Raw genomic sequence first — 144,179 nt, 5'->3', positions numbered from 1 at the left:
TTGCTAAATAGGTGGTGAAGACATACATGGCAGATTGCCGGATATCCTGGGCTGTTCCAAGACACCCTCTCGTTGTCCAGTGGGTTATATCATCTGCGTATATGGCTAAGTGGAGACCTGAGATAGCAGCAAGGGCATTTGCCAGTGGCGCTTAGTCAACGTTAAAAAGTAATGGTGATAAGACCGGGCCTTCTGGGGTTGCCCGGTAAGGCAGTGGGAAAGGCTGGGAGGTGATATCCCCTAGGTGGAGTTCTGCCGTGCGTCCCTGAAAGAAGGCCCGAATATACTGCTATATGCGGGGGTGCGGCAGCCTGTAGTGGCTAATGTGGTCACGATATGGTCATGGCTTATTGTGTCGAGAACATGAATATCAAGGGCCAGTATGGCTCGCGTAGCGGCTGTACGGCGCTTAGCGTAAAAGAGAGACTCTTTAATGGAGTGAATTAAGTATTGCGCGGAGATGTTAGGACTAAAGATGCAAAATTTCAAGAAATTTTGAATGGCATGAAAAAAACCGTTTTTTCAGGGTTTTTTTCATGAAAAATTGGAAATTTTGCAAAACGTGACAAAAACAAATTTATTTGCAAAAACACAACGATCAATAATAATGCTCCGAAGTTGAGTCGAATATGCAGTTGTAGATGTCATATTGTGAAACGAACTTCTTGTTCTATTGCACCGCGAAGATAAATAATGATTTGCACTTGAGGCGAATATGAAGGTATAAATATCATATTTGTGGAACGAACTTCTTGTTCTATTGCACCGAGAATGGGAACATGAAACCTGATCTATAAGTCACCCCATATCGGACTCAGAATCACTGTCGCTGGATGCGGCACTACGCGCAGCAGCAGGGATTGAAGTTGTGTCCACAGCTAGGTTCGACTGCACATACACAAGCTTTCGAACGCGTTCCCCTGAAAGCCTGTTGCGAATCCTTGTATGGACGTTTCCGAAACGTGACCAGTTTCGTTCGCAGCTGGCGGATGATGGTGGTATCTGCAGCAGTCGGCAAGCCAGAGGAGTTAGCGGCTGGTTGGTGCAAAGGCCTTGCCACCAGGTAGATGGGGCCACGTGCTTCGCTGAGTCCCAGACCCCTGTCCTGGACCATATTCCTGCGGATGTCCTGTACTCTGCTACGTTGGAAATCAGTTTACCGATGTCCAGTGAAAGGTGCCCTGCTTGCTGAGATATCCACTCAAAACTGTCTGCAATCTGCGCATCGTCCAGGTGTCTTCCTCTATATCTTGCATCCAGCAAATTAGCAGCAATGTGGACTGGTCGCAAACAAAGCTTTTCGCGCCTGGTGATCATTTCTTTCGCTCGAATCTGTTCCTCGCTTGTCAACGCGGAGGTCGCCAGGTTTGCTGCAAGTTCAATTCTAATGGAATGGAAGGCTTCTGGAACGTCGGACAGCAGAGCATTGTCCGACTCTAGTGAGGTTATGGCTGACGCAATTGGTGTAATGAGGAGCAGGCAGCTTTGCACGGACTTGCAGAAAGCGTCTTCGTCCAAAACAGTTTCTCGCACGGACTTATTAACTTTGAGGTCACTTAATATCACGGTCTGCTGAAGGGCTTCCTTGTTTCTCAAGAGGCTTTGAAGTGACAGAACCATGCCTCCCCACCTTGTTTTGCTCGGAGGCTTTAGAGTTTCGGATCTCCCTTTACCATCTATTGATTCTTGTTTCTCCTGCAACGTCGCAGCAACGATGTGGGTACGCTTCACGTACTTTATAACTTGCCTTGCCGTACGATGGACATCCTCCAATGTCTTTAGTTTCATCAAATCATTCAAAAGCAGGTTCAGGCCGTGAGCTGCACATCCAATGCATGTGATATGCTCGTATTTGCTTGCAACAATACTGCAGGCTGCTTGCATGTTGCTGGCATTGTCTGTGACTAGCGCCACTACTTTATCGCTTCCCAGCGATTCAATCACTTTGCAGATCTCGGCAGCAACATACACCGCAGTGTGACGATTTTGGCCTGTTTCAACAGCTGAGTAGAAGAATGGCTTTGGCGTTGCCACGACGAAATTCATGACTGCCTCGCCACGAATGTTCGTCCATCCATCTGTCAACAGTGTCAGACACGAAGCGTTTCTCACGGTTTGCTCGACGTGTTGCTTCACTCGAGTGTACTCCGAGTCCAGCAGAGGTCCACTCAGAAGGTGTCGAGAAGGCAGAGAATACGACGGTCGAAGCATCTTAAAAGCTGCTCTCCAATGTTCATTCTCAGTCACAGAGAGAGGCACATTGCTTGAGTAGATCGCTCGAGCCAAGGCAGTGTCGATTTGGCTTTGCTGCTCTGGAGTCATGTGGTCCACAAAAGGCGCAATACTCTTGATTTTTTTTTGGCAATGGCTGCTCTTCATCGTGTTTGCAGAATTCTGACTCACTTGCTTCAATTGATGACTGAGTTGACACACCAGCAGGGTGTTTGGCGTTCGTTTCCTTGCTGCAAATTTCCTTGATATCCAGCGGGCATTTCTTACACGCCAACAGGTGCCTTGTCAAACGTGTGGCGTTCGGAAATCCATGCTGAACACTGCAGTACTTGCATACTGCTCGCTTTGTCCCGCCAGTGGACGTTTCGCACACAGAAAAGTGTTCCCAAACATTCGACCGCGGGCGAACCATTGTCACAGCCAGAACCGTGTACCACGCTAACAAAGCGGCATGCACTCCGAGTAATCGTGCTTGCGTTTGTCTTGTCAGAATACAGATGGCAGCACTCTGCAGCCCTGTCCACTGTAGACGATATTGGCTGTAGTAGTTAATGGTTCAGCTTTGTTGCGCCTACATTTCGTTAGATGGCAGTGCGAGTCCATCACGCTTGATCTCGCTTAGTGTTACCAGAGTTTCAGGTGTTACTGTGTAGCCGTCCTACCCAGAAAGCAAGGTTTCTATTTGGCTAAAACCGATTACGTACACAGCAGCCTATGTTATTTATGCCGTGTGTGTCGCGCTGTAGAATTTGCAGCCATTCTGGTCTACTTCAGCCGTGAGTTCAAGTATCAGTGTGTTTTTAAGTCAAGCCTCGATCTTATATGTGACCTGGCTTTCAACCCGCGTACTAGCAGCACGAACGTTTTAAAACCACTGCCTGGCACCGGCGATGGCGGCTGCTCTCCAATCGTTCAAAGATGCACGCTGTTATGATTTTCACAGCAAAAACCTAAACTGAAAGCAAGCAATCATAAAACCTTGAAATTGCATTGTGAAATTTTTGATGTTTTTTTCCATTTTTTCTCGTCTGAAAAAAACGAAAAAAACCGTTTTTTTTTCCAAAATTGCAGTGTTTTTTTCAGGCCTTCACATCTCTAGTTAGGACGGAAGCCAAATTGAATGTTGAAGAGAAAGGGTGTTTTAAGAGCGCTAGCTCTTATTCATCACAATTCTCAATTTTTTAGGTTCTGCTACCACCTCCCTTCGGCCTGAAATTTTCTAAGTATGAGGAGCTAAAGATGGTGGCCAAAATTGTAAATCGACGTAGCAACCCAACTGGTGATCGATTGCTGATGTCATTACTGTATCGAGTTGGTGATTTATAGGCGACCTCACTGACTTTTGAAGTCATAATGAACTACTCACGTCACTATGTTTAATCGCTTTTAACTCAGTAATTAATGAGGTCATTAAGAAACGAATTGGAGAATTGGAATCCTCTAAATGAGTAGAGGACGTTAAGTACCAATATTAACTATTTAATTTATTATTTTGTGGCGGTTAGGCAAATATAATTGCTTATAATTAATTAACCGATGACGTCATGACCTACTAATGGCATATTCTTAACGGATTGAAGTGTAGAACATGTTAGCTGCTAAACTCGCCTAATTAAGCTGATATCCAGTTAAGGTTAGGCTTAGATGGCGGCCGTGACCAAACAGCGACCAAACAGCTAACGCTCGTTAATTCAATGCCTTCCAGACGGTGGCGGCATAATTTATTTCTATGAACGGTCGCAGGCGATCGAGAATGACATGCTCTAAGAGCTTGCCGACAAAGCTCGTTAGAGAGATGGGCACACATTTTCAAGTGTGAGGGGTTTGCCAGGTTTGGGTATAAATCGCATGCTAACATAGGTCCAGGCTGATGTCAGCGTCTCAGCGTACCAGTGGTTATTAAAGAGCTCCGTGAGTTCCTGGAGGGAGAGTACGTCCAGATTGAGTAGTGCCTTGTTCGTTATGCCGTCCGGCCCCGGCGCCGTAGAGCGGCGAATACTAGAGTGCTCGGCGGACTTCATTTAAGATGTCGGCATGAACTTCCAGGTTAGGTGACGGTAAACTTGGCGGATCTGCTGACTTAAGGGTGGGTATATAGGTTTCCCCTAGTTGGCAAATTACGTCGGTGCCCTTATGAAGCTCTAGTTGTATTAGACGTTGTGTTTACTTTTGTCTGAGATATAGTAGTTTTTGTATCTATGATAGCGCGTATGACGACCCAAGTGTGTTTAGTGCTTAATGTACCCTTGAGTTCGTTACAAAAGGTTCCCCAGTTTGCGCGAGCTAGGGTGTTCGCGTAGTCTTCTGCCTCACGAGTGGGAGCGGCTATTCGGAGTCTCAATTTACGATTGTGTCGCTGGTGACGCCAGCGTTTGAGAAGTCTCTGTCGGGCCTCCCATAGATGAGCCTGATGCAGATCAACCTGCGGTGCCACAGGGGTGTTTTTAATGCGTTTGCTGTTCGCCTGGATAGCCTCCACTAGACAGTCTGTCCAGTCGGTGACTGTACGGGGTTCGGTAGAATCAGCTGCCAAGTATGAGCGCAATTTTTCCCAGTCAGTTAGAAGGTGAGAACGAGGGTTGAAAATTTTGGAATCATGAGCGACAGTAGTGCAGACTGAAAAGTGGTCACTCCCAAGACTGTCTTAGAGGACCGTGTAACATTTAACGATTATGTTCGGTGTGGCCCATGTGAGATCGGGTGTGGTGTCGCGCGTGATATTTGTGCCAATGCGACTGGATGCGATGAGGTTTGCGATCAGGCCAACACTGTAATCAGCTATTGCGGTATAAATTAGATTACCTTTGGTGGTATCCGAGGCGTATCCCCAGTGCTTGTGACGTGCATTAAGATCACCCACCACAAGGAGATTTCAGGAACGCAAGGAGCCCAGGATTCCCGGAATAGCTCTACCTTTATCTTTGGTATGGCTGTATATGTTAAGAATAATGAGGCCATATGTGTGCCCGCGTGAGCTGAGCTCTATCGCAGTATATTGAGCGCCCTTGGTGTCAGGCATGCTTGTCGGTGTGCAGTCTAGCATCGGCATTGAGGCGAGTGTCAGGATTGCCGTACGTGGCGTAAGGACTGCCGTGTGGTAACTGCTGATATGAATGCGATTTGTTTCCGTCTCTTGCAGAGCGATGACATGGGGTGATTAGGGGAGTTTGCGTTATATGCTGCTAGTTGCGCTTGTTTTCGGCCCATGCTGCAACAGTTCCATTACCGTATACTTGTTTACGTTGGTGTGGTGGGTTGGTGTCACCGCCGACCTTTTCGCGTGCTATTGTTCTGTGCAATGTTGCTGGTCTGGAGATGCTGGATGAGGACAGGCAGTGGGTTGAACTGCGCGCTGCTTGCTAGGCGATTCCTGACAAGGTACAAGTCCAAAATGCTTGTTGATGCCGGCTTCATGTTTGTCCAAACGGGTGTTCATCGTAGTTTCTATCCTGTCACTAATGGACTATATCAGCTGCGCCTGAGCTTGTAGGAGCTGTTGCTGCAAAGCTCGGATTTGTTCGGCAGCTATGGTGTCTTTCCATGAAGCCGAAACACAAAAGGCATCCGTGTGCTGTGCAAGGTCACTGCACGTTAAATATCAAATTTGTTTTTGAGGGAAGGAAATGACGCAGTAACTGACGCACATATACAGGTGGACATGCGAACCGCGCCTACAGGGGAGGAATAAGGGAGCGACACAGAGAAGAAAGCAAAAAAGAGGTGCCGTAGGGGTGTGCTCCGGATTAAATTCGGCCACCTGGGGATCTTTAACGTGCACTCACATCGCACAGCACACAGGCGCCCTTGCGTTTCGCCTGCATCGAAACGCTGCTGCCGCGGTCGTGTTCGTACCCGGGTACTCCGGATCATTAGCCGAGTGCCCAACTGATGAGCCACCGCGGCGGCCATTTAGTTTCTTCAAAACTGATTTTGAATTGTCCCAACTTTCAATTTGGCATTGTCGCACATACCCGCCATGGTGGCTCAGTGGTTAGGGGGCTCGACTACTGATCGGTGTTCCCGGTTACGAATCGGACCACGGCGGCTGCGTTTTCATGGATGAAAAACGCTAAGGCGCCCGTGTGCTGTGCGTTCAGTGCGTGTTAAAGATCCCCAGGAGGTCGAAATTATTCCGGAGCCCTCCACTAAAGCACCTTTTCTTCCTTTCTTCTTTCACTCCCTCCTTTATTCCTTCCCTTACGACGCTGTTCAGGTGTCCAACGCTATGACACAGATTTTGCGCCATTTACTTTCCCCCAAAACCAATTAACCAATTATTATTATTATTAATTGTCCCAGATATCGGTGGACGCACGAAACGCAGTGGAAACGAAAGGATAAAAAGGGCGCCCGGCTACTGATCCGGAGTACGCGAGCTCAAACCCGACCGCGGCGGCCGCGTTTCGATGGAGGCGAAATTAACGGAGGCGCCCGTGTGTTGTGCAATGTCAGTGGACGTTAAACGTCCCCAGGTGGTCGAAATTATTCTGAAGCCCTCCACTACGGCACCTCTCTCATCCTATCTACTTTCAGCTCGTCCTCTATTATTCCGGAGCCCTCCACTACGGCGCCTATTCCTTTCTTCTTTCACTCCCTCCTTTATCCCTTCCCTTACGGCGCGGTTCAGGCGTCCAACGATATATGAGACAGATACTGCGCCATTTCCTTTCCCCCAAAACCAATTAATATTATTATTATTATTATCCTCTATCCCTTCCTTTACGGTGCGGTTCAGGTGTCGGCTGAGATGTGACAGATACTGTGCCATTTCCTTTCGTAATAATAATAATAATAATAATAATAATAATAATAATAATAATAATAATAATAATAATAATAATAATAATAATAATAATAATTGGTTTTTGGGGAAAGAAATAATTTCAACGACCCGGGGATCTTAACGTGCTCGGACATCAACAGCACACGGGTGCCTTTCGCCAAATAGCATTTTCATTTTATTTCAGTCACTACTTTGAGGAAAAGGAATGGCGCTGTAGCTTTCTCACTTCTCCGTGGACTCCTGAACTGGAGCCGTGAGGTAAGTGTTAACGATGGAGTGAAGGCTACAGAGAGAAAGAGAATGCGTAGTTGAAGAGCTGCAAAAATTCCTGTGTCAATAAATGTGGACGCCGCCGAGTATCACCTCACGGGGCTGGGATCTAGGGGCTCTCGCACATGTGGCGAGAGCTCCTTGTCACCAGGGGTATCTGTTGCTAAGCCGTCGTTGTCGCTTCAGATGACGCGGTTGTTGCGACGCGCGTCCTTTCTTTTTGTAGCGGGAGCTACACTAGACAGATGCTGCGCCATTTCCTTTCCCCCAAAAACCAATTATTATTATTATTAGCTACACTAGACTAATAATAATAATAATGTGTTTTTTGGGGAAATGAAATGGCGCAGTATCTGTCTCATATATCGTTGGACACCTGAACAGCGCCGTAAGGGAAGGGATAAGAGAGGGAGTGAAAGAAGAAAGGAAGAATTAGGTGCCGTAGTAGAGGGCTCCGGAATAATTTCGACCACCTGGGGATCTTTAACGTGTACTGACATCGCACAGCACACGGGCGCCTTAGCGTTTTTCCTCCATAAAAACGCAGCCGCCGCGGTCGGGTTCGAACTAACAGTCGAGCATTTCGCGGTACATTGGAGAGGCCAGTGGCGCGCATGCGCCGTTGCCATGGAAACCGAAGAGGAGCAAAGCACGGCGTGCGCTTCGCTGTCGCCGCGGCCAGCCGTCATACACGAGGAGCTCCTCGTGTACACCGACGGCTCAGTGGCCCGCGACAGCTGCTCCCTTGCTGCGGCGGCCACCATCCCCGCCCTGCAACTGCACAGCCAGCAACACGCAGCCTTCCTGGGCTCCTCCACCACGGCGGAGTTGATGGGGATCCGGCTCGGGCTGGACCTGCTGCTCACCCTCGGCCCTGCGCCGCCCAGGAGTGCTCTGCTGTGCGACTCCCGCGCCGCCCTCAGCCACCTGCAATCTAACGGCCGCGGTACCCCACTAGTGCGGGAAATTCGCTCGCGCATCGAGCGCCTCGCGCAGAGAGGTTGTGCCGTGCGTGCACAGTGGGTGCCCGGTCACTGCGGCATCGCCGGCAACAAAGAAGCTGACGACCTCGCGACCGCTGCACACCAACTACCTGCCAGCGATCTGCCCCTTGCGCTGGAGGACGTGCGTGCGGCCATCCACGACCATCTCTGAAAGCAGCACACCGACCCACGCATCGCGGGAGGTGAGCGCATCGACAGTGTCACCGGCTGTCGCGCACTTACAAGGCCACAACGTGCAATGATCCTCCGCGCGCGCATTGGCTGCGTGTGGCCCGGGGAACGACGGGTGCGTCACGGAATCGCGACGAGTGATGTGTGTGACGGATGCGGTGCAGTGGAAACACTAGAACACCTGCTCCTTCGCTGTGCCGCGTTCGCCGATGCTCGTCGCGATATGCTCGCGGCCTATAGGGCGCAAGGCATACTACCAGACTCCATCAAGACGCTGTTGTGGCCGCAGGGCAGTGCGCGCACTCGTGAGCGAACTTTGGTGAGCCTCTGTGCATTCCTCGAACACACGGGCTTGACGTCCCGTCTGTTCTCCGTCAGGTAGTTACACGCAGTGACCGAACGCTCCGCGAGTTCTACCTTGAACGATTAATAACTGGACGCCCCACTCCAGTTGTAACCATCACAGTGCTGTGCGCGTGTGTGATTTAATTCCTATAAAATTAACTACTCACGCGCACAACCTGGACACATTTCTTATTGTGTAAATAGTTTGTACATATTACTTCTACCCCTATCCTCTCTTCCTGTCCCCTCACCTCTTTCATTTCATTTCTCCATTCTGCCTGCTATCCTTCAGTATCGATTGCAGATGCCGGTTCTAGCAAAAATCTTTTCCTTCCTTTTTACTATTATTTTTAATAAAACCACTACCACCACTACCACCGTGCGCCCACTCCACCGTCAAAGCCGAGCGTGACGTCACGCGGATGAGCAGTTGTGCGCATGCGCTGATATCATGGTAACCAGAGAGACCCCACAGCTGCGCCGCGTTTCTCGTCGCCGCCTCGCTGCACGCCGCTCTGTCACCGAACCCCGCGTCGTATGCCCAGGATTGCGTATAAAAGGCGGAGATGTAGTGGCCGTCTCTATCACAACGTTTGACATGCATGCAGAGAAGGAGAGTCCTGTCGCTGCTAAACGGTGGTATAGACCAAAGATTAACTCTTCCGATCCTGAGGTTGTCGCCTGGCAGTTGGCTTGAACCGAATAAGGACGCTTGAGTCTTTGTGTACGAGAAACTAGTCATCACCGGTGTCAGACAGCTCCCTTCGAACACGGTGAATAATGGTGAAGCCTGCTTTGTTGGACTTCTGGAAAGCGGCATTATCATCCAAGGAATCTACGTGGCACCGGCAACATCTGTCAAGTAGACGATTGATGTGGTTGCCACATGTATACCAGCATACGGCACGGTTTCATAGTTATGTGTGACTTTCGGTGAAGTCCCACTTTCTTTCGCCCTCCAACCTCACCCACATCTATAGACCTAACCTTACATTCACCTGACGTCGGTGTGCAGTGGTCAACTAGAGCTGACCGAATGGGAAGTGATCACTACCCGATATTTGTGTTTACTGCGGACTTCCATCTGCGTGGTCCTAAAATTTGCCATGTTGTTAATTGGGACAAATACAGGGAGCACTTAGCCTGTGTTTCCGGTGATGTGACAGACAAAATGATTTATGCTAAGATGGCTGCTACCACGGCGCTCAAGCTACCTGATCGTTTTCCGACTCCGGATTTAAAACTCGGGAACCTCTGCGCAGCGCGCAGAAGGGCGGAGCGACAACTGTTGCGGAAGAAAGACGACAGAGCCTTGAAGACAACTTTCAACAGGCTCAACTCTGCCATTAGACGTCATGCGAACAAGCTCTGTAGGTCCCAGTGGCCATCCTTTTGCGCTAATTTCACTGTTTTCTCACCAATAACGAGAAAATGGCGTGTCGTTGGCAGTCTTGCTGGTGGCTCTCGTCCGAGTAAACCTTTCGAGGCGCTTGCATTGCGCACGCAGAAACATCTCGTGTGCTTGGCAGAGGAATTTGCGGATGCATTTGTAAATTCCAGACCAGGCATTCATCCCTGCGCTCTGCCTGCTACGTCTCCGTCTGTTATGGCCGCCCCGTTCACACTTTGAGAACTACAGACAGCGCTCCGCAGCCTGCGGCGTCGCTGTGCACCAGGTCCTGACGGCATTACCAATCAAATCTTACAGAACCTGCCTCTGGAACACCGGAAGATGCTCCTAACCTATCTCAATCAAGTGTGGGAGTCTGGTGACGTTCCCCGTTCATGGAAGGTGGCTTGTGTAGTCCCACTGCTGAAGGCCAGCAAAAAGATGACAGACGCGGCCTCGTATCGTCCTGTATCGCTGACGTCGTGTGTGGCTAAGCTCATGGAGAAGATGGCAAGTAAGCGTTTGTCTTAGTGGCTTGAGGATAGAAGGGCACTACCAACATGCATGACTGGATTCCGCACAGGTTTAAGAGCGCAAGATAACGTCCTGGACTTGTTAAGCCACATTGAACATCAGAGTGCTTTTGCATTTTCAACACTAGCTATTTTCCTAGACGTATCAAAGGCTTATGATAGCGTCCTCCAGAGCTCAATACTGAATAGTCTGCAGGTCATAGGCGCACAGGGCAATCTTCTGCGATTCATTCACTCATTTCTCACTGATCGTAAATTTCGAGTGCGGTTAGGCAGTACAATGAGCTCCGAAAAGGCGGTATCCCGAGGGGTACCTCGGGGTAGTGTCCTGTCCCCAACGCTCTTTAATGTTGTCATGGCTGGTCTTCCCGCAAAAGTGCAAAAACATTGTAGGCATGTCCATATGTCGATATATGCAGACGACATTTCTGTGATTTCTGTGAATGTTTCTGGGATTTCTATTTAAGTGTCGCTCCGGTGGAGCAATTGCCGGCAGCAACTGCAAGGCTAATCCCACCGGTAGTTTACAACCACTCAACTCAACTCAACTTGAACAGGAAACGGGACTCTTTTATTCAGTATATGAAAGAAAAGTTTGACTTTATTTTAGCTTCGGACCCTCACGTCCAGACAACACAATGGGGTACTACTATAGAGCTTGTATACTAAAGAGGCCCTACCAAATCGGAATACTGCATCGACAAAATTGAGACCGCTGCATGCTACTTCATAGATCATCGGGCAGTTTTGGTCTCTGTGAAGAAAAATGAAGAAAAGATGTGTATGCCCAATGTCCCTCATTGCTAAAAATACAATGACCACAACAAGCCCAGCTAGAGAAACGTACCTCTCGCTACGAATATCCTGGCATAGCCGAGCTAAGCCACTGCCAATTTTTTCAATCTTTCCTCTCTCATCTCTTTCAACTCTCTTACGTGACACATGTGGCAACGATTGTGGTTCAGCATGAGACAGCGGGAAGGCTCATGCACTTCCCATTCATTCTTCCCACAGTCACAACAACTACAGTATAAGGCCGACACTTAACGGTTGCTGTCGTCGCTAACGACCAACAAAACGCTAGACTGAGCGCCTCAGTTCAATGGAGCGTAGCCGCAACGACCGAGGAAGTTGCCAATGCTCTCGCGATGGCGGGAACAATAGCCATCACAATCATAAGCGATTCGAAAACAGATATAGGAAACTTTCTTAAAGGGGCTCTGAAAGGGGCTCTAATAAATTCGCCTTATGCCTGGGATGGTAAAGCACGCCGGTTCAAGAACATTTTTCGGGAAGAAGTTTTTAATGCGCTTTATATAAACAGAGTTATTTGTGGTGAAAATTTGAATTTTAGCGTCTTCGCGCCTTTGCCTCTCCTCTCGTCACATTGTGCACACTGAAAGGTCGGCGCTCATCCGCCGGCACCTCCTCCGGGGGAGAGCTTTCTGACCCGCCGGAGCTACGTGGTTTATTGGCCACGGCCGTGGTAGCTGCCTGACTTCTGAAATAATATAAAAAATAGCCATATCTCAACATCTCGACGTAGATGCGAGCGACGGAGGAGGGTGCGAGCACAAAACAGTCTCCGGGAAGGGCTCGCCAACTTTCGCGCGTGATTGTGGGTCCTCTGCTGCTTGTAGAAGTGTATTATTTGGCTGAGGTGTTCATGACAACACACTGCAGTGATTGAGAAAGTTGATGTCCTCTCCTCGGAAGCTGATTCAGAGCCCCTTTGAGGGCCGAATCTCTTGGATGGGAAAAAGCAATACGTTGGTTATCCGCCTCAAATGCGGGAGGTGCAGGGTTTTTTCCCCAGTGCCGCCAGGTGCAGCCGGTGATTTAATGGGTACAAGGTTCTCTTGGCATGGCGCTCTGCTTATGCAGGGTGAAATGCTTGGGAAATGGATCTATGACCCCACCTTGAGAAAACGAAAATACCCTGTGCTATCCTTTGCCGCAGATATCTTTGCAACATAAAAATTCACCATCATCATCACCCTAAAACAAAAAATTAAAATTTTGAACCCTGCGTGGGTGCTACCTCGGACGGTAGGCGGCCGGGCGCCCCACCCCGGCGCTCGTGCAGTGTGCCGCGCGCGTAATATTTCCTGGGCAGGAAGCTACGTGCGCACTTTTATGTATATACAGTTTATTTCTTTCCTGTAAATAATTGTGCGCAGTGGTCGTTCACGCGCTCTTATTTTCGAACAGAGCTTGAACATTAGCGCGCGAACTTGATTGCTTTCTGTATTTTGTAAATAGTGTACAAAGCTCTCCCTGGTCGTTCCTTGTTATCGCTCTCCCCTATAATTCTCCTCGCTACCCTCTCCTTTTCCATTTCTCATCCGCCGGCTGCAGCTCGGGTGCTTAAGATATTAGATCAAAATTGCCGCGGCCGGCAACATTCTTTTCCCTCCGTTTTTTTACATATTTTTACATAAACTCCCTCTACTACTACTAATAAAGACTACCGAAAAAGTCAATTAATATAGGCGCCAGCCCATTCCCACCTCCACCTTAGTAGAGAGCAGTCGGTTGCCTGGAGACAACTTCAGACTAGACTAATACATACCCCAATCTCAGTTTACTAAGCAACATCTATCCTTCAATATATGACAGCAAATTCCCGCTCTGCGGGAAACAAAGCTTTATTCTTACCTTCAACGCTTTATCATGTCAAATGGGCTGGTCAGAAAACGCAGGCAGCGCCAATAAACACACCAACATCGGAGCAGTGGGAGGCTGCGCTGTCGTGTTCAAAGCCTGAAAAAAAGTTCAAGCTGATCGACAGGGCTCACAAGACTACGAAGGCCACGGAGGCCCTGGACAGAGGGACGCACCTACCCCGCGAGGATTCTCTTGCAGAAAAAAATAAACCAATATACCGATTAATCCACCAGTTCGAAGGAACCTATAAGGAACTCCTGGACAAAGTGCGCATCAAGTGCTTCGGGGACACAAACCCGAGAACCTATGAAAGAGATTATCGGGCGAAAGAAAATCCAAACCTAGATAGACCCATCATGCGAGAAGAAGTCTATGCAGCAATCCGAAGCACAGCTAGGAATACGGGAGCAGGTGCGGAAAAATCAACAAGGCACTCATCCGCAACCTCAGTGACGAGCAAGTCGCAGAATTAACCGATTTCCTCAACAAGCACTGGGCAGCGGAGACCGTTCCCGAGGATTGGAAGCATGCAGAGGTGGTTATGATTCCAAAACCGGGCAAAAAGCTACAAATCGAAAACCTAAGACCCATCTCCCTGACATCGTGCCTCGGCAAGCTGTACGAGAGAGTGGTAACATTAAGGCTACAACAATACATGGAGGATCACGAACTCTATCCCCACAGTACGTTCGGATTCAGGGCGAAGCTGTCGACCCAAGACGTACTTCTACAAATCAAAGAAGGAGTTCTAAGTAACGTCCCTAGGGACGGAGAGAACGTAATAATGGCACTGGATATCAAAGGAGCTTTTGACAACGTAAGCCACGAAGCCATCCTGACAGGCATGGACGATCTGAACTGCGGCAGGAGGGTCTTCGGTTACGTCAAAGCTTTCCTCTCAGATAGAACAGCGACGATAGGGCTGGGAGAACTCCGCTCGGAGAAGTTCCACACCCCTAACAATGGAACTCCCCAGGGCTCGGTCGTCTCACCTACGCTTTTTAACGTTGCAATGATCAGCCTTGCAAAAAAACTTAAGGAAGTCGAAGGAATACACCATGCCATGTATGCCGACGACATCACCATCTGGACAAATACGGGCTCACTAAAAGAAAAGGAAGAAAGACTACAGGAGGCCGCGACCTGCGTAGAGAACTACGTAAAAGCGAAAGGGCTAGCACGCTCCACCGAAAAATCAGAACTGCTCAGAGTCTGGAGAGGGAAACAAAACCGCACAGTCCCGAACAGCGACGAGCTTAGGCTCAACGTCTACCTAGAGGGGAAACCCATACCAGAGAAAACGCTCATAAGAATCTTGGGCATGTGGATACAATCAAACCAACGGTGTACACATGCACTTGCTCTACTCAAAGCTTCCACCCTACAAGTTGCCCGCATGATCACGCGCTTCTCCCATAAACGCTCGGGCATGCGAGAAGAAGACACGCTAAAGCTGGTCAGGAGCCTGGTGATCAGCCGAGTCACCTACAGTCTTCCATACTACAACCCAATCAGAAGCGAAATCCGACAGATTGATGCGATTATACACAAAGCATACAAAACAGCACTCCATCTACCGCAATGCACATCCACAGAGAAGCTTTTAGCACTAGGACTTCATAACAACTTTGAAGAACTAAGCGAGGCACATCACATCGCCCAGTTGCAGAGACTACAGCAGACTCCGTCTGGCAGGGAGCTTCTGCAGAAGTGGGGATGCAACGAACAAATACAAGAAATCCAACGAACTGCGACTATCCCGGACGGCATACGGGGCACAATTAGAGTGACCCCCATCCCCAAGAATATTGACCCCAACCTACACGAAGAACGCAGAAAGGCGAGAGCCGAGTACATCCAAAAATCACTAGCCCGCCAGAAAACAACGGTGTATGTGGACGCAGCCACATACCCCAGAAGGACGGGACAAAACAACCCGAACGCGGTAGCGGCTGTGCTAAACTCGGACATGCGGGAAATCATCAGCGCGTCGCTACGGGACTGCACGGTAGTCGAGGCTGAAGAAGTGGCCGTCGCTCTAGCGGAAGCGGAGGGCTACCGGACTAAGCGATCCTTAACAATACTAACCGACTCTCAAACGGCATGCCGAAACTTCATGTTAGGCAGAATAGGTCACAGAGCGCTCCGCATACTCCGCTCTGGGGACCGACCCAAACAAAGCACAGAAGAACCAATAAAACATACGATAGTATGGACGCCGGGACACGCGGGAGTGGAAGGCAACCAAGAGGTCGACAAAGTAGCTCGAGGGTACACTTTTTACCGAGCTCCCCCCACAAGCGACAGGGAAGACGCCGTCGCCTGGAGGATGCTACAGACGGGCTCCTGCCCGAATCGAAATACACTCAACAAAATACAACCCACACAATACAGAGACAAATGCCCGTGGTGCCATGACACACCCACGCTCCATCACCTAATGTGGGCCTGCCTGAAAATAGAGGTGGCACCAAAAATACCAAACCCGAGTGCGGAGCAATGGGAAGATATGCTCTCCAGCGACCGTCAGGACGTCCAACTTGGGCTGATCCGGCGAGCACAGCTGGCGGCAGCATCCAGCGGAGCCCTGGACTAGGGGCAGACGACCATTGCTAAGATGGAAGACACCATCCGACTCCGCCAAATTCCTAATCTACTCTCTAGAGCTCAGTAAACGTTTTCCTTCCTTCCTTCCTTCCTTCCTTCCTTCCTTCCTTCCTTCCTTCCTTCCTTCCTTCCTTCCTTCCTTCCTTCCTTCCTTCCTTCCTTCCTTCCTTCCTTCCTTCCTTCCTTCCTTCCTTCCTTCCTTCCTTCCTTCAGAATAATTTTTTTCATGCATTCATTCCCACCTCCACGGTAAAGATGGAGCTCACGAGCTTTCCCGCGGTCTTACTTGTTGGGCGGGCTCAAGCCCTCAGAACACCCTCGGTGGAGAAAGATTAGTCAGCTATAGGGAAATTACGCAGCTCTACCGGCTCGTCAGTGTAGAATAACCGCCGGCGAATAACAAATTATAAAAGAATCCAGAAAACATCTGGACGCTCTTAAAGACGAGGACATATCCGAACCCTGCTAGCCTTAGCCAGTGGTACCCGGGACAATTTTCAGATAAATGCTGGCTTTGTATGGGAACGGCAGATTTCCTACACATTATGTAGACCTGTCCTGAAACATACGACACGCACACGAAAACTAAGACATGAAAGTTGGGAGAGTATAATGCGCAGCTCAGACACTGCCAGTTTAGAACCATCCGACTGGCCGAACACGCCACCCTGGTTCATCGTATAGGCGGTTGGTTTCAAGCCCATCCTACATCCATCGAAAAAAAAGTTAACTATTAGCACAACCACTACTTTGAGGGAAAGAATTGGCGCGGTTACTTTCTCAATTCTCGTTTTTCGTCCACCTGGGAGCCGAGCGAAGCGGACGCGCTTCGCATGGGCTCTATAAATTTCCAATTACCCTTCATAGGGCCCGAAATTCCTGCCTCAGGCTTTCGTGAACACCCAAGGGACCTTTACGAGGACTTCTTTGCCGGTGAGTACGCTGTATTTTGCACAAGAAGCTTACAAAGACCTCCGAGGCGGAGTCGCCGCACTAAGCTTAATTCCCCTTGGCGGCGCACGGCGGAGCGGTGTTCCACGTCAACGCATCAAATGGCCGACGCCGCTTCCTTGCCATCCAGCCAAAGCGGGTCGTGCACGCTACCGATGGGGGAGGGAGTCCACGAACTTGCCGACAAGGAAATTCAGGACTCCACGCGCGGAATTTCTAACACCCACGCACCAGAGGAGGGCCTACCGCACGGGAAGCCGCAGGAAGACCCAAACTCCAAATCGTTTTCCAACTGGACAACACGAGACAAGACTGAAGCTTACCTGAAGGCCGAGCCATGGTTCAGAATGATCGATGCACGAAAAAAAAACAATTCGAACCTATAGCAGAGGCAGAAGCACACAAACCTGCGGAAAGACCAAGACCCGCTCGCCCTGTCAAATTACTGAGGCTGCTGTATGATGATTACAAGATCGCGATACGTCTACGCAGAAGGGTGACGCTGCATAACAACTCCGGTAGGTCACTACTTGCTGTTTTGCAATTCATGTTCAGCCGCCAATTAACACACGATGCCAGGGTCAGAGTCAAGCCGGAGCAAAATATCGCTATTCTGAGCCCCCCGGATCCGGACCTCACTGAACAGATATGCGACATCCAGGCAATAAATCTAGGAGGAAAGGAATATTCAATAAATGCTTATGCAGCATCACTAGAAAACTCGTGTAAAGGCATCATTACCGGCGCCTTACCGATACCAACGGAAGAGGAATTGCTAAACTGCACGAAAACATATCCCCAACAAATACACATCATTCAAGCAAGGCCTTTCGGCACAAAGGGGGCATGTCTATGTACCTTTGAAGGCAAAGCAGTACCACGGTTTGTCTGCCTCAGCGGCATAGAATACAGGTGCAAACCATTCCGACCAGTGATTCAGGTCTGCGGATGCTGTCTAAAAACAGGACACCGAGCTTACATTTGCCCCACTCCGCAGGAGAAAAGGTGCTACAATTGCGGGATACTCAATCCTTCACAGGACATGTCGCTTCACAGGACATGCAAAAAGTACTGGATCGTTGTGACACATCCAATCACTCCACCATTGACAGGAACTGTCCGGCAAGAAAGAATTACAGCAAAAGAGAGAAAAAGACAGGCAAAACTGATAAAGCCACAATCCGACGCCGTCCTGATGAAGGAATTCCTGCACAGAGCACTCTTTTAGATGTGCAGAAGAACCAAAAGACTGAGCAGAAGCAAAAGACTGCGCTTAAGCACAAGACTGAGCAGGAGCACAAGACCGAGCATCAACCCAGGAATGAGCATCGGCCCAAATTGAACCAAACCAATGTCCACCGGCCGGGAGAACAGCAAAGATATAGCAACAGCACAACACTGTTCATGAAAGTGAATCAGACCAACGGTCCAAGCAAGGCAACCATCGTCCACCCAAAGAAACCTTCGAACCAAAGCACAGAAGAACGGCCACCCCTCCCACCGCTGAGGAAGGAGAACCCAGTGGTCACCACGGCCGCCCAGACACCTTTGAAGCAGGCCATGGAGACCGAGAACACGGAACCGTCGCACGAACAAGACAGTGAGTGAAAAACTTTTATTGAACATTTGCGTAGTTCGGCGGCAGCAGGATCCGCGTCGTCTTCATATCAGGCGATCCCGGATCACGTACCCAGATAGCATGTACGAACAAGACAACAAAAACCTGACGGAAAATCACAGTGTGGACACCGTGAACGCCGGACATAAAGCTTTGGAGCCTAGTGGTACCAAGACGGACGCCATCGAGCCGCGGGCCTCTACCTCAAAAGCCAGTGAATCCGCAGCCCACATCCAGGAGACTAGGGAGGCGCAGTCACTCCGGAAAGCTACACCTGAGAAAGGAGCCGGCCCTGATAAAAAGGGTGAGTGGTCCGTCCAAGCAGACTCCCCTAGTACCCCTTATTCAACCCCTGACCCCCTATTACACCTGAAGAGGTGGTAAAGCAAAACATACGTTCCGCTGAATTTCGTTCATAAACCACTAGCATAATCAACACTATAGCTGCTGAACAGCTGGGTGCGATGCCGCGACGGCTCATACAAGCACAGGCACAGCTGATACAGTCCATGACGGACAGGATAGAAGTGACGAACAACACACGCTTGGAAAAACATGAAACCGGCATCAATAAGCTTTTAGAACTTATACCTCATGAGGAATTGCTTCGCAAGCAGCGCACAGTTCAACCCGCTGCCTGTCCTGATCCAGTATCTCCAGACCAGCAACATGGCACAGAACAATAGCACGCGAAAAGGTCGGCGGCGACGCCAGTCCCCTATACCAAAAGAAACAATTATATGGCAATAGAACTGTCGCAGCATACGCCGAACACAAGCGCAACTAGCAGCATATATCGCAAACTCCCCTTAATCTCCCCCATGTCATCCCTCTGCTAGAAACGGAAACAAATCGCATTCATATCATCGGTTATCACACGGCAGTCCTTACACCACGTACGGCAATATTGACGCTCGCATTCATGCCGGTGCTTGACCGCACACCGACAAACACTTCTGCAAGCACGGACACTCAGTATACCGCGATAGAGCTCAGCTCACCCGGGCGCACATATGGCCTCACTATTATTAACATATACAGCAATCCCAAAGATAAAGGCAGAGTTATTCCGGGCATGCTGGGCTCCTTTCGTTCCTCAAAGTTACTTGTGGTGGGTGGTTTTAATGCACGTCACACGCACTGGGGATACACCTCGGATACCCCCAAAGGTAACCTGGTTTCTACCGCAATGGCTGATTACAACCTTGGCCTGATCACAAACCCCACCGTACCCACTCGCATTGGCACAAGTGTCACTCCCGACACCACACCCGATCTCACATCGGCAACACCGAACATATTCGTTAAATCTCACACGGTGCTATAAGACAGCCTTGGGAGTGACCACTTTTCAGTCTCCACTACTATTGCTTACGATTCCGTGATTTTCAGGCCTGAAAGTAACTGAAAGTAACTGAAAGTAACTGAAAGCGCTTTAATAGTCATAAATAATGTAAAAACAATTTTTTTAAAATGCAATGTCTTTGTGGTGAAGATAATTTGAATATTCTTGGTTTAAAAAACAAACTTCTTTGTCCGTTGCAATTTTTAAGCGACGCAAAAGCGCAGCCGTCGGCGCCACTGCAGCTCAACCGACACGTCGTGTTTTGTATTATTTGCCTCTTTGAGGCATTGCTTGAGTACTTGTACGGCGGACACGTGTGAAGAACTCATTCAATAGGAAGGTGCGCAGGAGTGTGTTTTGGAAGCCAACGACCAGAATTACGGCCTGTCAACATTGGCGAGTTTCAACGGGTAAGCCACGAAGAAAGACAGTGCTGCGACGTCTTGTCATCTGTAAAGAAAACGAAGACTCCTGCGCGGTTTTACTAAGCCTGGATGAATCGCATGACCGGTGAGTCCCACTCTGCGTTTCTTTGCTAATGATCTGTATTCACACGCGCTAATTGTATGCGGCTATATAGGGACCCCGCCGCGGTGGCTCAGTGGTTAGGGCGCTCGACTACTGATCCGGAGTTCCCGGGTTCGAACCCGACCGCGGCGGCTGCGTTTTTATGGAGGAAAAACGCTAAGGCGCCCGTGTGCTGTGCGATGTCAGTGCACGTTAAAGATCCCCTGGTGGTCGAAATTATTCCGGAGCCCTCCACTACGGTACCTCTCTTTCTTTCTTCTTTCACTCCCTCCTTTACCCTTCCCTTACGGCGCGGTTCAGGTGTCCAAAGATATATGAGACAGATACTGCGCCATTTCCTTTCCCTCCAAAAACCAATTATTATTATTATTATTATTATTATTATATAGGGGTGTGTGTGGAGGCAGTCTGCATGCGGTTGCCGCAGCTATAATGCGGCGCCAAAAAGCAGGGCCTATATCCTGCATGACAAGCGTTGTTCTCATTGTCTTTATGTGGGTTTAGTACTAGCGTGCCGTGGTAAATAAAAATGGCACCAGATATCACAACAGAGTTATGCTTTCGCTTGCTAGTGCTTCGAAACTCGGTGCAAAAGCATAGATTTGCACTGCGTAAAAGACGATGAGCGAGAAGTGCCGCGCGACGGAGCGCTCGCGCTAGGCCAGCTGCGATCAGACACCGCACTATTTTGCTCAGGGTTGGTACGTATCGGATTAGTGCTTGCGCCTTAATATTCGTCATAATAAATTATTCTGAGACCGTGATCGCATGCGAAAGGCTGGTGCATATTCCTCGCCTTGTCATTTGTAAACTTATCTGTGCTTCCCCAGTGGAACAGGATTTGAGTCAGTGTTATGTCAAAGTTAGATCAATCTTGCGTCTCCTGAGCTGTAAGCTTCGATGCTTCCTCTTCTTCTGAGCGCTGCGAGCTCTAGAGGATGCAACTGCACACTTATTTAGGATTTCTATCTTTTTGCTATATCCCTCGCTTGTGCGGCCCGCATTCAAGTCGTTCGCCATTGTCGGTGTTTTTTTTTGTTACTTATTTCCACCTTGTTATTTATTCTTGTTTGCGTGCCATCAGCTGTGCTGCCGGCGATTCTCCGAGCTCGGAACTCTTCCCAGGCAGGGGATCCTACCCACAGACCTCCCTTCACCACACTCACGAGTGTTCTTTGGTATTTTTTGTTTCTCTTGCCCTTACTTGCATGGCCAGTGGACCAATTTGTGCAGTTTTTAATTGTATGCAGATTTGTTAAATGCGCTACCAATTTTTTTATGATGCTAAGCTGTGCTGTGAGATATCAAGCTTCTTGCTATTGAAGGCATGCTTTTTTCCATTCTCTTTTCTCATTTAACCAAGGCAGACTGGTTGCAGCTTTCAATTTAATACCTAGACATTGGTGCAAGGCACCATGATATGAATTAATGAAAACCTGCACATCCTATATTCAAATTGGTTTGCGGTATTTCAGTCAGCTCATCTTTCGGTGTGGCTATAACAGTCATTGTGACCCTTCTCAAAGAATGTATATGGGTGCATTACATAAAATCTGTTCATCTCTTTTGTCATGGGCTAGCTCATTGGTTTTTTATTTACTTATATTACGTCTAATTTCAGTTTTTAAAGCAATAGATGATTTCCTCTCTTGTCATTCATGACATGGCTACAGCCACTGCCAGCTGTTGCTCTGGATGTATTTATTTGCAGTTGCCAGCTGCCAGCATCTATTGGTCCATGCGTGCTTCCTGCCTTCGGCTGTATCATCCCTCCTGATCCGTTCATGGTAGTTATTTCTTTTCAGTGATGCATATCTTAGCTGGCTATTTAGAAAAATATTTTCAACATAGGCTTGTAGCTAGGTTTAGAATGCATGCAAACTCTTTACAGCAGTACCTCAGCTTATAATTACCGGAACTGTAGATTGCACAAAATATAGTCGCTGATGTAGCTCTTGACGCAGCTGCTGTTAACATAAACGTGCTGTGACATTGCACACATGTTGGCTGGTATGCATATGTGCCCTCGGAAAGGGCCTATATGTTCATTTATCCCTTTAAAAACGTTGTGCTCTACAATGATGGTTTACCAGTATTTCTGATACAGAGACCAAATTGTCAGTCAGTAATGTAACATTGCACGTTGACACCAATCCTTGTATGGCAGAGCATCTTTGCAATGCACTGGACAAGGTGCTGTCAGCACGGATTTATTATTGGTTCATTGCCATAGCATATGGTTATACTTCACAGTTTGCACCTCTGCTTCTGAAAGCTGCATCCTTGAAAAATTTAAAATTAGTTGAAGGAAAATTGAAGGAAATGTAACCGTAACTGTCTCACATTTAGGTGGACACTTGACCCATTATATATGGCAGGGATATAGAAGGGAATTAAAGAACAGCTGCCCTAGTGAAGGGCTGACGCCCATGCTAGATGCACCTATTTAGTTAAACATACCTCGCAGTTAACAAATTTGGTGCAAAACAAACATGGGACTTGCACGCTCACGAGCACCCTCATGTCAGTAAACCAAAGTGCCAATGTTGTGGTACTTTAGAGCTTTGCTCTTAAAAGCGCAGCGGACTGCTGCTCAAAGTTGACAGCAAAAACATGTCTGCTTTTCCTCATGTGCAGTCTGCGGTGCTGGTGCCATTTGCAATGGTGATTGACATTGAGTCGCATGATGTGCAGTCCGTTCCTGGAGTTAATGATTTTGTCTGTCGTGTGAATGTGCCGTTAAAATTAGTGCAGAACAATGGTTCTCCAGTTCATCTTAGGTAACGGTATCCTGTGCCTCATGCTACCACCCTTTTTCCTCAAAATTCCTAATCTCATTTAGCCATCTGATTGCCACCCATTCATGCATTCACCTACTCTTGGAATCCTCCCAGTGTTTTAGTGTGGTATTGCTTATATCTTCTCTGCATTACACATGCATTGCACTTCCTTTTTTTTTCGATTTAGTCAAGATATCTCTGTTCCTGCTTCTTGCATAAGCATAAGAAGCGACTCAAGTGCACCATCTGGGCTTGTGATGCAATGTGTAGGGCCCTTCGTTTTTGGGTAAAACCTGGTTTCTCCGTACTGTTGCACCCAAAAGATTCTTAAAGATCAGGTTCAACCCAATTTCTGTGCAAATGTGGCTGTAAGAAAGTGTGGTTTTAAGGTGCACAAAGCCAAAGTACTGCTCGAGTGTAGTGGATGTCACATATTTCTTCTGAAAGATGTTTTAAGCAATTCTGGTTATTTTCTTCCCTTTTAACGTTTATTGTTTGTCGGTTGCTTATAATTTTTGGATAAATTGAAAACTACATGTACTGACTGGTATTTCCTTGCAATATTATACCCATAATTATGAAGCTGTGTTTGAAGGTAGGTGCGCATTTAGTATGCATGCTTTGAATTTCAGTGACTGTTTCTGCAATGCAAAATCTAGGACAGGTCTCTGCTGTGCGAGTTTTTTACAATGGAGTGAAAGTAACTGGAGCAGCATTTGTTACTGTGTCACCCAGCCAAAAGTTCCCCACAAGACCACTCAGCTTCTAAATACCTTATGCTTAAAGCTCGAAGCTCTGGTTGCCCTTTCCGAGGTTTTCTGCATTAACCAGTGCAAGCCCTAGGGCTCAGAGCTAACAAGCATTTGAAACCATAGCTATACACAGTAGTGCTGGGACCGTGCAGCAAGTCAGTGTTAATGAGGTCGCGATAAACGTGGTTTACTGTAGAGGCCTAGTGTGAAAAAATACTTGCGCTCACAGAAAGCAGTTTTTTTTCTTAGTCGGTCATTGAAATAAAGCAAGGCATGTAAAATTTGACATCTCTCTGATAACTCAATTTTTTTCCAGCTAAAGACCAAGAGTTGCATGGAAGTTGCGCAAGCCACCAATTTGCGTGTGATTTTTGCCAGGGACCTGGAGCAGACGGGGAAATTAGTGGATGGCCAGTGGTATTCACTCAGTAAAGCAAGCTTTTTCAGTAAGTACAGTTTTTGGCATGGCATTGCTTAGGGATGCATTTACTAAACTGACTACTATGCACCTGCCCATGCTTCAAGAACAATGAAGTACATGAAAAAAATTGATTTCCAAAAAAATTGCCGCTTCTGTTATGTTTTTCAGGAAAGTGCCATTTAAAGCGCTCAGTGTGCTGTGAAAACCTTAAAATATTATGTGCTTGTTGTGGCTCTTTTTCAAATTTATCCTTCCACGTCTATGTCGGCCTGACCTTGTAGCTTGTCTTCATGAAATTGGCTGCTGCCTACAGTTGGCTTTTTTGTTTCTCTTTTATTGCTTGTCATATTCTTTGCGTGCCAGTGTTATGCAGTTTGGGAAGTAATCTGATCTTTTTTCTGCATTGGCCTGAAGTGCAAGCTTTTGCATGTGGGGCAGGTTTGTGGTGTCCCCTTGTTTGCTGTGACTGCAGTTTGGCCATGAGGGTTAGTCCTTTTTTATTTTGATGCAGTGTCATTTACTTCATGGATAAATTAATGAAGTAAGTACTATTTTTTGTAATAAATGAACATTCATTATAGCTGCGGCCATTACAAGTGTGCTTGTCTCTAAAATGGCTCTCTTCCGGCATTCAGTATTTCATCTTAAAACCCGCCGGAAGACACAACACAGCAGAAGAGATGAGCTCAAGACGAGGCTGGTCTAACATGTGAAATTTTATTGAAGGAAAGCAGGAAAAGAAGACCTGCAAAGAGATTCACGCGCACAAAACCCCAAAGCAGTGAGAGGGCAAAAAACAATCGAAAGGCACTGCCGTACTAGTAAACCATCTAAAAAACTAATTCCTTACAGTAAAGGTTCACCGACGGTTTAGCCAGGCACATGTCCTGAGCCTTACCGATGTAGTAAGCTTCAACTATATCAGGACAGATTTATCACTTCCATAAACCACTGATGTGCCGCGGAAATCAGGTGTGCAAAGAGAAAGGTCGTTCTCCAATTGCATTCACGAGATTGAACGTGCAGTGTCAGGTAAGAATTCGCCTTCCTCTCTATACAGTGAAAGTGCTCTAAGCCAGGCGCACATTCGGACATCTCGAAATGAGCAATCACGTGACAAGTGATAAGTGACCTATACGCAACCAAGAGATGGGAAAAAGATTGATAAATTAGAGGCAATTAGGTAATTAATGAGAAGCAAAAGGCAATGAACAGGTGATTAGACTGGGCAGGAACCATGCATGGAGGGAAATTTGAAAACTCGAAATGGTTGCTCGTAAGAAATGAGGGTAGAATAAGAGTTATTTGATAACCAATCAAGTGAACGAGAAAACAACCATGGCGCCAAATTTTAAAGGTGACCAGTGTCGAGGAGGTGTCAACACTTTCACATTTATTGTGCAGGTAGCAGCAGTGATCTCTATTTTTCTTTTTTTCAGCCAACACAAAGACCACTTTTCTTGGCTCATGGGCGATGTATCTAGTAACCTGCGGCCAGGACAACGCTGGACAGCGTGCATCAGCAAGCTCCAAAAAAAGCACAAAACAGTAAATAAAAATTGATCATTTTCATTTCAATTCTAGTGGTTTTGTACATGAATTACTAGGGAATGCATGGAGCTTGTGTTAATTGACAGGCAACCATTAACAAGCTGTGCGTTTTTGTGCATTGCCTACTCCAGAACACGCAAATCCTGTGTTAATTGAGAGGTGACACAGTAACGACTGCGACACAGTGTACGAGCACTACACAAGACACACTACAGAAAACAAGGCAAACTAGAGAAGACAAGACAGACTACAGATGTCAAGACAGAATACAAAAGACAGGACAGACTACAGAAGACAGACTACAAAAAACAAGACAGACTACAGAAGACAGGACAAACTACAAAAGACAAGCCAGAATACAGAAGACAAGACAGACTACACAAGACATGCCCAAAATACGACAAGACTACAGACTACAGAAATTTTTTGTCTTGGAATCCTGTAGTTTGTTTTGACTGGGTCTGGCATCTCTTGAGCGCGTTGTCTCTTCCTCGCTTCGTTTTGTCGTTGTTGCGCCTTTTTCCCGCTCTCCATAACGACTAGAATCCACTGAATGACTGACTGTTGTTTCTGAGAGGAAGAAGAAGGAAAGAGCACGGGCCTGCCTACTGGCTGAAGCCGAGCCACGCTCGCTGCCATGTGCTGAAAGTTGGAGGGGTAAATGATAGGTAAGCAAAGAGTGAAAAAAAGACGCTCCGCGCTAATATGCCCCGGGCCGATGCCGGAAGGAGTGCAATACTGGGCCGACCCATGTCAGAGTGCTTCAAGCCAAGCACTGAACCATATTCCAAAAATAATTTTAATGTCTTAGGTCCAAGGACCCGCTGCAGATACTAAAACAGGTATCAGGTATGAGCCACCAGAGAATCCACTGAGGTGAAGCGCGTATATATGTGTACCCTCCACGAGGCGACACCTTCTCTCCCTTTGCTCCAGCGGAGCACATCTGGTGGAGCAAGCTGCGATGACAGCGGCGTCGACGGCGGCGCTATCTGTTGGGGCGCGGCTGCTCGGAGAAAGCTCGGCAGGTAATACTCGACAGGGTGGGGATTGAGGATGAACCCCTGCAAGATCTCCCCCAAGTTATCCCAAGCAGCATCCGAAAGATGTTCAGCTTTAAACCTCTCCCCGAAATATGAACACGCATGCGCACCAAGGCCGAAGAGAAAGAGCGAAGAGCTCGCAGGGGACGTTGAGCAAGCTGCAGGATGTCCTTTACTTCGACATGGTAGAAGACGCGAAGAACCAGAACAAGTATTCTGTATGTAGAGTTGCATGCCCCGGCAGTCAACCAGCAAGACTGGCTCTGGCAGAGACAGTTTCTACCTCTAGCCGCTAGTCCTGGAGGAGGTCGCCATCGCCGAGGCGGCAGTCTTTACAAACGCTCCTACCATAGTAAGCGACTAAAAGTTGGCGATCAGCAAGTTCGCTAGAAGTAGGATCTACGTTCCTGCCGCAACAATACCCAAAGAAATAAGACTCTCGTCTCTTGAGAGGTACCGAACTCACATGCTCCCCAGCTCGCGTGGGGAATCCGGGAAATAAGGCTGTCCACCTACCAGCTCGAGAATTAGCTAGCCGAGCTGTGGCGCCGTCAGGAACCGGAACCTTTCGGTGCGCCACTCATATCATATCACGAACTCACTGCACATTGCAAAGCTTTAAGAGCACTCCGACCACCCCACAAAACACTGACCAGACGACAACATGATGATGATGATGAATCAACATTTATTAAGCCCAAAATAAATAGGTGGGGCAGGCAGGCGCCAGACGACAACAGGTTATGTGGAGACAACTACAGACGGGCACCCTCCCCAACCCAAGCTATCAGGCACCAGGTATCGCAGTTTCTCGCTGTGGATTGCGGAATATACTAGTATCCAACTCGTCCCCCGCGGCAGCGGCGAAAGTGACTCCCACGCGTTCTCGCCACCGAGAATGTGGAGGCAAGGGACTCCTGCGACTTCGCTCATTCCCCAACACTGACGTGACCTCACGAGAGAGCGCTGCCTACTCCGGAAATGTTTGCATGCCTGAGCATGTCAGCAACGTATTGCTCCCAGTTAGGCAATGCACGAGGGGATAAAAATTCGCAGTGGCTTAGCTCCGCTGTGTCAGGATATACGTAGCGGGAGGTACGTTTCCCTGGCTGAGCTTGTTGTTGGCACTGTATGTTTAGCAATGCGAGACATGCTCGCTTGAAATGTCCGGGTCGCAGATGCACTTTCGGAAACTCGAATGGTGTAATCAGTCACACGACGGGCCTTCACATCTTCTTCGGTTGGTTGCCGTTGACTGACGCCTTCCGTAGGCTCCATCTGGGGGCTATGCGGTGTCTATTACGCTCGGCAGTCTGTCGTCTCCGTTTGGCAAGGCGTTACTCTCTCTGTTCGGTCGTCTCCTCTGCTTTCTTCGCCTTCTGACATTCATTATTTCTTTGTTGAGTAGCCAAATGTCAGGCGACAACCTCAGGATCAGAAGTTATTGTTCTCTTGTCTATACCGCCGTTTAGCAGCGGCTGGACTCTATTTCTGTGCATCCATATCAAACTTTGCGATACAGCCGCCTATTACATCTCCGCTTTTTATACGCAATGCTGCGCATGCGACGACGCGTGGTTCGTGTGATGAACGTGGTGTGACTTCATATCAAACGGCGGCGGCGGCGAGCCGCGCGGTGTGACGTCAAGCCAGATGGTGCCGCGTGAGCGCAAACACAGTAAGTCTCACATATCTCGGTGGACACCAGAACCGCGCCGTAAAGGAGAGGAAAAAGGACGGAGGTGAAGTACGAAGCGCGCGGCACACCCACTCCTCCTCCCCGGTTGCCATGGTAGCGGCGCATGCGCACAACTGGTCTCCCGCATGTACCATGCTCACATATCTCGGTGGACACCCGAACCGCGCCGTAAAAGAAATGATAAAGGGAAGGAAACGACAAAGTGTGCGGCGCACCCACTCCTCCTCCACGGTTGCCGTGGTAACGGCGCTTGCGCACAACTGGCCTGCCGTATGTACCATAGTAGCGCATGCGCACAACTAGCGTCTCGCCTGTACCGCGAAATGCTCGACTGGTAGCCTAGTGAACCCGCCGCGGTGGCTCAGTGGTTAGGGCGCTCGACTACTGATCCGGAGTTCCCGGGTTCGAACCCGACCGCGGTGGCCGCGTTTTTATGGAGGAAAAACGCTAAGGCGCCCGTGTGCTGTGCGATGTCAGTGCACGTTAAAGATCCCCAGGTGGTCGAAATTATTCCGGAGCCCTCCACTACGGCACCTATTTCTCTCTTTCTTCTTTCACTCCCTCCTTTATCCCTTCCCTTACGGCGCGGTTCAGGTGTCCAACGATATATGAGACAGATACTGCGCCATTTCCTTTCCACCAAAAACCAATTATTATTATTATTATTAGCCTAGTGAGCTTCCGCTCCAAGAGAGGAGTTGGCGGCGCAAAAACCTCTCATGCTGCTTGTCCACACCTGGCTGCCACGAGGGACCCCTTCGCTGTCCGCCGATCCCCGAACCCAAAGCGGGTCGACAATGACGACTTGTTGAACTACTGAACGTCTATATTTCGGATAGAACATTCTTCTGCACTGTGCTTTGCCTCGCGTAAGGACAAATATTGTGAGGACACTTAAGTCTGCTTGCGTATGGGAATGCGAAAGCATGGAACTTTCTAGAACACGAGTTTTTTTCCGCGGCGCCTCTAGGCATTTCATTTTTGTGCTGGTTTTATTTTCATTTTGTTGATTTTTTTGTTTATTATCTTTACATTTTTTTAATTTTTTTTTGTCTTAACTTTATTTCCCGTTTATTTGGTTTTTATTTTCTTCTATATTTATTTATTTTATATTTTTTAATTTTCTCAAATTTCCTGCTATATTTATCGACATGACGTCATTTGATTGGCAGCTATACTGTGGCAGACTTCGCAGACGGAGGGACGGACGGAGAACAATGAGCCAGGAAAAGGCTTTCGCCTTAATGGACAATTTCCTAGCGTGCCCTGCCGTTGCATTTCGTCCGGACCTGCCGTCTCTGTGACTCTGCGCCATGGGTTGGGGAAACCTCCCGCGTACGAGTAACGCCTGCGTCCAGCTGGCACGGAAGCTCGCCTTCCTGGCCGGCTGGACGCAGAGGGACCTCAGAGGATGAAGCGTGCCTGCCAGGACTGTTTACGCGGTCGGGATGGCCTCGTACACGACGGACTGAGTCTGATCATCCGGCTGACGTTGCCAATCATGCTAGGTGTTCAGCTAGAAGTAGGGAAGTTAAACATACCAAGCTAGCGACAGAGACTAACGAAGAACAAGAGGTGGTGGTGGTGAAAACATTTATTGGCTATGCAAGGGTTAGGAGGTAAGCTTGGATCCGCTCGTAAGGGACCGGTCCTTACAAACACTAGTTGGAGGTCCCTAGTTTGGGACCACAGTGGTGGTGGCCGCGGCCGCCCGGGCATGCAAGACTGAGGCTTGGTGGGCCTGTAAGTCGTGGCAGCCGAGTAGGGCATCCTCCCAGTCCTACCGGGTTGGGTGAAGATGAGAGGAATAGCGGGGTGGCAGGGGCAGGCCCACACCAGGTGATAGGTGTCCGAAGTTACAGCGCTACAATGCGAGAAGCTGCCACTAAACGAGGGGACGTTGTTCTAGGGCTGCCGGGCACAGCACTGTATTGATGAGAAGGCGGAGAAGGATCGGCTCATCGCCCTTCTTGAGGCGTTTACTTAGCCAAGGGGGGGGGGGGGGTGGTGGTGGTGAAAAATGTTTATTCATGATTATTTACTAGAGAGGGTAGGAGCTGGCTTTAAAGGTCAGCACCTTACTAGCAATAGGAGGGGTCCCTAGTTGGGTGGTGGTAAATGCGATGATTATCTAGATAGAATGTGGTGATAATATTGAATGTATTGACCGGATTAAAATCGGGTTCCTGATCGAGTGGGCAGGAGAAAAGAGTCTGTTGACAAAGCGCGCGGGCGGTTGCGTCTGCTGCCTCGTTTCCTGCTAACCGCTGATGTGCAGGGGCCCGTATAATGTAATGGTGTGCGGGGTCCGTAACCCGTATGCAATTTAGGTAGATTTGTTTGGCTAGGAAGGGAGTCCAGCCTTGTTCGACGTACCGGCAGGCCCCTCGCGAGTCGGTGATTGTTCATTTTGAATTGAAACGTGTGGCCGCGAGAGCAATCGCGACCAGTTCTGCATGTGTTGGTGTGTTGCACTGCGGGCTCTGAAAGTGAGGTCGTTAACTGTGTTGTAGTTGTAAATTGATTAATGAATGAATGAGTGATAAAAATTTATTGTTAAGGAGGATTCTCAAAGCGTAGGTTGGTCCCTCAGTCCAGGACCCCAGTGGCATTTGCAGCCTTGCGAGCCCCGTCGATCAGCTTGTGCTGTTTCTCAGGCTTCGGGCAAACCAGCGCAGCCTCCCACTGCTACGGTGTTGGTGTATTGTTTATTGGTGCCGCCTGCCAGGCTTCTATAACAGGCTTCTATAACGTGGTAAAATGTTGAGTGTTCCCCGCAGAGCGGACATTTGCTATCATTTGTTGAAGGATAGATTTTGCTTAGTAAACTGAGTCTGGGGTATGTATTAGTCTGCAGTTGTCTCCACGCAACTGACTTCTCTACACTAAGGTTTTTGTTTAGAGGTAGGTAGGTCCTCCTGAGGGCTCGTTGGTGTTCCAAGATGGCTCCATATCATCTAGTGACTGATTCCAGTGGCCCTTCCGTGTGCTCCGCCAGGTGGGCGTGTGCTAGGGCATTGGCGTCCGCGCGTTGGTTCCTTCTGACAGCCTCATGAACAGGTGTCATCGTGATGAAGCACCTCGTAAAAGTGATTCTTCTCACCTTGAGTATGCGGACGGCCGCAGTGGATATGTGTCCACTGCTGTTTCTTCTGCACGCCTCTTGAGAGTCTGTAATTATGTGTGCATGGGGCTCCTCGACCTCGTGGGTGATTGCGATTGCGATATGTGCTTCCTCAGCCTGGAGGAAGTTTTTAGTTTTGATAGAAGCGCAGTCGGTTTCACTTAGCTTGTGATCCACCACGTTGGCTACCGAGCCGTATCGTTCTCCGTATGTGGTTGCGTCAACGTATATTACGGCTTTTTCCCCCCAAACTTCCTTCGTGGGCTTCCGAGAGTGCCTGTCCTCTCGCCTTGTGTATATCTGGATGCATGTTTGTCGGAATCGGGCTGACCTCAATAATCCCCCTGATTTCATTCGGTACACTCGCTGTGCTGTTGATTTATCTCAAAGCATCCGTTATGCACAGTAAACGCAGCGTGTTTATGCCCTTTCGGGACAGCATGAGTCTGGATTTGTGCGCTAGAAGATCAGCCTCGATATGTTCTTGTACTGTGTCGTTTATGCCCAGTATAAGGAGTTTCTCCGTCGAAGTTGTTACCGGCAGTCCGAGAGCCCACTTGTATGCTTTTCTGAGAATTGCTTCTAATGGGTCCTTTTATTTCTCGAGCGGTGTTTGGTAGGGGATGCTGTATGATACCCTACTGACCACGATGAACTCTACTAGACCCTACATGAGTCGCCCTCCTTCATACCTCTTCTGTTTGAAATTCATGCAATCATCCTTATGATCTGTGCTGTTGTATTAGCTAGCGGTTAGATTGTGTGATCTATACGAAGGTTACTCTGTATCCACATGCCAAAAATCTTAACTTTCGGTACTTCTGGAAGTTTTGTTTCTCCTATGTTACTGTCAATGGAGTTTTGCAGATCATAACATCTTCTGTAGAATCTGAGCATCTTGGATTTTTAAAGGGAGCATGCAAGTCCGCAGTTTTGGGCGTTTGCATCGTGTTTGCTGCTCTCTGAAGGTCTTGTTTTTCTCCTAATGATCCCCTTGACACTCAGATTGCGATATCATCTGCGTAGATGGCAAGCCTGATTCCTTTAGTTTCTTCGAGCTTCCTTTTTAAGCCAATCTTAACAATGTTAAAAAGGATAGGTGATATCACAGAACCTTGCGGTGTCCTTTTCTTTTGGGGGGGGGGGGGGGGGGTGATGAACGTGTCAGTTCTTATGCCTTCTATTGCAATGGTAGCGGTTCTGTTGCTCAGGACGGATTTTACATAGATGTGTATTCACTGCCCACAACCCAGGTTGCTAAGTTCTCCAGCACAGTCCTGTGACTGACGTTGTCGAAGAACGCTTTAAGACCGAGAGCGAGCAAGATATTTTCTCCATATTATGGGACAGTATTGAGCACCTCCTCCTTGATCGGCAGAACGTCTTGTGCTGATATGTATTTTCGGTATCCAAACATAGTGCGCGGTGTGAGTTCGTTGTCTTCAAGGTGGGTCTGCAACTTCTGATGTACAACTTTCTCATATACTTTTCCCAAGCATGAAGTTAACGAAATAGGTCTAAGAATTTTCAGGTTTGAAGACTTTCCAGACTTCGGATTCATTACTATTTCCGCACGTCTCCCGTATTTTGGAATAGTCCTCTGTTTCCAATGTTTCTTGACATATTCCACCGTTAATTGCTGTTGTGAACTACCGTGGCACTGTAACATCCACTGTAATGTTGGGCTAGGGCTTCTGCCCGTGCAAAGCGCGGGCCATTATGATCGTGCGACATTCTGTTCTGGGAAGCGAAACCTGTCTTCCATGAGAGTGGTGTGTTGGTGTGTTGCATATAGAGTTGAGCAAGGCGGTTACCCTACTACGTTTGCGACAAGCGCGTGTATTGGTTTGTAAGGTGCACCTCCCGGAGTACCCAGAAAGTATTCACTACCCCAGGGGCCATAAGGGTACAAGAAGAGACCCCAAGGCGTGGTACTTACCCCGATGCTCTTCAGTCTGGCTATGATGCACCTGCCGGCCCAGATAGTTTGTGTCGCCGGCATGCAGCGCGCCATGTACGCCGATGACATCACACTGTGGGCCACACAGGGCAGTATAGGGCCCTATGAAATCTGCCTGAAAATAGCGGCAACGATGGTAGACCGCTACGCCCACCGCTGCGGTCTTCAATGTTCATGTCAAAAATCGAAAATTGTGAACCTCCGCCCATCGCCAAAGTGTGCAACTCAAGTCTCTTTCTCTTTACAGTGGCCGCCTACGCGAAAGTGGTAAGGATCCTCGTACTCGGACTCTACATCCACAAACACAGAGGGCCAGACACTACATTAACCAATTTTCGTAAGGCGGGGGACCAGGCGGGCCACATGGTCCGCCAGGTTTCGAACAAACGCGGGGGGTTAAAGGCGCTCTGAAACATCTTCCGAGGAGAGCACATTAACTCACTTAATCACACTGCACTGCGTTGCCACGAAAACCAGAGCCAAATAATACTCTTCTACAGGCAGCAGACGACCCACAATCACTCGTAAAAGTTGGCGAGCCCTTCCCGACGACTTTTTCATGCTCACACCCTCCTCCGTCCCCCGCATCTGCGTTGACATGGTGAGAGGTGGCCATTGGTCAGGTTCTTTCAGACGTCAGGCAGCTACCATGGCCACGGCAAATAAGCCGCTTAGCTCCGCCGGGTTGGGAAGCTCCGCTCGCAGAGAAGGGTCGGTGAAGGAGCGCCTACCTTCCAGCGTGCAAATAGTGACGAGAGGAGAGGGAAAGGCGCGAAGACGCTGCAATTCAAATTTTAACTACAGATAACTCAGCTTCTACAAAACGCATTTAAAAATTCTTGCTGTACACTATTCGTAAAGCGGTGTGTTTCAATATCCCAGGCATGCCGCAACTTTTTAGAGCCTCCATCACAGCCCCTTTAAGAAATAAGGCTGCCTTGCGGCTAGCAAACGTCTTCGTATCCAGTCGAATTCTATATTCGACTCCTTATCTCCACCTACGGAAACAAGAGGAGAATGCCCTTGAGGTCAACCTTCGCAAAATTACTAAGCCTGCCCTGGACCTCCCCATCACTGCTTCAAGAACAGGAGCGTCAAATTCCTCAACAGAAGTCGAAGGATGCCTTAAGACGGCAGCAAAGAGCTTTCGAGGAAACCGCTGCTCCTCTGCCTCTGCCATGACTTCGGCTTCGGAGACGGACGAAGAGGTGGCTTAGCTACACAGCATAACAGGCATAACAAAGCTATCGATTGCGTAACCTGGCTAGCCGCGCTAAGCCTGAGCCACGTTATAAGCATTCCGTAATTTCTGCGCAATTGGATAGAGAACATGGCAGCCCACTAGTGACTACGAAGCAAACTGGAAACTTCTCAATGACACGTTTTGGCAAGCAGAGCCAAATTTTACTGGTTCAGTCGAAATGCGCACATAAATTATCTATAGATACAGCAGCAAATCCATCAGGCTTAAAACAGCACGATGCCCCATTAAAGCCAGTGATAAGGTCTCAACCCAAATTTAAATCAGCCTAAGGGCAGCGTGAAAAATTTACAACGCTTTTAGTGTTTTGCATAACAATCGTAAACAGCTGCAGCAGCGTGTATACCACTGGTGGTGCCAAGCGTAATGAATAAAAAAATGGTAGATTGAAATGAAAGGCTTGAATTACTATCGCGCTTTAACTGAAAAAAGTTGATTTTAAGAAAACAAGAGGCCACAAAAAAAAACACAGTTCTCTGTGGACACCTCAACCGGCGCGGTGAAGTAAGAGAAGAGAGTGCAACACGAACTCAAAATACGCGCACAAGTGTCCTTGGTGCGTCGAAAAACCGACAATATATAACATCACATGGGCCTAGTTACGGTTCCTTTCCTCGGGGTCAACTACCGGTGCCCCACCGTTCGAGACGGTATAACAGAGGAGATCCGGCAATACTTAACTGAAGGAAAGCAAACTGAAGCTTTATACAGGAATTCACATATTTACAACAGAATAAGCGGCAAGCATAATGTGAAGTGAACAAAAGATCCTCGGAACATTTGTAAACGTGGTGCGTCGACAGTGGTGCGTGTGCCAGCCCAGCGTTGCGCGTGTGCGCGTGCGAAGGGTGTGTGCGAAGCCACGGCGACAAACAGCGTGGCGAGCACGAGGAGCGGAGAGCTGAGGTGTCAGAAAACCGAGGTGTAAAGGAAGACAGCGCAGCGGATATCGGGTAATTTAAGCGTGGAGGTGGCAGCCGTCGGACGTTGGGTCCGTACTGCCGTGACCTTCCTTGGATCACCGACGCAAGCCTCCCGCGTTCTTTCCAAGTGCGGAGGCGGCAGCCGATGGACTGAGGGTCCGTGCTGCCGTAATGCACTCTTGGATAGCCAGCTTTTAGCCTCCGGCGTTTCGTGACGCCGTCGTTATTATTTTGTCGTTGTTATTTCTGCTGGTGCCAAGTTCTTCGGGCTGCTGACGGTAGCCCACCGGCGCCTCCCTGTGTTCCTCTTCGCTCCTACCACCACCTGGCTCCTTCCGCCGCTTTCTTCGACGTAACGCTAGCGACGCGTCGCACTACAACCACCCGCGTCTGCCCTGTCTGCAATACATCCCCACTTCACCTGGGACGCTCAGTACCTGGTAAAAACTTTCCTTTATTCTGTAGTGTTGTACGCGTGTTGAGTGTGTGTTTTTTGGGTGTTTTCCTTTCTTATTAGCTCGTTTCTTTTAAATTATAAATATGTCTTCGTTCTGTTTTGCTTGATCTCTTTGTCCTCTTCTCTTGTTCGAAACTGCACGCGATAGCGTTCCCCTTCGGAAAGTCGGGGACGCGCTTCCGCCCCGCGACAATTGGTGTCCGCGCGACCGGACGAAGACGTTTAACTTATACTGAGGGCTTTTTTTTAAGAATAAGGAAATGATGAACAGGCTAAAGGAGTTAATTGAGTTAGGGAAAGAGTTGAAGTTGAAAGACGCCGAGCTGCGCACGTGGGTGACTCCCGAGCAAGAGAAGGAACGCGCAGCACGTGCAGCCGAGCGCGAGCACGCGAAGGCGCAAGCAGAGGCTGAGGAACGTAAAGCTCAAGCCGAACGCGAGCATGCAACATCGCAAGCAGAGGCTGAAGAGCGGAGATTTAAGCTCTAATTAAGGCTCGCAGAAGCTGGTGGGGGTAATCCAGAAACCGCACCCTGGCCCTCAGCAGCGGTTAGGCCACACAAATTGATCCCGCCTTTCGACGGTCGCAGGGATGACTTAGATGCATACCTCAAACGTTTTGAGCGTATCGCAAAAGACCGCAGCTGGCCCAAGGAAAAATAGGCTACAGCACTTAGTATGTCTTTGGGGAGACTCTTGTGTTCGGTCGCCTGTCCCAAGCAGATTAAGTGAATTATGATAAGGCAGAACAAGCCCTACTCCAACATGTTCAATTTACAGGTGTAGCAAGGCAAAATTCGGGCGAGTTGGTAAGTGTTCATTTTCGCTCTCAGCGCAACACGAACGGGACACAAGACGAAGAACTAGCACAAAATAAAAAAATCAGTTGATAGTCAGCGCCTGTTTGTGCTAGTCCTTCGTCTTGTGTCCCGTTCGTGTTGCGCTGCATGAGAGCGAAAATTACAGGAATAGGTTATCGCGTAAGGTTGCGTGAAAGTGAGCCGCTTGATAAAGAAAAAGACAAGCAGTACGCAGCACGTTTCCTGAGTCTTTTTGATTGATGGGTCGATATGTCGGGGACGGCCACAACGTATAATGATCTACGTGACTTGGTGGTGGCCGAGCAGTTCATGAGGAATTATCATAGTCTTCTGGCGATTTTCCGTCGGGAACGAGAGTGCAAGACGGTGGACAAAAAGACAGGCAGCGGACAACTTTCTAGAGGCCCAGGGGCAAATAAACGTGTCTTCGTTCGAAGAATTGTTAGAGGTGGGCATCTCGAGAGAGAAAGATGTTCCATCAAGTATTTTGTAAGCGACCAGGACATCAAGCTGCCGACTGACGCTCTAAGCCAAAACTGCTTCATTGCGTTTGTTGTCGAAAAACAGGGCATGATGTAAGCTCCTGTTCAAGAAAGCGCGAAAACCAGAAGCAATCGTCCTGTTGTGTTCAGCCAGAAAGTGTTGTGCCTGAAACTGCGTCCACAACAGCAGATAGGCTTGAACGAGGGGAAGATAAGGTGGTTGTAGGACTTGTCCGGAAAAAGCCTGCAGACGCCCAACACATGCCTGTACTAGAGGGAGAGCTTTGAGGCGTACCCGTACGTGTTTTACGGGACACGGGGAGCAATGCAGTGGTTGTGCGGAGAGCCCTAGTTCCCGACTCCGCTCCCAGCAGCTCGAGATATACGGTGTTCTTTGTTGATGGCAGTAGTCTGGAAGCTCCCGAGGCAGAAGTCTATATCGCTTCCACCTATTTCACTGGCACGACCTTGGTAAGGTGCCTGGGGACACCATTGTACGTTGTCATAATTGCAAATATATCAGAAGCCCGTGAGCCGCAAATTCAGATATTTGGTAGAAGAAATCGGAGGGCGTTGCTAAGTTATGTCCTGGCATAGTCAATGACGAGGTTCCCATTGAAAATGGTGAGGGCGAGGGCCCAAAAGTGGTCTTGTCTGGAAAGAAGAAAGTTTCCGGACGAAGGAGAGAAAATACTGTTTTAAGCGTCGGTCCCATGCGATACACCAAAGAGATGCTAGAAAAAGAGCATAGAGAGGATGGGTCATTTAGGTTGTGTTGGGTGAAAGGAAAGGTGCTCCATGGCAAGCACGGCACTTCGCACTCGTATTCTGTCGAAAGGGTTTTGCTATACCGCCTATATCATCTCGCCTCTGGCAGAGAGGTTCGACAGGTAGTACTTCCCAAGTCTTGCAGATCGCAGTGTTATGGCTTGCCCACGATAGCGCGTTGGCGGGGCATCAGGGCATTAAGAAGACTACAGATTGTGTTCTCGAGGAATTCTACTGGCCAGGAGTGCAGGTGGAGATTAAAAGTTATGTCAGGTCGTGCGATACTTGCCAAAGGTATTTAAGTAGAACACGTTCTTGGGCAAGTTGGTTCATAGCTTGAGTAGATGAAGCGCACAAAAACACAGCACACCGGAAAGGAAGACACGAGACAGGCGCTCTCGTGTCTTCCTTTTCTGTGTGCTGTGTTTTTGTGCGCTTCATCGACTCAACCTGCCAAAGCACGTGCCCGAAAGGCAAGGTATGGAAAGCTCCATTGGAACGCATGCCTCTTATCGGCACTCCATTTGATCGGCTCGCTGTCGATTGTTTCGGTCCGTTGTGTGGGGACCTTCCCTGCAGCCCCCTGAGTTTGCTTTCCCGCGAGGCACCGTGCAGCGGCGGTCTCACCTCGAGGCTGAGCGCATTCCCTTGTGAGTTACATTAACTGGCAAGAGAGGGCGCCAGCATCACTGCGCGGAGACTGCCAAAGCCCGCGCGCGGGAGAGGGGGCTTCGGCTGGGATCGTCGGCGCGACCGGACGTGCCGCTCGCGGCTCCGCTCTTCGCCGGCGGGGCGAGGAAGCGACGGGGAGACATGCTCCCGTACTCGTCCCGTCCGGCCTTCGGAGTATATATCCCTTGCCCTAGCGCGGGCGAACATTCGCTCGAAACCTTGCTGATGAGTCGGACGTCCTCGAATCATTAGCGTACCTTATTGCTAGCTGGCGTTATTGTTAAATGCCTGTTTGTGTCAGCCAATGTGTCGTTCCTTTGTTCCCTCAGAGCAAGGCCCGCCGTGGTTGGCGTGCGCTCGGTAGCGTACGCGATCACGGGGTGGGATCCGGGCGGCTTTGAACCGTGTCAGCCGCGATTGAGTGGGGAGAACCTACTTATCTCCCCAATTCAACCCCACATCTGGCAGCCCAACGTGGGGCCTGCTCTTGGAACATTGGACGACTGTCGGTTCGGTTCGAGGAACGCTCCTGGTCCGGACTTGACAAGTGCGGCATGCTTTCTTGAGTGCGAGGTGTATTGCGCTGCAGCATGTTTGAACTTTTCGACATGCTCAGCACATTTTTCCCTGGAGTTTCTTCGTGAGAATCACTTGGTCCGCATCGAGGGAGCGCGAGGCCGAGCGCCCGCGGAGTCGCCGAGCCCGAAGCGAGTGAGTACGGAGGCCGCGTGGGTGGTCCGAGTTTCTGTATATATTTTCTCTACTGTCTCTTTTTCGACTCTGGGAGTCGCGGCTCCGGGAGCCGGGTGGCCTGGGGCCACGGGGGCCGCTACGAGCTCGCTGGTATTGCAGCTCGGCACCGGGCGCTCCGACACCGTCCGATACGGTGGGCGCCGACCGCTCAGAAGCTGCTTTGTGCAGTGAGCGGGCTAGGACCACCCCACAAAGCTGTCTCCTCGCGGCTGCGCGCACATAACCCGTTTCGGGTCTTTGTTGTGGTCACGTTCGTTGTCGGAGGGGTAGTTAGGCCTGAGGCCTTTCGGAGCTGCCTGCACCACGTTAAAAGAGACACGACCACCGGACCGTGTCGTTGAGAGGGGGCGCACTTTGCTGCCCGCCCGTTTTTTTTGTAACCTCGCACGAACTGAGCAGTCTCGTTCAACTCAATAAAGGGTTTTGTTCACTCGAACTTGGCGTTTGCACAGCCGCCGACACGTTTTGCTAGCGAGTTAGGCATTGTGCTACGAGGCCCTTGCGGATGCCGTTTCCCCTCCCGTGACCTACGTTAAAGGCACGCCGAGAGCGTTTCGGCAATTTTGCAGATTCGGTGGAGCCACCCTGGCTTGCTGTCCGGTGCACATCGTCTCGCTGCCACCTGCTACGACGAAGCGGCCTGTATCCTGTTCGCCGCATCCACCCTGGGCAGCTGTGGCGAGACCAGTCAGCAGTCAACTCCGGCTGCTGCTGCCCTGGCGACTACCGCAGGATCCTGGCCTGCAGTTTTCCCACCGGCCTTCGATTCGCGGGCCTGCGGACACCGTAGTCCGCGGGCCATGCGAGTCGTCCCAGCGGAGACCTCCACGCCGCCTTCGGAATACCGCGGAAGTCTGCGTGGACGCTGTCGGCGTGACCTCCGCTGCAAGACGTGCCTCAAGGACATGAAGACCAGGAGACTCCTCCATAGCATGTACTTTCAGGCGCGTGGGTCTGTTTAAGGTTGGGGGGATGTGGGGACCTGCCCTGCAGCCCCCTGAGTTTGCTTTCCCGCGAGGCACCGTGCAGCGGCGGTCTCACCTCGAGGCTGAGCGCATTCCCTTGTGAGTTACATTAACTGGCAAGAGAGGGCGCCAGCATCGCTGCGCGGAGACTGCCAAAGCCCTCGCGCGGGAGAGGGGGCTTCGGCTGGGATCGTCGGCCCGACCTGACGTGCCGCTCGCGGCTCCGCTCTTCGCCGGCGGGGCGAGGAAGCGACGGGGAGACAGGCTCCCGTACTCGTCCCGTCCGGCCTTCGGAGTATATATCCCTTGCCCTAGCGCGGGCGAACATTCGCTCGAAACCTTGCTGGTGAGTCGGACGTCCTCGAATCATTAGCGTACCTTATTGCTAGCTGGCGTTATTGTTAAATGCCTGTTTGTGTCAGCCAATGTGTCGTTCCTTTGTTCCCTCAGAACAAGGCCCGCCGTGGTTGGCGTGCGCTCGGTAGTGTACGCGATCACGGGGTGAGGTCTGGGCGGCTTTGAACCGTGTCAGCCGCGATTGAGTGGGGAGAACCTACTTATCTCCCCAATTCAAACCCCACAATTGTAGCCCGCATTGTTGAACGGAAATAGGTATATTCTCACTCTCGTCGATTCTGCCACGCGGTACCCCGACGCCGTGGCTCTGCCAAAGAGATTCAGCAACCGTGGCAGAAGGTTTGGTGGAGATGTTTTCAAGAATAGGTTTTCCGACAGAGATGTTTTGGGACCAGGGCTCCTGTTTCATTTCCGAAATGATGAGAGAGCTCAATGATCTCTTGGCGATGAAGCATCTCAGCACGACCCCTTACCATTCAATGTGTAACGGGATGGTGGAGAAATTTACGGCACACTCAAGCAGATTCTAAGGCAGCTCAGTCAGGAGCAGCCCAAAACATGGGATCATTATATCTCTCCATTTCTTCTCGCATACAGAGTGGCGCCGCATGCGATTCTAGTGCTTTCTCCGTTTCAGTAGATATTTGACGACATGTGCGAGGACCGCTCGCCATCATCAGAGAGTTCTGGACAAAGGGAAGAGCTGGGAGAAGACACAAAGACGACGTATGTTTATGTTTTCAATCTGAGAGAATGTCTCGAGCAAACTGTGAGAGCGGCACATCAAAGTATGTTGCGTGCCCAACAGTCTCAGAATAGAGGTTATGACAGGAACAGCAAGAAGCGGTGTTTAAGGGTCGGAGATCGTGTCCTCATTTTTTTGCCGAGTAGACAAAAGCCACAATATACTCTTGATGCAGTGGAAAGGGCCATTCGTGATTTCTGGCAAAAGAACGACGTGGATTATTGGATCGACTAGGGCGACATTAAGCTATTCCACATCAATATGCTCAACCGGGACGAAAAGCGTGCGTGCGAAGAAACTGTGCAGGCGTCGTCGTTCGTCGTAATCAAAGTAGGTGACTCTGAAGAACAACTGCCTATCCTTAGCAAGGACCACGGTAAAGGAATTGAAGCCGTGCAGATCTCCACCCAGCTCGATAACGACAAACAGAAGGAGATTCAGAGCGTACTTGAAACGCATGGAGACATCTTTTCCGAGATTCCCGGGAAGACGAATCTTGTGGAGTGTGAACTCGGGTTCTCGACTTCTGGAGTCGTGAATACCCAGCAATACCCGTTGCCTTTTGCTATGAAATTCGTGGTCGAATAGGAGATAGACTAGGTGATGAAATAAGGGGTCATTGAGCGTTCCAAATCTTCATATAACTCCCCTCACGTTCTCATTAAAAAAAGACACCACTTATTGGACTTGCATCGACTTTCGACGCATCAATGATGTTCTTGTGTCTGATGCAGAGCCCATTCCAAGAACAGACGTAATATTTACGGAGGTTGGAACCGTGGTGTACGTTTCGAAATTTGACCTTGCTAAAGTCTACTGGCAAGTACCCTTAGAGTAAGATTCGAGACAGAAAACAGCGTTCTCTACCCAATCTTATCCCTATCAGTTGGTCTTCATGCCGTTCGGCATCAAGACAGCATCGGCTATCTTTACGTGCCTGATGCGCATTCGATTACATGACATGGACAAAGTCGTTCATTACATCGACGATGTTCTTGTAGCAACTTGTACCTGGGAAAAATATTTGGACTTTAAACAGGCTAATTAACAGGGTGCGCGAGGCCGGCCTCCCAAGCAAGCCGCAGAAGAGTGAAATTGGAGCCACTAACAACTTCTTGCTTGGACACCAGCTTGGAGAAGGAACCACCCGACCGTTGGAAACGGTAGTGAAAAAGCTTGTTAACGTACCGCATTCAAAAACGAAGCAGCAAGTGCGTTCCTTTTTAAAGCTTGCCGGATAATATCGCGATTTCATCCCTGGCTATGCCGACAAAGTCCAACCGCTCGTGGAGTTAACACTCAAAAATGAACGCAACCTTGTCTCTTGGACACCATAGCGGCAAGCCGCTTTTGATGAGCTCAAGAACGCATTAACTTCCAAGCCCGTATTAAGAGCTACAATTCTCAGTAAGCAGTTCGTGCTCCGCAAAGATGCTTCCGAGGTCAGAGTAGGTGCCGTTCTCCTGCAAGAGCATGATGGAATCCTCCACCCGGTGTCATATGCGAGTCGACAGTTGTTACCTCGCGAATCTTGCTACTCAGCGATTGAACGCGAGTGTTTGGCGAAAGTCTGGGCTGTTGAGAAATTCTACATCTTCTTGCACGAGACGTTTTTCATCATTCAAACTGACCACCAACCCTTGCAATATTTAACAAAAGCAAAGTACTTGAACAGCAGGGTACTGCATTGGAGCCTAACATTACAGGAGTGTATCTTTTGGGTAGAGTACATCAAGCGGTCCGAAAACGTAGGTGCCGATTGCATGAGTCATTTGTAAATTACCGGAGGGTTACGTTCAATCTACAGTGCTACTATTCGGTGTGTTTGCAATGGTGACCTGTGCAAACGCATGATGTAGTGTGTGTGGGTTGTTTTTGTTCCTTCGCTTTCCGCTTATGTGTTTTTCAGTGTGTACATGTTCACCTTTTTGGTACAGATGTGTTTAAAGTTTGTGTCTGAGGTTTAGTATAGTTTTTATTTTACCTTTTTCTAGATGTATAACGTTTGACCCTATGTTTCCTCTGTGCGCGTTTCCATGTGCCTCCATGCGTCACTGTGTAAAGTGCCTTGTGTGACTTCGGCAGCGTTTAACTTGTCTGTTTACAAGATGAACCTAAGTGTATAGGTGTTGTGTGGACAAACGGCAGTTTTTCTATGTGAAAAAACTTTTTCGAAGAGGGCATATGTGAAGCGCAGAAAAGATCTTCGCAGGATTTGTCAACGCGGTGCGTCGGAGAGCGGAGCGCTGCGCGTGCCAGCCCAGCGTTGCGCTTGTGCGCGTGCGAATTGTGTGTGCGAGGCGACGGCGATAAAGAGCGTGGCGAGCACGAGGTGCGGAGAGCTGACGTGTCAGAAAACCGAAGTGTAAAGGAAGACAGCGCAGCGGAGATCGTGTCATTCAAGCGTGGAGGTGGCAGCCGTCGGACGTTGGGTCCGTGCTACCGTGACCTCCCTTGGTTCACCGACGCAAGCCTCCTGCGTTCTGTCCAAGTGTGGAGGTGGCATCCGATGGACTGAGTTTCCGTGCTGCCGTAAGGCACTCTTGAATAGCCTCCTTTAAGCTTCCGGCGTTTCATGACGCCGTCGACGGGACCTGGATCCGCTTGTTATTTCTGCTGCTCCCAAGTTCTTCGGGCTGCTGACGTGAGTCCACCGGCGACTCCCTGTGTTTCTATCCGCTCCTAGCACCATCTGACTCTCTTCCGCCGCTTTCTTTGAAGACTCTGAAGACATAGAAGACTCATGAGGATACAACCAAGGAGAGAACATCTCCGAAGATGGCCCAAAACCGAAGTGTATAATAAAGTTTTCTCCTCCTCCTCCAGAGAATAAAAGGACGCGTAGCTGGAGAGTGGATTTTTTTCCATAAAGGGAAATGGCGCAGTATATGCCTCACATCTTTGGTCACCCGAACCGCACCCTAAGGGAAGGGACAAAGGAGGGTGTGCAAGAACAAAGGAAGGAAGAGGTGTCGTAGTGGAGGCCTCCGGATAATGTCGTTTAATCCGACGCGGTGGCTCAGTGGTTAGCGTGCTCGGTTGCTGATCCGTAAAGGCGCCCGTGTGATGTGCGATGTCAGTGCACGTTAAATATCCCTAGGTGGTTGAAATTATTCCAGACAATGGAGCCAGGCCTCCACTACGGCAACTTTTTCTCTATTCCTTCTTCCACTCCCTCCACTATCTGAAGAGTAGCTGGCGTTCCGTGACCACGGCGAGACCGCCTCACAACGAGCTCCCTCCAATCTGCCCAAACTTGCTGAAAAATTTGTCCATCGCCCCAAAATATATCCAACATTGTTCCCGGCAAGTTTCCAGCTTTCACCCAAAAGCCATATTTGGGAAACTTGCCTCTTTCTACGGAGAGATCCTTTAAGATTACGAAGCAGCAGCCGACGCGGTAAGCCTACCGCCGCCTCCATGTCCACGACGCTACATCCTATGCAGGCGATGGAATTCGCCCAAGACTGTGTTGCGCCAGTTACAATTCTGGCCTCACTACAAGCCTTGCCTGCTGCCGAATTGCTGCCCAACATCTCTCCACTTCAGATTACAACCCGAAAACAGCTCAGAAAACAACAACTTGACGAGAGAACGAGGAAACACGAAAGCTGACTATCAACTGCGTGTTGTCTCGTTATCTGGTCAATACGTTGTATTTTGCGCAGTTTTTTGTTTGTAACTACATACACCAACTATCCCGCCAATATGATTTCCTCTCCACGTCAAGACGTAAAAGAAGACCCTACCCCGTTCACCACTTCACCATGGTTATGTAAGGCCGTTGAAACCGCAAGCTTCCCGAGCCACCCTGCCATCGACACAGGCTCATCTCAATTGGCTTCCACCTCACTGACTCACTCAAAGCTGCACCGGTGAGTCGCTTCCTCATCCTTATCACGTACGCAGTCCACCTCACTGACCGCTCACGTGCGGAAATTAATGTCTATATGCGACTAAACCGAACACTTCTAATTCTTCGGAACCCGCCGCGGTTGCTCAGTGGTCAGGGCGCTCGGCTACTGAAACGGAGTTCCCAGGTTCGAACAAGACCGCTGCGGCTGCGTTTTTATGGAGGCAAAACGCTCAGGCGCCCGCGTGCTGTGCGATGTCAGTGCACGTTAAAGATCCCCAGGTGGTCAAAATTACTCCGGAGCCCTCCACTACGGCACTTTTTTCTTCCTATCTTCTTTCACTCCCTCCTTTATCTCTTCCATTACGACAAGGTTCAGGTGTCCAATGACATATGAGACATATACTGCGCCATTACTTTTCCCTAAAAAACAATTATAATTCTTCGGACTAACTACAACGGAAATGCGAAACGCCTTCTCGGAGTTTCATCAGTCTTTGGCGTCCCAGCGTTCTTCGGCGGCTCATCGGACGCAATAGTCAATTCGTCAGAAACAGAAGCTTACTCTGCGTCACTGCCAGTGGTGTCGACCGGCACCTCGGATGCTGCCGTGGATGCGACTTGATCTTCAGCAGCCGCCGCTGCTGCGAATGATTGTGGCCGCACACAGTCGACAGCAGCACGTCTTCTGGTGCCTCGACCAATGCCTGGGACCGGCTGTTTGTCACAAAATTCGGCGCATTTTCGAAAAAGAAACCGGCACTGCGCCTAAGCAATCGCGCCCACGCGCGATAGAATAAAACAAAAAAAAACAGCGAGAGGAACCACCGGAGAATGCGTAGCTTTACGTACTGCTGCAACTCAGCTCGCCGGCGCGGCGCCGAAGGGGGCATAGCCGCGCGCGGCGTCGATTCTTCTCGAATGTCGAAGAAGTTTTTGCTCGTAGACCGCGCCTTGACCGCGCCAAAGTGATACCTTCTCCCCTCCGCTCCTGCACCGATGATTCAGAGTGGCGAGAATGACCTAGATTGTTCTAGAAGGTGGTTTCCGCGCTCAACCAATGGGGTCGCGCGCCCGGCGCAAGAAGGAGGAGTTTGTGCGGTTAAAGATGCGTGTATGCGCACGCCTGCCTTGGCGCGAAGAACAAACAGGCGCGGTCCGCGCCTATAAATGAGGGGCTTCAACCGCTGTCTGTTAGCCTGAGCCGCCGTTTAAGCTTCCGAGAAGCGCGCCCGCTCGATTCCCCGGAGAACACCACACGACCAGCCAAGGACCAGCGAGGCAACGTGCGCCAGCCTGCGGATCGGCCCCGTCGTGCTCCTCAGGTCGTCGGAATCTCGCATTGCCCGGTGAGCAAATTGTGTTTTTTTTATTTGTCTATCTCGGTGTTAGTGCACTTTAGGTGCAAAGATTCTGTTGAACTGTAATCTCTCTCGATTGTTACTTTGCATGAGTTACATTGTATTTGTAAAGCACTTTGTAAGCGCTCGTACGAGTGATTGTGAAATCTCTGTATCATCTCTTAAGCTGTGTAAACTGTTTTGTTTTGTGAACCTTTGGCTGCGACCCACTCTCTGGCTTGCGACAGACGAAAGCTGGGCAGCAAACGACCAACTTCCTTGTCACTTGGTAGCTGGTCTCCGGCTGAGCTTGCCACGCTGAGTCGAGGACATCTCCTCTGTGACCGAGACTGCTACCGCCGCACGCTCTAAGGGTGTGTGGGAGCGCACGCAAAAGTGCGCGAAGTGGTGACACTGTTCTTGCGGGTGGAGACGTTGGAGCGCGACGTCGGGTATTATGGTAAACCATCTTTGAATGACGGCGCCAAAGCCTCGGCGCAAATGGACGCCACGAGCGCGAGCGAGGAGACGGGTCAGACGGCCGAAGCCAAGTCAAAGGACAAGAACGAAGCAGAGGCTGAAATACTGGGGCAAGAAGTTGGCGTTTGTGGCGATGAGGAAGCGCCAGGCCAACCGAGTACGCAAACGGTTAGGGCAATAAATGAGCAAATGGCAAGGACCAAGCTGGCTGTAGGTGGCGACGAGCGTGAGTGTGAGAGGAAAAAGATGCCGCGTCGCCCGGGAGGTGGAGATGAATTGGATGACTGTGAATGTTCCCATGCCGCGCCCAGTGGTCGCGAAAACGTCCATAGTGCCGATGCAGCCTGCTTGAAGGTCGACGTGGGGTCGGTTGGCCAGTACCATGTTATGCTTGCCGCCTCGCTCACCGGAGCGAACCTATTGGTGTGGGACGTTCTTCGGCGACTGCAGCGCCTTCACCCAGCTCATAAACTTTAACATCAACGAGTAGCCTGACCACTTCATGTCTCTGGCCCAACTTGTATCATCCCAGGTGACCCTGAATCAAAGACCGATATGATATCGCCGTCTAAAGTTGAGTGGCGCCATCCAATGCACTGCAACTGCAGTCTGTCGATCCAGACTGCCGATGTAGAAGACATCCCGTGTACCGCAGGAAGACAGGAAGAAGCCATGCGCGGCGATGCGCTTCCAAAAGCTAAACCGAAGCCGCAAAAGCAAATACAAGCGCCGTCACCCGACTACTATGCAGCCGGAACCGAAAATCGGGCAAATCTTAATATGAACGGCTCACTGGAACCACTTTACGGAGGCGAGCAAGAGCCCTCGCTTTTGTCGTATGGTGAGGAACCGCCTACCAGCAGCCCCGAGATCTACCGGTACAGGTTGGCGTCAGACGACACTTCAACGTCATCACAGAGTGATGATGCCTACTGCAAATCAAGCTGCGGCGGTGAGAAGAACCTTAACCCGAACTCATCGGGACGAGTTCGATGCCTTTCTCAAGGAATGCGACCCTATCGAGGAAGCGCAGAAAAATGGGTAGGAAATGTGATCCCCATCAATTTCACCGAGGACACGACCACGCTCAAGGAGCACCTAGCCGGCCTGATGGCAGCCTGCAAAGCGAAGCACCATCTAGACGACACCAGGTGTGTTGGAACTGCGTTCTATCCAGACGGCGCCAACATGGCCGGTGCCAACAACAGAAAGCACGTCGGGTCAACTCCGACTAGGTCGACTGGTTCAGTGCTTCAGCCTTCCGACATTTTTCGCCCTGCCCCGCTGCGCTGGAGCTTGCGGCCACTGCTGTGGGACGGCATCACATGAGGCTGCCGTCCTCACCGGCTGGCCTCCCTGGACTCGAACACCAGGAATGTTGCACTGCGCTGCACTAGGCTTTCTTCTCTTCCCCCCTCCCCTCACCGGTGAAAAGTTTTTACGGGAATAAACGCCCAGGGCACGGCGTACGCCGACCAAGTGCCCTGCGCGGAAGAATATGCGGCGCGAGGTGCGCGCGGAGGAGCGAGCGTGAGCAGACGAGGATCAAGATTGGGGGCCGCCAGCTGTGTTCCTTCGGCTCTTCGACATTGTGTGCTTTCCTTTGGGTGGGACCGTCGTCCCGTAGCAATACCTGCTCGCCTACCTACCTACCAGCCTGCCCACCCATCTACCTACCGACCTACCCAACCACCTACCTACTGACATAACTACGTACCTACCCACCCACCTACCTGCCTACCTAAACACACCCACCCATTCTTTGTTATCATCGTCATCGGAGTGCCTCATTCCGGGATGCCGTTTGTTTTGACCACTTCACAGGTCCGCCGAACCAGGGCCTGTTGAGCCGATAGTCCCTAGTAGCCGAGCGGGGCCACCTTCGTCCTATCGGCTAGCGGAAGGGGTGATGGGGGGAGAGAATGATTTGGCCTGCGTGGCCAAGCCATGTGGAAGGGGTCGGCCACGTCCCTAGAGATTGAGCAGTGGCCGTCAAAATTAGGATTAAAGTGCTTGAGAACCACCGGGCACAGCAGGGTGTTTGTAAAGAGCTAGATGAGAGTTCGTTTGCCATCTTTACCCAGTCCATTCATTGAAAACGGGTAGCACCGGTGATCGGCACGATATTGCAGAGTAATACCTTTAAAAGAAAGGAGACGGCTGTGATCTGGTTTAAGGTCTACCCAAGAGACTTTTGTTGATCGGTAAATAGGTGCACGGGCTGGCTCTTGCGTGGCTGCGTTACCTGGTATGCCCCCGTGCCCGCGGACGCATACGATTAAGCGATGAGTAGGATCGCAGTGACGGGTAATGCGGCGAAGAATTTGGTGAGCGAGCGGAGTGTGTGTGGTTTGTAACAGTGGTGGTAAACACGTTCTCCCCGCTTGACGTCGGCTGGAACAGTTCACTAGCGCCGGAGCCCACCCTTTAAGCGGGGATGCTACCGAGCGCACGCCAACCATGGCAGGCCTTGTTCTGAGGGAACAAATGAACCACAGTCTGGCTGACACAGATTGAAATTAATTGCTACAAGATTAATAACGCCAGTTAGAAACGAAACACGCTAAGGAGTCGCGGTCGTCCGACTCACCAGCACGGTTATGGTTCGCCTACGCTAGGCCAGGGGATACTCCGCGGCCGGACGGGACGAGAAGCGGAAAACGTTCCTACCCACGAGACTTTGCCCCACTGGCGGAGAGCGAGCGCTGCGCCTGAAATCAGCACGCGTCGAGCCTCCCCAGCCAAAGAGGATGTGCTCTCCTGCGCAAGCGCAGCCGTCGCCGTCTGCAGCGCTCAATTCGCTGCGGCGCAGGCCCACTCTCCTTTTAGTTGTGGTAACTAACTAGGATGGAGGGTGCATCGTGGGGAAGCAAACCAAAGCGGACGACGTGGAGGAAAGTCCCCACATCCCCTTTACCTGAAATAGAAACACGCGCCTGCAAGTATATGCTATGGAGGCTTCTCCTGGTCTTCATGTCCTTGAGGCAGGCCTTGCAGCGAAGGTCACGCTGACAGCGTCCACACCGCTTTCCACGGTGTTCCGAAGGCGGCTTGATGACCTCCGCTGGTACGACTCGCATGGCCCATGCAATACGTGTCCGCAGGCCCGCGACGAGAAGGCCGGGTGAAAACTGCAGACATGGATTCTGCAATTGTCACTAGAGTAACAGCAGCCGGATGTGCGGCTGACTGGTGTCGCCACGGCTGCCACGTATGGATGCGCCGAGCAGGATACAGGGAGCTCCGTTGCAGCAGGCGGCAGCCAGACGATGTGCACAGAACAGCTTAATTTGGTGCCTCCACTGGATATGCAAGTTTGCCCAGTCGCTCTTGCCGTACCTTTTATGTAGGTCACAGGAGGGCAAACGGCATCCGCAAGGGCCTCGTAGTAGCAGCAAAATGTGTCGGGCGGCTGCGCAATCGCAAAGTTCGAGGAAACAAAGCCCTTACTTGAGTTTAACGAGAATCTTCAGATCGTGCGAGATAACGAAGACGAGTGGGCAGCAAAGTTCGCCCCTCACAACACTATGGTACGGTGGTCGTGCCTCTTCTGACGTGGTTCAGGCAGCTCTTAAAACCACTAGACCTGATTACCACTGACAACGACCGTGAACAAAACACCCGAAACGGGTTACGTGCGCGCAGCCGCGAGGAGATATCAGCTTTGTGGGGTGGTCCTAGCTCGCTCACTGCACGAAGGAGCTACTGAGCGGTCGGCGCCCACCGTATCGCACGGTGCGGGAGCGCTCAATGCCGAGCTGCAATAGCAGCGAGCACGTAGCGGCACCCATGGCCCCAGGCCTCCCCGCTTCCGGAGCCGCGAATTCAAGAGTCGAGATTGAGACACGAGAGAGAACATCTATACAGAAAACTGACCATCCGCGCGGATTCCGTACTAACTGGCTTCGGGCTCGGCATGCGCTAGGCCTCGCGCTCCCTCGAGGCGGACCAAGTGCTTCTCGTGCTGAAGAAACTGCAGAGAAAACATCAAGAAAAATATGGCGAGAATGTCGAAAAGTTCAAACGTGCTTCAGCGCAGTGCACCTCGAAAGCATGCCGCAGGTCCTAGCGATCAAAATTTCACACTAGCCCAAGCACTTGCCAAGTCCGGAGAAAAAGCGTTCTTTGAACCGAACCTGACAGCCCTCCAATGTTCCGCAGGCCCCACGCTGAGCGCCAGATGTGGGGATTTATTTAGGGGAGAAAAAATACGAAAATTTGTTCTTGGGAAAAGGGAATGGCACAGTATCTGCCTCACATGTCGGCGGACACCTGAACCCCGCCGTAAGGAAATTGATAAAAAAAAGCATGAACGGAAGAAAGAGTTGTAGTAGTGGAGGGTTCCTGAGTAATTGTGACCACCTGGGGATCTTTAACATGCACTGACATTGCAAAGCACACGAGCGTCTTTGCGTTTCGCCTCCATCGAAACGCTGCCACCGCGGTAAGGTTTGAACCCGGTTACTCCGGATCAGCAGCCGAGCGCCGTAACTACTGAGCTACCGCTGCGGGGCGATAAATATATTGTGCCTGCTTAACCGTGGATTTTCAATACCACCGAAACCCACCCCATGGTCGCATATGGCACCGAGCGCACGCCAACAAAGGCGGTCCTTGCTGTGACGGAACAAAAGAAACATTCTGGCTTACATAAACAGGCATAGCTACAACAACAATAACCTCAGCTAGCAATAATAATAATAATTGGTTTTTGGGGGGGAGAGGAAATGGCGCAGTACCTGTCTCATATATCGTTGGACACCTGAACCGCGCCGTAAGGGAAGGGATAAAGGAGGGAGTGAAAGAAGAAAGTTCAGCTAGCAATGAAATGAAATTGGTTGTTTGGGAAAGAAAATGGCGCAGTATCTTTCTCGCATCTAGGCGGACACCTGAATCACGCCGTAAGGAAGGGATAAAGGAGGAACTGAGACAAGAAGAGGCCTTCCCCGTTGGCGGTGAGCAGAGCGCTGCGCCTGAACATCAGCGCGCGTCGATGTTCCCCAGCCAACGAGAATGTGTTCGCCCGTGCGTGCGCTGCCGTCGCCATGTGCAGCGCTTATCTCGATGCGGCGCAGGAGCCCTCTCCTGTTAGTTACGATAGTTACGATAACTAACCAGGACGGAGGGTTCATCGCGGGGAAGCATACCAAAGCGGACGACGTGTAGCAAAGTCCCCACAAGTGCTCCAAACGAACTCAACGACAGGCTCCGCGAGAGTCTGTGAGGTTGAATTTAGAGCCGGGATCTGAGGCTGCGAGGGCGATCGCCACCTCCGCATGCGTTGAGCTGAGCGCTCTGAGCGAGCTGCCGTCCACCCCTTTTTTCTGGTGTTTGACTGCAGCCGTGTACTATTCCCCGTGGAGTGGTTGGGGGCTGCAATGTCGACATAGAAGTATTTCTTGGAGCCATAGCGACAGTGCAGGGCATCCACCCGCGCCTGGCACCGGCCATTATGTTTCTCTTCGTTCATCTTATTCGGAGGGTGTCGAACATAGAGGGCGCATGTGCACAGGTTGCGCACTCGAACCCTGTCCATGGTTTGGTGGTCTTGTTTGATACGCAACCGGTCCAAGAGGCGGCGACCGGACATGGTCTGGGCGATGCGCGTATATTCGTTAACGAGATGCGCCTCGAAAAGTTCCCGATAGGTGTTCCCCACCCCCCTACGCGAGTAGTTGCGAGTCGGAAGTGGAGATGGGGAGGTCGGGGGCTGTTTTGAAAATTTTGCAGACTTCAACCTCCAAGCAATCTTCGCCATGTTTCTGTAAGTGGAGGTAGGGAGTCGAGTACAGTACTCGACTATAGTTACGAAGGAATGTGCGATCCGCACCGCATCCTCACTTCGCAACTCATTTCGCTTGTTGGAAACAGAGTCGAAGATTTCCGAAGATTCCTCTGTGTCAATAACTGTTGTTACTACAACTACTACTTTGGGGAAAAGAAATGGCGCAGACACCTCAACCGGCGCCGTGAGCTTAGAAATGAGAGTAGAATGAAAGGAACAGTGAAAGACAGGATGCGCAGTTGCAGAGCTCCTTAAATTCTTCTGTCTGAATAAAAGCAGTTCCTACAACTGATACTTTCATGAAAAGAAATGGCGTAGTAACATTCTCACTTCTTGGTGGACACCTCAACCGGCGCCGTGAGGTTAGAGATGAGAGGGGAGTGAAAGGACGCTACCCACCGCGCTGCCATTGTTATAGACGGCAGGAACATAAACGCATGAGTGCAGTGGGGCCGTGCGTAGGCCCGGGAGCCCGCGTGTTCCAATCCCCTCTGTTGGATAAAAAAGTTTTTGTGATGATGATGATGACAGAAAATGGGTGGGTGAGTGGGTTCAGATAGGTAGGTATGTGGGTAGGTAGGTGGATAGGTCGGTAGGTAGGTAGGTGGGTGGGTAGGTCGGTAGCTAGGTAGGCTGCATCAATATTTGAACATGTTTTAACAACGGGACACAAACGAAGAAAGGACACCACAAGTGCTGACTCGCAACTAGATTTTTATTCACGGCAAAGGTCTCTTAAATGCTAGGAACAACAAACACAAACGAGAGGGAAAACAAAAAACGAAAAACACAAAAGCTAATCATCCCGCCCACAACGGCGACAATCAGCAAGAGCGCAAAGCTACACATCTTGGCCGGATAAGTACATCATCTCTTTATTAGTTAGTGTGACAGAAGGGTCACTAAACAATCATCTGTTGCCAAGCGCATGCGAAAAGCCTCTAATATTTCAAGCGTTAGGCTGTCATTACGTTTACCTAAGATGATGGTGTTAGAAAAGAGAGGGGTGCATGTACCTTGTTTCCTGTGACGGGCAAGGTTACAAGATGATGCATTATCTCAGGACCTCTTGTGCTCACTTAGACGAGAGTTAACACAACGTCCAGTCTGGCCAATATAAATCACCCCACAAGTGCACGGTATCCTCTACACAAAATCGACATTACGGGGTACAAAAGGGCTCTTATGGGTGGTCTGACAGCCTCCACTCTTTTTCTCAGTGTTTGTTGTTTTTGCCTTCGGTTCCACCTGCCTGCACACACCTCTAAATTCCCTTGGCGCTGAAAAAACCACGTCAACATCGTATCTAGCCGCCACATGTATTTCTTTAAACCAGGCCCTACACCATGTGTAAGGCACCACCACAAACGTCTTTTTCTTCTTGTTTTCGTTTATTCCCTCTCTTGATCCATGTTACTAGTTTATCACATTCCCTGGAAATCACATGAGAAGAGGGACGACTAGATTTTAATTGGCTAGCTTGACGCAAAATGCTTTCGTTGATTCTTTCAAGACCTGACTTGTTCATGGCAGATTTAAGGCTAAAAAAACAATGCGATATTTTCTAATTTTATATGGCCTGATTAGTAATTTAGGAAAGACGGTAGAGAGAGGGGTTGTATTCCCAACACACATGACGCGCTTCTAAGGACAGTCGTTAATCCAGAAATTGAAGAACCTCTTCTTTAGGAATTATAGCCGTGAAAGTTATGCCCAGAGCGCATTCTTTGAAAACCTTCAGTACATCTACCACCCTACGTGTAAAGTTTCCCTTCTTAACTAAAACAATATAATCATCGACATACCAAAAGATTCTCAAAACTAACCCGTCATATCTACTGTCTATAGATCTGTCTGCCCAGGCAAGGGACGTACTGGCTAGTACAAGTCTACTTTAGATCCATCATTGTGAAAAAATGATTTTCCTTTCTATTCAATGACAGTTGAACGGAGGTAAAAAGACAGAATCTCTAAGAAGCTTTCAAAAGACACGCCACATCTCGCAATAAATTCTCTTTCAGCAATGCACATTTTGACACTTTTCATGAGCTCACCATGGGGTAGAGAATAATAAAGCTCAAGCACATTATTAATAAAAGCATCGCACCTTCCCAGGTTATTGGATTTTAAAAAGTGAACTATACCTTCGGAATTAGAGATGTGAAAATGATCCTGAATATTCAGACACGACAAATGCTTTTGAAGATAGCTGGACACGAAGAACTGCCAAGTACCGTGCTCAGACACGATAGATCTAAACGGAACATTGTCCTTACGCGCCTTCGCAGTAAAGAAAACCTGAAGGTAAAATATTTTTGCGTCCTTAACACAAGCCGCGAGGCGTTGCAAGTTATTTTCCTCCAAACGACGAAGAGCACTGGCTTTGACTTTGTTAGCTCTGAACGTCACAGACTTGAAGTTCTTCGTCAAGGCTTGACGCGCTTTTTCTTCAATGGTGCCAGCAGAGAGAACGACGAAGCACTCTTCCTTGTCGGCGACCATTATTCTGAGGCCACTATATGCTGCAAAGTCAACGAGCTTCCTCATGCGGCAGTAATCTACTTGTTTCTCCGTTGTTCTTTCGAAAACACCGACACATTCAGAGATGCATCTAAACTGGCTTCCTTTGCCTGCCAACCGGGATATTTTTTTGACAAGGCAAGTTTCTCGATAGCTTTCAACCGTGGCTCATATGCGAACTTTGGTCCCAACCTGAGTGTTTCTAGGTGTGCTTCCGGCACGTCGCAGTAGCCCAGGACAACTACGTTTCCTTGCTCCGCAGCGTCCATTTTCTTTCTCGGCAAGCCTGCGCGGACTGCGTTCCAGAGGAACACTGACATGAGGTCCATCGTCGAACACCACACCGAGAATCCTTGGTGCCGACAGGTCCTGCCTGCCACAAATCACCTGTCGATTGTCTTTAAAGAACCGTGCTTGACGCCACAATTCCGACTTCATGATCTTGCATACTTGCGTGGTATGCCCCCTTGACGGCTCCAAAAAACTACACACCATTTGAACGTCAGGAGGCAAAAGCCCGTACCTGTAATGCCAAAAGAGAACTCTTGCCCTGCACACACACACACACACACAGCGATAATGGACACGATGATAGCAGGATTGATCACTTGGAGCTGGTTATAAAGGTTAAAAAAAGGAAGCAGGCAGGCAGGTAGGTAGGTAAGTAAAACATTTGGCCTACAAACTTTACAAAACGAGTTACCCAGACTGGTAAACAGATTACATTGTGCACGTATTCATTTTGCAAAAAATGACATTTAAAAAACTTCGCAAGTATTTTATTACAAATGAAAAGTTTTTCTGCTATTTATATATTTTCCTTTTCGCGTTTCTCATTCTAGATTTAGTTATTTCTTTGAATGTTGTTCAAACAAGCAAACAATATAATTTATTCATTACCTGACTCATCACCATTCCATTCCTGCTAACTGTTATTTAAACTGCCTGTGTGACCTCTTGCTTGCTCCTTCTTTCGATTGTTTTGTTTGCTTGTTTGTTGATACAAAATTGAAAAAAATCATGCATTCCTTTGTATAAACTTGCATTTCTTTTATGCAGTTATTTATCCGCAGTTTCTTGGTTCCTGGAGTTTCTTGTTTTGTATGTAATGTGCCATGCCTTGCAGTAAAGTGTATAGGGGGCTGGCGACATTATCAAGCTGCCCGATGAAGCAGCTTTTACTGCCGTTCTCAAGTGTCATATCATATGGCGCAAATAAAAGGTTATTATTGTTATTGTTCTTATTATGTATAATTATGATTGTTATTATTAGGTAGGTAGCAAAGTAGGCAAGGCAGGGAGGATGGCAGGTAGGTAGGTATGTGGGTTTGGGTAGGCATGTAGGTAGGTAGGCAGGTAGGCAGGCAGGCAGGTAGTTAGCTATGTAGGTAGGTAGGTAGAGGTGGGTAGGTAGGTATAAACACAAAGCACACACAACCACACACATCGAATCTAGGCTTGTCAGCTTTCGATCAAACAGTCAGTGAGACTTCCGCTTTGCCTGAGCCTACTAGCTCTGGTGGTGCGCCCTACCTAGTTGTTGCGATGTCTCTATCCTGCACTCGCCCCACTTCCGTGAAGCCCAGCACCTCAAACAGGGTGCACCTTCTCTTGGCTGTCAAACAGGTTTCTCGCAACATAGCACTAAGTGTTCCGTTGTCTCATCGGTTTCGCGCCCCGCCCGGATGACTGCAGCTTGGGCGCCGGTGTCCAAGTCGAAGCATTCGTGATATTCTATCATGTGCAGCACTAACGCTCGGGCCTCGGTCCTGCTTCCAATGCCCTTAGATTCCTTTCTTACTATATATGTGGCTGTAGGCTTAACGCCTCAGGAACGAAAGAACAAGACCACTGCTGCGAACCGACACTGCTGCTGGGATGTACAGAAGTCGCCTGGAAGACGCAGAGCAGTAGCATACACCAGCTATGCAGCTGAGCACTGTATGTCTTCCCGGATGACTGCCCTTATACCATGATGAGCCAGGGGCAAGGAGTCGACCCAGGTGGCACAATTCAGACGAGCTGCTAGGGCGGCCTTTAAATGGCGGTGAAGGTGTTTCACCGTGTATTGGCACACGGGTGTTATGCAGGGGTACGGCAATGCTTGGCGCCGAGAAAATGATTAAGGGAAGCAAACAGGGTTTGCTGAAACTGGCGTCCACGGTCGGTTGTAACGGTACCAGGACAACCTATTCGATACACCCACGCAGAAATGAAGGTGCGAGAAGCAGTCTCCGCGGTGAGGTCAGCAATGGGGAGTGTATCAGGCCAGCGAGTGAAGCCGTCGACCATGGTTAGAATATAACGGTGGCCTCGAGACACGAGTAGAGGGCCCACAATGTCGAGACGTACATGGTCGAACCGACGGTTAGGTGGTAGAAAGGCTTGGGAAGGCATGGGCTTGATGACACCGGTTACAGAAGGATGCTGATCCCGATTCTTTTTGCCCAGATCGCCTGCCGGGCGCACTTCGCCGTGGGATCAACGGACCCTCCGTTCGAAAGGACTCCTGAGGAGCATGCGCCGACTGACCTGGTCTTCATGCCATCGCCACGGCTCACCCAAGAAACAACGCCCTACGTGCATCAAGCCTGTCAGCGTATCAGCTCGGTGACATCATCGGATAGCGACCACTTCAGGCATAAATACTGGACGCTCTTGCAAGATTCCTTCAGTGGGCTTGGTGACACCGGTTACAGAAGGATGCTGATCCCGATTCTTTTTGCCCAGGTTGGTGACACGTATCTAACTTCTTCTATTAGAGATGATACAGTCATATTGACGGTGTTGCCAAGCCCACAGTGTTTGTTTGGTCTATTATGTGACTGTTTACACGTGGTCAGGTTATTGCTACTAACATCCGGAGACATAGAGCTAAATCCTGGTCCTACTTCTGATTCAGAGTCTGAGACACAGTTAAACAACCAATTAAGAAAATTTTGAAAGAGCAAACAAAGACTAATAAGACTCTGGCTTCGCTGACTTATAATCTGAAACAGGTAGAATCGACAGTCGAGAGTATTCAAACCAGTATTACCAAAATTGAGAAAGAACTGGGCTGAATTGAGAATTGTGAGCAAAGGTTGGAGAAAGTGGACGAAGCTTGCAATAACACGAACAAACTAGTTCTTGAGTTAACCAAAAAGGTAGATGATCTCGAAAACAGAAGTCGTCGCAACAATATCGTAATATATAGAGTAAAGGAAGATCCAGAGGAGGACTCAGAAGAACTAGAGCGGAAAGTTAACGAAGAAATTTTTAAAAAGATTCTAGGTGTTGAAGTAAACTCAATAGAGCGTATTCACCGAATTGGCCTAAAACATGCACAGCGACATCGTCCGATCATTTTGAGATTTTTTAACTACGTAGACAAAACAAAGGTTATGTCATTCTGCTTCAAATTAAAGGACACAAAAATAGCTATATCGGAAGATTTTTCAAAAAACATTCGGGATATTCGTGCAAAATTATGGCGTTCAGAGCCTGAAGAAAAGAGCAATGGTTCTAAGGTTTCCCTTCGTTTCGATAAGCTCAAAGTTGATGACAGGCTGTACGTATGGGACGCAACGCGCAATCGCAGAATAGAGTTGTCCAAATCATCTGCGCCTGCTCAACCCGAAATTTTCTCTCATCGACCCACACGTGCGAACACGCGTAAGCTAGATAACAAATGACGGGAATCCGTCAAGACGCTATGGCTTGTTTCGTTGAACGCACGCAGTGTACTGAATAAGATCCAGAGCCTTGAAGATATAATTCTGACCTATCAACCACACGTCCTAGTGGTAATTGAAACCTGGCTGCATTCCGATGTGCAAAATTCAGAAATAATGCCTCCTTCGTACACGCTTATCCGTAAGGACAGAGGATCAAGGGGTGGCGGATTTGCAATTGCAATAAAGAATAACATTAAATTCACACGCTTAAACGGCATCAATGATCATGAAAGCATATGGTGCAAAATAAAGTTTTTCGGAAAAACTATATTACTAGGAGGGGTCTATCGGCCTCCGAATGCTCCTCAGGAATACTTAGGTTCCTTATATGATTATTTGCTGCAAAATACAAATTCGCGTTCCAACATCCTTATAACAGTAGATTTTAACCTTCCAGGAATTAACTGGTGCAGCCTTTCTCATGACGGCAAAGATTCCAAAAATGCTGAGTCATTGCTACTAACTGCATTTACGTCTTCGTTAACCCAGTTGGTTTTGGATGCTACAAGAATTTCCGGCTCTGCTGTACTTGACCTTGCGTTTGCAAGTAGCTCGCTTCCAGACTGCTCAGTCAGTGTCAAGGACGGTATATCTGATCATCAGTTACTTGTTCTTGAGTGTCCTATTTCAGGCTTGCGATCGTATGTTAAACCTTCTGACACATTTGTAAGAGACTATACGCATGCTGATAATGACGGAATTATTAGTTGTATGGAATCTTTATTCCCTTCCTTTAATGAGACAAATGGCGTTAATGTGCTGTGGTCAAAGTTTAAAGACATAGTCATGCACTGTGAAAGTACCTACGTGCCTTTGAAGAAAAAGCGCATCAACAGGGAGTACCCGTGGATGGATCGTAATCTGATACATCGGAAAGGCAAAATAAAACGCTCTCGAAAACGTGGTGACACGAAACAACTTGCAAGTCTAGTACGCACTTTCAAAGATAAAGTGCGCGCTGCAAGAGATCAGTTCTTTTCTTCCACATTGACTTCTTTCATGTCGGAGCAACCAAGGAAATTCTGGCAATATTTATCTAAAGATAAAGGCGGCATCACAGAGATCAGAATATCTGGCACAGACATTGACGATCCTTTGACCATTGCTAATGAATTTAACGCCTTTTTTCTATCGGTGTTTATCATAAACGCATCGCACGCGCTCTTGTAACCTTACACGCTTCGTAATCCGATGCCCGAAGTAGATTTAAGCAAAAACGGCATCCTTAGTCTTTTACGTAATCTGGACATAAAAAAGTCATCAGGTCCGGACAACATATCTAATGTTTTCCTCAACAGATACGCAATCTGGGTAGCAGAGTACTTATATGTAATATATAAAACACCGTTAGAATCCTGTGTATTACCAGATGACTGGCGCCTTGCAAGGATAGTTCCGATTCACAAATCTGGATCCCCTCTAGAACTAAATAATTACAGACCAGTTTCCTTAACATCCACAACTTGTAAACTGCTAGAACATATTTTATTTAAAGCGATTATAACACATTTAGAGAATAACCATTTACTTCATGCAAATCAACATAGATTTAGGGCTGGTTTATCCACAATAACACAGTTAGCTGAGATAAAGGATAATTTTATGAATGAGCTGAATATGAGGGGTCAAATCGATGCAGTGTTTTTAGACTTTTCCAAAGCGTTCGATGTAGTTCCGCATGCCGATTTAGTAACTAAACTGCTCTCAATGGGCATTGAACGCAATATCATCCATTGGATAGAATCTTATTTGTCCTCAAGAAAACAATACGTTGCTGTTAAAGACTGCGTTTCTGGTACACTGGAAGTGCACTCAGGGGCGCCACAGGGGTCCATTCTCGGTCCCTTGTTGTTCCTAGTTTATATCAATGACATCTATTTATCTGTTCAATCGCCTGTGAAGATCCGGTTGTTTGCGGACGATTGTGTTATTTATTCTAGTGTAAATCATCACTCCGACCAAGTAAGACTTAATGACGCGTTACACTCAATTAGCGTATGGTGCGAAACATGGGGACTGAAGCTAAACACTTTGAAGACGGCAGCTATTACATTTACCAAGAAAGAACCCTTAGATTTTGCTTATATTCATAAAACCCAGCGAGTGAAGTATTTAGGTGTTACACTCACAAGCAATTTAAGTTGGGAACCCCATATAGAAAACGTTTGCAGCAACGCGCTAAAAAAGCTGGCATTTTTGAAACGGAAATTGCGCCGTACTTCATCGACCGTTAAGTTAACAGCATACAAAGCTCTTGTCAGACCAAAATTAGAATATGCGGATTTAATCTGGAGCCCTCATCAAAAATATTTATTCAAGAAAATAGAAAGAGTGCACAATTTAGCTTTGCGGTTTATATACTCCACATACTCGCGTTTTTCAAGCGTGCCCGTTCTTCGCGACAGGGCGAAATTGAAAAAACTAGTTCATCGCAGAATTGTATCTCGCATCAAATTTTTATATCAGCTGTACCATGGAGGCTACAAAATAGCGCGTGAATGTTATTTACCTGAGCCCCCAATGCGCTCTGCTCGTACAAACCACAACAAAACAATTAAGCAACCATTTAGTAACATTAACATCCATCAATATTCTCTTTTTCCCCATGCAATTTCACTATGAAATAAATTACCCGAAGAAGTAGTTAACGCTAATTCAACAGAATCGTTCGTTCAGCTTTCAAATAACCTTTTCTTTGACCTCTAAAATTGCCGCATTGAAAGCAGCCTCTTTTGCGTTACGCTTTTTCATTGTTATTTTGTTTACGTATTGCACTGTTGTACGTTCATGTTTATTTCTGTTACGTATAGTGTTACAATGATGTATGTACATGTTTTGTTGTGTTCTTAATTGCTAATTGGCAGTGATAATTTACGTTGTTGTATGTACCCACTCCTGCTTGGGCCCGAATAGGGCCTGCAGTATTTGTAAATAATAATAATAATCGTGGCAGGACGGCAGACCTTGGTCCTCTGGCAGGGCATACAAAGGCGCGTCCAAACGCGCACATAAGCGTTGATTCTTGGCCAATCATAGCACTGGGTGAGAAGGCGCTGAGAAGCCCGAATGGCTGGGTGGCGTACGTCAGGTAGAGAATGGTAGGTAGCGCGACTTAGTGAAGCCGGAAAAAAAGGGCGGGGAAGGTCTGTTGACACATCGCACCACAAGGGCTCAGGCGAGCAGGGAGTTGGCACAAGCCGTAGCCGGAGAGAACGGGGGTTCTCTCGAAAAGCGGTGAGCTCACGGTCATTCTGCTGTGCGGAAGAGCATGCGGTTCCGTCGACGGTGGGAGATGGAGTGTCTACTGCGCCTATACGAGAGATGGCATGAGCGGTGGTGTTGGCGGCACCTTTCACATGGCGGATGTCGGAGCTGACGGAGTTCGTGTGACACGTTCTTCGATGAGTTGGTGCGGAACACATACGCCAGTGGCTTATGATCCGTCGGCACGTGGAACTGGCATCCTTCTACAAAATGCCGAAAGTGCTGTATCGCGGAGTAGATGGCTAGGAGTTCTCGGCCGAAGACCCTTTAGCGCGTCTAAGTGGGAAGGAGCTTCCGAGAGTAAAAAGACAATGGTCTCCACTCGGAGTTAATGTACTGCTCTAAGACGGCTCCGACGGCCACGCTGGAGGCATCCACCATCAATACCGTAGGGGTGTTGCTGCGTGGATGGAGAAGAAGTGCGCCGTTCGCGACTGCTTGCTTTGCGGCAGTTAAGGCGGCCCGGTCTTCTGATTGCCAAGAAATGGCTGAGGACGGGCCAGCGGTTGACCGAAGGAGGTCGGTGAGCCGGCGAAGCAGCTCTGCACAGTGCAGAATAAAGCGGCTGGAAAAATTCACAGCCCCAGGATTTGTCGTAAGTGGCGCAGTGTTGTATGCTGGGGATAAATTCTCGATGGTCTGGACGGGGGACGCGAGAGGGCGGATACCCTCTAAGGATATGTGATGACCCAAAAACTCGAGCTCAAATGCACCAAAAACACATTTGGAGGCGTTAACAACCAGGCCTTACTGCTGTAGACGCTTGAACAAAGCACGTAGGTGCTGCTCATGATGATGAGGCGTAGGGCCGACGATGAGGACATATCAAGGTACGCGAATACAATCGGTAGGCCCCGCGTGACCTCAGCCATGAACCGCTGGAAGGTTTGAGCCGGACTGCGCAGTCCAAAAGGCATCCGCACGTGCTGAAACAAACGAAAGGGTGTCGTGATGCGGTCTTAGGTATGTCGGCGGGTTCGATGGGAATTTCGGGATACGCTTTAACCAGGTCAACTTTGCTCAAAATGGTGCAGCCGGCGAGGCGCGACGTAAAGTCCTGGATTTGGGGCAGCGGATAGATGTCTTGGACGGTCGTGGCATTCAACGCCCGATAGTCGCCAGAAGGACGCCAGTCACTGGGTTCACGCTTGGGCACTAGACGCTGCGGAGACGCCCACGCGCTGGACGACGGGCGGATAATGCAGAGCTGCGGCATGCGGTCGAACTCACGCTTGGCAATAGCTAGATGTCCTCCAAACAAGCGGCGTGGTCGAGCAGCTGTGGGTGGACCCCGCGTGACGATGTGTTGTGCCACTGTATGTTTAGGCGCCTGAGTGAGGTTGCATGGCTTGGTGAGCTCCGGGAAATCCGCGAACACTTTTTCGAACTTAGAAGAAGGTATCAGCGTGCGGATGCCCATGGGAGCAAGGTCAGACAAGACTCCCAAGATAGAGAGATGAGTCAGACTGTCGGTAAGGCAGCGATGTCGCATGCTGACGTCGAAGTCGAAGTATGAGTAGAAGTCCGAGCCGATGATAGGGTGAACCAACTCTGCGATGACGAAGAACCACCGAAAAGTGCGGCAAAGCCCCAAGTCGATGGTGCGAGATCGTAGTCCGTATGTGGCTATAGATGAGACGTTGGCAGCACAGAGCGACTGCCCTGAAGCCTTGGAACGATCAGCCTTAGTCGGTGGAACCACGCTGGTTTCTGCGCCCGTGTGTATAAGAAACCGGCTGCCGGAGAACTTGTCAATTACCATAAACAGGCGGCTCGGATGACTGGCGGGACCACATGCCGCCGTTGGTGATCCCGGCGGGCGGCATTCCAGCCATGAATAGGGCAGTGTACACTTCGTGGCCTGGTGTCAAAAACGCCGGTGGTACCAGCAGAGACGGAGGGCTGGACCTCCGAGCTTGACGTGTGCGCGAATGAGCGCGATGATCGAGACCAGGCGACCGGGTCTCCTGGAGTGGGCTGCGGAGTGCGGCGACTGAGGCAGCAAGCTCATTGAGACGGGACTGAAGGCGCGAAATCGCCGAGTCTGTAAGCTGCAAAACAAAAGTGACGGAAAGGAAGGTCGCCTCTAGAACGTTATCAGCGAGCTCAGCCAGGCGGTCGAAGGTGACGTCACCGACTGCCGTAAGGATGAGGCAGATGGGCTGAGGAAGGCGTTGAAGGGGAAGCTCTCGAAGCAAAGCTGAATGGTTGGGGATATCACGCTCCCCGAGAAGCTGTCGCATCCGGCGCAGAAGCCGGGAAGGGCGCCGGTCGCCAAGGTCTTCCTCGGTTAGGAGCTGCTGGAGGCGGGTGTGTTCCGACAGCATAAATCGCTCCAGCAGTTTGGTTTTCAGGTGCTGATATGGTGTAGCGCCCATGGAGGCGGAGAGAACGTCGGAGAGCTCACTGGCATCATGATGAGGAAGGCTCGAGGCGACATCGTAGTAGCGCGTCGTCTCCGAGCTGTTGCGGGAAACGCAAAATCGCGCCTCGATCTGGTGGAGCCAAATTTGTGGGTCTTGGGGCCAGAAAGGTGAGAGGCAAACTTGCAGTGACGAGACATCTAGCTGACGTGAGTCCTGTTCCGTAGATGCTGCGGGATCGGCCATTGCTCGTCCTAGGTCACCAGTTGTAGGCTTAACGCCTCAGGAGCGAAGGAACAAGATCACTGCTTCGAACCGACACCAGAACAGAACTGCGAGCCGTGGATGCATGAAGGAAGGAAGGCCTCAGACGTTGCTGGAAAAAACCCACTACGGGGAGTGGCCAAGGCACAGGCGGTTAATTGCTGGATACAAGAAAGTTTTGACGGGAAAAGAAGTGGTAATAGTACGTAGGCTGATAGATTCGAATACGGAAGGACAGGGGTCCTGCTAACTTGGAGATCGAAGACGGGACAATAGCTTAATGTGCATAATAGTATACAATGCCTTTAATGCTTCAATGTCGCACTGACTGAGAGCGGAAAAAAAATTAGAATGGGAGTCGCTGCGTTTCTTGAATAAAATTTTGCACAGCAGAGCGCAAACTCCTGTCGCTTCGTCCAAGCAATGAAGGGCCAATTTAAAGAACAACCGCGGAGGACACAAGCAAACCCAGTTGATGAAATGGAATTTGCAAAAGACGCTTGCCCAAATGAGAGAAGTGGCGGCAGAACAGCAGGAAGTGATCTATTGTCTTAGGTTCGGCACAAAAAGGGCACAATGGGGAAGCGGCCAGGCCAGATATGTAAAGTATAAATTTAGAAGGGGAACCCGGCTACGAAAGCGCTTGATGATGATTTAAGAGCCGAGGCAGCAAATTCCTGAAATATTGTGTAGCTGCGAAACCTCACCGCAGCTGTATATGCACACGTTGCAGGACAGCAACAATTGGGCCACAGAGAGAGGCTCTTGCTAAGTAATCTGCAACCTCATTTAAGTGAAAGCCCATGTGACCTGGTACCCAAAGCAACCTTACCGAATTTAGATGGAGCGGAATCAGGAACTTAAAGAGGCGTAATGCCCGAGACTCAGTGGTAGAGGATAAAGAAGAGCAAATGGACATAGAGTCCGTCATAACCACGACCTGGGAAACGGTAGTATCTAATTTTCGTAATGCTAAGATTACTGCTAATAATTTATCCAGATAAATTGGAGTAAAGTAAGGAAGACGGAGAGAAAAAGACCAACCTAGTGAAGGAGAAAAAATTCCCACACCTGCCTTTTCGCGATCCTGCGAGGCATCGGTAGCAATAACAACATGAGAGAGACAGTACATTAGGTGGTCCTACAACACACCCAGAAGAAGTGGGAAGGGCTACAGCTTTGCATTCGATGGAAAAATGTCATCGAATTCAATCTGGACAGATGGTGGGTTGTTATAAATTTGGCGGACATCAGTGAAATGAATATTTATGTGATCAAGGAGGAATTGCACGTAACATATCTGTGGTTTATGAAAACGAGGCCAGGCGGCACAAAAAAGGGCGGAAGGTTGACTAAGAAATATCATACTGGAGTCGTGTCGAGGTGGGTCGCACAAGTTTAAAAATCTTTGAAGTGTTAAAAGGCGAAACTTAGATGATAACGATGGGATTCGCCCCTCAAGGTGCAGAACAGCATTGTCGACATATTTTGGAAGCCCCATACAAAAGCGCAATGCCTCTCGCTCCAACAGCACAAGAGGGCGAAGTTTATAGGCAGGAGCTCCTGAGAATAAAACACACCCGAACTCCAAAATTGGGCGGACTTACATTTTATAAATCATCAGAACTGTATGCCTTCTCATGCCTGACCTAGCACTACAAAGCCTGCGCACGATGCCAATGGCCCGAACCCCTTTTGCAGAAACTTGCTCAATGTGTGGCCACCAGGATAGAGTAGAGTCATATATTACTCCGAGATACTTCACCGTCTCAACTTGAGGTATTATGTTATTTCTATAGACCAGGCAGATATTTACAGGAACAGAAACCGGAAATACTAACAATCCTCATTTCTTCACATTGAGGGAGAGATGAATTCTTCCTAATCAGTTCTCAAAAACCTTGAGGTAATTTTGCAAGGTTCGATAAAGATTGTGAATATCACCTGCTGATGCAAGAAATGCAATATCGTCGACGTACACATAAGTTTTCACATTTTGAATGCATGAAATTGAGCTTAGAAATATGTTAAAAAGAACACGTGAGAGATCTGATCCTTGCGGTACACCTCTTGTCTGTGGAAATCTCCTTGAGGAAACACCAGTTTGGCAGCAATAAAATTCTCTATTTTTCCAAAAAATAAACAGAGATCCAGGCTGCAAAGTAGCTTGGGAAGTTAAGTTCCTGTAATCTTAGTAACAGAGGCGAGTGCTCAACGCTGTCCTATGCTTCACTGACATCCATGGTGACAAGCGCAGCAAACTGTTTTCTTTTGCGAGCTAATTGAATACGACTCTCTAGGTCAGTATGAGCACACCAAATTGAACAACCCGGCCTGAAACCAAATTTACATGGATTCAAGAGAGCATTTGCCCAAATGACCATACACGGCTGAGAAGGACCCTTTCCACCAATTTCGCTATGTTCGATGCTAATGAAATAGGGCGTATGTTGTCTGAAGTTAAGCCCTCACCTTGCTTTTTAAGCTATGGAACTTTTTCAGCAAGACGCCACTCATGGGGTATCCAAGGACCTTTAAAAAAATGGTTAACTAGAGCCAAAAGGTCTGCAGGGGATTCATTGAACAAAATTTTGATCATAAATGAAGTGACCTATCGGGGCCAGGAGCCGCTGGCGATAAGCGCAGAATAATTTGCGACAACTCAGGCATGGAGACCTCAGTGAAATCACTTGAGGTGCATGTGAATATAGCAGGAGCAGGTAGAGCAGATGTAAAGCGAAGCTCTAGGCCACACGCAATCTCCTCTAAGGCCTTTGCGATGACAGCAGGGGACTGAACGAAGGATTCAATGTTGACGTCCTGTGGAATCACCTTGTTGTGCCTCAAGAAGTTAAACAGAGCTCGTTTATTTCCTGATTGTGAAAAGAAATCATGATGATTTGTATTATACTCCTCCTTTGCACGGGCGACAGTGAGCTTAAATGCTGCTGCAAAATACTTATAATCCAACCAATTTTTGGGGCATTGATTGATGAGAAGTTTCTTCCAAGCTGCTTTCCGTCGTCTATATACACACGTGCACTCAGCATTCCACCAATTGTTCGCGATTGCTTCTTGGTTCCCTTAACCAAAAATGCATACTTTTGCCTTGCATGGTCCAGTACTGAACATAGATGTGCAGCCTTGCTTTCGGCACTTGTCTGAGCGCAAGGGTCTGAAGTGATTTGGAGAGCTGATTTTAGCGTGTCTTTAAAGCAACTGTAATTTATTAACTTGCGCTCGTGTCCCTCAGGAAGACTTAATTTACTCGAAAATTTGAAACTAATCGGTTGATCACTGTTTGTAGCGTCAGTCAACAGGCACCCAAGACATAACAGGGACTCCTGGGGAGGAAAAAGTTAAATCCAACGCAGAGCGGCATTGACTCCGAAGAAACGTAGGCAATCCAGAATTGTTGCAGATCAAGTTGTTGTCAGAAGCCCAATCAAATAGCCTAGAACCAAAGCTGTCTGTTTTAAACCCCCACGTCACATGCTGCGAATTGAAGTCTCCAAGTAATGGAACCTCAGATCGGCTACTAGACATGAGTGAGTCAAGGGGCCGAGTGTCATGCACACCAGACGGGAAATATTCATTAGCTACCGTAAAGGGCAGTTGACCTGAGACACTGAGGTCAACCGCAAGGATTTCACATTCATTCTCCGCATATTTGAAAGAAATGTATGCCCTATGGCAAAACTTTGTAGAGATGAGCACTAACAACCCTCCCCCTCGTGATGACCGGTAAAGCCGGAACAGACTGTTATCCTTGAGATAATGGAAATATCTAGTTAGCCATGTTTCCTATAAAGCAACTGAATCTGGTAGAAGCTGATTGCATAGGCGATTTAAATCTCTTGAAGCTGAGAATATAGATAGACAATTTCACTGGAGTACACCTAAGAACCCTATCTTGGCGGGACTGCCTTTTGTAAAATCCTGGTAATAGCATTTTGACTGGCGTTACTTTTCGTTGTCTTTGACTGGGGGCAAGATGGACCTGCAATATTCAGAGTAGACCCATTTCATTCTTAGGCGCGGAGATCAGACTCCATATCTATACAGTCCATAGAGGATGCGTCCATAACGCTGTTTGGAGGAGAGGCTTGAGAGGTCTATTGTTGCTCATATTGTTTTTGGCCCTGTGGAGCGGAACTGATTACTACAGAAAGAGGAGCAGCTTCCGAAGCCCAAGAAGGCAAGAGCGGAGAAGTGGAGGCCTGCAGAAAATTGGTCATTTGAGCAGTTATGACCTGTGAAATGCACGTGGATACACGGATTCCATAATGCGATCCATTGCATTAGCCCCAGCTTTCTCAACTGCCGCTGTAATTGCCTGGACCAACTGGAATCCATTATTTGTGGGCATTTGGCGGCCAAACTAGAGTAGCCTGAGGCTCTCTCCTTGACTGCGGCAAAAGCCTCTCTACGCGTGCATCTGCGCTTGTCTATAACTTCGAGCACCTGAACTTCTTGTGCTCGTGCAGGAGAGTCAGGCGAACCAGCAGGGTGAGCTTCACTACACAAACAACATTTCTCTTGCTGTTAAGGACATTCCTCTCTGCAATGACGTTCCCCATAAGCACGGCAGCGTAAGGCCGATTTGCAGGCTTTGCCGCTGTGGCCAAATCGCCAGCAGTTTTGACACTGAAGGGGCCAAGACTTAAATGTATCTACTCGAAATACCAATGGCCACACCTTAATCTTGACGGGTAGAATATTCCTGCAAATGTGGCAATGACGCACTCCGTAGAAATTTTTACTCCGTCAACCATCCTGCTGCATCGATGGACAGCAATCACTCCTGCAGGCGAGAGGTTCTCAAGCGTCTCCACCGGGCTCAATAGAGAGTCAATCCCTCGGACCAAGCCTTTGGAACACGCCAGATGAGACGGAATGAATGCGCTCACTGGGTGGTTCGGGAAGGTCGTACACTTCAGCAGGTCTTCAATACAGTCTTTATCCGATGCCCTGAACAAAATACCACCCCTGCCAAACTGCCGGACATCAGTTATGCGCATGAAGTGCTTCGAAATGGATTGAAGAGCCACCCGTACTGTCTCCGTGTTGTTCAGTCAGATAGCAACCCCATCGGAAGGCACTAAAGCGACTGGAATGCTCGAAACTCCACTGCGGAAAAAGAGATCAATTGGGGGCTGGTCTTGAGGAAGAGATGCCGACCAAGGGGAAAACACCCGGCCGGGAGAAGTAGACATTAAGCTCCCGTCTCGCGCCCAATGCCCCCAGAACCGGAGCAAGCAGGCACAGACAAAAATGAGAAATTTAGCAAGCTAGCACAACACCGCCAGGTACTTAGTAGCTACCCAGCAGCCTGGGTTGCTGGGCCAAGTCACGCTTCAACAGCAGCGTCCAGAAGCAGATGCATGAGCCACGGCCAGGTGCCGTCTTTATTTTCTTCGCCTTGTGGCACGCGGTATCTGGGTTCCCGGCGGCACCTAAGAGATGGCGCTACACGGTAAAGGGTCAACGACGACTTGGCTGTGACGCTGCTCGCCACACTGCTTCTTCACCCTGACATACATGTTTCCAGAACTCCGACGTCCGCGTCATGCGGGAGGTTTCCTTTAAGTGTCTACGGAACAGGTCAAGCTTCTCTATTCTGTACAGGCTTGTGTAGGATGCATGTTGCGGGCAAGTATTCGGATACACGAATACTCACCTGCCAATTTCCCTCGGCTCATGAGCTGTAGGCAGCCTTAGTAGGACAACTTGCATGACGCTTCTCGCATCTGAAAGGATGACCTACCAAGGGGCTTTATTTTGTTGGCCACTGTGCCGTAGCATCTCAATGCCGTGCAGCCACATTCTCTTTCGTGCCCCTCCAGCCAGCCTCTTTTCTCTGACGGGAGAAAGACAACTGCGCACGCGAAGGTCGGGACCAGGACGCGGAAAAGCTGCACAAGTCTCAGGTAACCACGCACCGGTTAATATCCCCAAAGGCTTCGGCGGCGAAGAATGTACAGCGCCCGAAGGGCTGTCTGGAGGATATTGGTAACGTGTTGTTGGTATATGTCAGTGCGACCTCACGGCGTGACTCCCAAATATATATATTCCGGGCTTGCAGGGTCAGAATCATGTGTTCTCTGGTGCCGGCCATTTGCACAACTTTTTGCTTTCCGGTGTTGAAACGAAGCCCCAATGTAGCGATCTGCGTGTAATATATATCTAGTAAGCCCTGTAGCTCCTGAATGTCCTCAGTCATCAACACCAAGTCGTCCGCAAACGCCATTACTGAAGTCGGCGCTTATGGTCGAGCCCACTCGTTATGTGCTTCAGGCCGAAACCAATGGTGGTCGACCTTAACACCCGCTGTACTTGTCTCGTCACGCACAGGAGGTGCAGAAATGATGGCAGAGGGCGGCGCCCTTTGTGAACACGAACCTGTTAAATCTATATGTCTCCAAATATGCGACGACAGTGTTTTGCAGCGTACAGACGCCTGATAGCAGAAACTAGGGTCGGGCATTCCAAGAATGGACAGGTTATCAAACAGGAGGCCGAGTGTAACGTTGTCATATGCCTTCTTTATACGTCCAAGACGCAACAGAGCAGCTTGTGACCTTCTTTTGGCGTGATCTCAGCGCACTACTTGAGTACAAGAAGGTTGTCTTGAAGGCGCCGGTCGCTGCGAAACCCATTTAGGAATTCTGACAGGCAGTTAAGCTTCGACCCGACCTCTTTACCAATTCTTAAATACTTGCCTGAAGAGCGATCTTGAACGGACGACGTTCATGGGGTACTCCTTTCTGCCCCGCTTGTGGATGGACGTCGATCATCCTACCAGTTGACAATCCTGGATGAGGTGAGCTGCTCCTCTCAAAAGGTCTGTAAGTAAGCCAGAGAGTTGTGCTCTCGATTAAGGGACGAAGTTCTTCACCAGAGAAGGCGGAATGGCGTCCAGCTCATGTGCATAAGGAGGCGGCCATTAGGTGGAAGGAAGATAGCAGCGTACCCTTTGAAACGAGGCGGTGGCAGTTGCCACCATGCTTGGCTTTTTTACTATTTCTTTAACGGTGTTATAAATGGGTCTATGAAGTAACTATTGACTTTAAATATTTTTTAATCCTATACTTTAAAACCTTATCTCACATCTCTGCTTTTGAGCCGCCAATCTTCCAATCGGTTTTTGCTAACTTCCACCACAGATTCATTTACATGACCAAAGTCAACATTACACCCCACGGCCTCAGGAAGAGTTACTGTGCCTGCATTGACATCCGGATACATATCATCGCATTGAATTATAATATCTTTAATTGTTTCTACAGATTTACCACACACTGCACATGTGCCATCTTCTTGGTTACATTTCTTTCGAGCGGCGCGTTTTAGGACACGTACTTGATCTAGCTTCAGAGAGACACTGCATCTTGAGCTATGATAGACTGATTTCTTCCTGATCTTCCTTTTCCAATTTCTATGTAGTTCTGCACTCTGCTTCTTTTCTATTTAACTAGTCCAGTGTTTAGCTGCTGCGTTTTTACCTGTTGTTTAAAGATCATTATTTCTCCGTCCTTGTGCCAAGCATACTTACTGGTTAGTTTCCTATTCCTTGCCTGCCATTCTGATTCACCGCTTTTGATGTATAAGTACCTATTTTTTAGCTGCCCACGTGTTATCGTCATTTCCTCAGGTGTTCTTCATATCGTATAATTTCCTCGAGACTTCGTGCTTCAAACAATGCCTGGCCCATATCTCGTTGTGCTGCCTTGTTTTTGATTTTTGGACGGGATCTAGTGCTGTTCTCCCAAAAGCTCTCTCATTTATTTCTAATGTCAATTAGCCGCATACCCGAAAGTAAGCCCTTGCATCATTATTCCTTTCGAAGTAACTCTCAGGACTTCATATTTGTTTTACCCCCTTAATGCCCTATGTGTCAGTACCCCGGCATCCCTTCGCTCGGTTGCCATAAGAGACTGTTCGTGATTTTCCATGTGGAAATATAGAGGACTACCCTTCCGCCCCCGCAGTCCCACACCGCGGATGCAGCGTTTCCGCTTGCTAACCGCAGAGGGGTTCGTGCTCGAGGGAACAAAAGCGAGGGACGACAAAGCGTTAACACTCATGTGCTATTTATTACATTTGCAAATAATACACAGAGCGGGCCAGCCAGCTACAAAACATCAAAGAGGTATTCCTCGGAAATAGAAGGCTACGTAAGAAGTGCTTCCGACTTCCCGGCTGGGGTAGAGGCGCGACTTTGGAGGTATCGGCGGCGAACATTCGTATGCGCCGACAATGGGGGCCCGGGTTTTCCCGAGAGCGCCGCATCTTGGGGAAAAGCCATCCCCGATCATTTGCTGGGGAAGGTGCCGAGAGCGCACGTTGGCTGCGCTCACTTCGCTGCCTGCAACCAGAAACCCAGCGGCAAGCCACGACGGATCTCCGTGCGCCTGCTGCGGAAGGTGACGAGAGCGTGCGGCTACAACCGACCACGTCGCCTGCCAGATCCGGAAGAGAACCTCTCCAGCTCCGCAGAATTCCGCGTAACTTTCGAGATGGCGCTCCCGTCGCTGATTTCTGTTACTCCCTGAGGAAAACTTCCTGCCTCGCCCAGCCGGTGCTTCCTTGACGCACGGTTAGCACGATGATGAAGATGGCCGTGTCGAAAAGGAGAGGGGGGGGGGGGAACAGGTTCTTCACAATTCAGCCACTCTCGGTTATTCGTGGACTTGTATTTTAAGCACCTGATCAGCTGTATCGTTGCAAATCATCACACCTGACTTAAATGTGGCAAAACCGAAAATGAAGCGTCTTTTTTGTCTCCACACCAATTAACCAGAGTTGGCAAATCTTCCTGGCTATACGCTAAAAATACAATATTGTCCTCATATATCAAATTGGGCAGCCGTTGTTTAACGCACTTCCCGCCTAATCTGTACAACAGATTATAAGAAATATTGTTGCCCTCTTTTCATATTTATTATATAAATCATGAACGGCAGCGGTGAGATAGATGATTGAGCGCAATTTTAACCTCGCCTAATACTTCGCGTACCTCGCCAGTTGTCGTAGTGCTTATGCATATACATGTTATTTCAACTTTATTATCATGATACATTTCCTGTAGGAAATCAATTTTGTCATGACGATACCTTAAACTTTTAGTGTTCCCCAGAAGTTCGCTGTTCAGGTTATCGTGTGCACTGCTTATGTCCAGGAACCACCTAAAGACGGATAAATGGTATGGTGGACAGACAGACAGACAGACAGACAGACAGACTGCAAATAATCTGGGCATTTCAAGGCCTTGTATAATAAGCAGCTGATCAGTTGTATCGTTGAAAATCGTCGAGCCTACTTAATTGCGCAAAAATTGAAACCTAGAGCGTCGTCTTCGTTTGCACAACAATTACCCAGAGTTTTCAATTCTTCATGGCTATGTGCTAACTGCACAATATCATCCGCATACATTAAACTTGGCGCGGTTGCTCAACGAACTTTGGGCTAAACTGAAGACAGATTATAATCTACATCACTGTCCAGTATCCTTCTTTCAATATTTATCATAATAAGCATGAAAAGCAGCGGTGATAAAGGACAACCTTTGCCTACCTGCTCAGTTGGCTTACTTTTTATCCCTTCCCATGTAATTTAAACATTATTACCTTGGTATATACCCTTTAGTAAATTAATTACCTCATGACCGATACCTTCATATTTTAATGTGTTCCACAGAAGTTCCCTCTTTACGTTGCCGTATGCACTGCTTATGTTCAGGAACGCTAAATACAGAGGCCTGTTTTCCGCCTAAGCTATTTCTATGCATTGGGTAAGCATGAACAGCCTATCATCAAAGCGCCTACTTCTTCTGAACCCGCTCTGAATTCTCGGACTGTATTATTGCTTTCTGCTCATAATTGCATTTCTAATTTCGTATCGCAATCGGTCTGAAGGATTTTATGTGCATCCTATCTGCTTCTCCTTTAGAAATAAAATTCATTTTACTTTGTGAGGAGCTGTGCAGAATTAGCTTCTTTCTTATGACTGCATGGCATGCTTTTAACATTCTTAGGTCAAGTTCATTATTCAGCTTGATTGGATTTTCGTCTATCCCTGCGGTTGCCAATAAAGGCACAGCTTAGTTGCCAATGGTACCAACCTGTGCGTTTTTCGGCGACATGCCAAGGGTATCACAGCCAGGCCAAACTCATGAAAGCGGTCGCCGCCCGTTGTGTGTGTACATGAAGCACGGGAAAATTTATTCGCGAGGAGGTTGAGAATGTGTGCATTACAACTGATTCCTTCCTCCGGCATATTGCCAATGAGTTCGCGATTTTTTCAGCGAAACTGAATTTTTTGAACTGCCTGATTTTCCGGTCGTTTTTGCGGTCTCTAGAGAGTCCAAAACATTTGTCACTGAGTGTATGTGTCACAAGTCAAAGTGATGGAAATAGGAAGAAGAGGACATTAATCTTGGTGGTTCAACAGCCAAACTACCGGTGTAGCCTTTCGAGTTGCCTCAATCTCGTTAGCCTCAAAATTGTTAGTCTCGATGACATGGGTCCCTTTTCGAAAACCCTAGCTGGCACCTGCTATGAACTCATCACTGTCTACCATTTTACCAAGCGGGTCGAAGCTGAGACCTTCCCCAATACTTCAGCAAGCCACGCTAGTTCAATTCCTGAGACACTGCCTGCTTTCTCACCTTGACGCTCCCTCAGGTGGTACACGTCATCCTCCCGGATTCTTTTCCATAATACGTCTCGGTATATTACTTAAACATGTATTCTTGTATAAAATGTTTTTATTAGAAATATACAGTTCTGCCTCCTTACAGTGTCCTTTATGCAGACCACCGGGAACATGATGCCTGTGGGGAAAAAGGCATCTCCAGACACACCAAGCGCACCTTACATTGTTTTTTCTCCACCTGCAAGTTGATAGTTCCTCGAGGGGGTGCGTTGGGACCATTTCAGAATGTCCCTCTACCGGTCACACTGCTGCAATCGTGCAGTGCTGCTGAACTATTCAGCTGCTGAGGCGATCCAGCACCCGTGACGCTGGGAAGACTTCTTTCTCAGTGATGAGCTCGGTTGGGGTGACATCAAAGGCCGGGTTCCAACATTCAATGCCTGCAAGTGCGAGAAACACACCAGTTCTGTCTTTCGTCCTGGCGGAGTTTACGTTCTACAGTCATGTATAACAAAGCGCTTTTTTGCATAATAGTATACTGTCAAAAACAATAAAAAATATACAACAAACAAATACAAAACGATGCTCCTAGAATCGGCACTAGTAATGGCATAGATCTAGATGCATCGCAAATCGTGCCAGGCATCGAAGATGCTGCAGACAGGCCTCCGGAACTAGCAACTGCAAGGCATCAGATGTCTAATCTTGTTACCAGTACATTATAAATAGAATAGTCGCTTGTTAAAATCAATGGACTGTTGAATTTGAGTTTATTTCAGAATTTAGATAATATATACAATTGTCTCTGTGAACAGGACTAAAGGTCACACAAGTGGTCACCTGTTGCATACATCAGGTGCAATCCTGTGAAATGAAAGGAAGTAGTCCGCGCGAAAATATAAATGGACAGATGGTACTCTGTCATTTTTCTGTCGCAGACTGATCTACGGCTCAAAAAGGTGACAGCTTGTCGTCAGCAATAAAAGCGCATTAATTTAAGCTCGAGATCAATGTATGCAGACAAAGCATTTACTGCTTTTTTTCACACCAGAAGGAACGCGCTACATTTTGATCTTGGATATAGACAGCGCAAACAAGAGCGGTAGCTTTAACAGCGTTGTACTTCATCTATGAAACAGAACAGTACTTGATGTATGAATGAACGTAACGCAACTAGCCTAACTTGTCATCTTACTACAGAGTATAGCGCTTGCTGAGTAATGGCAATGGGCACAGGGCGAGGAGGTACACTGGAGAGGTTTCTGCAATGTCTTCGGCAGCAAAGCACACATTACCCGCCACTAGGTTTTAGTTCGGTTGGCTTCTCCTCGCGGTGGCTGTGGTGTGGAAAATCAGTACAACAGACCAAAGGCCATCCTCAAAAATACCCCAAGTTCACATCGTTACGCAAATTTAGAGCACGAGCGCTGCCAGCATGCAAGTTCTATGTTCGCGAAGCATATCTCTCTGCGTGAAGAAAGTGATCGAAGTGCCACTTGCAGGCCCGCGGCACGCAGTTCGATATATTGAACCGGCAAAATTGCAGTTTGTTATACTGCCCAAGTTCTGCCTGCATTCAAAAAGGGGTTTCAAGGGGGTAATATGTGTGCGCAATACATCTTTGTTTGAACATATTTCTGGCGTAGAAAAAATATTGAACAGCAATACAGGCATTTGCAAAATAGCATTTTTCTAACGTAGAGGGCCATTTCATGAAAAAAAGGAGCGGGAATGTACTGAAGCTTTGTCGCAGACATTGAAGCTATGTGGACTTTTTGTGAAAATGGTTGTCAGAATTTAGGGGACGGAACGTACACACGCAGCCAATAGCTATTTGTGGGACCTCCGGCTGCTGGTACGCCATGGCTATTGCCTCTAACCGGTGACTCTATGGACGCCTGCGAGGCATGCATACGTGCCGCGCGCCGAGATCCTTACGCGTCGGCTGTCAATCGGTAAGGGGCATTCATCGCCATGCGCATCGTGCCTTCGCGCGTGGTTAGAGGGGCTGCAGCAGCTGCAGTCAGCTCAGACATGTCCCGTGGAAGTCAAGGGAGCCGTGCGTCTTCCGGTTGCTGTGTGCCATTATGCCGGTTCCGACACATGTGTGGCACCGACACCTGGCAGGTAATGATCCGGGTTCTTTCTCGCATTTTGTCCTTTGCGCATGCGCAGACATGCTCTGGCATACACGCATGGCGCGTACACAATGGGTCACCGGGGCTTTAGCTGTGCGTGCAGTACGATGCCATCGCGCAGCAGGTATGTTGAACCAAAGCCACACGAAGAAAGCATTCCAGAAAAGAAGTTGGCTCTACATTACTGTTCTACCGAATATCAGCATAAACATATTCAATAATCCAACACAACCACCATTAACATACCCCTTGTGCAAGCAGGGACTGTAAAAGTTCTCATCGCTTTTCCATGAGCAGCAATATTCCCCTTGTGTTGTGCACAGGAACATCCAGTACTGATCAGACAGGAAACGAAGCAGTGCAGTGTCCACATTTCAGCGACTGCCACCTGTGCACTCATTGGAAATGCACAACAACCGACAGATGGAACAAAAAACCCCATATGAGAGTGTCATCTGCCCTCTTTTAAGTTGTGTGTCGAGCAACCTGTGGTTGCAGGAAACACCTTGATTTTCTTTTGCCATCATCCTCGAAGACATAATCCACTACCCTCTGGGCACATGGCTTCCTTTGTTGTTTCGTCGTACCGATCTACAACGACCAGTGGCACTGAGGGCTCTATGTTCTCCTTAATCTTGCCTTGTGCACGCCCACTACAGTCCCTTTTTAGAGTAAGAAGCTTTGCCTTCCACATGCAAAGCTCAAGGTCAAACGCTTGAGAATGGCCTTAAACCAGGAGGAAGGGCGGAGGTGTGGCTGGTAGGTCAGATTACGTGCCTGGCTCGCTGCAGCTGCACTCGCTCCTTGCCGCTGCCTTCCTCGCCTTGAGTAACCCCTGAGCCACCCCTCGCCGAATCACGTGCTCTGAGCGGAGAGGGACCAAATAAAAAGAGTTTGTCACTCAAAGCATCGTCACACATCATGGCTCAACAGTGTGCTGAACTTTCCCGAAAAACGATTTGCAGTCGTAGGTGAGCACAGTCGGATCATCCGGCTGATATAGCTTGTTGACAAAAGGGCAGATAACTGAGCTAGTTGTTATTCGTTAATTATGAAAAAGAGAGGCGCTAACAAACAAAGACACAGAGGAGACACAGCGCTTACTCGCAACCGCAAGAAATTTTACTCAGAGGCTTCGATATATACAACAAAACCCAAGTAATCGCACGCCACATGGCGACCGATGTGCAGGAAAAGATTGCGCGCGGTTGTTAATCGCTCTTTAAAAAACTTTTCTCTCTCAGACAAGCCAATCGAAGGGTTATAAGCTGCGTTACAGCGAAAATGTGTGGCGTACGATACAGAGACGAATGAAGAATGAGAGAAGACTTGAGAAAAGTCGTCAACAAGTCCATGAACGTAGAGAAAGCGCTTATTCTAGGCAAAGCGGAAACGGCGCCCATCCTTTGTAAACCAGGCGCATCTTAGCTTTTCGCTTGTCTCACTAATTTAAGTTAGGTTGAAGCGCAGCCTATTTTTTTCTCTTTTAACCAACTGTATTTTTTCTCTAAAGTTAGCACTCTTTGGGCACTATTACTGCACCCAGTTTTTAAAATATCTTCGACTGGCGTAAGCTCATGTTAACTCCGTTTGGTGCGGGCTACCGCAAGTTTAACTTTTTTCTTACCAATTTCTGGAGGACTGTAAGCACAGCTTGAAAGTAAAGCCCAGGCTTGAAACAGCGCTGGACATACAGTGAAATGGTGAAGCCTGCTTTGCTGCTGCAATGCAAGCATGTTTGTGCAGTTAACCGCAAGTTTTGAGCCTACACACCCCTTAACAGTAGACTAAAATGAACCTTATAGTCCTGTTCGGCCTATCAGAAGTGCCCCAAAATATTAGAGGGCGTAAGATCAAGCAACCAGTGTAAGTAAAACAGCAAACTGGCAAACATAACTAGAGATGCTCTTGAATGGAACTGCTGTTAAGTACTGTAAACTAAAATATTTCGTAGAAATAATGTGCGGGAGCAAAACACCGCACACAGTGGTCATCTATTGACGTCTTTTTTGAGCCCTTTATAGAGCAGTTGCTAATACATGCAATGTTTTCACAACTCTCATGCTTGTGAACGAAACGTTACTGCTCTTGAGCAAGAAAATACGTCCAGAAACGCATAGCATGCATGCTATCCCACAACTACCAGAGCCTTGACAGGCTGGAATAAAATAAGCACAAGGTAAGCCTTTCAGTTATGCTCTAGTGGCGCTGCCATAGATTGTGTTCAACAAAGTATGCAAGCAGAGTTCTTCAAGTTTAACAGATAAGAGCTTAACTCCTTAGCCATGGTATGCATGTTTAGATGCACATTTCTGCCAATCACTTGGTAGGAAGTGCAGATAAGGATGCAAGTTTGGTTTTTTGAGCTCACAGTGAGCATCAACGGCTGCTACCTACTGGAACCAACAAAAACGCCTTAATAACCCCCCACTGTGAATATTTGTAGAATGTGCTGCGAAAACCTATTCTTTCGAGAGGGAAATACAAATGTTGCAAGATGAATGCTTGAAAGCAGCTAAAGTTTATTGATGGAAAATGAAATCAAGTAGTTTAGCTTAGTTTACTTTATAGGGTTTTAACGTTCCAAAGCGACTCGGGCTATGAGGGACGCCATAGTGAAGGCCTCCGGGAATTTCGACCACCTGGGGTTCTTTAACGTGCACTGACATCGCACGGGATCGAACCCGCGTCTTTCGGGTCAGCAGCCGAGCACCATAACCATTTACCCACCGCGGCAAAACTGAAATCAAAGCCTTAATCGAGCAAAGTGAGAAGGACTCCCGTAATGGCGAGTATTCAGTGTCGGATAGTGCCAATGCGCTCCAAAGAAATCCACGTTCACTGAGGTGTGGCACCTCACTTTAAGACTTAACGCACGGTGAAAAACATATAAGCACCAATAGCATAAGACTTCAGCTTTCAAGAATGCACATATTGTTACTTCCAAGAAAGTCTAGAGTGGATCGACTATGTTGCCACTCACTTACACACAGTAAACATATAGTCGTCCTCAGTCTTGATGTCACATACCATATAAACGAGTGAAGGGGCCGCACCCATGTGTTGTCCGCACCTGCGTGTGGGCGTTCCTCTGTTTTGCTGAAGGAAATAATTAAAAAATAATATCTATGTAAGGGCTGCACCCAAGGTTTTCACGACCGATGCGGGAAAAGCCTTCAAAATGCATGTTCCGTGGTCTAAGCTGTCAGCTCCGGCTACGAGCAGTGGTGCTCTTGATCGCGGGAGCTGCACATGCGCACAGAAGCTTCGAGGTGCCGCCCACAGATGGCGCCTGTGGCCACGGCTCATCATCATCATCGCCAAATTTTGTAGCGATAGCTACATTACGCTAGCCCTTGGAGCCTTCAGCGTGGCACCCCTTGAGCTGCGTGGCGGCGCCTTGGCTCGTCACGTGGTTAGAGCACATTGAGCACGTGGTCGCGTGGTGCAGAGCAGCTGCCGGCGGTGCGGCGCGCCGTCGAAACCGAGTGGGGCGAAATAAAAAGGGACAGAGGAAGGGAGAGTGAATCCACGTCCAGGGACGAAGATAAAGAAAGAACGACTAGCGAAACGGAGCGACGAAAGACTGAATCCAGGTTTACCCAGAGATAAACCAGCGCCATTTTTTCCTCCGCCACGAGCTCCCGCCATCCATATCGGAATAGTACCGCCAGCTCTAGCTTTTTGAGGCTGCCAAAGGCATGGGAGTTGTGGTAGCGTGTTAGTTCATTGTAGTTGCGGCATTCGTGCACTGCCGCCGAGCGTTGCAGTTCTACCACGATGGGCAAGCACTTTAATTGCTACACGGCTGGGAGTTCGCTGTCGAACACGGCAAGTGTGCGGTGGGCAGGAAATTCGACGTGGCCGAGAAATGCGTGCCACGATGGTGCAACCAAAAGTATACATTGAGGAACGCAAGCTGCAAAAAGCGCACTTTCCGAGGCAAGCCGTGCAAGTTTCCCGAACCGGAAGAACTGCTCTGCTAAGTGATGGAAGCGCGGAACAATGGCTACAGCGGGCATTCTGCGCGACTTCTTGCGGAATGAGCGTGCACCAGAGCACACCACCAGCTCCGAGTAGGAATACTCAGCGAGTGGCGATTGAATGTAAAATAATGCCGCTCATTGGTGGTGGGCGATGTCAAGTAGAGGTGAACGCCATGGTGGTCGGCACAGATGACCATCTGGTAGGCGCCTGGAACGAGGGAGCACTTTCGCCTAGCATGGCCTGCTGACTGCAGGAGTGTGTGAAAGTGGAGGTGAAAACATAATGACACCCGCAAATACAGGGTGTTCTGTATTTATCCCTCTGGGTTGCAAATATTCTGCACAAACTACTTGTCTGCTTGGGCTCAAGTACAAATAATAGAGTAGGTAATGCGAGACACGGGTTTCAACAAGTAATTTAAACATCAGAACTTTCCTGAATTGTCCACAATCGATGGACAACTGGAGTCTTCTGTACGCAGAATTTGGATAGAGGCGAGCGGAATAGCCGATTCGAGAGGCTGCGCCAACTTGCGAACTGCGAGGCATCCAGTATCTCTGCTCGGATCTAGGGTAGGTCTCGTAGTATCCCAGATGGCGTAGCCTGCCTGATATGCTGCTCCGCTCGCCTAGACAAAAATTCTAAGCGCAGGCGAATGCAGGTTTTCGCCGATTGAGGACAATGCAGGCAAGTTCTGATGTTTAAATTGTTGAAAAACGCGCACTATCATAAGCTGCCCTATGATCTGTACTTGAGGCCGAACAAGCAAGTGGTTAGTGCAAGAGAATACTATTTTACAACCTGAACAGATAAACACAGAACACCCTGTACACACTTGCTTTAGCAGTAAAGGCATTTCTAAACCAGCCCAACCCTACAGGATGTATTTTCTATGCAGGTACTGGAATTCAGCTGTCACTCTCGATGCACTTCCAGGACTCCTTCCCAAACCCATCTCTCCAGCTGACTTTAAATCAGTGCCCAAATATGTTTCCTTTCTTCAAATTGCACAAAAAACAAGCACAACAACACAAAAAGAATTTGCGGGGCTAGTTGGTTCATACTGAATTAAGGTTCAACTGTGCGAAAGAGTAGAACAGCACGAAGAAGCACATACGACAATTAGAAGCACAGACCGGGTCTGAAACTGGCCATTACGATTAGACTTGCACCCATCTTATGCAGGTTTAATTGGCGTGGCCACATGTCAGTCTCGGTCTGAGCATCTAAGTGTCATAAGTGCTGCTTACTGATACCTTACCCTTTCGCACAGTTGACCCTTATTTAATAAGTGCAAACATGCACAAACAGAGCATAAGTGGCCGATCGAATCAGCCCGTTTTTCACACCACTGAATTCAATCAATCTGTCAGGATCCTGATTTCCCTATTGCAGAGGGCAAGTAAAGAGCAATTTACACACATGTGTCCTGATTTTTCATTGTTAAAGGCTTGTTTCAATGGTTTCAAAGTGATGTTTTAATTTTTGCACTTCCATACTGTACTTCTTTTGTATACCGGTTTTAAGGTTAATTGGCGGGACATGGGAGAGGCCTTTGCCCTGCAGTGGGCACAGTCAGGCTGATGATAATTATGTCAAGGCTGAATTCCATTCACTGTTACCTTAATCTTTGGAATAATAAGATCTCTCCCATTAACGTCATTCTTAATAGAAATTAATGCCACATGATTTTATGTATTTTGGCGTTTAGAGTGCATTGCTTACATTTCTTTTATGTTGTTAATACAGGTTTCATATATTCTGTGTTACCACTTCATATTCATTTTTTTTGTTTGACCACAATTTATTTCAATTACATTAAAAATGACAAAGCATTTCTTGCATCATGGGTGGCTTGCACAGGGCCTGTCAACAGAGCATGTCATGAGGCTTTGTCCCCATGAAAAATGACCATTCGAAAAAAGAAACTCACCGGCATTGTGGTTAGAACCCACGCCTTCTGTGTGCCAGGCGGACACGCAATGCATATGCAACGAAGTATTATTGATTGAAGCTCGTCGGAGGTGTATGAAAAGAACACGTTGTGATGTGTACGACTGTAAAGTGTGTTGAGAATGTTTACTGATGTTAGACAACAATGACTTGCAAAAAACGTTCCTGACATCATCCAACGGTCATGTAATAAGTGTGACATGCCAACGATATCTTGCAACAAAACTCGCTGAGGTTCAATCGCATATGCTTGCGCACTTCTCTGATGCAGAAGACTTCAATGCTCTACAGTTCTTTATTGTTTGTTGTTTGTGCATTAAGTTTATTGATGATTCGTTTACCGCAATAAACCCATATAATTGCTAAAGTACCTAAAATAAATAAATACATAATTTAAAATAAGTTTATTCGCCCATTGTTTCAGAGGTCATCACTATCAGCCTATCTATGCCATATGCAGGACAACTGCCTCTCCAATATCCCTCCAGTTAACCCTGATCTGTGCAAGCTGCGGCAACCTTATCCCAGCAAACTTCGTAATCTCATCCGCCCACCTGTGTTTATGACATCCCCTGCTGTGATTTCTCTCTCTTGGAATCTGTCCATTACCATAATGGTATTTTTGATTGGTCTTATTCGAGTGCTCTGAAAAGAGACCTTGCTTTCTGCTGGTCGATATGAAGACCTACTCTGCGTTCAGCTGGTTCTTTCGTAGTGTTGGCCTCCAGCGTGGGGCGCTCTCATGCACTCTGAAGAATAATTCAGAGCAACTAGACGTTCCTGATCACGGGTACCCTACCGAACCAATCCCAGCGTAGTGCCAGCTGGCAGCCGATCCACGATGCCGTGGTCACCCAGTTGCGGGCAGTGAAGTGGCTTTGTTTCAAGCGACTTCATTGTACATTGCCATTGTACATAGCAGCAGTCATCAATGCGATGTCAATGACTGCACCAGACGCATTTTCAAGTGTGGAAAAGGCTCAGCATGAGGCGCCTTGTGTGGTGCATTTGCACCTGTATTTTATACGACATATCTCCACAGCTCCACTTTTGCATCATACAAATGTAGTCGAGGTCCCCATTAGAACACACAGTGCAAAAAATCTGCGTGTGAACATTGAAAGTAGTAGTAAACTTTTGTGGCTCGTAGTGGCAGTCTGAGCTGGCGAACTTATTGTGTGATAACTGCGCTGACAAAGCTCAAAAGCGATGTTGTGGTTTTGATTAAACCCCTCTTATTCAGCGGGTATTCTGAGGAGAGAATATAGATGTGCTCTGTGGGGTTGAGTTGAGGATATAAGTACGTTCTCCCCACTCAATCGCGGCTGACACGGTTCAAAGCCGCCCGGACCTCACCCCGTGATCGCGTACGCTACCGAGCGCTCACCGACCACGGCGGGCCTTGCTCTGGGGGAACAAAGGAACGACACATTGGCTGACACAAACAGGCATTTATTGCTACAGAAACAATAGCGCCAGCTAGCAACAAGGTACGCTAATGAATCGAGGTCGTCCGACTCACCAGCAGTGTTCCGAGCGAATGTTTGCCCGCGCTAGGGCAAGGGATATAAACTCCGCAGGCCGGACGGGACGAGTACGTGAGCCTGTCTCTCCGTCGCTTCTTCGCCCCGCCGGCGAAGAGCGGAGCCGCGAGCGACACGTCCGCTCAGGCCGACGATCCCAGCCCCAAGCCCCTCTCCCGCGCGCGGGCTTTGGCAGTCTCCGCGCAGCGATGCTGAACTCACAAGGGATTGCGCTCAGCCTCGAGGTGAGACCGCCGCTGCACAGTGCCTCGCGGGAAAGCAAACTCAGGGGGCTGCAGGGCAGGTCCCCACATCCCTCCAACCTTAAATAGACCCACGCGCCTGAAGGTACATGCTATGGAGGAGTCTCCTGGTCTTCATGTCCTTGAGGCACGTCTTGCAGTGGAGGTCACGCCGACAGCGTCCACGCAGACTTCCGCGGTATTCCGAAGGCGGCGTGAAGGTCTCCGCTGGGACGACTCGTATGGCCCGCGGACTACCATGTCCGCAGGCCTGCGAATTGAAGGCCGGTGGGAAAACTGCAGGCCAGGATCCTGCAGTAGTCGCCAGGGCAGCAGCAGCCTGAGGTGACTGCTGACTGGTCTCGCCACAGCTGCCCCGGATGGATACGGCGAACCCGATACAGGCCGCTCCGTCGCAGCAGGTGGCAGCGAGACGATGTGCACCGGTCAGCAAGCCTGGATGGCTCCACTGGATCTGCAAAATTGCCGAAACGCTCTCGGCGTGCCTTTAACGTAGGTCACGGGAGGGGAAACGGCATCCGCAAGGGCCTCATGGCACAATGCCTAACTCGCTAGCAAACGTGTCGGCGGCTGTGCAAACGCAAAGTTCGATTGAACAAAGCTCTTTCCTGAGTTGAACGAGACTGCTCAGTTCGTGCGAGGTTACAAAAAAAAACGGACGGGCAGCAAGTGCGCCCCCTCTCAATGAAACGGTCCGGTGGTCGTGTCTCTCTTAACGTGGTGCAGGCAGCTCCAAAAAGCCTCAGGCCTAACTACCACTCCGACAACGACCGTGACCACAACAAAGACCCGAAACGGGTTATGTGCGCGCAGCCGCGAGGAGACGTCCGCTTTGTGGGGTGGTCCTACCCCGCTCACTGCACAAAGCAGCTTCTGAGCGGTCGGCGCCCACCGTATCCGACGGTGTCGGAGCGCCCGGTGCCGAGCTGCAATACCAGCGAGCTCGTAGCGGCACCCGTGACCCCAAGCCACCCGGCTCCCGGAGCCGCGACTCCCAGAGTCGAAAAAGAGACAGTATAGAAAATATATATAGAAACTCGGACCACCCACGCGGCTTCCGTACTCACTCGCTTCGGGCTCGGCGACTCCGCGGGCGCTAGGCCTCGCGCTCCCTCGGTGCGAACCAAGTGATTCTCAAGAAGAAACTCCAGGGACAAAAATGTGCTGAGCATGTCGAAAAGTTCAAACATGCTGCAGAGCAATACACCTCGCACTCAAGAAAACATGACGCAGGTCCTAGCGATCAAAATTCACTCTGGGCCTAGCACTTGTCAAGTCCGGACAAAGAGCGTTCCTCGAACCGAACCGACAGTCGTCCAATGTTCCAAGAGCAGGCCCCACGTTGGGCGGCCAGATGTGGGGGTTGAATTGGGGAGATAAATACGTTCTCCCCACTCAATCGCGGCTGACATGGTTCAAAGCCGCCCGGACCCCACCCCGTGATCGCGTGCGCTACCGAGCGCTCGCCGACGACGGCGGGCCTTGCTCTGGGGGAACAAAGGAACGACACATTGGCTGACACAAACAGGCATCTATTGCTACAGAAACAATAACGCCAGCTAGCAACAAGGTACGCTAATGAATCACGGTCGTCAGACTCACCAGCAGGGTTCCGAGCGAATGTTTGCCCGCGCTAGGGCAAGGGATATAAACTCCGCAGGCCGGACGGGACGAGTACGGGAGCCTGTCTCTCCGTCGCTTCTTCGCCCCGCCGGCGAAGAGCGGAGCCGCGAGCGACGCATCTGGTCGGGCCGACGATCCCAGCCGAAGCCCCCTCCCGCGCGCGGGCTTTGGCAGTCTCCGCGCAGCGATGCTGGCGGCCTCTCTTGCTAGTTAATGTAACTCACAAGGGATTGCGCTCAGCCTCGAGGTGAGACCGCCGCTGCACGGTGCCTCGCGGGAAAGCAAACTCAGAGGGCTGCAGGGCAGGTCCCCACAGCTCTGACAGAAAGGTGTGCAATTTTTTGGCTGGCACCACAGAAAGCCAGCCACAAGATGTTCAGGTTTTTTTCCTTAATGTGACCACTTTGACAGCGCCTCCCATATTGTGTGGGCAATGCGTCATTCCACTCAGATTCACTGTTCGCTCCTGATTTGTGCACTCTGGGTCAGGGGATCAAAGCGGCCAGTTCAAGTGTCATTAGAAAAAATTTATTTTGAATTGTTTTAACACCGTTAAGGGGCCAGTGGTTTCATTCTGTTCGCATTACACGCCCTGCTCATTACTTCTTTATTAAGAAGCAGAAGTTCAGAGGGGCACAAATATAACCCAGTTGCTGGCGATTCGCATGACTGGCTTTCGGTGCCATTTGTGCAGGCGTGTAAATATCAAAATCTATTCAAAGTGTGCCAGCTGTCTCAAGTCACTACTGGAATGGAGAGGAGGGTACGCACCAATCTTGTTGGCCGTGTCGCCATTGGTGGTGACCCGGTCAGCTACAACCAAGACTGCATGCACTCGTCTCGTAGCCAGCAGGGCAGCGGCCATGCTGTCACATACGATTGGGGCTGGAATGCGTTTGTGGAGCAGCTCGTAGGCCGTCAGCCGCGAGTCCTGGTTGTAGAGGCGCGTCTTGGTGCATTAGGCGCGCTCCAACCGGCCACTTTCATCCAGACGCCGCACCACACCTGCGCACCAGCATGTACGTCATTGTAAGCTTGCGTGTCGTTGCTTATGATACCGCACAGGCAGTACACATTCCGTACAGATGCAGCACAGACTTATTACAACGCACTACAACGCAGTACAGAGAGAATGCACATGTGGGACATGTGCAGCGCTCGTGCAGTGTGAACTGTTGACAATCATTAAATGAAGCACCCATGGATCTGTGTTACAAACTGGCACACAATAAAAAGCTAAATAAGTTTTAATATTGCATGGCATTCTGGCAGGGATCTTGAGTTTATGCTGTATTAACCAGTATTATCTATCAAGGCAAATATCATCACTATCATCACTGTCAGCCTAGCTGTGTCAACTGCAGGAAGTGGACACCCCCGATGATGTTGAGTTAGCCTGCAGCAGCCACTACCCTCTTTCACCAGCAACTGATCTGATCAGCATACCAGATTATGTGCTGTTTTCTGTTGTGATTTCCTTCCCTTCGTGGAATCTTCTTATTGCCTTATGGAGCCACCAGAGATCATTCTCTGGATTTCATCCGTCGGCCTAGTCTATTTCATCCTGACTTGCACTAAGATGTCACTAACTACTAAATGGTGTTATCAAATGTATGGATCTCTCTGTCTCTTAACATTCCTCGGACATTCTTCTTTTCATACGTCTTTGCACTTCTCTGAAACTTTATTTCAACTGGTTTCGTCACCTTGCAGGCTTTGGATGAGAACTGGCAGGATAGAACTATTACTGTATTTCTAGTCATTGTGTCTTGCACAATGGTAAGACTTAGGCAGCCTAAAATTACATGCCATGGCACATTTTACTTTGCTGTTCCCAGAGATTTGCTCGAAAACAAAATCGATGTGAGCAGGAAGTAAAAATTCAGTTGCTGTTTACGCAATATCTTACGAGTAGAACCGCATAATCTCAACACTGGATGCGCCGGTCTTTCATCTAGTCCTCCCACGTTATTCCACGTTACTCTAAGTTTTCATTTCGGCATCAGTTCCGTCAGCATCACTATCATTTGGCTGTGCAATCGTCGTGTGCTGTATTTGCTGAGCATAACGCCACCTGTGAGTCGGAGCTACAATGCAAATTTCAAGTTGAATGCTTTTTACGCAGAAAAATGAGAACTAGAAAGCAGGCGAAGTTTGGCGGGGCAAAAAAATCTATCCGGGAGAGGCACAAAACATATTTAGGTCAGTGAATCAAAAACAAAAAGGCAGGCGGGGCCGACCATGGTAACAAAGCCATGCTAGCCAGAACTTTAGGATCGTCCGGGCGCAGCATCTGCTGTTTTCGCCGCAGTATTTAAAGAACGGATGCTCAGTATATTTTAACGAAATGAACAGATGCATTTATTATGCCGGTGTGATTTGTGTAGGATAGTTTTAAAAAAACCGCTGCCAGAATATACAGCATTCAGCAGCATCTCATTGACACGATTCTCGTTGATACGAATGATCAAATTCCCTGGCCAAAATGTGTTGCGCACAATATTCAGTAATTCGGATGTTCGAGCACGCGTCTGCCCAACCAGATGATATGAGCATTCGCAAGCCACCATTGCACCGTCGAACACTAAATGCTGCCTGTGCATTGCCAACGCCATGATCACCATGCAGTCGCGTGGCACGCACCGTGAGAGCTGGCGCTCAGCCCGCACAACGCTAACGTCGCGAGCGAGGGATGGCGCAGGATCAAAAATTCCACCAACTGGAAACAGGTCTCTGCAGATGCATTTCCATTGCTTCTACATAGGATATTTTGTTTCAGATAATATGAATTTTCGATGCTGCGACTATTTTTCGCAACCCAATGAGAGTTGTATCGCCATGATTCTCTTGTATACTTTTGTCTAGAGCGAAACCAGTTTACCCATTTTGTGAATTGCAGTGCGCGCTGTTGTTTTTTTTCGCAGCATTTTTAAGCCTGCCATTGTAGTCTGGGCACCGATGTCCTCAATAATGTGCCGCGAGAGTTGCCTACTACAGTCTCCCATTCATTCTTTCATCTGCTTCTTCCCATCTGAGCCCTCTGTCTCCTGAAGACATTGAGTGAGTTACAGCAAAGGGATTATGGCGCCCTTCGCACCACGCTCTGGAGAGCAATCTTTGATGATGAAGTTTCCACTAGTGCACATCAAGACGTACTGAAGTGCTGACCTGCACTGATGGCACTGCTCCTGTGCAGATGTCCTAGTCCATACCCTTTGCCGCTAGGATAGACACACTACGGGTGCTGTGGCGTTAATAAATACCCGTGGAAAATAAACGGCTTCTTTTCATATCCTATTTCAAAGAAGACATTTTACCAGTTGTCCATGCGAGCATCATCATCAGATTATCTATGCTTGGTGCGAAGGGGCCAAAAAAATGCAATGATTCAGAAAGGGCGACACTTTTTTTGCTGTCCACTAAGGGAAACAATTTTATTTATGGCTGCATACATTGCGGATATTGAAAAAGCAAAGAAACGCAAAGTAAATGTGCTTAAACAGCAAACATGAAATAGCAGACGATGACGATGATCGTAGTAGACATGGATGAATGAATGGGTACGGCTGAACCCTTTAAATCGGGCGGTGGCTCAAGCCACCTAGCCATGACCTATGAAATTTTACTCTTCTCTTGATTTTAGCCACCAATCAGATAACCTACGCTTGGTTGGTTGGACAAACAGGGCAACTGAGCGCCCTTAATGGCCAAAACTGTAACGAAAGTTTGCGCACGCTGCACGATAGGACCCCGCCATATCTTCAGTTCTAGTTCTGAAGGTATTGGCGCATATATCGCAAGCGCTGTTAATAAATGCCTCAGTTCGAAACCCAACGATATTGCTACGACCGGGGGTGTATTCAGACCAAGACGAGCGACTGAAACGAGCTGGGGTCCACTTTCCGAGCACGAGACACATCCACCTCGTTCTCATCTTCTGCGTAGTCGGCGATACCGACCAAATAGACTAGGCATCGCATCTTCATGGGCGTCCCACTTCCTCTTACGCAGTCGACGCCCGCAGGGCGAGCTAAAAAGCACCGCGAGAATGGTAGGGCTTCAGCCGAGTAACATGAGTCACTTTAAGTTCGTGCAGAACGACGGCCGCTTGCCGTGAGACGTGCTATCCTGTAATTGAGCTTCCCTAATTTGCTCAATAAAAACATAGGGTCCATCGTAGTGGCACAGCAGCTTGTGGGACAATCCCCGCTTTCGGACCGGCCGCCACAAAAAGACCAAATCACCAGGGCTGTAAGTGACGTGATGGCGGTGGGCATCGTAGCGCGCTTTGGACCGATCTTGGAAGGCGAGGATACGAAGGTGGGCAAGTCGCCGGGGTTCTTCGACGAGACTTAATGTCTCGGCGATGAAGGGATCTTTATGAGGCTCGGCAGATGATGGTAGGATGGTGTACAGGGTGTAGCGGGGGGGGGGGGGGGGGGAAGGGCGAACATATCGAAAGAGAAGGGGCTGAAGCCAGTAGTCCCATGGCGCGCGGTATTGAAAGCGTAGGTGATGACCGGCAGGACGCTGTCCCAGTTTTTGTGCTTTAAATCAACGTGCATATATATATATATATATATATATATATATATATATATATATATATATATATATATATATATATATATATATATATATATAGTATTTTAAGGCAATCAAACTAAAAAGAATAACGTGCTCTCCCGCACCACTATTTTATCGCGGGTTTAATACCAATAGCATAAAAGATTTGGCCCTGGGGATTAGAAATTTTGCCGCCAAAGGGGTTGGATAAATGGGTTATGGGAATTTGGAGGGGAATAGGTACAGCGAGTTTTTCATTCAGATCCTTAGAATATCTCGGCTCCATTACTGGCCTGTCTGGCCAGGACTGGGAGGGCGTCGAGACTGCCCAATGGTGCGGCCGGCTACCGCTCACGGGATATCCAACCAACCACCAAACGCTAAGGGCTCCGAATGCCGGAGACAGGAGAATTTACAACAAGATTAGCCACCTGAGGCCCCTCCACGACACCTGGTTACACAGTCCGTACCAACCGCAGATCAGGTCGTCGGTTATTTAGACTCACAGGGGTTGTTTCGGACCGCCTAGCTACAAGTCGTGGAGTGTCTTTCACGGTTTTTTCAGACACCGGAAGTATGTGTGGTGTGATCCGACCAGTAGAGGCTTAGATCGTCAGCCTATCGACCCTCCGGCCCTCAGCGCCATGCCCTAACACCTCCGGGGGGACCCACCTCTGCTTCCATCCAACCAACCATGCACTTATTTTCTGCCCTAGCTTGATCCACACCTACTGAGGAGGGAGTGTTCAAAACACGGCTGACCGGAGCCACATACCAAGAACGTGGATTAAGGGGAGAGGATCCGGGCCTACTCCGCTGTTACTCCACAACACCGACGGTTTTTGCGCAGGTTGTTCTACAACCTCCTTCGGCGTCCCGCGATGACCCTTAAGGCCCCGCGGCCGGCCTCCGACCGCTTCCCCGAGGCGTCGGTTAGAGACAGGCTACTATGAACCCCCGCGCGGACCTGGTTTCTCAAGACCAGAAACCGGCGCCTCGGTAGCCAGACGTGCACGACCCCGCGTGCGGAGGAAGGTAGCATGCTTTTAAAAACCTTTTGGAATTTTTACATGCCTACCGTGCCGGATTCTGTGGGTCAAGCCTGGTAATATAACCAGGCCTGCCTCCGCTCAGGTATCGGGCCTCACGGCCGCAACTGGCCCTCACAGCTGCGTGGGAGTTTCTGTTACTCCCATGGGGTGCGCATCTCCAGAGGATGGGTCCCGGCCATACGCATCCCCACTGCTGGCGTTACATGGACAGCACGTTAGTGATCGTTCGGTTCGTGTGCTCAGTTAGCCCATTAGTCTGGGGGAGGTAACGCTAGGAACGCCGAAATTGCGATGCGGAGGAACGGAAAAGTTGCGCCACTACGTTAGCGGTGAACTGCCAACCACGTTGCATGATAAAAACGTTTGCGGGTTCATGACGAAGAACTATGGAGCGAAGCATAAAAGAAGACACATGAAATGCTACAGACGAGGGTAGGGCTGCCGTTTCGTAACGCCGTGTGAGGTAATCGAGGCCGACCACTGTTCAACGGTTCGCATGATAGGATTTGGGAAATTGTCCCAGGAGATCTATGCCCACTTTCTCTAACTGTGCGGCACGTGGTGGTACAGGGTGATGCTCACCAGGTGCGACGCTAGTTGGGCGTTTGTATTGTTGACTCTGGGTGCTGCTGGCGACGTATAGCTCAGTCGTGGCCAACATTTTCGGCAATAGAAGCGTGGCTGGATACAGTGGAGCGTGCGCACCGACCAAAGATGTCCTGATGTAGGGTCGTCATGCATGGCCAGTAAAACAGAGGTGTACAGGCTCTTCGGAATTACCAGGAGGAAGGGCTGGCCTGTAGAAGAATAGTTTTTCTTTCATAGGAGACCATCTCGCACAGAGAAGTGGTTGGCACCGCAGGGGTCGTCAGCCTCCGCAAGTAGAGAGCGCAGGGTTGAATCGTTCTGCTGTTCCGCTTTGAATGCGGTGAAATCAGGAAAAAAAAACGATGGCACTGACGTGAAGCAGTGGTCGAAGTTATTGCTGTTAGACTCCGACCCAGGAAAGGGCCACCGCGAAAGACAGTGAGCGTGCCGGCGACCGCTCTTGTAGGCGACTGTGTAGTCAAACTTTTGTAGCCAGAGAGTCCACCGTGCAAGGTGCTCACCCGGGTCCCGAAGGTTAAGGAGCCCGTAGAGGGCATGTTGGTCAGTTACGATGGTGAACGGGCGTCCATATAGGTATGAATGGAAACGCGGCATGCGAAGACGACGGCGAGGCATTCATGTTCGGTGACCGTATAATTATGCTCCGGGTTACTGTGCGAGCGAATTGCATACGCAACAACGTGCTCTTAGTTGTCCCAGCGCTGGATGAGCACAGCGCCGAGACGAATACCGCTGGCTTCGGTTTGAATCACCGTGGGCGCGGAGGAATCAAAGTGGCGATGTACAGGGTGGGATATGAGAAAGAATTTTAGCTTGCAGAAGGCGGAGTCGTGCTCTGGGGTGGACGTGAAAGCCGCATCTTTCTGAACCAGGCCTCTCAGGGGGTAGCCATGTGCGCAGAGCTATGAATAAAGCGGCGAAAGTATGAACATAAGCCCAAGAAACTTCGCAGCTCTTCGACAGACTGTGGTGGCTTGGACGACTCGACATCTGCAGTCTTGGCTGGATCAGGTTTTACGTTGTATTTGTCGAGGAGGTGCCCAAGCACTAACGCTTGACACGCACCAAAGTGGCCCTTTTTAGAGTTAAGCACAAGACCAGCTTTGCGCATGCAGTCCAGGATGAGAGTTAACCGGTCGTTGTGCTCACTGAACGTTTTCCGAAATTGACAACATCGTCTAGGTAGCACTTCCATGTTTCCCATTTCAAACCACAGAGTATAGCGTCCATAAATCTCTCTAAGGTGGCGGGCGCATTACAAAGGTTGAATGGCAATACATTAGAGAAGTAAAGGCTGTCACTGTCAAGTGTAATAAACACTGTTTTCTCCTTGCCTGCAGGATGCATAGGGATTTGTCAATACCCCGAACGGAGGTCAATAGAAGAGAAGTAGGAGGTTGAAATTAAGCCAGTCGATGGCATCGTCGATTCCAGGGATGGGGTATACGCCTTTTCTTGTGACGACATTTAGACGACACTAATCCACGCAGAAATGCCACGATATATCCTTCTTTAGAACAAGAAGTACAGGAGCAGCCCAGGGACTCGGGGATTCTTGTATAACACCTTTGGTTAACATCTCCTTCACTTGTTCATTGATCACCTGGCGCTCAAACAGTGACACTCGGTACGGTTTTTGTCTGACCGGAGAGGAGGCGCCAGTGTAAAATCCTGTGCAGCGTCCGTGATGAGGAGATGGAAGATTGCCCACAGGGCTGTTAAAAGTCGCACACAGTGGAATGCCGCTGGAGGATGGCCAACAGAGCAGGGCGCTCAAGCGTTGAACGCGAGTTGTCGGTCATGCGCAGGAACTGTGACTCGTCGTAAAGCTCTGGTGCTGCTGCATCCAAGGCGTTGGTGACCAAATCAACAGATTTTGGCGAGCCGTGGCTAAATTACGCAAGCTTTAGGCCATCAGGCAGAGCTACAGATTCTATTGAACAATTAACTGTTCACAGTTCATTTCGGCCGTTGGTGACGGAAACCGTGGCATCAGGAACCAAGATATTCTTCTTCATTCAGACCAAATAATTCGGTTCCAAAGTCGCATCAAACACGTCGAGAGTGCTATCGGTGCAGGAAACCGGCGCGCATACAGCCAAAGAAGAAGGCACGACAGTATCTCGGGTAACACAGAACACACTCTCTCCACTGCACGAGCCTTCCACAAGGCGAGTGGTGAAACATTTGCCGACGCTGAGCTCACTGGTGTGACAGGGGATGTTAGCGCCACACATCTGCAAAACGTCGAGGCCAAGAATAACGTGTGCGTCGACCAGGCAAGCACCACCATTTTCGTGCTGAACACTTGACCAAAAGCTTAGCACTACACACTCCAACTGCAGGCAACGGTTCGCCACTCATACCAAAAACTGGACATTTCTGTCTCACCGAAACGAAACTTTACGTCCGAGGCGACACTTAAACACAGCACTCATAACTGAAACAGTAGCATCCGTATCCACTAAAGCCATAACAGGTATACCATCCACTAGCACATTCACTTTGTTCCGTAACATCAATACAGGCACGGGTATCTCTTCCGGCGGCAGATATCCAGCCATCTCAGCCCCATCGGTCGCGCCGACTATTTTTCTGGCGGAGGCGAGGAGGAGCGGCTTCTAGGTGATGGAGAGCGACGAGTGCGGAAAGCTAGAGGCGCTGTCACACTTCTCTCCGATGCCGGCGAACACGTCTCACCGGGAAGCTGAGCCCTTTGCGCAAGCGCTTGTTCAGCCCGCTTCTTCTTCGCGACTGAATCCCCGAAGCACTTCTTGAGCCCCTCTACAGAGCAGTCCCACGTCGTGAAAGAATCCTCGTATTTGTCACACCACATTAGGGCCGTGTCGGTTAGGGAAAACACGACGTAGGCAAGTCGGGCGGAGGAGTTCCACTTGTTTTAGCGACTCACGCGTAGGTAGTGGTTGAGCCATTCGTCCACGTCGCCGCCGGTTGAGCCCGCAAACGACCGTGGTTCCCGGTAATTCTGCTACGAACTACTGGGCACAGACCTCGTAGTGTCGCCGTCCAGGGACATCATGGGCACAGAAGGCAGCAGAAGAGCAATGCGACGACTCCAGCGAAGCTGAAGCAGGGGATCCGTTTTCTGCGAACCTGTATACCCGGCGCCTTCCACCAAGATGTTACGACCAGGGTTCATTCAGGCCACGAGGGGCGACTGAAACCATTTGGGGTCCGCTTTCCGAGCACGAGACGCATCCACCTCTTTCTCCTCATCTGCGTATTCGGCTATACGGACCAAATAGAATAGGCATTGCCTCTTCATGAGCGTCACAATATCTAATAAGTTCTGACATGCCTAATGAAGTGTTTATTTCCCAGCACGACCCTCAGCAGCTGAAGTTTTCCCCTCACCACTAACTTGTTTAACTGCTTCCTCGTCTAAACTGTTCCCACTTTTTAAATCTAGGCTAAGTCCAGACTTTACCACCCTATGTACTGTACCCCTACTCTGGCCTAACACCTGTATATCTCAGATGCTGCCGGGATGGGCACAATTTAATAAGCGACTCTCATTTTCAGTCTCATCATGTAGGATTTTTTGTGCTCACTTCCTATTTCGGTATATGCGGGAGAATTCATGACCCTTCGATAGCAATTCTGCAAGGAAATTCTGCTAACAGTTTTCTTCTACTGCTTTAGTGGTTATGCTGTCATTTCCTAAAGCCAACTCGACGGCCATTCTCTGCCTTCAGACTGAAAGAGACCACATGCAATAAGTTCTTCATTTTTAATTTAGCCATTGCCCACTCAACATCTTCACAAGATTTGTTAAACCATTTTACCACCGTGACTGGATGCTAATGCACAAGCTGCCACTATATCGATTATCACGAATTTTTAAGGCACAAGGGTAGCTTTGGCCAAAGGGCACAAGGTGGGGTACCCAGTCGGTACTCAGTGCCACTGCGGATCGAACAGTGTACTTTCCGCACGCGAGGCGGATGCTCAAAGCACTAGGCCACCGTTGCAGTCAACCCTGCACTATAAAATAGAGATTGCCACTCCCTCAATAATGTCAAAGGGTTTATCTTATCTGTCGTGGCAGATAGCATGTGCAATGACACAGGGGTACGAATCCAGTACTTCCCACACAGGAAACAGCAAGATGCTGTAGAACTATGCTATTTGTGATCCCCAAATCAAATGAAAAATTTGTGATTCCCCAAATCTTTAAATTGCTTTACAGTACGTATTTAAACCATCTGAACACTGACAATCTCTCTGGCAGCTAGGCCTTGGGTTCCTTACGGAGTGCAGCGCCGTAATGCGCCGTGGCCAAGCTGCCCGTGTTGAGCACGCCCAGTTTGCCGTCGCCAGCCGCTGCCTGACAGTTCGCAACCATGTGCTCTGTTCCGTGCCGGCTAATGACTTGGTTGGTGGCAACGTCTTCGGTTAGCATGCCTTCTGCCTCAGCACAGATGCTGCATAGACAGCGGACCATTGTGCAACGTCAACAGATCAGCACTCAATCTGCTTCATTGCAGAACGAAAGAAAGCTTAGATGAAAGACAAAACGTCCAATTCATGGTTCACCTCATTCTTTTTCACATCATGGTCGTGCAGTGAAAACAAGGGTTACTCTGAATAATAACAGTTCAAATCCACCATAGAAACCTGGCAGATGAAAAGTCTGTCAGAAGATCCATGAGCAACAAAACAGCAGGTACTGATCAAAGGGGCCTCTATTAGTGTTTTTTTAGGAAATGAAATGGCGCAGTAACCTTCTCACTTGTCAGAAGATCCATGAGCAACAAAACAGCAGGTACTGATAAAAGGGGCCTCTATTAGTGTTTTTTTAGGAAATGAAATGGCGCAGTAACCTTCTAACTTGGTAGCGACCTCAACTATGCCTTGAGGGAAGGAAGGAACGTGAGAGTGAAAAAAGAAAGGAAGAAAGTGGGGACGTAGTGGAGGTTGCTGGAATAATTCCAACCACCTGGGGATCTTTTACATGCACTGACATTGCCTCTACTTCAATGACAGCCACACCATTCGCATTGCAATGGGGCTCTTTTGAGCACCCAATTTTGCTCTCTTGTGGCAATGCAGAACCACCGGCATAGAGACACGGCTTATGCCATGGGGCCAACTGCTGGTATGGCTGGCTAGTGCTCCTCTCTAAAGCGCCACCTCACGATGAAAAGGAGAACATTTGTTTATTTGCCCCAGTGTGGATCACTATTGATGGGCTGCTCGCTCCCTCTCCCTGTGAATGTGAGACATTAAGAAAAGGGCTGGTTGGGAAGGACCTGATTTGTTGCAATGAGGGCTGTTCCGGCTAGCACCCAAGTGGAGATTGGCACTGACTGCGCACAAGCTGTGACGAGCAATCACAACGGCTGTTCTGTAACGAGGACTGTACGTGCGGTGAGCTGCATTATTTACTTTTCTTGGGCACTGGATTCAACATTAGCTCACTACACAGTGCCCACTGCGCAAGCTTCCAGGTCACTGTCAGTGGGAAAAAACTTTCAGAACATAATCAAGTTTACAAGATCCAACTTCCCAGATAATCTTCATCTGCTGTAACACATCACTCAGCCACACTGTCTCATGAAACATACAGCCAAAAGTCGCTCTCTTCATGACCAGTGGCCAAGGCCACTGAAAGGCTAGTGGCACAAGCAACTTAAGCCCAGTAAACACCACATAGCAATTTGGCTAAAAGCAAGAAAGGTTTTTCTTTTACAACATCCAAGCCCAAGAAACTGTTGAAACCATGAATGGTGTGAGTAATGTACGAGCTTAACGGCAACTATTCAAGGAGATAGTTTGCAAAGTAAATGAAGAATGTTCTATTTCAAACGCTAATGTATTTAGTCCTTTACTATTACTGAAATTGTGAACTCTTGTGAATATCAGTGGTGTTGATGCCTTGTAAAGTCATTGTTTGTTTCTGGAGCAATTTCTGCATTGGCTGTCACCACTCAGTTTTCGAAATTATTAGTTACTGTTTATAAGTAATAATGTAGCGATGACTTCATTACTTAACAAAACGTAAAAAAACTAAAAGCTATTATTAGTGAAGATTTTAGATGTCAGGAACACAGAGGACAACTCCATTCTACTGTTGATTTAGAAAAGTAATCCAGTGCTACATTTTAAGAAGAGGGCGCAGAAGGAACTTGACACTACAGACACTGTACTCCAACATACATAACCGACTAGCTTCGCAACGTTTTTTCTGTTATTCAGCTGTTATCGACAAAAAGTGGCTGTTACTCAACTCACCTGAGCCATATGACTTTCACGCTCAGCATGGGAGACGTGCAGCTTTTGGCTTTCAAATATGTTCTATGGCTCCTTCTCGCTATGCTTACATTAGTCCTGCCGCAAAAGATGCATTTTCCGGCTCTCATTAGAAATTCCTGATGTCTACAGCAATGAATACTCCACGGTCACCATTGGGAGGTGAACAGCACTTTGACCGAGCCTCGCGGATCCATGCACAAAAAGCGGTCTTGAGGCCACTGCAGTTTGCTTCTAAAATTGGCGTCAATTTATGAATTCTTTCAACGAATTTTGATCCAACGGGTGTGACTACGAAAGAGTGATTCTCACAATAACTGACCAAGCTTCGGATATGGATGCTGCTCTGCCAAATTTCAAATCATTCAAACCTAAGGGTTCCATAACCTAAAGCATGTTACTACTTTTATTGCTAAAACACTGCACAGCATGCCACAGGAGATTCGCGAGGTGCGAAATGAAAACAGTGTTTTTGAATTCTCTGCAGTGACACCTGCTTTTCGTCTCTACTAAAGGCCTTACCTTGCCTCCTGGATCAATAGCAGCTCATTGGGATACATTTCCGAGACCAGAGAAGTATTAAGCAGGGAATTACGACAAAGTAGCTGGCTTAGTTAAGGATATAAAGGCGACATCTGCTGTCATAGAACTGCTACAATGAACTGCAACCAGCACTACCTTAACCATTGAGGTGTACAGCATCGGAAAGTAAGCTTGTTTGTTTGTTTACAGAGTTTAGCGTCTGAAGGCGACTCGGGCTATGAAGTACACCATAGTGGAAGACTGCAGGCAATTTAGACCAGCTGGGGTTCTTTAACTTACACTGACATAACATAGAACATAGGCCCCTCGAATGTTGCCTCCATCCAAATTCCAGTGCTAAGGCCGGGATCGAACCAGTGTCTTTCCGGTCACTAGCGAAAAACCATGACCCCTGAGCCACCATAGCAACTTCGGGAAGCATGAATTTATTCTGAGAGCAGTTGCAACAATGAAAACGAAGGGACTTGATACAAGAACAAGATACCATCTTAAATGTTAGGTTCTGATGCAGAAAGTCTGGATAACACTCTGAAAGACAAGCTTCATGAGTTGATAGAGAAAATTTCAGACTTAGAGTCTGTGCAGCCAGCAAGGAACAAAATGGACCTTATGGCTTGGAAAAGAAACGAACACTGCGATTTCTGCCTATCATATACCCAAGTGGAATGATCCTTCCACCTCCAAGAATGCAGCAGTAGACAAAAGTCAAAACCTAAGCAAACAGGTCCTGGAGATGTTACTAACCATTTTCTTCCAGTCAATGAAGTAAAAGATACTTTCGTTTCAGTGTAACGAATACCTTAAGACTCCATGCTGTTTTAACTAACGACGTCTGAAGGAAAAAAAAACACTGAAAGCTCTCACACACACGTGTTGTCCCAAAATATGTCCAGATGTTTTTTGGTTTTCTGTTTCACAGTTTGAGTCAAATCCTTGTCCTGGTAATCACAGTGTTATTATGACAAACTTTAGCAACTACCAAAGCAAAGCAGAGTCTGAAGCAGAGCAGCAGCTTCTTAGGCTTCAGGCTTCGCCTCCATGGGAAGCCATTCTTCTTTGGCAAGCGTGTCAGCCATGCTGCTGAGGTGGGCATCCATGCTGACCAGGTTGGCAGCCATCAGGCGGGACGTCTGGAGGTTGTCCAGCCGCTTGCGCACAAGGGCAGCCAGGTCCGCTCGACTTGAGGGCAACTGGGCTCGCGTGAGCTCCGCAGCCAGGCCAAGGGCAGCCACCATCGCAATAACTGGTGTGCCCCGAGCCCGTTGTCATGCGTTGTGCACCTCGCTATTTTGCAGTGCTTTATTTTTTATGTACTACTGGCAACACTAGTCCAGCAGATATGCCGGATGTAGTGCAGCAAGAGAGCTGGCAGATGCTAAATAGCACCAATGAAAATTCGTGCTGCAAGACGACACCTAATGCACTCCGCTATCAAATGTGCATTCATATATATATTTTTAAACATACATGATATAGACACCTGCGCGGTTAAATACTTTAACCGTACACAAAATAAATGCGATCTGTGACCAGGACAAAGACAAGAAGTGGTTTAACAATCCTTGTTTCCTTGTTGACTGAATAGCAAACCGGTATGAGCTCCGAAATCCCAATCCCATCTTCTTAAACCTTGTCAGCGACTTCATTTCTTCTATTCCACTTATGATGCCTGACGAGATGAAATTTTACCCAACGCTTAACCCAACTTTCTGTGAATAGCTAGGTTACTTTTAGGTATTTGTTCTGTGCAGTGCCTCCAGAAACTTTATTCTACATTAATAAACAAGCACCTAATGGATTCATATAACCATCGGTTTGTCAGGAGATAATACATGCTTGCTGAACACATCTCTGTCTAGCCCAAAAGAGCCGATGCCTTATTTTTCTGCCCAGAGTTTGGCTGTTCAGACAGTTCTGACTTTGAAGATAGGGATCATTGCCCTGTGTCTGCTCCCTGTCTGTCTGCTCTGTCTGTCTTTTGTACAGTCTGCTCTCGAAAAGCGTTGCAACAATGTTGGTGAGATAGTATTAGCTTACACGAGCTGTTGGAGGGCCAATAGTATTTGAAATAAATTAAATAAATCAAACAAAAGTTTTCAATTTATATATATAGTTTCAAAATTGACGGTAGTGAGTTATCTGCTGATAGTCATAACAGCTCTAATGCAAACAGCGAAAGAATTGTGGGAATGAGAAAAACTGGAGACTGTTCTTTTCGTGACCTGGTCAAAATCTTGGTCTCGTACGACATAAAAATACCACAAAAAGAATAATGTGCCACTGTGGTCACTGCCTTTTCCATAAAACAGGAATAATCTCCACATTTGTACTCTATGATGAAATATGGATAAGGCAAGTCATCACCAGGCTGTTCAAAGCTTTCCACAAACAAACCTGTGTACTCTATAGTGGATGCAACTGTACGCTTTGCTGCAGCAGGATCTTCATGATGTAAACTTCTTCGGGTCGGGAAAAAAATTCGTATCATCCCAAATACCATAACATCTTAAATAAACAAAATCCATAAGCAGAACCATGGGAAATGTATTCATGCAGATCTGTTTGCGGCTGACGTAATTTATTTATGTCCGCACGGTTTTGAGGAAATCGGTTTTGAGGAAAGTAAATGGCGCGGTAACTGTCTCTCCTATCTCTGTGGACACCAGAGCCATGCTTTCAGGGAAGGAAACAATAGAGGGATTGAAAAAAGAAACGAGAAGAAAGGGGTGCCGTAGTGAAAGCCTGTAATAATTTAGACCACCTGGTGTCCTTTAAACGCGCCGCGGTGGGTCAGTGGTTAAGGCATTCTTCTACTGAGCCAGAGCACCCTTGTTCGAGCCCGACGTTTGCGGCCGCGTTTCAACGGAGGCGAAACGCCTAGGCGCCCATGTCCTGTGCGATGTCAGTACATGTTAATGATCCTCAGGTGTTCAAAATGGTTCCGGAACTCTCCAATACGGCACCTCTTTCTTACAATATTCTTTCATTCCCTTATTTATCCCTTCCCTTACGACCCGTTTCAGGTTCCGCCGAGATGTGAGACAGACAATGCGGCGTTTTCTTCCCCAAATGCACTTTTCAATTTTTCGTTCTAAAGTGAGATCGTTAATGGTTTCCATTTTACGCGATAGCGTCTACAGGTCGCCCGGGCGAAAAGCCGTCGGCGTAGTCGGCACCGCGTGTCGGAAATAATCGGGGGGCTGCGTAATAAAACCGCACCGCATTATGCCAACCGTTTCAAGATCCCCATGCGGTCAAAATTATTCCGGAGCCCTCCACTACAACATCTATTTCTTCCTTTCTTCTCTTACTCTCTCCTTTATTCCTTCCTTTACGGCGCGGTACAGGTGTCCGCCGATATGTGACAGAGTAGTAGTGGTTTATTAAATAAGAATAAAAAGGAAGGAAAAGATTGCTAGGCCCGGCATCTGCCATCGATACAGAAGCACGTGAGCTGGAGCAGTAGAAATAAATGATAGCAGGCAGAATAGAGAAATGAAATGGAAAAGTTGAGGGGACCGGAAGAGAAGATATGGGGAGAGTAATATGCACAAAAGCAATTTACACGATAGCAAATATGTGCAGGTTGCGCGCGTGATTAGTTAATGATAAAGATACTGCGCCATTTCCTTTCCCCAAGAACAAATTTTGATATTTTATTTTTCCAACCGTTTTCCTCCGAATGTTCCCGATTGTGTGATACGATTCAGCATTTCGTGCAGCATGAAGTTTTATTAAGTTAGAGCCTAGCTCGCGGCACGGATTCGAACCGATCACCTGTAATCGGGAGTTGTGTAAAAAAATCGTATCGCCGTGATTCGCGTTTTGAGGAAGGGAAACGCATAACTGGCTCCCTGGGTCAGTGGGCAAACCTTTGAGGCATGTGGGGTAGTTAGAGGAATGTGCGCTGCAAGAGGTGACATTGAAAATGTGGCAGAGACGCCGCACTGGAGCACTGAAGCTAACCCGCCGCCGTGGCTCAGTGGTTAGGGCGCTCAGCTACTGGTCCGGAGTGCCCGGTTTCGAGCCCAACCACGGCGACTGCGTTTCGATGGAAGCCAAACAGCTAAGGCGCCCATGTGCTGTGCGATGTCAGTGCATGTTGAAGATCCCCAGGTGGTCGAAATTATTCCGGAGCCGTCCACTACGGCACCTCTTTCATCCTTTCTCTTCTTAGTCCCTCCTTTATCTCTTCTCTTACGGCGCGGTTCAGGTGCCTGCCGATATATGAGAAAGATACTGCGCCATTTCCATTCCCCCAAAACCAATTTCAATTTCAATTGTCCGCAGGCGTTCATTGGGATCATTGAGGGCGTTGACAGCGTTGAAGGCTCAGAATGGAAAGCCTAACTCACTGCGTTATTGTGTCATACCCTTCAGGCGGAGCATTAGTGTCCTCTCCAAGTTTTTCGTACCATGTTCATTTATTTATTATCCTCCGCAACACCTTTGGGATGGAATGGATGGAAGCAACTTTATTAGGCGATAAAAAGGAAATCTTCCAGGGCAGTCCCCTACTGGTACAGGAGTTCACGAGCTTGAGCTTCACGTAAAGGCCGATCAACCAGCCATTTCTGGTCGGCGGTATGAGCGGTCCGTAAAGAAGCCGCCCAGGAAGAATGACTGGTATTGGCGATGGGTGGTACTGTCGGTGGGGAAGGACATTCCCAAATGTATTGGGAAAAGTGTGGACTCACGTACGGCTGTCACAATGAGGGAGGAAGCTGGGGTGAAAGCATGAGAGACGGTAAGGCGGGATACATGCTGGTGCAGGTTTCAAATTTTCAAGGCGTAAGCCTTTCTTGGCTCATGCGTGCCGTGGAGGGAAGTTGTGGACGAGTCTGTGGACGGAAGTTTGTGGATGAAAATTGTCCGCGCGAGCTGTCAGCAGTTGATAAGCAGCATATATGTAAGGAAATTAAAAAAGAAAAAGAAAATAAAAATAACAAATATAAAAATAGAAAACAAATTAAGGAAACAAAATATACAAATTTAAAATAAAAAACACAAAACCAACGCACAAATATAACAAATGTTTAGGAATAAAAATGGAGAGAGAAAGAGAGGAAAGGGAAAATATTAATATTATTATTAATAATTGTATTTGATTTTGGGAGAGAGGAAACGGAGCAGTATCAGTCTCATATATCGTTGGACAGCTGAACCGCGCCGTAAGGGAAGGGATAAAGGAGGGAGTGAAAGAAGAAAAAAAGAGGTGCCGCAGTGGAGGGCTACGGAGTAATTTCAACCACCTGGGGATCTTTAACGTGCACTGACATCGCACAGCACCCGGCCGCCTTAGCATTTTCCTCCATAAAAACGCAGAAGCCGCGGTCGGGTTCAAACCCGGGAACTCCGGATCAGTAGCCTTTCGTATTTCCGCTCTAAGGACACTTGTGTGCAATCCTGTAATTTGTTATGCATTACGCTAAAACGTTCTAAATAATGTGGCCTGCTCTTAGTCTCTTAAAATTAGATGCACAACTTACTACGGGGTATGATTGGGCTTGTTGTTGTTGGAGGTCTGATCACTTTGCTTTTGTATTTAGAAATACTTTATGCCCGCTTTCCGATTGAACCGTTAAAGGTTGTGCGCTGCTTGAAAAAATGTTAGGGGGTTTGCCAAGCAAACCTACTAACATGGCACGAGGCAACCCTTACCCGCTTCAAGGCGTCGATAATTATCAGTCGCTGGTCAGCAGCAGCGGAGCTGACCAGGAGAGTCTCCCAGTATTACTCCGCCATGTTTGGGGATGGAGGGTATGAGAAAGTCGCACATGTGGGGAGGACGTGAACAAAGTTTCCCGGTTTCCCGCAGAGCTTACAGGAAGAGTGGAATTGATCGGGGTAGCGGATAATAAATAGGAAGCAGTTCGGGTTAGGTGCCGGCGCCAGTGGGAGGCCTGGGTTATGGTTAGGGAGGGAGCTGGCGGTCCGTAAACGCGCCGGTTATCCTTGTAGTAGGTAAGAATCTCTCTGAACGTAAGTAGACACTCCTGGGATGGCGGAGGAGGTCCAGCTCCTGCCCGGAAAGTGAGACCTCGCGCGAGGGAGTGGACCACCTCATTACCCGGGAGGCCTGCGTGTGCGTGGGTTCAGATAAGGGTTACGGAGTGGATGGGGTGCCATAAGCGTAGAAGCCGAGCCGCGGTTCGGGATATCAGGCGTTTGGCGAAATTGGATAGGGCGGACTTTGAGTCGGAGATAATTTTGGTGGCAGACATGGAGATGAGAGCGAGTGCAATGGCCGGTTACTCTGCAATTTCCGATGAGTCTGTGGTGACGGATCCTGATGCAATTAGTCGGGCCTGAGAATTAGCGATGGCGAGCCTATGCGGGAGCCCGACAAGTGCGCTGCCGCGTCCACGTAGGCTACCTCGGAACTGTTGCCGTGTAGCTTGTGCAGGGCTTTGGCGCGTGTTGCCCTGCGTTCTCCGTCGTGCTGGGGGTGCATGATCTTAGGGACTGGAAGGATGATGAGATGGGAGCGTAGGTCTGGAGGTAGGGGACAGATACTGCGCCATTTACTTTCCCGAAAAACCAATTTGCTAAACAGCATAATGCGATAAACCGCCGTGGTGGCTCAGTGGTTAGGGCGCTCGGCTACTGATCCGGGGTTAAGGAAGAAATACTACAGGAGGCCGCGACCTGCGTAGAGAACTACGTAAAAGCGAGAGGGCTAGCATGCTCCACCGAAAAATCACAACTCCTCAGAGTATGGAGAGGGAAACAAAACCGCCCAGTTCCGAACAGCGACGAGCTTAGGCTCAACATCTACCTAGAGGGAAAACCCATACCAGAGAAGACACTCATAAGAATCTTGGGCATGTGGATACAATCAAACCAACGGTGTACACATGCACTTGCTCTACTCGAAGCTTCCACCCTACAAGTTGCCCGCATGATCACGCGCGTCTCCCATAAACGCTCGGGCATGCGAGAAGACACGCTAAGGCTGGTCAGGAGCCTGGTGATCAGCCGAGTCCCCTACAGTCTTCCATACTACAACCCAATCAAAAGCGAAATCCAACAGATTGATGCGATTATACGAAAAGAATACAAAACAGCACTCCATCTATCACAATGCACATCCACAGAGAAGCTTTTAGCACTAGGACTTCATAACAACTTTGATGAACTGAGAGAGGCACAGCACGTCGCCCTGTTGCAGAGACTACAGTAGACTCCATCTGGCAGGGAGCTTCTGCAGAAGTTGGGATGCAACGAACAAATACAAGAAATCCAGCGAACCGCGACTATCCCGGACGGCATACGGGGCACAATTCCAGTGACCCCCATCCCCAAGAACATGCACCCCAACCTACACGACGAAAGCAGAAAGGCGAGAGCCGAGTACATCGAAAAATCACTAGCCCCCCAGGCAACAACGGTGTATGTGGACGCAGCCACATACTCCGGAAGGACGGGACAAAACAACCCCAACGCGGTAGCGGCTGTGATAAACTCAGACATGCAGGAAATCATCAGCGCGCCGCTACGGGACTGCACGGTAGTCGAGGCTGAAGAAGTGGCCGTCATTCTAGCGGCAGCGGAGGGCTACCGGACTAAGCGATCCTTAACAATACTAACCGACTCTCAAATGGCATGTCGAAACTTCATGTTAGGCAGAATAGGTCACAGAGCGCTCCACATACTCCGCTCTGGGGACCGACCCAAACAAAGCACAGAAGAACCAATAAAACATACGACTGTATGGACGCCGGGACACGCGGGAGTGGAAGGCAACCAAGCGGTCGACAAAGTAGCTCGAGGGTACACTTTTTACTGAGCTCCCCCCACAAGCGACCTCGAGGAAGCCGAACCTGTCCCTAGAGATTACTCGGCAATCTTAAACCACTACAAGGGCTGCAGGAAACGGTACCCCCACCACATAAATCTCTCTCCAGGGAAGAGGCTGTCGCCTGGAGGCTGCTACAAACGGGCTCATACCCGAATCTAAATACACTCAACAAAATACAACCCACACAATACACAGACAAATGCCCATCGTGCCATGAAACACCCAAGCTCTATCACATAACGTGGGCCTGCCAGAAAATAGAGGTGGCACCAAAAATACCAAACCTGAGTGCGGAGCAATGGGAAGGAATGCTCTCTAGCGACCGTCATGACGTCCAACTTGGGCTGATCCGGCGAGCACAGCTGGCAGCGGCATCCAGCCGAGCCCTGGACTAGGGTCAGACGACCATTGCTAAGAAGACGGATGACACACCTGACTCCGCCAAATTGCCCACCTACTCTCCAGAGCTCAATAAACATATTCCTTCCTTCCTTCCTCCCATACAAAAATGTCCTATGGCCGGCTACAGAATTTTGGCCCAAATAGCTATAGACCATTGCTATTTCTGTCTATAGCTGTCTATACAGGCTGATATATTTTTCTATAGAGAGCTTAAGACAGTTGTATGGTTCCAAAGCTATAGCTTTAGTGGCATAGATTTTTCAATAGCTGGCAATAAGCACCTCTATGGGTGCTTATAGACGTTCATAAAAGGCCATAGACGGACATAGCTTTATCCACAGACGCCCATAGGACGTTTTTGTATGGGCTTCCTTCCTTCCTTCCTTCCTTCCTTCCTTCCTTCCTTCCTTCCTTCCTTCCTTCCTTCCTTCCTTCCTTCCTTCCTTCCTTCCTTCCTTCCTTCCTTCCTTCCTTCCTTCCTTCCTTCCTTCCTTCCTTCCTTCCTTCCTTCCTTCCTTCCTTCCCTCCCTCCCTCCCTCCCTCCTTCCTTCCTTCCTTCCTTCCTTCCTTCCTTCCTTCCTTCCTTCCTTCCTTCCTTCCTTCCTTCCTTCCTTCCTTCCTTCCTTCCTTCCTTCCTTACCGCGTTTGAACCCGACCGCGGCGGCTGCGTTTAGATGCAGTCGAGACGCTATGCCGCCCGTGTGCTGTGCGATGTCAGTGCACGTTTAAACATCCACAAGTGGTCGAAATTATTCCGGAGCTCTCCACTACGGCACCTATTCCTTTCTTCTTTCACTGCCTTCTTAATCCCTTCCCTTTCGGCGCTGTTCTGGTGTCCAACGAAATATGAGACAGATACTGCGTCATTTCCTTTCCCCCAAAACGAATTATTATTAGAGATAGCTGAGCGCATTTGCGTTCCGCTCCGCTGGTAGTTCCTCAGCGGCGCGCCAGCGGAACGTAGAGCGAGTAAAGAGTTTTAGCGCAGCGTCTAAAACGTCCGAATGAGCGTAGTAGAGCGGAGCGCTGTGCAGTCCCACCTATTGATGAAAAGCGGAGTTAGGCTGAAACGAATATGATTCGCGCTTCCTTTCTCTGTACTTAAATTGCTAAATAAATGTATTTTTCGAGTTTATGATATATATTTAAAAATTAGAGGTCGTTATAATTCCATTAAAACTACATCACATTAGAAAAAAAACGTTTGGTGCTGTGACGGTCAAGTCAAGCCGAAGCCCCAGGCCGCAAGCTGTTTTTTTAGTGTGCTGTGTGTAAACCAGCGCGAGTTCGCGAGTTATGACCGCATTATGCCTCTGCCACAGCTATATGGTAAATTCTAGAGAGGCCGAAGAGCATACTGCAAGAACCGCTACTCTTGTCACGGCTAAAGTGGTCAGAGGTAGAAGATTTGCTGTGTCTTGAAGTGTTTGGTGAAACGCGATGTGACCCACTCTCTGTGCGCGGGCTTCTGAACATTGAACACATCGACAGTGGTGTGTTCAAGACGCATTTTAGATTTGAGAAGTATGACTTGCACTGGCTGCAGAGGGCCTTATTAATACCTTAAGCGGTGGTAACTCCACAGAGGGTGGCAGTTCCCGGGGCCGTGGCCCTGTGCATAAGCCTGCGACGGCTTGCATTATCGAACCGGCTCTGCGTTCTTGAAGACCTTTTCAAGCGACACAGCTCGAACCTATTGCCTGTCAACAACGCAGTTCTCGGGAACATTGAAACGCGGTTTTTTCATTTGTTAGATGACGTGAACAACCATGTCTGGTTGAACATGGACTCCCTGGAAACTTTGTCCCAGGTAAGCCGTAAATAGGATAAGAGTTTTGCGAGTCGATATTTCTCACATTTTCGTTCTTTTTTCAGGCAGTTCACAAAAAAAGGAGCCCCCGCTTAAAAACTGCTGGGCGTTCATAGACGGCACGGCGCGGCCATAATGCCGACAATTTAGGAAAACGTTCATTTGGGCGAGTTGGTAGATATTCATGATTTGAACAGCGCGAACTACAAGGGACAAGAAAAGAAGGGAAACAGGACAAGCGCTGACTCGCAACTAAAAGGTTTATTCAATGAAACCTTCTTATATGAAGAAACAATCAAAGGGAAAAAACACAAAAAACTAAAAACCATGAAACGCAACATTCGTCAGGTGCTCCCGAGATAATTCATCTCCCTATCGCAAAGGAACACAGAAGGTTTGCTGACGCACTTCAGTTGATCCCCTGCGATGTGAAAAGCCTCGACAACTTCTCGTGTCGTCTGATCACTGTGGGTGTATAGCACACGGGTTTGATTGAATAATGCAGTGCATTTTTTCTTTTTCTTTTTCATGACTTTACATTCTAGACAATGTTTGACCAAATGCGAAAGGTCATCACCATTGTTTAAGTTGTTCCTGTGCTCTTGTAGGCGCTTGTTAAGGTAACGCCCTGTCTGACCAATGTAACGCGCTCCACAGGAAAGGGGTACACTGTATACGACACATGTTTTACAGGCCACAAACTTATCCCTGTGCGCAACGCCACATCCTTCTTTTTTCTCCTTGGCCTCTTTCTTTCTTTCAATGGCAGGGCATATCTGTTTGAGCTTGACGGGGGCTGTAAGGAACACGCCAACTTTGTACCTACTTGCTACGTTCTTTAGTCCGTGGGATGTGGCGTTGCGCACAGGGATAAGTTTGTGGCCTGTAAAACATGTGTCGTATACAGTGTACCCCTTTCCTGTGGAGAGCGTTACATTGGTCAGACAGGGCGTTGCCTTAACAAGCGCCTACAAGAGCACAGGAACAACTTAAACAATGGTGATGACCTTTCGCATTTGGTCAAACATTGTCTAGAATGTAAAGTCATGAAAAAGAAAAAGAAAAAATGCACTGCATTATTCAATCAAACCCGTGTGCTATACACCCACAGTGATCAGACGACACGAGAAGTTGTCGAGGCTTTTCACATCGCAGGGGATCAACTGAAGTGCGTCAGCAAACCGTCTGTGTTCCTTTGCGATAGGGAGATGAATTATCTCGGGAGCACCTGACGAATGTTGCGTTTCATGGTTTTTAGTTTTTTGTGTTGTTTTTTCCCTTTGATTGTTTCTTCATATAAGAAGGTTTCATTGAATAAACCTTTTAGTTGCGAGTCAGCGCTTGTCCTGTTTCCCTTCTTTTCTTGTCCCTTGTAGTTCGCGCTGTTCAAATCATGACAATTTAGGAACCAGAAAGTTTATTTTAGTGTCCACAAACGCGTCCGCGCTCTGAAATACCAGTTAGTAATGTGCCCAAATGGGATTATCTGTCTGTTAGACGGATCGTATCCAGGAAGCAAACATGACGCTGGTTAGTAACTAGAAAATACAGCCGCCTCAACAAAGCGTTGTTGATCAATCTTTCCTCATTATGCCTGGTGCTTGTAAACAGGCAAGGTTGAAAGTCGTCTCATTATAAAATTTATTTTCGTTCTTTCAAGTAACTTTGGAAACGGTAAAGCTTTGGTAAAGTTGGAAAAGCTTGTTCAGGGGCGCAACTACGCCATCTACAGGGACCCTGCCTTCCCCTTGCGGCCCCTTCTGCTGAAGCCCTATGGCGTTGTTTCCTTGACCCCTAAACAGCACGCATTCAACAAAGCTATGAGCAGTGTGAGGCAGGCAGTGGAATGGGGTGTTCGGTAAAATTGCGAGACTTTTTGCCTTGGTGGACTTAAAAAAAAAAGTCAGAAGCTTTACCTCCAGAACATGCCACGCATATACAAAGCAAGTGCACTTCTCGCGAACTGCCATACATGTTTGTACAGCGCCCAAGTTTCTCATTATTTTGGCCTTGCGCCACCACCTCTAGAGGATTACCTTGCCCCTCGATATTGGTTCATAACACCACGCAGCTGCAAAAAAGAAAAGTTTATTTCATAACTGTGGAAGGTTAAAAATGAATCAAAATGACAATTATTTGGTTATAGATATTATCGATGTTGTGCATTTAGAATACTGAGCAGTTTTTTGTTTTGGTCATCGAACATTTTTCTGCACTTAATGAAATTCTGTTGGTTTGCTTCCCGAGAGTATGCTTCCAATTGGAGTTTTTTTTTCTTCGAGCTCCAGCTTGCGTTCTTCTAAAGCAAGGCGGCTCTCCTCGTACTCCACTTTCCTCCTCTCGATTGCCCGCTCCTTATTTCAGAGTTGAAATTCATTCGTCTCCCTCACTGTGAGCAGCTAGAGCCCCATGCTTTGCAGTCCTCGAATTCCTGTAAAGGTAGACAAACAAGGCAATTTCGGCCGTCAGTTAAAGCGAGTTCATGCACTGTACGGTTGCTGTGTAGTAGTATAATGCCATAGGACAAGCACACATCCTGTGATAAAGCATAACTACTCTCAAACCAGCTTTTTGTCATGCAGCTCATATTCGACTGATTATGTGTTGTATGGTTTGCAAGCATGTATTTTTGTGACACCTAGCTTTTAGGGTAGTGTTTTCGTGCCTAACGTACCCTGATAAACAAATTTTGTTCCTGTGCATTTATTGGACATTTCTATATTCATGAAAGAGATGTGAATGTTTCCAATTCTGTTAAGCATTCATGTGAAAAAGAAACAGTTGGGTAATTAACTGCTGCCCCATGGCAAAATGTGTTTTGATTTCTGAATTCTGTCTTCCTACTCAGGCGAGGTTCTTACTGTTCATATTTGTGGTTTGTATTCATATGTTTTAAAGGTGTCAGGAATGAGTGTCAATACATACTCATGGCTTCGGTATAGCCATGAGCAGTAATTTGTACTGTAGGGTTAAACGAAGAGGGCTCTACTGCGACTTAGGCAAATCAACGGAGAAAGCTGCCCAAACCCTACGCATATCAACATTTACCGGTGTACACTTATAATGCTCTCCTGAACACCATTCCGCTCCATGTGCACTGTATGTGGTAAATAAACATTTCTAAGGGCTTGCCTTTACCCATGGACGGCAGAATCTGTTGCCTAGTTTCAGGCTGGCGCTTGTCGTTGTCGACTGATGATGGTGCTGAAGGAGGATGCTCTTGTTGCGCTGACATGACTTAGTTCTGCGGCTGCTGGCCACCATCAATCCGGTCCCGCTCATTGTCACTGGTAGCTTCGGACGGTCCCAGCACAAGCTCCTCATCGTAAACGCTGAGAAACAGCTGGGCTGCTGGAGATCCTATTTATAATGAATTAAAAAAGGAGGAAAATCGTACAAGCAGGGTTGCCAGATTTGGCAACTGTTCGTACGATTTGGCATTTAAATTTTCCTGTGTTCTTTATTGCTATTTTTGGATTACATTTTTTTGCTGTGCCTTTGTCATATGGTTTGTTCTGTAATAAATATTTTGAAAGTTTTCGTATATCCGTTCTCTACTTTGTGCAAGTGTTCTAGGCATCTGCGGAGAGGCTGTTTTCTCCGTTGGAGCCCTGCTAGCTGATTGCAAACGACACTAAATTTTGTGTGGGTCTCGTGATATACTGGGCTAGTGTCCTGTGTGGGCAGCCAAACAGCCTGTAGATAAAAACGAAGGTAGAACATGTGTGCTTCTAAAGTGTGTGTATATCATTTCCTAGAGCTAGTCTGTCATCAGACGGTCAATGCTACCCCCACACTGACTGCCTTGGCTGTTATTCTAAGGCAAGAATTCATGTGTTCGAAATGTTCAAATGGATTACACATTCTCAAAAGGGCAAGAGAAGAGGACAATGTCCCTCAATATCATCTGGGACATACCCCGAGGTGATGGTGGCACATCTTGTGATTGCCAACTTGTCGCACACACGCCTACCAGACTCAGTGTGACACGATGGATCAGCATCGCACCTGCCTTGCATTGAATCATGAATCAATGTGGGCTGCACTGAAAGCCCAATCTGAAGCAATGAAAAGTAAAGAACGCTGCAAGGCAGCAAGAGTGCATATTGTCACGTAGTGGTGGCGGCAGTCGAAGCAGTGATGAAAACGCACAAAAGGTCTTCTAAAAGAAAACTGTTTATTGGGCTGACTTGCACCTAGAATGGACGGAATCACTCGGCGGCAGCGAAGCAACCAACGTGCTCGGCGGTCGTCGAACAGAATGATCGCCGCTGTCGGCCGTGCTCAATTTAAAGCTGATAGCGAACTTTCGAGATAAAGCATGCAAAGTTACTAGAACATTCCGGAACAACGTAGAATCAACTCTGCCTGGCTGCGAACAAACGAGATAAATTCTAGTCGCGTCTTGCGCCGCAAACGAAGCGATAAAGTTGTGTGGCACCAGATTTGAGGAATGAACAAACACTGGACATGTTCCCGGCATTACTCCCCTCTTGTAAACGACGGTGACGTCAAACTCACGGAGACGCACACTCCATCGAGCGAGTCGGCCAGAGGGGTGCTTCAAATTGGCAAGCCAGCAGAGCGCGTGGTGATCGCTGACCACCTTGAACTGTCGTCTGTATAGGTAGGGGCGGAATTTTGACGTAGCCCAGATGATGCCCAGACACTCCTCAGTTTACGAATAGTTAGCCTCGACTTTGGAAAGGGAACGGCTAGCGTATGCGATTGCTTTCTCCAGCCCGTCGTTTTTTTGAACAAGAACGGCCACTAGGCCCACGCTGCTTGCGTCTGTACGAACTTCCGTATCGGCGTTTTCATCAAAATACGCGAGGATCGGTGGGGACTGTAAACGACGCTGAAGTTCCTTGAAGGCTTCTGCTTGCGGCGCTTCCCATTTAAACAGCACGTCTGCTTTCGTCAGTTAGGTCAGGGGCTCGGTGATGCGCGAAAAGTTTTTCACAAATCGTCGGTAATATTGGCACAGTCCGAGAAATCTGCGCACTGCTTTCTTATCGGCCGGCGGTGGAAACTGTCCAACAGCAGCCGTTTTCTGCGGGTCCGGGCGTACTCCCTCATTGCTAACGATGTGGCCTAGAAACAGCAGCTCTTTGTAGGCAAAGTGGCACTTCCCTGCTTTCAAGGTTAGGCCAGACAACTTGATGGCGTCTAGTACTGCTCGAAAACTTTTGAGGTGCTCTTCAAAGTTTGAGGCGAAGACAACTACGTCGTCTAAATATACCAGACAAATTTGCCACTTCAGGCTTGCCAGCACTGTATCCATTATTCGCTGAAACGTCGCTGGTGCGGAGCAGAGACCAAATGGCATCACCTTGAATTCAAACAGCCCATCCGGAGCGATGAATGCTGTGTTCTCGCGATCCCTTTCGTCAACCTCAATTTGCTAGTAGCCGCTCTTGAGGTCCATCGACGAGAAATATTTGGCTATGCAGAGGCGGTCCAGTGTGTCGTCGATGCGGGGGAGGGAGTAGACGTCCTTCTTTTTTATGTTGTTCAAGCGGCGATAATCAACGCAGAGTCGAAGTGCGCAGTCTTTCTTTCTCACTAGAACTACCGGTGCCGCCCATGGGCTGTTTGAAGGTTGGATGACTTCGTCGCGAAGCATTTCTTCGACTTGGTCCCGGATGGCTTGTCGTTGTCGCGGTGACACACGGTAGGGGCTTTGACGGAGAGGTCGGATGTGTTGGTCCGTTATAATGCGATGCTTGGCAATTCGCGTTTGTCGGACCTTCGGCGATGTCGAAAAACACACTGTCGCTTCGAAGCAGATTGCGGATCTGGTCTTGTCTGTTCCGGGGCAGGGCTGGGTTGATTTCGAAAGTGGGCGAGTTCTCTTGGTCAGGCGAATCTTCTGCGGATGGGTCGGAGAGGGCGAAGGAGTCTCGTACGTCGGATATTTCGTCGAAGAAAGCAATCGTCGTTCCTCTGTTAATGTGCCGGTATTCTTCGCTGAAGTTAGTCAGCAGTATTTCGGTCTGGCCATTGCGGAAACGTGCGATGCCTCTTGCGATGCTGATTCCTCGGTCTAGAAGCAACTGCATGTTCCCCTCGATGATGGCTTCAGCGTTAATGGCTTTCGTGGCGCCTACGGTCACGATAACTCTTGAACGTGGTGGGACGCTCACTTCTTCCTCCAGGACACTCAGGGCAACGTGATTTTCCCGAGTTTTAATCGAAGCGATGGCTTCGTCCGTCGAAAGCATGATCAGCTTGGATCGCAGGTCGATGATCGCCTGATACTCATTAAGGAAATCCATACCCAAGATTACTTTGCGGGAACATTGCGGTAGCACAACAAAGGTCGTAGGATAGGTATGTCCTTTGACAGTCACTCGCGCTGTGCATCGTCCTGATGGCGTAATCAGGTGGCCCCCTGCGGTGCGCATGTGTGGGCCGTCCCAAGCCATTGTGACTTTTCTCAGATGCGCAGCGAATGTTTTATTCATCACCGAGTAATCGGCTCCTGTGTCGACTAGAGTGGTAACTTTCCGGCCGTCGATAGTCACTTCTAAGTCGGAGGTCCTGGCTCTTTCATTGCATGTCGCTCTCGGCGTCGGGTCACGGCTTCGTCGCGTATGCGAGTCGCGGGTGGGGCGTGTGGTGGGAGCTTTTCTGGGTGGCGGCGTCCTTTTGAAGGCAGTTCGCGTCGTGGTCGGGGTTGTCATTGTGTGCGGCGTCGGTGCATTGAGTGCCGGTTCTTCAAGCGGCGTCGCAGGTGCAGCGTCTTCATGGGGCGTGGTCGGTGGAGGATCTGCGGCGTTTCGTTCGTCAGCAACCTCACCTCCAGATGTTCCTGCCTTTAGTTTTCCCTACGGGGACTGGGAGACCTTCCTAGTATCGCGGCTGCGTAGTTGCGGCGTGGCGACGCAAAGCGTGAGGTTGACGGCGATGGTGAGCGCGGAGAGCGGTTCGGTATGTGCTCGTCTCGACGCAGGTACTCATCGGTTTCCTGCGAACGTTGGCCGAAGCGTTGTCGTGGGGCGTTAACGGCAAATCCTCGAAGACCGATACGTCGGTACGGGCAGTGACGAAGAATATGGCCGGCCTCACCGCAATGGAAGCACAACGGCCGGTTGTCGGAACTCCTCCAGGCGTCGCATTTTCTGGGGCTTGAGCGTCGATCGTAGGCTGGGCGGGCGGGGACAGGGAGGTGGCGTTCGGGAACAAGTGGCTCATCTCGGGGAGGACGTGGGGGTTGTCGTTGGGGCTGAGGAGTCCTTACTGCAACGGCGTAGGTCATAGCCTGGGGTTCTGTGGCAGTCGGGGTGCCAAGTACCTGTTGCACTTCTTCCCGTAGCACATCCATCAGAGTCGCTGCTTGTGTATGTGGGGAGGATGGCAGTAATGGGCGTAGCTCCTCTAGGACGATTTCGCGGATAACTTCCCGCAAGCTGTCGCTGGTGGTGGCCGTCGTGTCCGAACGGATTGCACAGGCAGAGGAAAGGCGATTGTACAGCCGAGCTCGGACGTCGAGGGTCTCAATCGTGCAGGCTTCTTGCATGAATTCCTCGACTGTTTTTGACGGCTGGCGGACGAGGCTGCCAAAGAGTTGTTCTTTTACGCTGCGCATTAAAAATGAACTTTCTTTTCCTTGGTCCTCCCGGGGTCGGCGCGGCAAAATAGGCGCTTCATCTCCTCGACGTAACCGCGGACGGGCTCATTAGGAAGCTGGATCCTGGACTCGAGGAGTCGTTCGGCTCTTTCTTTCCTCACGACACTGGTGAATACCTTCAATAATTCTCTCTTGAATAGCTCCCATGTCGTAAGGGACGACTCGTAGTTTTCGTACTACCTGCGTGCGGAGCACTCCAATGAGAAAAGCACGTGTCCAATTATCGCCGCATCATCCCACTTGTTGAATGACGCCACGTGCTGAAATTGATCCAACCATTCTTCAGGGTCTTCGCCTAGGGATCCATTGAAAGTTGGCGGCACCCGTGATTGCTGCAGTATGATCGGTGTCGACATCTTCGGCGAGGTTTCGGTGCTCGTAGCAGCGTCTTTTCGCTGTCTTGTGCTGTCCAGCAGGGTCCCGTACTAAGGCTCCTCTTTCTGAGACGTCGGCTGGCTCGCTGAGCTGCCGGCTCGTCCTCGGGCGCGAAGTGCTGAGGGCTGGCTTCACGACTTTAAAGGGCCGTCCGGAACATGGAAGGCCACCCAGCACCTCCACCAGATGTCACGTAATGGTGACGGCAGTCGAAGCAGCGATGAAGATGAACAAAAGGTCTTCTAAAAGAAAACTGTTGATTGGGGCTGACTTGCACCCAAAATTTACTGAATCACTCGGCGGCAGCGAAGCGACAAGCGTGCTCAGCGGTCGTCGAACAGAATGACCGCCGCTGTCGTCCTTGCTCAATTTAAAGCTGATATCGAACTTTCGAGATAAAGCGTGCGAAGTTACTAGAACATTCCGGAACAACGTAGAATCAGCTCTGCCTGGCTGCGATCAATCGAGATAAATCTAGTCGCGTCTTGCGTCGCAAACAAAACGATAAAGTTCTGTGGCGGCATAATTGAAAAATGAGCAAACACTGGAAATGTTCGCGGCAATATTAAGCGGAATGTACACTGATCAGCAAAATCTACTTTTTGTTCCACTTATCGGTAAATTTGAGCGAATGAACAAGCTCCTTCAATGCGAGGCCCTGGCCTCTATCGGGTTAACGGAAAAATTCATCTCTTTTGTGAAAAAGTTAATGGCAAAAATTTCAATAGCTGCACCTACGCAGGACAACAGAGCAAATTGGGAGCAGCACATACATATTACATTTCAGTGCATGGGAATTCTTTACTTAACAGCCTCGAAACGTCCTCTCTCAGCTCCTCTAACAAACTTTTTCTGCTGGATGGGCACCACAACTTTATTTTTGCGTGCACTAAAGAGGTTACCTCCTAGCCTAAAGCTTCGGAGCGACCTGCGCCTTCCTTAATAAAAAAAAAACGCTAAGGACTCAGCGAGTTTTATCCGGCACTCACTCAGTGCTTTTATAACTACAAATTCAGTATATGCAATAAAATCTGATTATTGGCAACTATAAATGAAATTCGACGATCTGGCATAGCCTACCCGGTTCAAAATGAATTCTGGGTAAGCTTGAGAAATGCAAAAAATGTTGCCGGCGAGCTGACGTTCCCAATGATGTCTCAGCTGGCACGCTTTGTTGTTATTCCCTTTTGAAACGTCACCGTCGAACGAGTGTTAAGCTAAGTCTCTGTCACTAAAACGGCCTGAGAAATAAAATGCCTAACTGTATTTTTCAAGCGCTCCTTCACGTTTTGCCTGCAGTTTGGCCTAGCCAGCGATCGAGGCTGCTACGAGGATTTTAAACCGGCCATGAATATTTGTCCCGTTTCAGCTCTAACACCGTATGGGCCAAGCAGTTAGACTTCGAAATCAGCTCAAGATGCCACAGATCCTTCTACAACATACTTTGTTCTGTCTGTTGTGCTAGAATTAGGCAACTCTGTATTCAAGTCGCGCTAACATATTCTTCACCTATCACTAGGTGCGATAAAAACCTCAGCACACTGGCGTGCAAATGTCAGCTCCGCTATCATTTGATTCAGTCCGCAAAGAGTGGGCACGCAGCAGCCTTGGATACACCTCTTTGCACAGTCTTTCGGTGATCCCTCCCCCACCCCTCCCGAGAGGCTCAGAGAGAGAGAAAACAAGCTAGAACACAGACAACGTGAAAACTCGAGTGTTTCACGTGTGCACACGCGGGCTACTTGTAGAAAGCCCAGTACACGAGTTTACGGGCCGTGCATGCGGCCTAGAGTTATCCAGTGGAAATCGAAAACACAAGAAGGCGAACTTAGATGCAGGCATAACAAAAACTTACCCTCGTTCTCACCAGCTACGGAAATTTGCGAAGCGGGCGCGGCCGAATAGCAGCAGTCACCAGCAGCTTTTTTCTCTCACTAACACCTCGTGGTTCCTGAGCTGCCCTACTCGTCCTTGAGGCGTCATGAGCCGTTCCTGGCTTCTTCCTACGCACTGCGCAGCCTGCAGTCCTTGGGATAATCCTCGGCTCGTACTGCACAGCCCGCGCGTAGTCGGAGAGGTTCTGAAGAATTTGTTCCTTTTCGGTGTACTGCTCTTCGGTCCCCGATCTGAATAGGCCAGAAAATGCACGTCACATAAACATGTGCGCCAGAGCTGCAGAGAGAACAACCGAAAACGCACTCACTTTTTGAGATTCTTCGCATCTTGCCGCCTCCAGTAGCCGATGAGAAGATCTTCGCGATCTTTTATCCCGCGAAGCGTTCGCTCTCGGCCTACCGCCAGGTTAACGCTCGCGAGGACGATCACCCACTTGAGCTCGTCCCCGAATGGCCTTGTCGCAGCCACTTACCGCAGAAGGCAAATATCGTCTTGCGCGTTGAAACTTTTGCGTGGCTTCCTTGCTTGCAGGCGTGCTTGCGCCGCGTCCGTGCTCGATGAAGCCGACGCACCAACGTCCGCACTGGAGGCCTCCATGTTAGTGCTCGATGACGCTCGCTCGCTCGCGCTCGCTGGGCGATCTCAGCTGGAAAGACGAGACGAGCGGGCGAGCACGCAGCGCCGTAAACGCGCTGGCCGCCTGAGCGTTCTGCGCATGCGCACTGGCACCCCCTCTCGTCCGCTCCGCTCCGCTGGCCGCTGGCCCGCTCTGCTAAAAGTCTCTATTATTATTATAATGCAAAGCAGTGTCTAGCTTTTGACTCATTACGCGAAGGGCAGTGGTGCTTTCTAAAATTCATTTTTGTTTGGTTGACGTGAGTTATACGCGATGCGTTCAGTGTAGGACCAAGCTTGCTTCAGAAGTGTTTGAGACGCCGGCTTGTGTCAGTGGCTGGTGTTGGAATATGCATGCGCATTTTCTTACCCTCGCTTTTGTAATGTGACTAAAACACTTGAATCAGTTTAAAACCGCGCAGCTGAGTTTATCAAATCAGATTAGTCATATTTCATTGCATCACTGCATGAAATCTAACGCTCACCTACTTGGCCTCGAGATACAGCGCAAAATCTACAGGCTGAGCCTCTTTCACTAATTTTATCAATTATCTCTCGCAGATTTTAAAGCAGCTCATCACGTCTCCCTTCATACTGCTCATAACAAAGCCGTTTATCCACCTCGCTCTCGTACTAATGTGCACCTGCAACCTTTCTTTATCTAACAGCACCCGAGTGGAATGGCCTGTCTGCTTAAGGCACGCGCCACACCAGCACTGTTAATTTAAATAACCGCACGAAAAATACGTATTCTTGTCTAAACTGCGTGTCATTCATTTAGTATTATTATTTTGTATTGCATTTTCCCCCTAATGTAATGCCTCCATTAGGGGCATTTGAGGTGTACAATAAAAAATAAACAAATTTTATTTTAATATGGAAAAACTGACAAGGATCTTGAAGTGGGATTCAAGCCTGCCTGTAAATAAGGACACTAAAAGTCACTGTTAAATATTTAACTCCTCAATATCAGTTAAACAGCCTCCTAGTTAGCAAGTCTCAGCTGTATTATGATGCACGATGCAGCTGACAATGCTATGCCGAAAACAGCGCTCCTTCTAACTCAAGACTGTGCTACATCATGAACTAATCACGCGCACAACCTGTACACATTTCTTATTGTGTAAATAGTTTGTGTATATTATGTCTCCCCCAAGCCTCCCTTTCTGTCCCCTCACATCTTTCATTTCATTTCCCCATTCTGCCTGCTGTACTTTATTTCCGCTGCCCTAGCTCAGGGGCTTCAGTATCGATGACAGATGGTGGGGCTAGCAAAAATCTTTTCCTCCATTTCATTAGTATTGTAATAAAAAAACTTACTACTAACACAATGAGCGTGTTTTTAAAAATAGCAGAACATCTTGCGTGAACCACCCGGTAGATGTAAATTGTAGGTACTTCATGAATTTTTTACGGTTATCAACAGTAGAGAGAGAAAGACAAACGGAAAGGCATGGAGGTTAGCTAGGCAGCGCCCGGTATGCTACCTTACACGTGGGAAGGGGAACGGAGGGAGAAAACAAAGGGAGATGATCACTTTTCCACATGTCCGTTGGCCATTACTTGCAGCCACACAGGGCACACACTGATAGTTCACAACCATGCACTCAGTCCTCAGTCCTTCAAGAACTTGAAAAGTGCCTTCAAAGCTGTCCTCTGCGAGGAAGGCTTACTCCTAGGGCCCACAATCTTGGCTTCAGTACGGGGCCGAAGATCTAAACGGCGGAGTGTTGCAGCCAGGAGTGCACGCTGACGCTGAATCCGAGGGCAGTTACAATTAAGTGCTCTATAGTTTCGGCGCAACCACACATTTCACACGCAGGAGAGTCTGCCATTGCGATTAAGTGGGAGTAGGCATATGTGAACACCACGCCCAGCCACAGGCGACACAACAGCGTAGCATCGCAGCGGAAGAGGCCGGACGGAGGACTTAGTTGAAGTTGTCTATGTGGTACAGACGGCATTCGGGGTTTCCAAGAGAAGGCCATGACGCTAAAATCTCTCTTCGGCCAAACATTCGCAGATGCCTTGCTGCATCGACTCTTGTCAACGGTATCTGGGCAACGTTGGCACTGCCGTGAGCCGCTCGAGCTGCAGCGTCAGCTGCGTCGTTTCCGACAATGCCAGAGTGTCCCGGTATCCACTAGAAGACGATGTCATGACCCTTTTCCGGCGCCAGGTGTTGGAGATGTCTTAATTTCGCTACGAGCTGATCGCGATCGCCATGGCGTAAAGCAGAATTAAGACATTGTAGGGCTGCTTTTGAGTCGCAGAACACAGCCCATTTGTGTGGTGCGTGTGCGCCGATGCACTGCACAGCCGCACGAAGAGCGGCCAAGTCTGACCCGGTGGAGGTTGTCCGATGCGAGGTTTGGTAGATAATACTGGTCTGTCTTGCAGGAATGAGCAGGGCGTAGGTTGAACTTGTACCTGAGACTGAACCATCTGTATACAGATGAGTGCGGTCACTATATGTGGCATGGAGTAGGTAGAATGTCAACTGTTTAATGGCCGGTGTCAATGAGTTCGATTTTTTCGTTATGCACGGAATTGTAAGGCGCACGCATGGCTCCCGCGGACTACACAGCACAGCGCCGCGGAAGGCCGTGCTGTCGGGGTGAACTGTGGTGGGATGGACGACTGGTGGGCTGCTATAACCTTTGAAAACGCTGAATGTGGTCTTTGATCCTCCACTGACACAAGGTGGTGCTGGAGAATCCTTGTTAGATGCGGTATGTGGATCCGCAGGGTTTCAAGGGTTACATACTCCGAGAGTGGTTAGCCCTGGGCGATTGCAATGGTTGCAATTGTTGATGCGCTGCGAGGGAGACCCAGGCATGTGCGAAGTGCCTGACCTTGTACAGTCTGGAGGGCACGAAGATTCGTCTTGAATGTGCTTGAAAGGACTGGTGCACTATACCGCAAAAATCCCACCTGGAGTCGCGTCACAGAAGAGGCCCAGATGCAGATGTCATCGGCGTACATAGAGATATGGACGGTATGAGGCAGGTAATCCGGGAGCCTTATAAGTGTTAGATTAAACAGAGTAGGACTAAACCGCCCTGGGGCACGCCTCGGTAGCGGTAATGCACGGGTGTGGAGCCATTTTCACTCATAATAAAAAATGTCCGTTTGGTCAGATAGTTTTGGATCGTACTATACACCCGTCCACCGACTCCAACAGCCTCTAGCGCATCAAGGATGGCCTCATGTGCCACGTTATCGTATGTACCATTGATATCAAGAAAAAGTGCCACGCACATGCGCTTCTGGCTTTTCTGTTGCTGTACTGTAGACACAAGATCAATGACGTCAAACCCGCCATGGCATTAGGATAGACGTTATTGTGCTCAAGGTACCACTCAAGACGCGCCAGACGCATTCTTTCCATGACTTTTGACACACAACTGGCCAAAGCTTTTGGCCAGTATGATGACAGGTCGAGCGGGGATTTCCCTGGTTTAGGTAATGGCATCATGCGAATGGATTTCCACTGGGGAGGAAAAACTCCGTCTTGCCACGAGTGGTTGTAAAGGACGAGTAGCTCTCTACGCGCCTTGTGGCCAAGGTTGCACAGCGCAGCATATGTAATGCCGTCTAGACCTGGTGCAGACGAACACTTACTTTCTTCAAGGGCAGCATCAAGTTCCTCGCGAGTAAAGACAACATCCATCGCTAAATACCGTGATGCAGGAGAAACACGCTGGGAGCCCAAGATAGTCACTGCACCCGCGATTCTCCTGCAGAAGTCAGTGGGAACTACATTTTGGAGGCGGTTTTGATGTAGAGCCAACGCATAGAAAGGCTGTCTTTGCTGTGGAAGCATTCGAAGCGCCCGCACTGTCCGCCAAATGAGGGACATGTGCTTTCGAAGACCCAGATATTGAGAGAAGGACTTCCAGCGCTGTTCCGCCAGCGTGTCCATTCGTCGCTTGATTTTCCTCTGCAAACGACGCCCCTCTTTGAGGTCCTTGCGCATTTGGTCCGTCTTTAACGTCTTTATGCACGCCGACGAATAGCACGTAGGCGGTCTAATTCCCTCTAAAAATGAAGTGAGGGCTTCTTTGCACGCCTCTTCCATTAAAGTTTTAAGTGCCGTCCAATCGATGTGCGTGCGTCTAGCTGGGCCGGACGCCTCAAGACCTGGAATCTTGAGGTAGGTGGGTATGTGGTCACTCCAGTGGGCCTTTACGTCACAAACAGTAGAGAGCTGCTATTGAGGTGGATAGCCTGCTTAGCGGGTTGATGTGCACTGTCCAGGCAGAAAAAAAGGTTTGGCCTCAACGTAGCCTTAGGCACCACTTAGCGATCGCAAGTCGACGTCGCTGCAATAGGTAGGTGCCATCGGTCGGGGGGCTTCCTTTGGGGTGCAATTTGAGCGTAGTTCTTGAGCTGTACTCAAGTACAGGACGAAGCCTCCGGAACGATATTAGTGACGGAAATGCCTAAGATTAAGGCGGGGACAAAAGCTGCTCTAATGAAGACTCCAGAGCAGGAAGCCAGATTTTTTTTAGTTTTCTTCGAGTTACTTGAGTACAGAACTTTCTGGATCCATTGCGTTTTCTTTCCCTTCAGACTGAAGCTATAATTCACTCTCTAGTGCGGAAAAACAAAGAAGTAAAAACAGTAGCACTCAGTGGCATCCGATAAACTATGTGCCTCTTTCAGTAAGACATCTTTATGGTGGCATGGGGACGGTGACCACACAATTCGCATAAAAAAGCAATATGAAGTATTCCATCGGACGTAACACGCCAAGCTGCTGTAGGACTCGGCCGTGATGGCGGCGCCTTTGAAGGCCCCGCCGAAAGGGTGTGACACTTCTTAGCGGCGCACGCTGACAGCAGCAGAACCAGCGGAGGACTCGCGTCAGCACCCACAAGGACGCCGTCTGTCGCACTAATCTCTCCGCCGCGCCCGTTCATGCAGTTTACCTCAGGTCATTTTCAATGCGGTGACCACTCCAGTCCGGCTTCCTAACGAGGCCGTTAAATTTCACAGAATCAGCTGCGCCACCGCAGGCCAGCGGGCGAGTGATTGACGGCGGCGCCGGCGAAGCCGATTAACGCGGTGGATAATCCCAGGTCGGGGCGTTGGTGGGTGGTCAGCGATGTTGTTTGCGGCAGCTCTCGTCGCCACGAGGGGCCCGTCTACGTGCGTCTGCTCGGCACATGACGTAACAACGGCGTCCCAGTGTCGCGGCACTGTTTACGCGACCGGATCGAAGCGACGCCAAGGGTAGCTGCAAAAGAAGAAAATGCGTCAGCAGTCGCACTCACAGAACGGACTGGGGAGATCTTATGTTGGTCATCTAAGTGACTCTAGCAGGGATATTTTTTGGGGGAAACTTACTTTTTTGTGCAAACCTGAGGGATAAAATGTGGCTAAAAGAGAGTTTTCATGAAGTTTTAGAATATTTTAAGAACCGAAATTGTCTTCTTTTTTTCCAAATAGACGGCGTTTTCAAGTATATTGTAAATTGCTTGTTGGGGAAAGGAAGTGGCGCAGTAACTGTCTCACATTTCTGCGGACACCTGAACCGCGCCATAAGGGAACGGTTAGTGAGGGATTTAGAGAAGAAAGGATGAAAGTGGTGTTGTAGTTTCGGGCTCCGGGATAATTTAGACCAACTGGGGTTCTTTAGCGTGCACTGACATCGCACGGCACACGGGTGCGTTACCGTTTCGCCTCCATCGGAACGCAGCCGCCGCGGTCGGGTTCGAGCCCGGGTACTCTGGATCAGTAGCCGAGCGCTCTAACCACTGAGCCACCGCCGAGCGGACACTTTTTGCGGACACGTTTTCGACGACATAGCCTAGTAATGCTTCCGCATTAATAACCAGTCTTTTCAAAAGCTTCCTTGATTTTCTCGCCATTTCCGTGTAAGGCGCGAACGTAGAACATTCGTGTCATGGCCTATGTTTCCTGAGCCATTTCTTGAGTCACATGTTCATTTTTGGAATAAGTTTTATTAAATTTGTGATCCTGAAAGCGTTGCCATTGTGTTGTGTTTTCACTTGTTTGTGCATTAATTAACAACGGCGACTGTTTATTACGTGCTGAATAAAATTATGCAACATAAGGTACGTTACATTTTCTCCGCTAATTACCCAAACTCCGATAAACAGCGATTTTTCCCAAGATCTCTTAAACTGGGTTTCCCCCTTAGTCTATGAGGTTGAGTTTGAGGTGTTGAATGCTACAGGCGGGGTTAGCCTTGCTTTATCTGCCGGCAATTGCTCCACCGCAGCGTCCATTCGATATTAACAATGCCGCATCTACCCCGCTAATCGCAGTCTCTTATAATAGAACACATTCTCTCCCGCAGTCACCATGTATGCACAAAATCAATCCACACAGTTCACATCGCAGTCCACTCCAGAAGTCACCATCTATGCACATATTTAGTCACAGTAGAACAAAGGCCATTGTAGTGCCACACTCCATACACACATTCACTCACAGTATAAAGTAGTTCACTCCGGAAGACACCATCTACGCGCACATTCAATCACAGTAGGCCATAGTCCGTTCCTGCTGTCACCATTTAAGAACAAGACCAGTGTTCTGCAGAAATGTTAAAAGAAGGCGTGCAGCCTCCCTTCTGGATGTCTGGTTTCTACTCGGGTAGACAATGTCCTACACTGTCCTGTGACGGGTTCCTGTCTACTTAAAGGAAACGAACATCATATGCCTTTCTGCGTTGTACTCTGGGCAGTACATTATATAATGTTCGATATCCCCGCCCTCACCACATAAAGAGCAGAGCGGAGACGACGCTATGCCGGTCTTATGCATCCATGCAGGAGTGCGAGCAGAGGCCGTGCGAATTCGATGTAGAACGGTCGCCTGAGATCTTCTCAGTCCCTTGGTCACACATGGCTTGTGGGACGCACTCCACAGGGTACTGAAGTGATCGAGCACCGTTTTCCTGCAGAGACTTTTCCCATCTTGAGGTACTTTTTTTGATGGAATCTTTGAGAGAGCTTTATGGGCGAGACTGTCTGCCACCTCATTACCGTTGACTCCTATGTGAGAGGGCACCCACTGGAAATGTAGAGTAAAGCCTCTGCTGTGCAGATTCTGCACAAAGCACAGAGAGCTTATAGACAAGGCGTCAGTAGGGAATTCGTGCTCTAACCTCTAAAGGGCAGATTTTGAATCAGTTAAGATGGCAACAGGTTGAGCCGGACAAGACCCTAACTTCCGTAAAGCCGCCTCAATAGCAACACTTTCAGCCGTTGTGGAGGATACGACAGCAGTACAGCGTACGGACCACTTACAGTCCAAAGAAGGAATGTAAAAAGCCGCTGCGCTAGCTTGTTTGACCTTGTCCACAGAACCATCCATGAAAATTTGAAGATGGCAGGCATACTCTGTTTCCAAGTATTCCAGTACAAGCGAACGCGTTGCTGCCAAAGGAGAGCTGCGCTTTGCGCTCACATGGGGAATTGTGACCTTACAGTCGAGGGTCGGAAAAGACCGGGGGGGGGGGGTTTCAACCGTTTCCTTTTCCTTCGGACATTAATGCCTAAAGAACTAAGAGTATTGGGTGCGAAGTAAGCCTTCGACTCATATATCTTGCAGAGCCGCTGGAGAAGAGATCGCCCAGCTACCGTCTCTCCTAAGCGGTCAAGATGCAATAATAGTCTCTGAGAAGCGATAAGGCTAAGAGGTTTCGATAGGGACTCGTGAAGTACTGCCTTATTCGCAGCCGCCTGGGGAACTCCAATGGCTCTTCTTAGGCCCTTTCTGTGGACAACTTCGAGACGCTGAAGTTGTGATGCCGAGGAGGAAATTAAAGGTAATTGATACATTATCCGGCTGACCACCAGCGCTTCATGAAGTTTGACCATTGAAGAAGGATGATTTCCCCATTGCTCACGTGCAATTCTACGAATCACATTGAGACGAGAAGATACAGATGAAACAATCGCGTCTACAGCTTTTCGCCACTGTAGACGGGAGTCAATAATGACGCCCAGGAAACGCGCGTGGTTGAATTGACGGATGCAAGAGTGACCGAGGTCTATCTTCAACCGCGCTTGACGTCTTCCTACACCTGGAAACAGAATAAAGCCCGATTTGTCCACCGACAGAGACAACCCCACACCTTGAAGGTAAGCTTGTGCCGAAAGTATAGCCTGTGGAGCTATCAGGGCTAATCGCTTGTGTTGGTAGCCAGTAATCCAAATACAGATGTCGTCAGCATAAAGTGACATACGCACTTACCTGCAACTTTTTTTCAACGAATCGGGTAGGCCAGCCATTACGGCGTTAAAGAGCGTGGGGGAAAGAACACTTCCTTGAGGCACACCTCGTGATAGAACCCTTTCGGTGCTTAACGTACTCCCTAACCGTACACGAACTGCGCGATCACTTATAAACTTGTAAATGAATCTTAACATATGGCCCTGTATGCCCATGCCTTGCAAACTGTTTAGAATTGAGCTCTGAAGCACGCTGTCGTAAGCTCTCGCAACATCAAGAAAAATGGCTAAGGTGGAAAGGCCTCAAGCTCTCAGGTGTTCAGTGTGACTGATCAAGTCAAAGACGCTATCTCGGGCACTAAGACCTCGGCGGAATCCTGTCATACATGATGGCAGTGCCTTGCTGTTGTCAAGCCACCATGATAAGCGTTCATTTACAAGCTTCTCTCTCAACTTAGCTACACAGGAGGTCAATGACATAGGGCGATACGAGGCAAGGTCTGTCATGTCTTTGCCAGGCTTCAGTACTGGAACTACATGTGCCACCTTCCATGACGGAGGAACATCGCGAGTCTCCCAAACTCGATTGATGAAGTTGAGTAGCTCCCCCTTAGTCTATGATGCAGATCAACATGTTACACAGTCCTTAGCCAGCTTCGCCGAACACCTACAGGTCTTCAGACAGGCAATAAGACATACCCCACAGCTTACAAAACTCTAGACAAGGCGGAAGGACGCACCTTTCTCAGGCTACAAACAGACTCTGTCGTGACACCACTTAAACTCCACAAGTAGTACCCCTCACTCTATAAACAACTGTCCCCATACTGTGGAGATGTAGCTACGATGTTTCACGTGGTGTGGGCATGCCAATTCAATTTCGCTATTGAGAGACTTCATAATCCCAATTCAGAGCAGTGGGAGGCCATTCCGCACAGTGGGGACCCCGACCAGCAAAGAGGACTGGTTTGCAGGGTCCACCCTGCCGCGCCGGCCAATGGGCTGTCGGAATAGGCGGACCATCCAAGGCTTCGATAATTACCAGTCTTCAAATAAAGTTTTGAATCAGTCTATCTCCGGCACTGAAATTGGACACCGAATAGCACGAAATCAAAGAGAAAAATAATTACCGAGAAATGAACACCCAATTTGATGAAAAGGAAATACTGAAAACACGGAACCCTAACTCTGAGCCAAAATGTGCACACCTTGACATTGAGCGGACTAAATAAATTGTATGGGCATGGAAAGACCACACAGGAATATGAAGGATAGAACAACCGACGATTGAGTGTTGGGAGCAAATGCTGTCCAGCTTAAACCTGAAAGTTCAGAACTGACCAATACGGCAAGAGCGCCGCTCGTCTAATAACCCGTAGTACCCAGATTCCGATCCAACCGTGCGGCCGTGTTTCCATGGAGGCGAAACGCACAATGCGCCCGTGTGCAGTGCGATGTCAGTGCACTTAAGGATCCCCAGGAGGTCGAAATTATTCCGGAGCCCTTCACTACGGCACCATCTTTCTTTCTTATTTCACTTCCTGCTTTATCCCATCTTTCACGGCGCGGTTCGGGTGTCCAAACAGATATGTGAGAGTTACTGCGCCATTTTCTTGCCTGGAAAATAATCTTCATTTTTTTTTGTGCAAGATGCAGCGGACTACCAGAACAGGGGTACCGGCCACCAGCAGCGCTTCAATGAATGCGTTGTTGCGTCTTCATCAAGGAAGTGAAGCGCGTTTCCTGTCACACAGGGCCTTAAACGTACGTTTATAAAGCTTGGGCTCCTCATAAATATGACTTTCCAAGGAGGAGGATCTTTCACTGTTCTGCTAGAGGACCCGTGCATCGTTTTGCCTGGGAATTTTTTCGCTCCCTTCGTTGTGTATCTTCGCGTTACCTTATACTGAGACTGAGGACGGGTAAAAAGGCGAGATGCTGTGTCGATGTCATCGGCAGAAATGCCTTCTAAGAACTTCTAAATGACGCTGATCCCTCTTTCTGTATGTAGAATTTGAATGGGTGGCGGTTCCATGAGCCAGCAGTTGCGGAAGGTGGGCCAATACTAAATAAAGTTTTTCAAGGTCTGGAGAGATCCACTCTCAGCCCTTGGAAATCGCTGCGTCGCCCCATGAAGTAAGCACCCATGAATTCTCAGTTTTTTCCGAACAGGAGAAAAGTGTTGGCTTTGGAGGGGACACTTAATAAGCTGCGCATTCGGGCTATGACGTGGTGTGTTATTGCTTTAATGTCCATATGTGCGGAATTGGTCGCTTATACATTCACATGTTTCTATCCCTGAGAATGCCACGGTGGACAGTTTGCTTGCAGTCTGGTGGGCAGGGCACAACCTGCCCACCGGAGTGTGAGAAAACTAGGCGGGCCTCCTAGGTTGCTTCTCTGGGTATTTTTCGTGGCTTTTTCGCTCATGGTCGACGACGACTACGCCAGCTTTTCCGCGACACGGGCTCTTTAACGTTGTCACGTTAATAGTTACCGTAGTCACTTCAGGTCCTTAAGTTCTCTGAGCTCAAAAAAAATCATTTGGCTTAAAGGCCTTTGATATCAAGGCATTTCACCTAAAGGCCTTTATCACAAAGGCCGCTGACCTACTGTAAAGGGCTCTGACCTAAAGGCCGTGAACGTTTTAAAGGTAAAGGTGTTTACCACACAGGCCTTCAACCTCGAGGCCTTGCCATTGCCATAGCTGACTGTCATCATTACTTAGTAATGTCCTTTATAATTTTAAAACTACCGGTATCTGAGTATAACCTTCGCTATCACTAACTACAGCTGTCTCATGTAATGTTTGTTGATAATGTTATTTATTGACACAGAGCATAAGGGGTTTTGGGAAGGTAGAAAAAAAAAGAAAAGATTGGGTGGGTCTCAAATGAATAAGAAAAAGTGGGCCGATCTAAAGAAAGGCGAGGAGGGAGCGGTGATGTAGTCCCTGCGTGTAAGCAATATACGAGAAAGGGTTGTCGGGCTGGAGAGCCGCTGCTGCCAGGTGGCCTATTCTGGTTGGCTTCAGTGCCGGGCAAACCAACAAGTGGTAAATATCAGCCTCAGTATTTTTCGAGTTGTAGACAGGACACCCTGGGCGCAGATATAGATGTAGAAATTGAGGCCACGTCCGAGTGACAGGAGTGAGAGCAACCCCGATCCGGATTCTTTGGAGCACAACCTCATCTGCACGGTTAAGACTGCTGGGGAGGGTTATCGCACACGGAGGGACGAGAGCACGTGGGCGGCGCCGGAGATGTTCCTTTCTTCTGAGAAGGAGGGTAGCATCATCCCTGCTGAAGAATTGAGCATTGATGTGGGTAGTGTCGCCAAGCTGGTTGCAGCACCAGCAGAGCTGTGTGAATTAAGCAGGTTACGTGGGACCCACTCAATTCGAATAGCTTGCGGGATGCGAGCCGCCAGACGATGCATATTCTGGCAGATTTCTGGGCTGCGGCTGACGCGTCGGAGTGGACGTGTTGCTTGGAGGGCGTCCGTGCGGGCGATAATGTGGGCTGCATGAAGCAAGTTAAGTGCGGCTACAGAGCGAAGCGCGTCTAGTATAGCAACCAGTTCAGCACAGAAGGACGAAGGGGTATCGGCGAACCGAAACCTAGACGTCTTGTTAAGTGAAGGCTTCCAGGGACAGTAAACTGCAGTCGTTGTTTCAAAACCCTGGATGCTGGTATTTACATATATAATGATTGAGCCGCGGAGTAGGTGACTATCTTGTTCCGCGATTCGCTCGCGAAGGAACGATGCCGCACAAGATGAGGTTTGTCGACGTATATCGGTAGGTTTGTTGTCGCTGAGCTCCGCAAAGTCCCATGGAGGAAGAACTGAGGGTGGCGGCGACAATATGGCTTGGGATGAAGCAAAGGTCCGGAGTGCTCGCGGTGAGTGCAAAATGGTGGCCTTAAGGCTACGAGCATCACAGCGCTGCTGCACAAGCTCATCAAGGGTGTTAAGATGAACATTCTCTTGAAGTGCCACGATCGGTATGATGCATTGAAGGAAAGTGATAGTCATCATAGCCTCTCGATTGACGGCTTCCAAACAATCCCACTGAGCTCCGGTTAAGTGTTGGAACTGCTGTGACATTCCTTGTGTGCTACGAGGTACATTCCTTGAGTGACGACCAGAACGAAGGGACCCGCCGCCGTGACAGCGGCATCATCAATTACCCAGCCATGCTCTTTGAGTGACGACCAGAACAACCGGACCCGCCGCCGCCCCGGGGAAACAGGCTTTATCCTCCCCAATTTCCGGGCACATTCCAGGACAAGGGAGCTGTCAGCGGGCCAGAGCGCGCCGTACCACAGCCGACGCTATGCGCTACCGCGAAGACAACATTCTTTCCCTCGTTCCCCTTTCGACGTGGGCTATCGCCGGGAAGGCACCCACAGCTTCCCGCCGTGCCTCGCGAACAAAAGCGCATTCCCAGAAGGGCCGTGACGGACACCTGTCATGGCGGACAGGCAGTACTCGCCAAGAATGTGGAAAGACAGGCGCTAGTGAATTAGCTCCGAAGAGAGAGCCTGTGTATACTCTCACTTGAGAGAGAGTGGTGGCGGTTTTGTTGTTTATTTAGTTTGTATTGTTAACAGACTCTGGGTTCGAGGCTAAGCCCAACCCAAGGGGGTTGTCCCCATCTCGCATGTTATTTTGGATTGGAGAATTGATGCTTTGGGCGGGCCACTGGAAATGACCGCCCTTAGTCCTTTGTTAATCAAGTGCTTAAAAGCACATGTAAACGGATGCAGTCCAGTCTGAGCTGGGGCTCCATGCTTAGCATGTAATGTGATGCTACTTAGGCACTAACCTGCCCGGTCGATGAGTAAAGTAGTGCAAAGTTTGTTCTTTTGTAAATTCAGTTCTGCTTTTTTCCAGTTTAACTCTCTGTATATGTATGTTGTAAAATTACGCTCTGCTGTCATCATCTACAAGCTCGCCTCCTGTTCATCTTCCAAGCCGAACGACACTAGAGGAAGGGTTTGTGAACCATCCTCGAAGAAACGGACGACTATTGAAATTCTACTGCATACACGCTGAGGACGACATCGTTCGCCAAGAGGGCCTTCAGTGCCGAAGCCCGACGGCGTGCAGCTTCTGCCAGCAACCGCTCGAGCCCAACTCCGGAGCCACTCCATCGCCCCCATGAAGTCGTCGGCACGTAAGCTCGGACGCCCCAGCCTCTGATGTATAATCTTAATCATGTGTAATTATTGAATATACCTGTTTGTTTAAACTGAGCCATACGGTGCCTCTTTGCCTCTCCGTCCCGTGTGGACCTGCGCATTATGGGGGTCATCACACTGGTGTCAGAAGTGGGGTCTCAAAAGCAAATGTCCTCTGAATGCTGCGACATTCATGACTTCAAAATTGTAATCAAAAGGGAATCACGGGACTGATTGTGGGACTTTTACCCCCATTTGAGAGGCTTGAGGCACCGGAGGGCTTGAAAAAAAAAATGTCTTTATCTGAGGGAGCTCCCACTCCACAGCCGTCGCTCGGAGCAAGCATGCTGGCATTAGGAAGCGTCATTCCGACGTTTACGGGAGATAAGACAGGGCTTCCAATCTGCGATTTCTTTTCCATGCTAGAAGAGATTGGGAAAATGGGGGGATGGTCCGATGCTCAAATGCTGGGAATGGCGAGGTGTAGGGTGGCAGGAGCTGCTCATGATTTTGCATGGCGAGACGAAAAAGTAAAATCCACAAAATCATTTGCGGAATTTAAGAAGCTCGCGTATGAGCATTTCGACACTGAACCACGTCACGTGCGGGTACAGAGGTTCCGTGACGCCGGACAGATGGTAGGGGAGGACGTGCGAACATTTTGCGTCGCGGCTTCAGCGCCTAGCGCACGATACGTTAAGCAGGGAGGAGGAAGGAGACCAGCTTAAGAAGAAATACGCGGAGGATATACTTAACGAGGAAATGACCGCTTTGTTCGTGGCTGGTCTGCAAGACCCCGTGCGCCGGTTCGTGCTCTCGCGCAAGCCGAGCAATTTCGACCAAGCCGTGGAGGCCGCATTGGATGAGGAACAGAATGAGGCGTTAACGACAGCCGCAGCGAGAGTACGCGTCACAGGGAGAGCGGTGCTCAACCCTGAGGTTGCTCTCTTGACAGAGCGGTTAGATCGCTTAGAACAGCTGCTATCTCAGCAGGTAGAACGCCAGGTTGAAGCGCGCGCTCAACAGCGCCCATTCGCGGGAAAGCGGAGACCGCCACAAAGCTACAGGCGCGGTATGCGAGATATTAAAGAAATCGTATGCTTCGCTTGCCAGGGTCGCGGACACATCGCCAGGTTCTGCCAAAACGTGCGCCGTGGGGAGCCACAAAGAGAAGCAGGCGAGACACGCCCTAAGCAAGCCTACAGCGGGGCTCTAGATACCGAGACAAAAAACTAGTTAGTCCTCCCCAGCCTGAGGAGCGTGGGGAGGGAGCAGTAGATGATGAGGTGGTGGTAGTTTGTGTGGCCGACGAGGCATGCCCTGTTGTGCGTTGCAAGTTAAATGGTTGTTGTATGGAATTGTTGATAGATACGGGGTCAAAGGTGACATTGCTTAAGGAGAGCAGTTTTAACACGCTTTGAAGGAAGGGGGACCGCGAGGTGTTGGAAGCGTCTGGTGGTATGGCAACCAAATTTGTAGGCATAACGGGGGATCCTCTTGGCATAAGTGGACTCTACCGGTTACACTTCTCTCTCGGCGGAATTGCATTGGAGCACCCCTGCTACGTATGCCCGGACACGGTGTCTCTGCCAAACGGAGTGTCAGGTATATTAGGGCAGGATTTTTTGAGAAAAGGGAAGGTAGTAGTCTCATTCTCTGAGGAAGAGGTTAATGCGGGCGGCTCAAAAGTTCCGTTTTTGAACAGGAGAGGGGCTGAGATTCGCATTACCGATATTGACACCCGTCAAACAGTGGGATCATTGGAGAAGGTATATTCGCGGGTTGCCGTCCGGCTGGTCGAGGAGGCGGTCGTCCTTCCTTGGTCGGAGCACATTTTGTACGCGTTTGTGCCTTCAGATGTAGAGAGCGGCGCCGTGGGAGTGCTTGAGCCGGTCGACTCTCTCAGCAATGGCCTGAAGGCAGCCGCGTGCCTCGTGACAGTTAATGACGCCCACAGAGTGCCCCTACGGGTGGTTAACTGTAGCCAGCAGCCACTGAGCCTTCCCAAGAACAAAACATTGGCTTTCTTCACCTCTGCGATAGAGCAACGTGAGCCCACCGATACGGTACTCGCAACTGTAGAGCATGCTAGTCCTTAGGCTGCTCCAAAGGTGTCGTTCGATCTTTCTCACGTAAAATCCAGGGAGAGGGAGGCTCTGGCTGGTTTGCTGAACGACTACTCGGAGGTATTCGCCGCGTCCAACCTGGATTTGGGCTGCTGTGGCGTTATAAAGCACAGGATAGAAACCGGCACTTCATCGCCCGTTTACCAGCGTGCGTACAGGATTCCTTACTCCCAACGTGAGGAGATGGAGCGGCAGGTGCAGGACCTGATTGATCGCGGCATTGTCGAACACTCAAAGTCACCCTGGGGAGCACCAGCACTATTGGTGGAAAAGCCAGATGGCTCGTATCGATTGGTAGTGGACTACCGCAAACTAAATGCCGTAACTCGCATCGATCCATACCCCATCCCCAATATACAGGAGACGCTTTCTCAGCTGGGCTCTGCCAGGTACTTCACGGTAGTGGACATGGCGGCGGTATTCTGGCAGATAGCAATGGATCCGGCAGATGCCGAGAAAACGGCATTCAACACGCCCTCAGGGCACTATGAATGGAAAAGAATGCCGATGGGTCTGGCCAACAGCCCTGCTGTCTGGCAGAGAACCGCTGATGTTATCCTGGCAGGTCTTCTGGGGAGGCTGTGCTTCGTGTATATGGATGACATTATCATATACAGTGACAGTTTTGATAACCATTTGCGCGATATTGAGCAGGTTTTGGTGCGACTAAGAGCAGCGGGTCTCAAGCTGAAGCCCTCTAATTGCCAATTCCTCAAAAACGAGGTGAAATACCTCGGGCACGTTGTTTCAGCTGACGGCGTGCGACCGGACCCTGAGAAACTAAGGTGTGTCTCGGATTTTCCATCCCCGACTAGCGTCCGCCAGGTACGGCAGTTTCTCGGCCTGATCGGTTACTACCGAAGGCACATAGAGGAGTTCGCCAAGCTCGCTAAGCCGCTCACCGCCTTAACAGCCAAAAATGTCGCCTTTCGCTGGGACGAAAACGCGGAGAATGCTTTTGGGGCCCTGAAAAGGAAGCTAATGAGTGCACCGCTGTTGCGCCACCCGGATTTTAATTTGCCCTTCGTTATGGCCATAGATGCGTCAAAGTTCGCAGTGGGTGCCGTGCTATCTCAGGTTATCGAGGGCAAAGAACATCCCGTTGCTTTTGCTAGCCGACAGCTGAGCCCCACAGAGCAAAAGTACGGAGCTACGGAAAGGGAGTGCATCGCCGTTGTCTGGGCAGTAAAGCACTTCAGATGCTACCTTTACGGCCGCAAATTCAAGCTAGTCACAGACTGCCATCCTCTGAAATGGGTGATGAGTGTCAGGGACCCTCGCTCGCGACTCGCTAGATGGAATCTACACCTGCAGGAATACTGCTTTGATGTTGAGCACAAGTCAGGAAAGACGCATCTGAATGCTGATGCACTCAGCCGCACAGCTGCCGTGGCAGCTATAGATGAGTTTGTCCCCGTAGTCGACCCCGCCGAATTACGCACAGAGCAGTGCAAAGATCCTGACCTGAAGCGAATAATCGAAAGCTTAGAGGGCGCACCGTCTCACCCCGAACAGCTAGGTTATTTCATTGGCAAAGACGGCACCCTGTGTCGGCGCACGAGGCCAACCAGGAAAGGGAGACCAGAGAAAACCGCTTGGGAGAGAGTCGTCATACCTCGGTCGTGGACAGAAAGGGTTCTTCGCGCGTTTCACGATGCGCCATGCGCCGGTCATTTTGGCGTAGCGAAGACACGCAGGCGTGTGGAGCGTTTGTACTTTTGGAGTGGCATGCGACGGGATGTTAGAGACTAGTGTGCGAAGTGTCATTCCTGTCTCGAAAGAAAAACACCCAAGGGACGAAGACCAGCTCCAATTCAGCCGTTCCCTGAGGTTTCGGCTCCCTTCGAGCGGACAGGTATGGACATAATGGGCCCATTGCCCACGACCACTTCCGGAAACAAGTACATTTTAGTATTTGTCGACCACCTTTCAAAATACGCGGAAGCGGTAGCACTCCCAGATCAGAAGGCAGACACGGTTGCAAGAGCATTTGTCGAACAGATCGTGCTCCGACATGGACCCCCGAGGCAACTCTTGACAGATCGGGGAACGAACTTCGTGTCGCAGCTAATGAGGAGAGTTTGCGAGCTGCTTAAGATCGCTAAGAAGCAGACAACACCGTACCATCCGGCTTGCAACGGCGCGGTGGAGCGACTGAACCAAACCGTGGCCGGGTTCCTGTCGCATTTTGTTTCGCGCGACCAGCGGGACTGGGACTTGTGGCTCCCGTATGCAATGTTTGCCTACAATTCCGCAGCACACGAGAGCACGGGCGAATCGCCATTCTTTCTTCTCTACGGCCGAGACCCGGACCAGCCTAGTGAAGTGCCAGAGGGCCCCCGTCGTGTCCCATACGCTTCACTGGACGACTATAAGGTTGAGCTAGAATCGCGCTTGCAAGTGGCGAGGGACATCGCAAAGGAGTCCTTAAAGAAAGCGGCGAAGCGCAGGAAGGAGGTGCACGATCGCAGTGCTAGAGACGCGCCGTTTGATGTGGGGGACAGCGTGTACATTGAAAACTGCCAAAGGCAGATTGGGCTAGCTCGTAAGTTCCAGACGAAGTGGAGAGGACCGTGCGAGGTTGTCGAGAAGCTTTCTCCGGTAAACTTCAGAGTCCGAGACGTGAACCGGCGTTTGATAAGGATACACGCAAATCGCCTCAAGTCGGCACCGGTTCAGTATTCACGAAATGAGGAAAGGGAAAGCGCGGATTTTGATGGGGACAGAAGTGAAGCGGAGCGCGCAGATAGTTCGCAAGAAACGCCCTCTCCTGCATTTGTTCGGCAGGCGCCCGAGGTGACGGCCGGAATGCCACCGGATTTACTTCATGCATTGCTAGAAGAAGAAGCGCGCGAGGTTGCCGCGCAGATAACGCCAGGAGAGGCTCCTGCCACGAGCCCTCGCGAGTCCCAAAGCATACAAAGGGGTACAGACTTACTTAGTATGACTCATGAAGGCCGATATCCGCTGCGAAATCGGAAAGCTAAGTCGGACTAATGGCGTAAACAGAGCGGAGTTTTGAACTGGTTAGAATTGTGTAATGCCACAGCTCATAACATTGCTATGTGCTTATGTGTTAAGTTATCGGAGTTGGTAGTAAAACCTTTCTGTCATTAAGTAACACCTTCACAGGAGAGCATGCGGAGCGCATGCAGAACCTGCCCTACTTCCTTTCGTTATCTATATTTTTGTCTGTGCCGTGATCGTGCTAGAAGTGGGAGCTCCTTTATAACTGCGGTAAATTTATTTCGTCCAGTTTGGACTAGAAAGGAGAGGCTTGGGTGCTGAGTTTCATGTTTATCTGTAAAAGAAGATCAGTGCTGCCCCTGGAGACGCCAGTTATGACAGCGGAGGCATATGGTGTTGTGCAGTGGTGTTGAGTGCAGCGAAAAGTGTTTTGTCGGACGCACTGTGCGAGGCGATTCAGAAAGACAAGGGGAGCTGCAGGGACTTAAATGTGCGGAGAACATTCTTCTGGAGGGTGAGCGAGTGTGACATTCCTTGTGTGCTACGAGGTACATTCCTTGAGTGACGACCAGAACGAAGGGACCCGCCGCCGTGACAGCGGCATCATCAATTACCCAGCCATGCTCTCTGAGTGACGACCAGAACAACCGGACCCGCCGCCGCCCCGGGGAAACAGGCTTTATCCTCCCCAATTTCCGGGCACATTCCAGGACAAGGGAGCTGTCAGCGGGCCAGAGCGCGCCGTACCACAGCCGACGCTATGCGCTACCGCGAAGACAACATTCTTTCCCTCCTTCCCCTTTCGACGTGGGCTATCGCCGGGAAGGCACCCACAGCTTCCCGCCGTGCCTCGCGAACAAAAGCGCATTCGCAGAAGGGCCGTGACGGACACCTGTCATGGCGGACAGGCAGTACTCGCCAAGAATGTGGAAAGACAGGCGCTAGTGAATTAGCTCCGAAGAGAGAGCCTGTGTATACTCTCACTTGAGAGAGAGTGGTGGCGGTTTTGTTGTTTATTTAGTTTGTATTGTTAACAGACTCTGGGTTCGAGGCTAAGCCCAACCCAAGGGGGTTGTCCCCATCTCGCATGTTATTTTGGATTGGAGAATTGATGCTTTGGGCGGGCCACTGGAAATGACCGCCCTTAGTCCTTTGTTAATCAAGTGCTTAAAAGCACATGTAAACGGATGCAGTCCAGTCTGAGCTGGGGCTCCATGCTTAGCATGTAATGTGATGCTACTTAGGCACTAACCTGCCCGGTCGATGAGTAAAGTAGTGCAAAGTTTGTTCTTTTGTAAATTCAGTTCTGCTTTTTTCCAGTTTAACTCTCTGTATATGTATGTTGTAAAATTATGCTCTGCTGTCATCATCTACAAGCTCGCCTCCTGTTCATCTTCCAAGCCGAACGACACTAGAGGAAGGGTTTGTGAACCATCCTCGAAGAAACGGACGACTATTGAAATTCTACTGCATACACGCTGAGGACGACATCGTTCGCAAAGAGTGCCTTCAGTGCCGAAGCCCGACGGCGTGCAGCTTCTGCCAGCAACCGCTCGAGCCCAACTCCGGAGCCACTCCATCGCCCCCATGAAGTCGTCGGCACGTAAGCTCGGACGCCCCAGCCTCTGATGTATAATCTTAATCATGTGTAATTATTGAATATACCTGTTTGTTTAAACTGAGCCATACGGTGTCTCTTTGCCTCTCCGTCCCGTGTGGACCTGCGCAATATGGGGGTCATCACACTGCGCTTGGTAAATGAAGCGCGGTTGCATAACCGCTTTAGCCAAATGTCGCGCGACATCGCAGTGAGCGCCACCTGTTTTGGGAGCAATATATCTGATTAGGCCTAAAGTCTGCAACGCCTGCCTGGGAATGCCAGGAAGTGCCCGTTCCAGACTAATGTGTCGACAAATCAGAATTTTCAATGTCGAAGATTATTGCAGGGGTGTTCCAGATTGTTGTACACGGATTGGCGTGGTAGCTAGTTTAAGGCGTCCTGAGCGGTCGGTTCCTAATGTGAATGCAGTTTTGCTCACGGAAAGCTGTAGGCCGGCAGACACAGCATGATTGGCAGTAATATCTAAGGGTGACTGTAGGGCCGCCACTTGAGTTAGCAGGTCGTAGTGAGTGGTCCATACCATGATTATCGTATGGAATAAACAGTTGTTAGTTTGCGCTTGTGCCGTGTGTATGTGTCCTTTTTGTGTCGCTTGTAGCGCATTTGTTCCCAGTATGATCAACCAACTAGCCCCTGTAATAGCCTTGCTGGTTTCGATATCCTTGGCGGGAACGGTACGCACACTGTGGCTGCAAGCTGATGACAGAACTGGCGACGCCAAAGCAGCCAAACCATCTTCAGTGCCAATGAATGGACGTAAGTCAATTTGGGCGGGGTGGTAGAAACCGTGGTGCTCCAGCCACCACGACAGTCGTGTGGCTAACATTTTCTCTGTCAGCTTGCACAGCGTTCATGTTAGGGAAATAGAGCGGAAGTTGCCAAAGTCCGTCAGTGGCTTCCCTGGCTTTGGATTTGGGATCACAGTAGCCAATTTCCAGGTTTCAGGAACAGAGCCGTTTAGCCATACTTTTTAATGGCACCGAGAAGTTAAGGGAGGACAGCACCACTAATGTTGTACACCTGATATGGAATGCATCCGGACCGGGCGATGTCTTTCGTTTAGCATCATGTATTGCTGCCAGCAACTTTGGCATAGTAAAAGGAGACTCAGTGCCCTCGGCGTCTGTTAATGTTGGCAGTTTATCTACGCGTGCTGGAATCCCTGTCAAGTTAGAAGTGGCCGCTGAGGGTGGCAACACATCATATTTTGGAAAAAAAACTTGCGTGCCGCTTCTGTAGCGAAATGATCCAGAGACAAGTTAGTTGCGAAGCATGTGGTGCTAACTGCGGCGGGGTGATGGTGACCTTGTTACACTGCACAGAAAGTTCGCCATAGAGATGGATTCAACCACTTCGCAGAAAACTGCTCGCACCACGCATGCCACTGCCTTCGTGATTGATCGCGTTCGCATGTGCAAGCCTTACCAGTTATATAGTTACGTCATTTATACGTGCCTGTGCTGATGTGGGATCACGTGAAGCTGCCAGCTCGGCCTGTCGGCGAGCAGCACACACGTTAAACACATTGATATCTGGTACCGGTCAATCGACTTCTGTCCTGGTGGAGGTGGTAGTCCTGTTTAAAGCGAATTGTATGCGGTCAACAAGCAATGGTGACTACTCAGCAGGGAGATCCTAGAGAATAGTGCGGAAACAATCCCAGTTGACCACCGCGCATGCACTTGCAGCGTACCTCATGGGCCCGTGATGGATGGACACCGATGATGAAAGTGTGGTGGTCACTTCCCCAACAGTCAGGCTCAAGGTGCCACGAGGGAGTGCCGAGGCCAGACCCCCACGTCAAATCAGGAGCATATGTGGCTGCGATGTGCGACTGTGACGCCCAGTCCGCGTTGCTTCGCGGATGCCTTAGCATCCGCGAAGGCATCCTGCACACGCCTACCGCGGCGGCTTAAAGTATGGTACCCACAATCTGACCTGCGGCTAAAACTGGACACCCAGGGTATTTCCTACGCGCAATCAATAACCAGCCCAGATTAATACGGCAGAGAGCGCCACCCCTAGTTTAACGTAGTAAGATACCACCACAACAATTTCCTTGGGTAATTTTACAGCAACTGCAACTACTGGAAGCAGTGTGCACACGATGGTCGTTCATCGAAGGCGATGCGTAACCGCTGAAGCCCGGGATTGCTGGCAAGGCACTGGTCTCCTGCAGTAACATGGCCCACACCTAGAGCTTGTGCAAGCGAAGACTGGCTTTGAGCCCCCAACTTTAGTGGAGAGGCCTCTGCAGTTACATTGGAGCACAACAGAAAAGCCGGAACGCGGCGTCTTCGGGTAGTAGTCCAAGCGTTGCAAGAGAACAGATATCAGGTTGGATAAGTGGTTCACCATGAAGCGGAGCAGGGATGCTGCAGAGTTATCTGGAAATGCAGCAGATACTCTGGGAGGAGTGTTGAACGAAGCCGGTGGGCGAGACATGGTAGGTGCTGATTCGTCGTTCTAAGTGGCGGTTCCCGATCCCGCTGCATGTCTACGGCACGCAAGCAGTTCACGGTGTTGTCGGAGCCTTGAGACCTCTGCCAAAAGGCATGCGATTTGATCATCAACAGCTATTATGTCATCGTTAGGAGGTTCCAGGATGCTACACTGTTTTGTAGCCTCCTGATGCCGGCGGTCCTTATGCACTTTATCGCTATAATGTCTGCTGTGTAGCAGTTTCATGTGTGGGCGGCACGGGAAGTTTGGACCACTCGTCATCAACCGACTTGAGAACTGCAAACCGGTTGGAAGTCTGCACTGGGGAGGTATTCACATTCTCTGTCATT

General features: G+C 49.1%; 2 pseudogenes; both read right to left on the bottom strand.

Moving 5' to 3' along the window:
- Positions 1-31,279: 31,279 nt before the first annotated feature.
- On the bottom strand, positions 31,280-32,124 carry LOC144105477 (uncharacterized; annotated as a pseudogene).
- A 44,430-nt stretch (positions 32,125-76,554) lies between these two features.
- On the bottom strand, positions 76,555-113,996 carry LOC144103364 (methylthioribose-1-phosphate isomerase-like; annotated as a pseudogene).
- Between the last annotated feature and the right edge of the window lie 30,183 nt (positions 113,997-144,179).

This window comes from Amblyomma americanum, chromosome 9 (genome assembly GCF_052857255.1).
Source record: "Amblyomma americanum isolate KBUSLIRL-KWMA chromosome 9, ASM5285725v1, whole genome shotgun sequence".
In the NCBI taxonomy this organism is placed as follows: Eukaryota; Metazoa; Arthropoda; class Arachnida; order Ixodida; family Ixodidae; genus Amblyomma; species Amblyomma americanum.
This window is presented reverse-complemented; position numbering and strand designations above follow the sequence as displayed.